The sequence below is a fragment of the Akebia trifoliata genome, chromosome 14 (genome assembly GCF_017979445.1).
Source record: "Akebia trifoliata isolate Shusen 1 chromosome 14, ASM1797944v1, whole genome shotgun sequence".
Taxonomy (NCBI): Eukaryota; Viridiplantae; Streptophyta; class Magnoliopsida; order Ranunculales; family Lardizabalaceae; genus Akebia; species Akebia trifoliata.
This window is the reverse complement of record NC_141388.1, coordinates 34,457,868-34,602,046: the sequence shown is the minus strand read 5'-3', so window position 1 is coordinate 34,602,046 and position 144,179 is coordinate 34,457,868. Positions and strand designations below refer to the sequence as shown.

Sequence of the window (144,179 nt, the reverse complement as noted above, 5' to 3'; positions counted from 1 at the left end):
AAAGGGCAAACTAGATTGACAGCTCAAAGGTGATTTTTTCAGGACATGCTCAAGCTATTATTAGAACAATGGAAGAAACTACTCTTAAATCTCTTGGGCCACAAAGGCCATCATTTTGGACATAATTGATATTCTAAATGGGTTTGTAATAATATGATAGTACTTTTATATCTAGAAAGGACAATCAAGTGGGTAGACTCCCTTTTGGCTGTTGACACAAAATATCTTGCACAATGCCATACCATTTCCTCTTAGAAAACATTTCCTATTATTTACCGGGGTGGGAAAGAAATATGCTCTCTTTTTTTTTTTGGCGAAATAAAACAGAAATATGCTCTTGCATGGCGTATTTGATATATACAAAGAGTCATGCTGGATTGACCTCAAGATTGTACCTCATATCACACATCCTGATGTGAAAGTGTGTAGGAACCATAGATGCTTTTTGACTCGTATCTCGATGAAAAGTATATATGGTTCCTACACACTTTCACGTTAGGGTGTGCGATATGAGGTACAATCTTGAGGTCACTTCAGCATTATTCATATACAAAAAGTGCTTATAAACAAAAAGATAAAAAGTTTCAGCAAGTAAGACGTACCATTTCCTCATACATGTGAATCGCTTGATCGTTAATGATGTTCTGCATGCTAAGATCTTGTCGTATAGCCCTGGTCCTATCGAAGACGAAGTCATGAACCAATTCAAAAGGATGTTCCAAAGAATCCAATAGGCTGAATAAGTAGGTTAACGTGTCTTCCAATACTTGGAGAGGTCGCACATCTGATGGTTGGATGCTCATGGTAGATATAGTTCTGCAAAACTAGTACACAAATGAAAGGTGAATTGCTTTCTACAATAATAGCACTAAAATACCTAGTAAAGTGTGCAACAATACATATTTTTCAACCTCTTTATTACAATCATCAGACTAAAAGTTTATGTAGCAATAAAACAATTGAAGAAAAAAAAAAAGAGGTAGCAATAAAACAAATATGAGAGAATGTAAATTGATAGGTGAATTGACTACTTTGATATTTTGACTATAAATATACGCATTAATTTATTTTCTTGTTCTTTTAAGAATTTTATAAATGATCACATATTGTACATAATGTTCTTGTCTTATATCGGCTTTTACTTACATAATCCTACTTTTTCAAGAAATTTTCCATTACATTCACAATGATTGAAAACTTGACAATCAAATCGTTAGGTGTCTCAACTATTTTATTATCCTCATTATAAATGCGTGTAATATATACATAAATTTTTTTTTTTTATATAAGTAATCTATATATAGGGTCGGGATCCATAGACTCATCAAAAGGGACTCATATGTTCACTCATTTTTTTAACCATAGATCTTTTCAGATCCAACAGCTTTAATTTACAATGGCATGGGACCAATAAAAGCGGAAAAAATGCAGTGTGCAATGTACATGGTGATTGAGGCTAATGTGATTCTGAGAATCAAGATTATCCAGTGGTGCAGCAGCGAAGAGAGGATTGGGATTGGCACTTTTTTCTAGGGACACATTTTTCTTGCAAATCCCTAACATTTTATTCCTATAAATCTCTAAAAGATAACATGTATTCTCTTGATTGTCAGGTCCTTCTGAAATCTGTCCAACATAAGGAGGACTGCTAAGCACACTGTGTGGATTAGAAGCAGTGAGCAAAGCTAAAAAAACAGAAGATTAAGGACAAACAAGGCCGAAATGAAGGGGAAATACCTCCACAGCATAATTACTATCCAAAATCCTGCAACTTCTTTTTTCATACTTCTACTTATAATTGCTATTTGTTACTGTTCAAACGGTATATGTAATTGGGGATCTCAAGAATTTAATGTTTTGATATAAGGTGATTGAGACTTTGAGCATGTTTTGGGTAACCATATATACTGATATCTTAATGAGTTTAGAAGAGATAAATGTCATTCGATGTTTTCTAATGACTTAGAGAGTGGATCTTCTCTCCTACAATCCTAGTTTAGTATCCTTAGGTTTATGAATGGTTTTTTTGGGAGATGATGCATTCTTCATTTAGCAATGCACCAATTGGCATTGGGAAAGATTAGTCATGAGCAACTTAATTTTCATCAATGTCCTGCATGACATCTTCTTTTCAAATCAATAATGCCAGTAATAACCCCAAACCCATCATTTATGACAAGGAAACCAATTTTACTCGAGGAAAAGTTACATTAAGTAAAGGACATTTATAGCTTTACCTTCTTCACAGCAAGGCTTGGAGATGTTCTTCCAGGATTCCCATTCAACCTCTCAAACACTGATAAATCCCGAAGCCGCTCCCGTTGAGCCCTTTCTTTGACTATACATTAAATAGAAAAAGACATATAAATAAACATTTTCTAGATTCAGATCAAGAATCATCAAAACTGCTACACAAACATCCATAGTCAGCATGTCAATATGTAATGGAATATAAGGTACCCTTCATCTATAAAATATTTCAGTTAAGAAGTATTTGGTGGCAATAATAACTTATAAGCTGCCTAGATATCTTTACTGCTATAATGAGAGAAGGTGGAGTAGAAGTGGTTCGACACCAAAATTTGAGTGGCCATAAATGTTCCCACTTTTATATTTTTAAATTTAATATAATCGGGGTCATTTTGGTAAAAACCAACAAAATTGCAAACCAATCATGTCGCTTCGTTTTCAAAATCACAAAAGTATCTTTCTATTGTGCTAACATTCAAAAACCCTTTAACCAATGTTTTAAATTACAGGTAAGCCCTTTTGATTAGGGCTTAAAATGGTACGGATTTTATCCGAAATCCAAGTGATCCGAATCCGAAGCCGAATTTAGCAAGTTTGGTTTCATCAAGTATATCCAAATTAAAGTATGGTTCGGATATGGGTTGATGTCCCTTGACCCGAGTCGGATCCACCAAGATCTGAATGATATATTATTTTGCAAGTTGTATTCTTATATTTTTTAAATCATCTTTTATCAACCAACAATAGTTGGGTGTAGTGGTCAAGGCCTCTCTTTTCAAAATGGAGAGGTCTTGAGTTCAAGTCACTATTTAGTCACATTTTAAGAATTTTATTTAAAATGATATGATTTTAATAAAAGTAAAATGGTTTGAATATCGTCTTAGTTAGTATGATCCGAGTCAGATTTGGATCCATATATGAATCCGAATTTAAAAAAATTGGATATGGATATGGACACACTCATATCCGGCCCAATTTAAGCCCTACTTTTGATACATGTATGTTTGCACATACCACCTAGTAGATATTAATACAAATACAGGTAGGTCCCATCAGAAAGGCCAGGATAGCAATACGGCCTGGCCCATTGACACCCCATCAAGACACATACGCAAATCTTTACCATGATAATGAGAGAATGCATAGTGGAAGTGGTTCGACAGCAAAATCTGGGTGGTCATAAATGCCCCCACTTTTATATTTAAAATTTAATATAATAAAAGTCAGTTTGGTAAGAACGAAGAAAATTGCAACACATGGCCGCCTAATCAAGATGCTTAGTTTTCAAAATTACAAAAGTATAATTTTATACTTGTAATCTTCAAAATCCCTTTAATCAATATTTTAAATACCAAATAAGCCCTTTTTATACAAGTGTGTTTGCACATGTGATGTAATAGAAATGAGTGAATCAATAGAGAGATTGTGTTCAATGGAACACACAAAACCAGTTTGAATCAAATAGATTCAATTCTGGAAAAGAAGGGAAAACCAGGGAAATAAATTAAAACAAGAGAAATAGCAAAATTGGAAATTTATTAGATGAATTGCTATCTCAAAATTCGTATTTAAAGCTCCTTATATAGATAACTTCATCATAATAACTTAGAAACCTTCTAAAATACTAAAAAGTAACTTTCTAATCTATCTTTAACATAATAACAACTTTGTAAACCTATCATAACTCAATGTTGGACACTTCTAAGAACTTCTAATTATAGTCCAAAAAATAAAAATGAACGTAGACAAAAATAGAAATTTAAAAACAAATAGAAACTTCCTAAAGTTTAAATAGAAACTAACTAAACAACTTCTAAATTATTTAAAAATTGAAATAACCTAAAGACATATGTCTGAAATCAAAATTGGGCTGACTATGGACCCAACCTGGTCAAACCGAGTTGACTCGGTCAAACTAAGTCAACTCGGCTAGATCTAGATGGGTTGATTCGGCCATGAAAATTCTCTTCTCTTCACCTTTTTTATGGTCCATTTTCTCTAGAAAATCAAAAGCAATATGTTCTACATCAGGTAGATGTCCTACATCAACGTACCACCTTCTAGTATGGAATAACACACTTTGCCACACTAAATCACCAATGTGTTAACATGGTGTTTGAATGCACCTTCATTGCGAGGACTTAATAAGAAAATGTATCAATTTAAAAATTGCATTCTTTGTGAGAAAGTTTTTTGGTTGACTCCGTTACAAAATGCATTATTTCTTACAAAATATCTTCATTCAATAGGTTTCTTATAAGGAGACACCAGTTATACACAGGTGGCGATGACATGGGCTGTTGGAGATAAGGGATTCTGAAAATTCTGCGATTCGCACCTCCCCATGTATGAATGGTATCTATGGGAACTGTCCTTTCAAAGTCACCCTGCGTAAGCCATTCTTTAACATCTTATTTGCATTTTGTTCGTTAACACATAATGCACAAAACTTGTACCCAAAAAAAATAACCATGTTTGCATCCAAAAAATAAGTAAATCTAAGGTTTATTGAATCACCATGTTTGCATCCAAAAATTAACTGTATATCTCTACACAAAAATGCTATTTTTAGCACAAATATATATATATATATATATATATATATATATATATGAAGATTCAAATAGCTTGATTTTGATTAATTAAACAGATTTGCGAATTTCAAACAAAATGATGTTAAATATGAACATCAATTAGCATGGACTTATTTACACACACACACACACAAAAAAAAAACATTAATTCTATCGATTATGTGTTTTTTTTAACAGTTTTTGAGAACGATTCGCTATGCCAAAAAAAAATTATGGAGAAAAATTAAAACCTGGGCACATATCGAGGCAAGTTCCTACAATCGAAGAACCAGTTGATGATGAATCTTGGGGAGCTTCGACTGTACGTTCGTCTTCGTGTTGATTGTGCTTCGAATTCAAATTATTCGATCGAAGAGGTCTCGAAGATGAAGATGAAGAAGAAGAAGAAGCATGTTTTCTCGCTCTCTGAAACCCTAATTCTCTCCCATCTCTGCTGCTTCTCCTCTCCATCTCTGCTTCTCAGATGAAACGAAGCAGCTGATACTCTCGCTCTTCTTTGACCAACTAACTTTTAAGGAAAATTACTAATCGCACTCTGTGGGAGGAACTCTATATATCCCCCCTAATTTTTGGGAAAATTACTAGGCCTCTTTTTTTTTTTTTTAATCGTGATAACCTGACTACTCCACGTGGCACACTCTCCTGTCCTAACAAATTGTCGAGCGGTATATATGTACGTCTCAAGATACACAATCATACTTTCCCATTAAAAAAAGTGTATCCCAAGGGAACTATGTATCCCGAGGTGTACATATCTAGGTTTCTTTAGGGTTGTGATAATCTGACTACACCACATGGCATACTCAATCGACTCTCCTGACATGATAAGTTCAGAAAACCTTAGACATGTACACCTCAGGATGCATTTTTTATGAGGAAGTGTGATTTTGTATCCCGAGGTATATAGATCTACGATTTTCGAACTTGTCATGTCAAGAGAGTCGATTGAGTGTGTCACGTGGCGTAGTCAGATTATCACCACTCTAAAGGAGTTGTAGATCTGTACAACTCGGGATACATGGTTCCCTTGGGATATACTTTTTTGTGGGGAAGTATAGTTGCATATCCTGAGACATATAGATATACTGCTCCATAATAGCCCTATTTTGAGTATTTAAAAAAATGGTCATTTTTACCATTTCTATAAACCTATGGAATTTTTCTGCTAAATGTCCATGTTTTTTTTCTTACGCTGCTAATCCCATTTCAATTGTTGAGATTGATAATTCAAATTATTGAGATCAAGAATTTAAATAATTGAAATTAACATTTTACACTTTTCGAGATCTCTATACAGTTGTACATGAATCCTCGAGATCAACATTCAAATTGTTGAGATTGACCTTGATGTTTGAACATGAATCGTGGAGATTAATAATTTAAATCGTTATGATTGATAATTGATTTGTTGTTCTTGATGCTTTAAATGCCAATTTCATCGATTTGAGCTCCTGATTTTATTAGGGCAAGCAATATTAAGAAAGAAAGATTTTACTAAGTTGTTAAAATACATTAGTGTCACAAAGCTCAGGGTACATTTAGAAATGCGGCCCTCCCATAAGGTCTATTAAATAATTTTCTCATTAGAGAATGATACTCACATTTACAGGGTGATTTAGGCATACCACCTTCACATTTTGGTGAATATTTGAGATATCCCTTGTGCATTCAAAATGAAGACCCTCTCAGTCTTCTCTTATTTACTACTGCTAAATCACCTGAATGCCCTTTTCTTCAACTTATATCCAAAACCCTTGAATTTTCTTCTTTTCAAAATCGGTTATATGGCTAGCTCTTCAATATGGTAAATTTATTATTTTAATTTTTGTCAACCTTATATTCAATCCATAGTTTACGTCCTCCCATAAATCCTTTGTAGAAAATTCTAAATTTTTTTATTTAAAATTCCATTATTTTTTACTTCCCCAAAAATTCTATCTCGCCCTAAGATTTGAAGGTTGAAATAGGTAGAATCTTAAGATTGATAATAATTGATTTTGAATAGTTGAAGATGACTAATTTTAAGAAGAAAAATCAAAAGCCTTTTATTATAGGTTGAAGATGTGAGTTTGAAGGTCATTTTAATTAACCTATCAAAGAACAATGGGTTCGAGGCTCAAAGGGACATGTCATCTTCATCAACTTGAAAACATAGGGGATCTCAAATATTATAATATCACAACATTATAATATAAAAATTCCCCCCTTCTTATAATATAAGAACTTACCCCTCTTCCTAGCCTTGAGTTTGATTTTTCATATGAGACTAATGTAAAATGATCAAAATGCCGTCATCTTCAATCTTACCTTTAGAACCCATCATCTTCTACTTTTAATGTAAAATTTTATCCCCTCATCTTCAATCTAGGTATTTTATCCCCTCTTGTTTTACGAGTCCATAAAACATCACATTGAAGAAAATAACAACTTAGTCCTCTTCTAGTCATGTAGTAGGTCAAATTTGAAAAAAAAAAAAAAAATTTGTTTTTTTCTTCCTTAAATCGAGTGTTTGAAAATGGACGGTCCTTAAACTCTTAAATTAAAACAATTGGATGTAACCATCTTAATGACGCAGCACACTCTCAATCATTGATAATAGTTACAAAGAGCTACAAAAATAATTAGCTACAAAGGATCTGTTTCTGACTCATTGTGGTTAGAGGTGGCAATGGGTCAAGTCATGTCGTGTTGAGGTAGAGGTCTAAAAATTTAACCTACTCAAATTCAACCCATTTAATAATAGTGTAAAAAACTTAAACTAAAACCTAACACATTTATTAAATAAGTAACCTGACCCAGACCCACCCGTGTAACCCATTCAATAAAATTATAATCTTAAGTGGAAGAATAAGTTTCATTTCCTCCACAAAAAATAGAACACCATTACAAAAAATAAAGTCACAAAACCAATAAATAAATATCTTCCAACATAAATTAAGTATTTTTGAAAAAAAAAAAAAAGCAAAATTCTTAAAATTTTATCTTGTATATCATAGTAGCATTGGGTCGTGTTTTTTATTGCCACAAGATAAAACAATCTAGCTAGGAAAGTATTTTTCTTTCCAAAACTAAAATCTCAATAATTAATTATTTGAAAATTATCTTAAAACTTCTTTTATATTCTATAAAATTTTATTATGAAAAAGTTATACAAAATTCTAGTAAAAAAAGACTAATTAAAATAGAGAATTACTATTACCACACCACTTTTATAAATGTTGTACCAACCATGTGCATTTTTTTATGAATTACATATGAATTGGTGTGCCATCAGTAAAAGTTGGTATAGCAATAATAACTCTCATAAAATATCCTAAAATAATTGTTGATAGTTGAGATATCTTACATGTTAATCTAATTTAAAATGATATGTTAATGAAATAATAATGAAATATGTTAAAATAGGTTAAGCAGATGGACGTCCCTAACCTAAACATGACTTATTTAATAATTTCGTGTCATTTTCGAATTGTGTTCAACCTTGTTTAGATTGCCACCCCTAAATTGTGACCGTAGTTTTCTTCTACACGTTGAAGATAAGGTCAAAAGGATATTTAGGTAATTTTTTAGTCAATAAAACAAGACCGAGGCCTAGGGATTAATGTCATCGGCTTCAAAACATGGGGACGAGTCTCAACTAAAACCTCTTTCTTACAGCTGCTCTCTCGTACTCTTCAATCCCACCCTAAAACACACACACACACACACACTCTCTCTCTCTCTCTCTCTCTCTGAAAGTGGAGAATGTGATCACAAAGCTCAAACAGGTAACAATCTTCCTCAACTCGAACAAAAAAATTGAGAAAATTTGTTCATTTAGTTTCCTAATTTTAATTTTCTGAGCCTAAGATGTCTCGTATTTTATATAAAAGATTAATTCGACTCCATTTACTTGGAACCCCAAAATCTCTCAAATCATTCACAACAACCTCACCAACACCACCACCAATCTCTTTCACAACTCAATACCTCATAAACTCATGTGGGTTCCCACTACAAATTGCTCTCTCAAAATCCAAAATGCTAAATCTGGATGAAAACAATCCAAACAAACACGACTCTATTCTCAATTTCTTCAAATCTCATGGTTTATCTAATACCCACATTGCTGAACTCATCACAAAGCTCCCTTTGATCCTCCACTCTAGAGTAGATGAAAACCTCAAACCCAAGATTGAGTTCCTCTTAGATATGGGCTTCTCGGGTTCGAATCTTTTGGAGCTAATACTCTCTAATCCAACCATTTTTCGTAGAAGTTTGAGTATTTTGTAAAATTCATAGTTTAATTTTCATATAATATTTCATTCATTTATTGTTGAGAATAAGTTTTGAACTCAAGACCTCTTGAGTGTTTTATTGTAAAAAGTAGTACTTTCCTTTTTAGATGAAACATAAAAGAACTCTTTTCTTTTTCCTTTTTTGTTTTACTTTACTTTATTGGTTTTAAAAGTTGTAAAAACATCTCTTATTTCTTTAGTCCCACATCGGGTAAATACAAGGAAAGTTCTCAACTTATTTATGTTCCCTTTCTCTTTAATGCTTGAGTGTGAGAGAGATAGAGACTGGGCCTCACGCGCACATGGGGGCCCAAGGCACTGTGGGACTGCAGCCCATTGAGTTTGGGGCCAACCCGTCGGAAACCCTTAGTGCGCGTGTACACATACGATGCGCGCGCAAGGGAGGGGTGCAGATTTCGGGATTTAAGCCTCACGTGGGTGCGCGTGATAGGCCCGTTTTTGCTAAACTTTTATTTAATCTCAATCGTTGGTTTGTATTTTTCTGATCTCTCTTCTTCTCTGATTTCAAATTTTATGTTCTCTCCGAATACAAATCTTGCTACTTGTGAAAAATTTGATCTAATCGAGTTCGTTGTAGATCTGTTATTTTCCAGTACACGGTTAGCAGACAGTGACTGTTGAATCTTGGAAATCAAACGCCAGAACTGATTGCACTGAGGATTCAATCCTAAGGAGGTGAAATTGGTTTTAAGGACAGCGGCTTCTTCGTGCCTCAGTCACCGATAAGTTCTTCCAATTTCATCGAATTATTTACATTATAATATTGCTTATAATTCATTGTTTCAATAAATCAGATTCATAATTATTTCCAACAGAGCAATCACTTAAAACCATGTTTAGATTTCCTCATGACATTCGTCAAGACCAACGACGAAGTAATTTCAATGATTAGGCGTTCGAAATGGTTGTTAAGTTATGATCTCAAAAAAACTGTGGAACCAAATGTCACTCTTTTGATCATTCAAGGAGTACCCATTTCTAATATATCGAATTTGATAAAGACCCATCCTAGAGTTTTGATGCAAAAGGTATGTCGGATGGTTATTGTTGTCGAAACTCTTAAAAAATGGGGCTTCAAACCGAAAGTTGCTTCGTTTCTACAAGCTATTCGCACGAGGCTTTCTATGAGCTAATCGACTTTGGAAAGGAAATTGGAGGTGTTTAAGAGTGTGGGGTTCTCTGAAGAAGAAGTTATTTATGCTTTTAAGAGAGGTTCGGTTGTTATAGGAGTTTCAGAGGAGAAGATCAAGAATGCTATGGATTTCTGTGTGAACACTATGAAGTTAGAGCCGTCGAACATATTATCAAATCCAAGGCTTCTTATGTATGGGTTGGATACAAGAATTCGACCAAGGTATGTGGTTTTGAAGCTTTTGAAATCAAAGTCTTTGCTTAAGAAGGATAGGAAAATTGTATGGGCATTTACGCTCACTGAGAAGAAGTTCTTGGAGACCTAAGTGATTAAGAATATGGATGAAATTCCAAATCTACTTAACATTTATCATGGAGCCATCATTGCTAAAGATACGAAATATAGTTGTTCAACTGTGAGTATAATCTAGAGCTTTGTAGTTGTAGAATGTTGAACACAAAATTTTGATTTGCAATTCTTGAATTAAAGAATATGCTTATTGCTTTAGTTTATTTCATATCATTCTATTTGGTTTGATTATTATTGTTAGATATGTGATTCTCTTTGGTTTTCAGAGTTTGGGGTTCCCTCTGATAATGTCTTACGGGGTATTTCCCATAATCTTTTACTGCTTAGAACAAATTTAATTCTTATCCCCAATGTTTGAATGTGATAGTCCCATTATTTTAATCCTTCCATGTTACTATTTACTTGTTGTTTTGACCTGATAAAATAAGCTTAGAACTTAATAAAAATAAAAATAAAAACCATCAATCTGTGATTAATCAAGAGGAATAACAAGTAAATCAAAGGTTCTTTTACTTGTAAAGTTGCTCCGTTAAATCTCCTGGTGGTACTCATGCTGGAGGGACATGGGGATGTGAAAGAGGTTTTACGATCATTTTTGTGTGTGTGTGTGTGTGTGGTGAAGTGGTGTCCAACCAAAATACCCAATTTTGACACTGACTACACATAACATTCAGTTTTATGCTATTGAATAATGGAGCATTACGCACTACACAATCTGTTGGGATCTTTGGTGGTAGTGCAATAGGCACATTGACGAAGGAAAATCGTCGGATTCTCAATTCTAGGGCTATTGTTTTTGTTGTCGTAAGTATTCAAAGAACTTAGGGGTGTAAGGTTTGAAGATTTTGTAGTGAATTGGGAAGGGGTGTGTTGTATTACAAGAGATAAGAACTGTTGTACTTGCTTGCGCTTGGTAGGTCATCTTGTCCGACCTTGCTTTCTTCAATGAATACTTTACAAAAAAGTAATCATGGCCTCAACATTTTAAGTGCATAAAATTAGAGTCAATTTTTTTTAGATAAAATTGTATACTAATAAATAAAAAAAATATTGGAATGAATAGAATCTGCAGCTTTGGGTAGGGTTCTGAACAATGAATTAGGTTGGAAAGACCATTTAACAAATATGTCCCTCCTAATCTATGCTCAGTGGAAAATATTTTGTTTATACTTGCCTACTAATTTGTCTTGTTAACTTTGAGCCTAAGAGGTAATTTTCCCTCACAAGCTGTCATTATTATAAGTCTGGTACACCTTTGGTGACTTTCACACTTAGCTCATAAATAAGTTTATATTATTTATGAATCTTGTATAATATGATTTAAGATCTGTCGACAATAAATTTTTACAGATCTAACTCGAGATCCGTGAAAAAATAATCGAAAATGATTTTATTGATTTTTGATGAAAAGTAGATATAGATCTCAGTGTTTCCTCTGATTAACAGTCAAGTACAAAATAGTGATGACGATGTATGTAACTTTTTTTCTCTCCGGGCTTCATGTTTTATCGACTGAGAATGATGTTTTAACGTTGGCTTCGCTTTGTGCTTGATCTTCTGTAGAGGCTTCTGTAGATTTTCTTCTCTCCGGGCTTTGCGCTTTATCAGTTGAGAAGGTTTTCTTGACTTTCAGAGAAGGGTTTTGTGCTTAATCTTCTCTTTAGTCGGAGTCCGGATCTCTGAAGAACCTTGCTTTGTCTCTAGAGGAGGGCTTGAGAGCTTCTTCTTCTCTAGAGGAAGAGCTTCTGTCTTCTGAGAGAAAGTGATCCAGATCCCCTCTCAATGAGAGAGGCTCTTGTATTTATAGACTTAAAATAATTTAGCTTTCCAATTATACCCCAACTTAAATAGGTTTAATTGATTTGTTTAAAAGGCTACATTTGTCCAAATTCCATTTTAAGGATTCTATGGATCATTACCAAGCCGAACTCATTTTTTGGGTGTAGGGCCTAATATTTAATGTGTGGATCACTTGAATTTTATTTAGATCATGGGTTTTATCTGCGAAAGCCCAAATCCAAATCATATGTGACTTGTTCCAACCAATGGTCCCAATTTAAATTTATGGGCCCAATTTTAATTTAAGGGATTTTCATTAATTTGAAAAATAACGAAGACCCAGTTCAATTTTGATGTCTACAAATGCCCCCTCAAGGATACATTGTCGGATGCGTAGATAACGACAATGTGTCCTTAACTGTATTCACCATGATTTGATAAAAATAAACTTTTCTATTGATTGATTTTTTTATTTTTTCATGAGATATATTTGATAAGGAATGATGACGGAGTCTCATTGAAACAAATAGTTTGGAGTTCGGACCCTACACTTAGAAGGTTAGGGCCCATCACAAATTTAGCTTAGAAAATTGCTTTGGTAATAGGTACGTGTCATATAAGAATTGGACTTAGATTCACTTAAGCCCATTAAAATGTTATTTGCACCCAATTACTTAATCCTCTAAGGTTGGGTATGCCACGTACATGAGAAGTATGCAATCAAAGCCCTTGAGTTCTTATTTTTTAAAAACCCATTAAAATGTTTCTTTATTGACTTTTTGTTTTTTTTTTTATACCATTCCAGCTATCAAAAGAGGCACGTACTTCTCACCTCCACTACTTTCAATTTGGGCTTTAGATGTATTGGGCCACCTCCACCACTTTCAATGTGGGCAATGATTTGGCTTTAGATGTATTGGGCCATAAGGTGAGCAAAATTGCTTAAGTAAGATTTGAATCTTACTAAGTTAGTAAGCCTAGCTTACTATCCTTTTTTTTTTTACTGATTTTTTTTTCACGTCTCTGTACTCCTTCTTCACGCCTCTACTGCGTTCAGCCACGTAGAATCCCACTCCTCTTTCACCTCTTCTTTCCTACTCCTTTTCCAATTCCACTTCTTGTTGCCTATTTATTTCATTCTCCTCTTTTTTTTTTTAAGCTATTATTTTCGTTGGAGCGATCTTCACAACAGGTGTATCCACTCACGTCCTAATTGCAGCCACGTATAGGTATTCTTCTGCTCTCTCTCTTTCTCTCTATATATATTTTTTTGAAAATAGGGACTGCTGTCGGCATACACAGATGCACACACGTACACCACTCTCTTTTTTCTCTTCTCCTCTCTTTTTTTTTTTTGAACGACGTTTGGGAAAGGAGTCTCAATTTTTTTTAACCAATATTAAAAGACTTCTCTTCTAAAAGAAAACAGAGCACCAAAATTTTGGTACCTATAGAATCCGATCGAACAAATCTTTTGTTCATTGCCGTTCTTTCACTTCGCTTCAAAGAGCCGCAGTCGTTTTCAAGAAGAACTCTTCTCCTAAAAAAAACGCAGCTGCTGTAAATCGATTGAAATTTTTTTTTTTTTTTTTTTAATTCAACGAAACTCTTTTCTTTTTCGTTTCAAACAACAACATATTTTTTTCAAGAAGAATTCTTCTTCTGTTCATCTTCTTTCTTTTAAAAATTTTTACTAACTATCCACATCAATGGCAGCAGCGAGGTTTGGGCGAGTTGCTTGTCAGATGAGAAGATAACGAAGACGACAGTATTAGCGTATCTAAGAGCCGACCTATTTTCAAGGAACTAAGCTCCTTGAATCTCCCTTTTTATACATGACGACTTGCAACAGGGTGCATTGATCAAGTTATTAGGAAATGGTGCTTGTCCGCTAATTTTTTATAATGACTTAAACTTGTTAGTCATGCTTGGGGTGAACATTGTTGACTTGTCAAAAAAGTTGCGTGAAGAGAGATATACCCGTAGAAGAACCATGCGATGAACTCTTTGTCTAGCTAGTTGGCCAATCTCTAGCATAGCTGTTCATCAGTAGTGCTTAGGAGGTGACAACGTCAACTGGCTGACAAACGTCAATTGGCTAGAAAAATCACTTGAAGCAGGATTTGTTCAAGCAGAAGAACTATGCGACGAACTCTTTGTCCAGTTAGTTGGCCAATCTCTAGCATAACTGTTCATCAATAGTGCTTAGGAGGTGACAACGTCAACTGGCTGACAAACGTCAATTGGCTAGAAAAAATCACTTGAAGCAGGATTTGTTCAAGTAGAAGAACCATGCGACGAACTCTTTGTCCAGCTAGTTGGTCAATCTCTAGCATAGCTATTCATCAGTAGTACTTAGGAGGTGACAACGTCAACTGGCTGACAAACGTCAATTGGCTTGTAGAATTCACAAGACTCCAGATTTGTATACGTAGAAGATCCATACGACGATCTATTTGTCCAACTAGTTGGTCAAGCTCTAAAGTAGTAGTTTATCATTAGTGCTTAAGAGTGGACAATGTTAACTAGTTGACAAACGTCAATTGACTAGAAAAATCACTTGACGCCGGATTTGTTCAAGCAGAAAAACCATGCGACGAGCTATTTGTCCAACTAGTTGGCCAATCTCTAAAGCAGCTGACCATCAGTAGTGCTTAAGAATGGACTATGTCAACTAGTTGACAAACGTCAATTGGCTAGAAAAATGACTTGACATAAGATTTGTTCACACAAAATAACCATGCGACAAGTCATTTGTCCAGTCGGTTGGCCAATCTTTAAAGCAACTGTTCATCAATAATGCTTAGGAGTGGACAACGTCAACTGGCTGACAAACGTCAATTGGCTTGCAGAATCACTTGATGCGAGATTTGTTCATACAGAAGAACCATGCGACGATCTATTTGTCCAACTAGTTGGTCAATCTCTAAAGTAGCTGACCATCAGTAGTGCTTAAGAGTGGACAACGTCAATTAACTAGAAGAATGACTTGACATAAGATTTGTTGACACAAAATAACCATACGACGAGTCATTTGTCCAGTCGGTTGGCCAATCTTTAAAGCAACTGTTCATCAGTAATGTTTAGGAGTGGACAACGTCAACTGGCTGACAAACGTCAATTGGCTTGCAGAATCACTTGATGCGAGATTTGTTCATACAGAAGAACCATGCGACGAGCTATTTGTCCAACTAGTTAGCCAATCTCTAAAGCAGATGACCATCAGTAGTGCTTAAAAGTGGACAACGTCAACTAGTTGACAAACGTCAATTGGCTAGAAGAATGACTTGACATAAGATTTGTTCACACAAAATAACCATGCGAAGAATGACTTGACATAAGATTTGTTCACACAAAATAACCATGCGACGAGTCATTTGTCCAGTCGATTGGCCAATCTTTAAAGCAACTGTTCATTAGTAATGCTAAGGAGTGGACAACGTCAACTGACTGACAAACGTCAATTGGCTAATCTCCAACGCTATAGCATTATTGAACATAATGGATTTTTTTGAACCGTTCACAGTTTTAACTCATGCGGGTCAAGAGTATCATGTAGTTTAAGTTCGTACGATAATGAGCATTATCAAACAGTTTAGGCTCGTGCTGGGGAGCATTGTCAAACAGTTTAGGCTCGTGCTGAGGAACAGTTTAGGCTCGTGCTGAGGAGCATTGTCAAACAGTTTAGGCTCGTGCTGGGGAGCAATGTCAAATAGTTTAGGCTCGTGTTGGGGAGCATTGTTAAACAGTTTAGGCTCGTGCTGGGGAGCATTATCAAACAGTTTAGACTCGTGTTGGGGAGCATTGTCAAACAGTTTAGGCTCGTGTTAGGGAGCAATGTCAAACAGTTTAGGCTCGTGCTGGGGAGCATTGTCAAACAATTTAAGCTCGTGTTGGGGAGCAGTGTCAAACAGTTTAGGTTCGTGTTGGGGAGCATTGTAAAACAGTTTAGGCTCGTGTTGGGGAGCATTGTCAAACAGTTTAGGCTCGTGTTAGGGAGCAATGTCAAATAGTTTAGGCTCGTGGTGGGGAGCATTGTCAAACAGTTTAAGCTCGTGTTGGGGAGCAATGTCAAACAGTTTAGGCTCGTGTTGTGGAGCAGTGTCAAACAGTTTAGGCTCATGCTGGAGAACATTGTCAAACAATTTAAGCTCGTGTTGGGGAGCAGTGTCAAACAGTTTAGGCTCGTGTTGGGGAGCAGTGTCAAACAGTTTAGGTTTGTGTTAGGGAGCATCATTCTTTTAAGCATAGTATCTTTTGAGGAATTTGTCGTTAATTGGACCAAGGCGTAATCCTTCTGGCGTTACAAGAAGGTATGCACCATTAGTGTATACTTCTTTCACTACATGAGGCCCATCCCATTTTGGATCAAATTTCTTTCCAGAATGGTGTGAGAAGATGATTGGTCGTTGTACAGCGAGAACTAAATTGTCAACTTGAAAAGAACGTGGTCGAACTTTCTTATTGAATGCACGTGACAGACGGGCTTGGTAACATTCTAGCCGTTGTTGTGCTTCCAATCTTGTTTCGTCCAATGCTTCAAGTTCAGCCAGACGTAACTTAGCATTCTCATCGCAGGTCAAACCTTCTTGAATCACAATCCTTAGGGAAGGTATCTGTCGTTCCAATAGGAGAACAGCTTCAACTCCATAAACCAATGAGTAAGGTGTGGCTTGTGTGGAGGTGCAGTATGAGGTTCTGTATGCCCATAATGCTTCTCTAATTCATTCATGCCAATCATTTTCGATTTTGAGACAACTTTCTCAAGAAGTTTGCAGAGAGTTTTGTTGAAAGCTTCGGCAAGTCCATTTGCTGCAGTGTTGTACATTGTAGAACATCTCTGATTAATGTTAAACTTCATGCAGAATTGATCCATCCGCGTATGGCTAAAAGATTTCCCATTATCTGTCATGATATATCGTGGAATGCCGTAACGGAAGACGATATTACTTTTGATGAAGTCGACTACCGTTTCTTTCTTGACCTCTCGAAGGGGAACTGCTTCGGCCCACTTAGAAAAGTAATCAGTTGCGACAAGGATATAAAGATGTTGTTTTGAGGATTTTGGGAGTAGTCCAACGACATCAAGTCCCCACCCGTCAAGGGGGCCAAGATGCGATTGTAGGATGCAATGGCTCCGGTGCTTGACGAATGTAATCTCCATGAAATTGACAAGCTTTACACCTCTTTGCATGGTTTAGAGAATCTTTCACCATAGTAGACCAGTAAAATCCCATCCTCTTCAGACTGTGATGGAGTTTCGGTCCTGACTGATGTGAACCGCACACTCCAGAGTGTGCTTCTTCTAAAGTGTCTCAGATTTCATCATCTCCGAGACATCTCATTAAGATATCGTCGAAAGAGCGACGATATAACTTATCGTTGAAATATAAAAATCGAGGTGCCCTACGACGTATTTCGATTTTGTGCTTTAGGTCGTCTGGCAGCTTCCCATGCTGTAGATAGTCGATAAGTGGCTGTCTCCAGTCTTTGACTTCAGTTATTTCGACAGTGTTTGTTTCATACGATTCGCAATTCTCCTCTATCAAAGGAGGTAGTACCCACCTATGGCAGATAAGGATACTCATTGTCTCTTCTTCTAGCATAGCTAAACTTGCAGCAAGACTAGCTAAAACATCAGCCTGCTTGTTTTCAACTCTTGGTATGTGTTTGATCATGACATCTTCAAACTGACTTAGAAGTTGTGTAGCATACTGGTGATAAGGTACCAACTCATGTTTTCGAACGTCATACTCCGTTAAGAGTTGATTGATGACAAGCTGTGAGTCCCCATACACATAGAGTTGGTGTAACTTCATTTCTAGCCCGAGTTCTAAACCAATGATCAGAGATTGGTATTCTGCAACATTGTTAGAGCATAATTTCGCCAAGGCAAATGAAAATGACAATACCTCATTTTGTGGGGTGATAAAAATTACACCTGCCCCCGCTCCATCTCTTCTAGCTGCACCATCAAAGAATATTCTCCAAGATGAAAGCACATCAATAGAGAATATTTCTTCATCAGGCAAGTCGTAAGACAATTCCCATTCAGCTAGAATAGGATGATCAGCAAGAAAGTCGACTAACGCCTGCCCTTTTACAGCCTTTTGAGGGATGTAAATAATCTCAAATTTTGATAAGAGAAGGGCCCATTTAGCTAGTCTTCCCGACAAGACTGGCCTTGTCATAATGTACTTGAGTGGATCAGCTCGTGCAGTGAGTTGAATTATGTGTGATAACATGTAATGTCGGAGTTTCTTTGTGGCAAAGATGAGTGCTAAACACGTCTTTTCGATGGGTGAATAGTTTACTTCTACTCCAACAAGAATTCGACTCAAGTAGTAAAGTGCACCTTCTTTTCCTTCGGCATTTTCTTGAGCCAACAATGCTCCTAGTGACATTTCTTGCGCACTAATATAGAGAATCAGTGGCTTCTCGGGAATTGGTGCAGAAAGAACAGGAGGCTTGAGAAGATATTCCTTGATATTTTTCAGAGCATTTTCACAAGCTTCATCCCATTCAAATGACGTATCTTTCTTTATCAATCGACTGAAGGGATGACAACGCCCAGCTAAGTTTGAGATGAATCTACGAATGTAGGCGAGTCGACCTTGTAAACTTTTGAGTTCATGAATGTTCTTTGGTGCCGGCATTTTTTGAATGGCTTCAATCTTGTTTCGGTCGATTTCAATACCGCGATGCCGAACCACGAATCCCAAAAATTTGCCCGAGATAACTCCAGAAGCACATTTTAATGGATTCATCTTGAGCTGATACCGTCGCAATCTGTCGAAGGTATCACGTAGATGTTGTAAGTGATCTTCCCTTTTCTTTGACTTTACTATTAGGTCGTCAACGTAACATTCGACTTTGTCATGTAGCATGTCATCAAAGATCTTTTGCATAGCTCGCTGGTAAGTGGCACCAGCATTTTTAAGTCCAAAAGGCATAACTTTGTAACAATATATACCTTTTGGGGTAAGAAAGACTGTAAGCTCCTCGTCTTTTGGCGACATTGGAATTTGATTGTAACCAGAAGATCCATCCATGAAAGACAAAGCTACATTTCCTGTGGTCGCATCCACCATAAGTTCTATGATTGGGAGCGGAAAATCGTCTTTTGGACATGCATTATTCAGGTCACGAAAATCGACACATACTCGAATATGCCCATTCTTCTTTCTTACCGGAACTATGTTGGAAATCCAGATTGGATACTTTACTTCTCGGATGAAGCTAGCTTTTATCAATTTGTTGACCTCTGTCTCAATCTGTGGTATCAACTCGGGTCGAAAACGACGTTGTGTCCGTTTTATTGGGCGAACTCCGTGTTTAACTGCGAGCTGATGAACAACGATCTTCGGGTCAAGTCGTGGTATTTTTTTGTAAGTCCAAGCAAATACGTCTTTGTATTCTTGAAGTAACTTGAGGTACTCGGATTCTTCATACTGATTTAGAAGAGTGCTGATGAACGTGGGTCGCGGCTCTTCAATTGTCCCAAGATTTATTTCTTTCAAGTCGTCTACAATGGCTTGTCCGCATTCTTCAAAGATCGATGGAGCATTTTCGAGTTCTTCATCTGACGAGGTAGAATCTTTTTCATGAAATTCCTCAATGGTAATATGATTTACCGAAACGACATCTTCAGAATTGTCTGTTTCAACAGTTGAAGCTCTATTGTTGCTCGTTTAGTTTGTGAGGATGATGGTGCGTCGCTTCACAATCAATGCATCTGATATCGAGACTTCTAAAGCTGCTTGTCGTTTCATGCGAGATGGAATAGCGTTATGCAAGCCACTACTATCTTTATGCTCCACATGTTTATTCATTGGCTTAGGTCGACGTCGCGATTCTTTTCGTATTTTTACCCCAACATTCTGACCAAGTCTAGATATAGCAGACGCCCGAGATTTATGAATTTGTACATCATGATGATCATCTAAAGCACCCAATCGATAAAATACCGACGTGGTTGAGATGTGACCACCAATTCGATCAAAGACCGATGTTCGTGGAACTAGTGTTTCTTCTACAGACTCATCGATGACCTCTACTGTAGTATGTTGTAAAGAAGCCGTCTTCATCTTAGAAATTTTGATTGGGTCCTCTGGCGTATAACCTAGCCCTACTCGTGTGAATGAAACACTTTCTCCAGCTCGAACGAGTTTGACTTGTGTTGCAGTTAAACCATGAATTTGATCAGTCTGGGGTAGTTCACCCAATCGCATAGGTTCACCTTTTCCATAACCAACAATCTTGAATAACTTGAAAGGTTTAGGACCGAACCAACTTTTAGACTCTACTTTTGCGAGGTTGTCTTCATAGTTCTTCGCGATTGACATAGTTGGGATAATGTTTTCCATGGGTGTCCTTACTATGTAAGATTTTTGGAGAGGTGTAACCGAAAAGGTTAATTCTTCTTTCAACATATCCAATTCAATTTTAGAGACAGAAGGCTTGGTCTTTGAAGAAATCTCTTCGAAAGGTGATTGTCCCGGCTTTCACAGTGATTGTGGCACGTAACGAAGCATTGGGGTTGGCAATACAACTGTGGATGACACGTCCATCATTGATTGACCCACCTTGATCTGTCGAGTTTCTGATTCTTGCTTCTTATTTCGTTTTTTTTAAGTGGAAGATCAAGAGAAATCTCATCGGCATCATTCGTAGTATGCTTTCCTTTGTCGGGTTTTTGCTTACTAGAATGAGGAACCGAAACTGGAAGTGCTTCTTGAATAACGTCCCCTCCAAAATAAAATTTTGCATCTACAAAATACATTTCTGCCTTGTCAAACGGTTGATCTTCGGCTATTACACGTTTCTGCACACCATCTTGGTAATACTTGAAACATTGATGTAACGTGGATGGTACTATCCCAGTTTCATGCAGTCACGGTCGGCCGAGAAGCAAGTGATATGAAGTTTTACAATCAATCACATGGAAGAGCGATGTTTACTCCAAATCTACAATTGAAAGCTTGACTTTTATCATGCCAATAGCTCTTTGACCACCCAGGTTGAAGCCTTGGATCATCAACTTACTGCGAGCAAGTTGATCCAATGAGATCCCAACTTGTTTCATGGTACGAATTGGCATGATATTCACCGCAAAACCACAATCTAGGAGAATTATTTGAACTTTATTCTCCCTCACATAACCTGTGATGTAAAGCAGCCTATTGTGAGGTCGAGATCCCAATTGGAGATCCTTATCAATGAAGGTAATTGTGGCCATACACATACTATCTTATCGTGGATCTAGGTTAGGTTGAACTTCCTGTTTTGAATCAGTTGAGCTTTGCTTTGAAGTAAGCTGAACCTTTTGGAATTCACTGGATAAATCCAAGTTGACTTGCGAATCTTCTATTTTCGAGGTGCTATTGTCTTTCTCAAGTCGTTGATCTTCATTACTGGAAGTAGTAGGATGTTTTTCGGACCTATCACTGACATCATCTTCTAGCATTTCTGCTTTCACTTGATGACATGAAACCGTGTAGACTTCCTTTAAGAGCTTCCTTGGTAAGAATTCTAAAAGAGTAACCGGCACACGGGGATGTTGTTGAAAGATGTCTTCAGGGTCTATGGGCGAAACTTGGAGCCTTCTTCTTTGTTGCTCTTTTTCTTTTCTTTCACCCTGTACTTGGTTTTGACTTTCTTCTCTTTTTCTTTGGCTTCGAAATGGAAGGAGTTGGCACATATGTAAGGCGCCTTTTTCGACGAGTAACAACTGTCCACCCTTCATCATCAACTGAAGCAGACTCTGAGATGCCTGACTTTGATTTTGAAGTCGAATGAAATTGTTGTCCTTGTCGAAGTGAAGTGGGAAAGGTGATGATTTTTCTTTGATGTGGCCTTGCCCCCAGCGTGAGATGGGCCTTTTCAACATCAAAATGTACGGATATGAGTTTTGATGGTTTAGGTAAAACTTTGGTGATCTGAGGAGATGGAATCTGCGTAGCATACTGAAAGCGCCCTCGATCCGCGGGGTGCGCGGATCCGCTTTTGACCCTTGAGGTTTGGGAGTCGCCACCTAGTTATTGTGGTCTAGGAACCAAACTGACTCTAACCTGGATAAAAAGAACTAATCTACCATAAAAAATCTGAATTCGGGGATCAAGTTACGGGGTTGGAAGGTGTTAGGCACCAACCCCGCCCGGCCAAAGCCGGTCTCTACTAACTTCCCAAGTAAATTACATTGCTAAAACCTAGATAAAAATAAATATAAAAAAATACATACCTTTCCGATAGCAAGGATTTTGCTCCCTCAGATCTGACAAAAAAAATTCCTTGTACTGTACTCCCTTGCTTCATTCTGTCTCCGGATTTGACTTCGGATCTCCTAGATCAAGGTATCTCTTTATTTCTGAATTTGAACTCTTCAAGTTTGTTGCGGATTTAGAGGTGTTTTTGGAGGGATTTTAGGGATTTTCTAGACTAAAATTGAAGGGGGGATGTTAGGTAAGGAGTTGGGGCTCCAAAACTAGGGTTTATGGGAGGCTAGGGGGCTTCTAGACCTACTTCTCTTAGGGTTTATGATTTGATACGAAAATAGGGTGTGAGCACCTCTATTTATCGATGTTTTTAGGGGTTGATTTGGATAGAGTTAGTGTTTAATTAGAGATCTTTTAATTAGAGTTATGTTTTAGCTAGACTTATTTTAGGTAAAATTGTGTTTTAATTAGAATTGTTTTAGGTAGAATTGTTTTTAAGTTAGAACTCTATCAGATAGAGTTATTATTTAATTAGAATTCTATTATGACTTTTGGTCTTATTTGATTGACTTTTAATGTTTTGACTTTAGTCTTAATTGATTGACCTTTAATATCTTGACTTCATCTTGCTTAATTGACTTTAATTTTGACTTCAGTCTCACTTAATTGACTTTAATACCTTGACTTCAGTCTTGCTTGATTTACTTTTAATTTTTGGAGAACCCCCTTCCATTATTTCTTTAATTCTTTGGACCCCCAAATGGAGGGGTCCTTAAATAAATATCTCACGAACCCTCAACAATTTTGCCTGAAAGTCCGATTGATCGATTTTTTATGTTCAAATTTTTTAATTAATTTCATCAATGTTTCACTTTAATTATTTAATATTTTATTTATTAATTTCGAATTTTTTAATTATGAAAATTGTGAAATTACCGTTTTACCCCCGGAGAGGACTTTTCACGTTTCAAGTCGGTTTTTAATGTTCTAGGATGTTTTAGAATCGGATTTTCGTAAGGAATTCAATGAGAATGTTGGTTTGTGTCATTTATGAAAATTTTTATGTGAAATGATTGTGAACTTTATGAGGGGCATTTTCGTAATTTTATCAAATTTTGTTAAAATTGGTGAAATGATTTATTTGGTTCCGATTTACCATTTTATATGTTCGAATGGGTTTTCCTAAGCGTAACGTAGGCTCTAACGTTGTTTTGAGGTTAGGAGTATTTTGGTACTTTGGTCAATTTTTAGTGATTTTTATCGTGAAGCTTCTTTTTGGTTTGCAAGATGATGATTTCTATGTTTCTAGGGTCGTATTTTCCTAGCGTAGCGTGGTTTCTAAGGTTTTGTCAATTCGAGATACCTCATCCGGATTTCTGAAACACATCTGGTAACAAAATAAAGCAATAGAAATAACATCCATCATTGGGAATCATTGCGATCGGGTTGAGCGTTGATTAATCAGGCGGATGCAAAAATGGGGTGTCTACAGATGCCCCTCTTTGGCAGAGGGTTGAAGCAAACTAGATAGCAAATCTATTTTGGTAGATAGTGCGATATCCGAATGCCAAAGCTATTGACAGTTCATTTTGCAGCCTGATTTAGCAATTCGTCGGGGCGTTCGGATCCTTGAGGGTAAAACTCTCCTCGAACTAAAAGGTTGTCAGGTCCTCGAGCTTGAACTCTCACTGACGATGTCAGATCCTCGAATTTTAGAAAATTCTCCCTGACTAATACAAAAGTGTACGTGTGTGCAATGGTGTGATGTTGTGTGAAACTGAGTAAAAATGTGCCAGGTCCTAGAGATCTTCTCTCACTGACAATAATGATTCAAAATTGAGATGCACTTATACAACGAAAACAATCATAGCAAGGTTTAACAAAGGTAATTGGAGTTATAACATTGTAAGAACTTCGTTAAATCCTATTTGAAATTCTTCTTTAGAGTTCGAAAAAGTTTGAGTCTCATTTATCAGACTGGAGCCTATTGTAGCTAAGCTTCTCAGGCTAAGGAACTTAAACAATCCTATTAATTCAATATGATTTCAAACAAAGCTGGAGTCTCGTTTCTCGGACTCTGGCTAAGGTTTACAGGAACTTAAACAATCCTATTAAAATTGGAGTCTCGTTTCTCGGACTCGAACTAAGGTTAATAGGCACTTCAAAAAGCCTATGATTCAAAACGTTGGAGTTTCGTTTCTCGGACTCGAACTTAGGTTTATAGGCACTTCAAAAAGCCTACGATTCAAAACGTTGGAGTCTCGTTTCTCGGACTCGAACTTAGGTTTATAGGCACTTCAAAAAGCCTATATATTATTCAAAAAGTTGGAGTCTCGTTTCTCGGACTCAAACTTAGGTTTGTAGGCATTTCAAAAAGCCTATTCATTCTATGATTCAAAAATTGGAGTCTCGTTTCTTGGACTCGAACTTAGGTTTGTAGGCACTTCAAAAAGCCTATTCATTCTATGATTCAAAAAGTTGGAGTCTCGTTTCTCGGACTCGAACTTAGGTTTGTAGGCACTTCAAAAAGCCTATTCATTCTATGATTCAAAAAGTTGGAGTCTTGTTTCTCAGACTCGAACTTAGGTTTGTAGGCACTTCAAAAAGCCTATTCATTCTATGATTCAAAAAGTTTGAGTCTCGTTTCTTGGACTCGAACTTGGGTTTGTAGGCACTTCAAAAAGCCTATTCATTCTATGATTCAACAAGTTGGAGTCTCATTTCTCGGACTCGAACTTAGGTTTATAGGCACTTAAAAAAGCCTATTCATTCTATGATTCAAAAATTTGGAGTCTCGTTTCTCGGACTCGAACTTAGGTTTGTAAGCACTTCAAAAAGCCTATTCATTCTATGATTCAAAATGGAGTCTCGTTTCTCGGACTCGAACTTAGGTTTGTAGGCACTTCAAAAAGCCTATTCATTCTATGATTAAAAATGTTGGAGTCTCGTTTCTCGGACTCGAACTTAGGTTTATAGGCACTTAAAAAAGCCTATTCATTCTATGATTCAAAAAGTTGGAGTCTCGTTTCTCGGACTCGAACTTACTAAGTCACGTTTCTCGGGCTTAGTTTATAGGAACTTAAACAATCCTATTAATTGATTCTATGATTCAAAATCGAACTCAAAGTTTGAAAGATCAGGCCTTTATTAGCTTATCATGTATTTGGATTCATAATTATCATTGACTTCATCGGACTTTTAAATAAGATTTTCATTTTTATCATGTGATTAAGAACAAAACTTTGGAATTAAATGACTTTCAAAAATGCCCCTAGTTTCAAGGTTGGCTTTAACTGGGACTTGACTACGAGACTGATGGAATGGATTACGCTTGAAAAATATAGACTCTGATGTATGATAGATAGAAGAACTGACATTCTCTTAAATTTAAGACTCTTAAGATTATCATATGTGCAATAAAGAATTGATCATTTTCTTTCGAATTTCTTTTGAAAAATGCTTGAGCTGGACTTAAAAACTCTTAATAAATATTAGAATAAAAGATCTTCCTCTTCAAAGTGGTTGATGATTCTACATCTTCCATTAGCGAACACTTGAACAAGTAAACATACTTTTGAAGATCCTACAATGTTCAAGATGACTTCTGATTTTTTCGACTTCAATATTGTCTTTGTCGGATGTGAGCTCTTGGCTAAAAGACAAATATCGTGGCTTGAATGGTTCTGCAGTTTCTGCACAAGCTTCCTTCTGAATTTTTCTTCTTGACGGGACCCTTCCTCCCATTTGATGATGCCCTAATTTTTGCCTAGATCGCCTCTTTAGGTTTTCAATCTAGCGGGCTTTGTTTTTATTTTTCTAATGATGCCTTGATTTTTTCCTAGGTCGCCTTTTCAGGTTTTCAACCTAGCAGGCTTTCTTTTTTATGGTTATGCCCTAAATTTTGCCTAAGCCGCCTTTTCAGGTTTTCGACTTAGCGGGCTTCTCTTTTTTTCTTGATGATCTTGTATAACCAACTCGACAACTTCTCAGTTCCCTGCACCTTAACCGAGTCAATTAGCCTTCAGGAGGACTTAATAGGTGGGTTTAGGATATGGTTTAGAAAGAAAAGATATAAGGCTCAACTTCCCAAAATGCCCCTAGTTTGATATTCTCTCTTTTCTATCAATTATTTTGATTTTTTTTCTAAATGCCCCTAGTTTGGCATTATTTTCTTTTTATCAATTCTTTTGATTCTTTTTTCTAATGCCCTTAGTTTGGCATTCTTTTCTTTTGAACATTTCAATAGTAGATTTTTCTTTTGGATGACACTTTCCTTAAGAGAATACATTTTTCTTTTAATGATCGGGCCTGAAGTAACTTCTCAGGTTGCCTACATACCCCAAATATTTCTTTTTTTTCTTTTAGGATCAGGTCAAAACGTAGTTCATAATAAGATTCCCTCCCAAGGTTGGTTGGTGTGGTTTAGAAAGAAATAGGCTATTTAATTTTTTTAGAGGCTGCAAGGGGCTAAAGAAGATTTTCTTTTTCTTGGTAAGACAGGAAAATGATTCGACCAAAGAAGACCTCCTTTGGTGAATGCTGCTTGACTTGGTCAAAGTTTCAGGAATTCGATATTTTGATTGCTCTGTCAAGCAAGGTCTTCTTTCTGAAAATGAGTAATTTTCAATCTTCTTCTAAGAATGAATAATCTTCAGTCTTTTTCTGATAAAGAGAAATCTTCAGTCTTCTTTTACAAAGTTGAGTGTGATTGACTTCTTTTTATTTGACGTTGACTCGTTCAACCTTTTCCAAACTTCGAAAAAATCTTATATTCTTTCGCGAATGAGAACTCTTCTTTCTTAAGTGAAAAATATGATGAATCCTTTATTGTAGATCTTAACACCTTAGTTGATGGTTTCACCTACATCACTCTTGATAATCTTTGATTTTGAAGTTCACCCTCAACTTTAGGATTTGATCTATTTTGGTGCAATCCATCCATGTATTCTCACGAGACCATGCAGGAACGTTGTTGAATTTCTCAAGTAAATTTATTATTCTTCTCATGTTCTGCTAAGGAAAATGTAGTACCCATTTGCACTTCTTAAGTGTACTCTTTAATTCCAATATTTATTAAGTTTGATTAGTGAGCTCTAAGTCAATCCTCATGTTAGATATTATGCTCAAATCATTATTACACGTATGATAATCAGAAGCTTCTATATTTTATTGGAATTGAAAAACATTGATTGACAAACTCGACTACTGGATTTAAAGAATGACAAAAATTGGATTGAAACTCAAAGAAAACTCAGGGACAATTATCTACAAAGAGAGAAGGTCCTTTTGGGTGGATGGACTACTTGAACTTAACACTGGTACTTTGACTAGACGACTCTTTTGACGGGCCCAAAATGACATAGATGAGGATTTAAAATATTTGGGACCAATTATCACCCGATTGGAAGTAAACCAAGGTTAACCATTGACTCTAAAGGTTTGACTCTTAACCACGTGATTAAAGTTTCGATATAGAATAGTCCAAGTTCGATGGGAAATATCGAATTCAAATGCACTATAAGTCTATGGTGATCAAGAAACTGAGAAAGATTAGGCACGGGTCTACCCCTGATTGGGATTGAACCTTTGATCAGACAAATTAATTTGATCCTAAAATCGAATCTTTCTATATAAAGTGGTCTGGATCTTTAAAAGTGAAACCAATTAGTCCAACTGATTTGGTATTGATCAGTTTGATCCACTTGTCCATTGGGTCAACTGGTTTAAGTGGTTCAAGTTAATCAGTACATTTCACCGATTGGGTAGGACCGATATTGCGGGTTTTGTTTGATTATTCTGGATCAGTCTGCCCACCTACCTGTTGGTTGGATTGAATAAAGCAACCCAGGAACACCCATAGTCAATTCGGGTCGTGACCTATAGGAAGGCTTCTAGACTCTAGGTTTACTACGTGCAATGCATTTTTATCTAGCCACCATTGCCCAAGTACACCTATATACCTCTCGATACGTGGTGACTTGGTTTGATATACCGTATAGGTGATAATCTAAAACCTCAACTCAATTCTCTGAAGTCAAAAAAGCCAGTGTGATCTTCAGTTGAGAGGTGGCGCACAATGCTGAGCAAGGGCCCATTTAAATACCTCTCGTCTAGAATAGACGTAGTCTATCCCCCTCGTACAGTAGGGTACATCGGGGCAAGATCTTGCTTAGGCACCGGTTTTCACCAAGAAGTGCAATTGATATACTTGGATTATCTTTTATATACCTATGGGTACGAGTCAAGAATTGTAGCTTTCATAAATGGTTTGGCATCCCACGAGAGGACCGACCACGTACTAGTACTACGTTGGCAATCGGGACATGTGACTGTATGGCTCACAATAGGTAAAAGGCTCAGGTCGCTCCAGCCTGGGTGCATCAATATATCTCTCAGAATCACCTGATCAGACGGTATTGATGCCCCAGTTTGATATACCCTAAGGTACGTGACTGGAGTTGTGATTTTCATGAATGACGTCGCATCTCCAAAGAGATCGGGCCACGCACTAGTGCCACGTTGGCTAAATGGGACGTGTAAGTGAGTAAAACAGTAAACGTGCATGTGGTGTGTGCAAAACAGGGTGGGGTGTGCCCGGGACCTTTTTCAAACAAATGGGCCCATGGATCCAATCAAACCAATCATACATTTAATCAAAACCAAAATCATTCATATCATATGAATATTCAATTAAGATCACATTCCCATTAACATTACGATTAACATCAATCATGTATTTCAAGCAAGATCATGGTAAATTAATCAATAAATATGGCATATGATAATGATCAAACAAACATTGCAATAGGCAGAATTTTTATAATTTTTAAGGTCCAATCAATGATCACTTTTGGGTGATCCAAAATAAATCGAGATTCTAATAGGTGTTACATTGATGATAGAATGACAATGGTTGAGATGAGCTCACTCTCAAGAACATTAATTGTGCCAACATTAGATAAATTCAGAATTTCTGTAAATTAGGAAAATACAATCTGAACTTGCATCGATGATATCTAAGGCTTCCGGTAACGAAATCGAGTGAACTCAAGTTCTAAATTAATCTACTCGATGAGATCTACATTTTATTAAAGGTGCCTAGACTTAATTCTCACCAGAATGTTCTGTAAAAAAATTTTAACGTTGCTGTCCCAACTTTCATTCAGAAATAATTCCAGATTTACAGATTGAACTTGTATCGATGATATCTAAGGCTTCCGATAATGAAATTGAGTGAACTCAGATTCTAAATTAATCTACTCGACGAGATCTACATTTTATTAATAGGTTCCCAGACTTAATTCTTACTAGAATATTCTGTAAAAAAGTTTTAACGTTGCTGTCCCAACTTTCATTCAGAAATAATTCCAGATTTACAGATTGAACTTGCATCGATGATATCTAAGGCTTCCGATAACGAAATTGAGTGAACTTAGATTCTAAATTAATCTACTCGACGAGATCTACTTTTTATTAATAGGTTCCCAGACTTAATTCTCACTAGAATATTCTGTAAAAAAGTTTTAACTTTGCTGTCCCAACTTTCATTCAGAAATAATTCCAATTTACAGATTGAACTTGCATCGATGATATCTAAGGCTTCCGATAACGAAATTGAGCGAACTCAGATTCTAAATTAATCTACTTGACGAGATCTATATTTTATTAAAAGGCTCCCATACTTAATTCTCGCTAAATATTCTCCAAAAAAGTTTTAATATTTCTGTCCAACCTCCATCATTCCATCATTTTCATAGGTTAATTTGAATCTTTCATTATTTATGAGTCATCAAAAAGTGATCCTTAATTGGAAAAAAAATGCAATACCCAAAATCATCTACAGTCAAGATAAAAAAATAAATAAAGAGAAAAAATAAATAAAATAAATCCAACTAAATAAAAAAAAACTAGGTCATCTTGGCAATGCTCCCATACTTGGGGTTTTTCAAGTTTGATCCTCAATAGTCCCCAGCGGAGTCGCCACTGAAAGCGCCCTCGATCCGCGGGGTGCGCGGATCCGCTTTTGACCCTTGAGGTTTGGGAGTCGCCACCTAGTTATTGTGGTCTAGGAACCAAACTGACTCTAACCTGGATAAAAAGAACTAATCTACCATAAAAAATCTGAATTCGGGGATCAAGTTACGGGGTTGGAAGGTGTTAGGCACCAACCCCGCCCGGCCAAAGCCGGTCTCTACTAACTTCCCAAGTAAATTACATTGCTAAAACCTAGATAAAAATAAATATAAAAAAATACATACCTTTCCGATAGCAAGGATTTTGCTCCCTCAGATCTGACAAAAAAAATTCCTTGTACTGTACTCCCTTGCTTCATTCTGTCTCCGGATTTGACTTCGGATCTCCTAGATCAAGGTATCTCTTTATTTCTGAATTTGAACTCTTCAAGTTTGTTGCAGATTTAGGGGTGTTTTTGAAGGGATTTTAGGGGTTTTCTAAACTAAAATTGAAGGGGGGATGTTAGGTAAGGAGTTGGGGCTCCAAAACTAGGGTTTATGGGAGGCTAGGGGGCTTCTAGACCTACTTCTCTTAGGGTTTATGATTTGATACGAAAATAGGGTGTGAGCACCTCTATTTATCGATGTTTTTAGGGGTTGATTTGGATAGAGTTAGTGTTTAATTAGAGATCTTTTAATTAGAGTTGTGTTTTAGCTAAACTTATTTTAGGTAGAATTGTGTTTTAATTAGAATTGTTTTAGGTAGAATTGTTTTTAAGTTAGAACTCTATCAGATAGAGTTATTATTTAATTAGAATTCTATTATGACTTTTGGTCTTATTTGATTGACTTTTAATGTTTTGACTTTAGTCTTAATTGATTGACCTTTAATATCTTGACTTCAATCTTGCTTAATTGACTTTAATTTTGACTTCAGTCTCACTTAATTGACTTTAATACCTTGACTTCAGTCTTGCTTGATTTACTTTTAATTTTTGGAGAACCCCCTTCCATTATTTCTTTAATTCTTTGGACCCCCAAATGGAGGGGTCCTTAAAAATATCTCACGAACCCTCAACAATTTTGCCTGAAAGTCCGATTGATCGATTTTTTAGGTTCAAATTTTTTTATTAATTTCATCAATGTTTCACTTTAATTATTTAATATTTTATTTATTAATTTCGAATTTTTTAATTATGAAAATTGTGAAATTACCGTTTTACCCCCGGAGAGGACTTTTCACGTTTCAAGTCGGGTTTTAATGTTCTAGGATGTTTTAGAATCGGATTTTCGTAAGGAATTCAATGAGAATGTTGGTTTGTGTCATTTATGAAAATTTTTATGTGAAATGATTGTGAACTTTATGAGGGGCATTTTCGTAATTTTATCAAATTTTGTTAAAATTGGTGAAATGATTTATTTGGTTCCAATTTATCATTTTATATGTTCGAATGGGTTTTCCTAAGCGTAACGTAGGCTCTAACGTTGTTTTGAGGTTAGGGGTATTTTGATAATTTGGTCAATTTTTAGTGATTTTTATCGTGAAACTTCTTTTTGGTTTGCAAGATGATGATTTCTAAGTTTCTAGGGTCGTATTTTCCTAGTATAGCGTGGTTTCTAAGGTTTTGTCAATTCGAGATACCTCATCCGAATTTTTGAAACACATCTGGTAACAAAATAAAGCAATAGAAATAACATCCATCATTGGGAATCATTGCGATCGGGTTGACGAGTTGATTAATCAGGCGGATGCAAAAATGGGGTGTCTACACATACTGACTTGTCAAGAGTATTGGATCAAAAGATCCAAAAGTGACAGAGGTCATGTTGGAAGTAGCAACATTTTCGACACAGTCAAGTTCAATTTTCCCTTGACGTGCCAAATCCATAAACTTCTCTTTGAAGACGAAGCATTTTTCAATCGGGTGACTAATCACCCTATATAGTGACAATATTTCGGATCATTGTCGCGACCTGCTTCCTCGGGTCATTTGGGCACTGGCAGTTCAATGATATTTAATTTCAACAGCTCTTCGAATATGCCCAAGACATCAGCATCAGGAAAAGGGTATTCTTTTGCCTCAAGCTCTTTGAGAGTTTTCCAAGCTTTTCATTTTTCTTGTGTTGAATCAGCTCACGGCTGATCTTCTCTTCTTTTACCTGTAATCTTGACAGGTTTGCTGGTGGTGGTAGACAAGACTTCTTTAGTTTTGAAGGACTTGCCATCCTTCTTTTCCTGTCTTCGAGCCTCGCTTGGTCGTGGAGTCTGATACACAACTATACTTTGTTCCATGTCGTGGGCTCGAGTAGCTAGCTCTTCGAAAAGGTGTGGCTTGATTCCTTTTAAGATGTAAAGGAGTTGTCAGTGCATCCCTTGAACACATAATAGCAGAAGATTGAGAAAGTCGATCCATACAATTGAGAGAAAGATTTCTCCATCTCTCGATGTACTTGATAATTGGCTCATCCTTCCTTTGTTTGACAGCGGCGAGCTCCACCATACTCACTATTCTTCTAGTGCTGTAGAAGCGGCCGAGGAACACTCTTTCAAGTTGATCCCAACTGTCTATTGAGTTGGGTTCCAAATCAGTATACCAATCAAACGCATTGCCGCGGAGGGAGCGAACAAATTATTTCACCATGAAGTCTCCGAATGTACCGGCGTTGTTGCAAGTTTCGATGAAGTGGGCAATATGCTGTTTTGGATTGTCTTTTCCTTCGAACTGTTGGAATTTTGGTGGTTGATATCCTGCTGGAAGACACATTTGTTCGATGCGTTGAGTGTAAGGTTTGGAGTAGACCAATGAGGACTATGGCATGCCCCTATACTGAGCACGAATGGTGTCAGTAATCATTGCTTGTAACTGTTGAACGGAAAGTGAGGCAATAGACCCCTGTGGTGGGTCTCGCGTAGCTTTACGTTAGCCAGCATAGTCTTCTCGTTCTTCTTCACGCGGAGTCGTGTACGCTTCAGGAGTGAATTTTAAAGGATGCGAAGGTCCAGCATTTGATTTATTCTCTTTGTCTTTATGCTCTAAACGACTAACAAGGGTTGCGATCTGAATGTCTTTGTCTTCTATTACTTTTGTTAACTTGTTGATGGTGTCTGCCATCTGAGCAACTTGTTCCTCCATCGTTAGCGCTCTAGCTGTCATCACTGCTCTGATGGATGTGTGAGTTTGTGACAGAGAAGTAATCGATAAAGATCTAGACGATCCCTTGTTTGACTTCGAATCTGATCCAGAATCTGATGAGTCGTCTTCTACCACGTCTGCCCACGATTCTTTCGTGGTAAGTGCCGTTTTTGTGGCACGTTTCTTGGAGTGATGCTGGAGAGGCCCCATTAGCTTGATTCCACCAGTCTTTGTCATTGTTCATGTCACATGATGATCGCGACTAATAACCTGATCAGATTCAAGATTGGAAGAAAGGATTTTCTTACATTTCTCAGTAAAGGCAGATGCGATAGCGTTGACGTTGCGAGATGCCATCGATGCTTTAGGTGAGGTTCTTGCAGTTGACTAAAATATGAGAGGTTGAGATCGTCCCACCGAGCGTGCTAGAAATTTGTCGACAATAAATTTCAACGGATCTACCTCGAGATCCGTAAAACAAGATCACAAATGATTTTATTGATTTTTGATGAAAAGTGGATACAGATCTCAGTATTTCCTCTGATTAACAGTCAAGTACAAAAAAATAGTGACGATGTATGTAGCTTTTCTTCTCTCCGTGCTTCGCGTTTTATCTGCTGAGAAGGTTGCTTGGATGGTGGCTTTGCTTTGTGCTTGATCTTCTGTAGGGGCTTCTGTAGATTTTCTTCTCTCCGGGCTTCGCGCTTTATCGACTGAGAAAGTTTTCTTGGCTTCCAGAGAAGGGCTTTATGCTTGATATTCTCTTTAGTCGGAGTTCAGATCTCTGAAGAACTTTTGCTTTGTCTCTGGAGGAGGGCTTGAGAGCTTCTTCTTCTCTAGAGGGAGAGATTCTGTCTTCTGAGAGAAAGTGATCCAGATCCCCTCTCAATGAGAGAGGCTCTTGTATTTATAGACTTAAAAGTCATTTAGCTTTCCAATTATACCCCCAATTTAAAGAGGTTTAATTGATTTATTTAAAAGGCTAAATTTGTCCAAATCCCATTAAGGATTTTATGGATTATTATTGGGCCAAACTCATTTATTTATGTATAAAGCCCAATATTTAATATGAATCACTTGATTTAGTTTAGATCATAGGCTTTATCTACGAAGATCCAAACCCAAACATATGAAGGCCGTCCCGATTAATAGATCCCCAATTTAGACTTGTGGGCCTAACTGTGAGGTTAAGGACTTTATTTTGACTTATAAAATTTATGAGGGCCTCTTTAAAATTTTGATGCCCACAAGATCTTCCGTCGTCATGCGAACTGCCAAGAACAAAAAAATTTACACCTTATTGAGCTTCCTATGGACTCTAGAACCTAGACTTTCCTAAACCAAAAAATAAAAACCCTTTGAACTCGTAGACTTCTCATGACATCACATTCATTTAATCTACTACAAATTAGAAACTAGTACTAACTATAACTAAATTTGGAAACTGACTATAACTATAAAAAAATTATGGGAAAGTGCAATTTTGTATCTCAATGCGTATAGATCTACGATTTTCGAACTTGTCATGTCAAAAGAGTCGATTGAGTGTGCCATGTGGCATAGTCAGATTATCACGACTCTAAAGGAGCCGCAGATCTGTACACCTCGGGATATACTTTTTATGGGAAAGTGCAGTTGTGTATCCCGAGGGGTACGGATATACCGTTCCGTAATAACCCTATTTTGAGTATTATTTTTTTTTAAAAGGCCCTTTTTACCATTTCTATAAATCTATGGAAATTTTATGCTAAATGTCCATGTTTCTTTCTTATGCACCTGACCCCATTTCAATTGCCGAGATTGATGATTCAAATTATGGAGATCAAGAATTTAAATAATTGAAATTAACATTTTACACTCGTCGAGATCTCTATACAGGTACATGATCCTCAAGATCAATGTTCAAATTTTTGAGATTGACCTTGATGCTTGAACATGAATCGTGGAGATTAATAATTTAAATCGTTAAAATGTATAATTTGATTTGTTGATCTCAATGCTTTGAATATCAATCTCATCGATTTGAACTCCCTATTTTATCAGGGCAACCAGTCTTAAGGAAGAATGATTTTACTAAGTCGTTAAAATACATTAGTGTCACAAAACTTGGGGTACATTTAGAAATACGTCCCTCCCACAAGGTCTATCAAATAATTTTCTCATTAGAGAATCATACTCACATTTATAGGGTGATTTCGGCATAACCCCTTAATGTTTTGGTGAATATTTGAGATATCCCTTGCGCTTTCAAAATGATGAGATAAGTAGAATCTTAATATTAATAATATTTAATTTTAAAGAATTATCGATGACTAATTTTGAAAAGAAAAATCAAAGGTTTTTTATTATAGGATGAAGATGTGGGCTTCAAGGTCATTTTAATTAACCTATCAAACAACAATGGTTCAAGCCTTAAGGGGATCTCAAATATTATAATACCACAACATTATAATATAAAATACCCTAAACTTATGATATAGTAACTAACCCTGTTTCTAGCCTTGAGTTTGATTTTTCATATGAGACTAATGTAAAATGATCGAAATGCCATCATCTTCAATCTTACCTTTGGAACTCATCACCTTCAACTTTTAAGGTAAAATTTTATCCCCTCATCTTCAATTTAGGTATTTTATCCCCTCTTGTTTTACAAGTCCATAAAACATCACATTGAAGAAAAATAACAACTCAGTTCACTTTTACTCGTGTAATAGGTCAAATTTGAAAATATATATATATATATATATACAAAAAATTTTGATTTTTTTTCCTCAGATCAAGTATTTGAAAATGGACGGTCCTTGAACTCCTAAATTTAAACCATTAGATGTAACTGTCTTGATGATGTGGCATACCCTCAACCATTGATAATAGGTACAAAGAGCTACACGAATAATCAGTTACAAAGGATTTCTCCAGACTCATTGTGACTAGAGGTGGCAATGGGTCAAGTCATGTCGTGTTGAGGTAAATGTCTGAAAATTTACCCTACCCAATCTCGACCCATTTAATAATAGTGTCAAAAACTTAAATCAAAACTTGACACATTTATTAAATAGGTGACTTGACCCACCCGTGTAACCCGTTCGATAAAGTTATAACCTTAAGTCGAAGAATAAATTTCATTTCCTCCACCAAAAATAAAATACCATTACAAAAAATAAAGTCACACAACCAATAAATAAATATCGTCCAACATAAATTAAGTATTTTTGAAAAAAAATCAAAATCAAAATTCTTAAAATTTTGTCTTGTATATCATTGTAGCATTGGCTCATGTTTTTGAATGCCACAAGATAAAACAATCTAGCTAGGAAAGTGTTTTTCTTTCCAAAACTAAAATCTCAATCTTTAATTATTTAAAAAAATATCTTAAAATATATTTTATATTTTATAAAAAATTCTAATAAAAAAAGACTAATTAAAATAGATAATTACTATTACCACACCAACTTTTACTAATATTGCACCAATCGTGTGCAATTCTTTATGAATTACATATGGATTGGTGTACCATTAGTAAAAGTTGGTGAGGCAATAATAACTCTCTAAAATATCCTAAAATAATTGTTGATAGATGAGATACCTTATATATTAACCGAATTTAAAATGACATGTTAATAACACAATAATTAAACATGTTAAATTGGGTTAAGCAAATGGACGTCCCTAACCTAAACACAACCTATTTAATAATTTCGTGTCATTTTCGGATCGTGTTCAACCTTGTCAAGATTGCCACCCCTAAGTTGTCACCATAGTTTTCTTCTATAGGTTGAAGATAAGGTCAAAAGGATATTTAGGTCATTTTTTAGTCAATAAAATAAGACCGAGGTCAAGGGATGAATGTCATCGGTTTCAAAACATGGGGACGAATCTCACCTAAAACTTCTTTCTTACAGCTGCTCTCTCGTACTCTTCAATCCCATCCTAAAAAAACACACACACACACTCTCTCTCTCTCTCTCTAAAGTGGAGAATGTGATCACAAAGCTCAGACAGGTAACAATCTTCCTCAGCTCGAACAAACAAATTGAGAAAACTAGTTCATTTAGTTTCCTAATTTTAATTTTCTGAGCCTAAGATGTCTCGTATCTTATATAAAAGATTAATTCAACTCCATTTACTTGGAACCCCAAAATCTCTCAAATCATTCACAACAACCTCACCAACACCACCACCAATCTCTTTCACAACTCAATACCTCATAAACTCATGTGGGCTCCCACTACAAACTGCTCTCTCAAAATCCAAAATGCTAAATCTGGATGAAAACAATCCAAACAAACCCGACTCTGTTCTCAATTTCTTCAAATCTCATGGTTTCTCCAATACCCACATTGCTGAACTCATCACAAAGCGCCCTATGATCCTCCACTCTAGAGTAGATGAAAACCTCAAACCCAAGATTGAGTTCCTCTTAGATATGGGCTTCTCAGGTTCGAATCTTTTGGAGCTAATACTCTCTAATCCAATCATTTTTGGTAGAAGTTTGAGAAAACACTTAAAACCATGTTTTGATTTCCTCATGACATTCGTCAAGACCAACAACGAAGTAATTTCAATGATTAGGCGTTCGAAATGGTTGTTAACTTATGATCTCAAAAGAACTATGGAACCAAATATCACTCTTTTGATCATTCAAGGAGTACCCATTTCTAATTTATCGAATTTGATCAAGACTCATCCTAGAGCTTTGATGCAAAAGGTATGTCGGATGGTTATTGTTATCGAAACTCTTAAAAAATGGGGCTTCAAACCGAAAGTTCCTTCATTTCTACATGCTATTCGAGTAAAACTTTCTATGAGCGAATTGACTTGGGAGAGGAAATTGGAGGTGTTTAAGAGTGTGGGGTTCTCTGAAGAAGAAGTTATTTGTGCTTTTAAGAGAGATCCGATTGTTATAGCATGTTCAGAGGAGAAGATCAAGAACGTTATGGATTTCTATGTGAACACTATGAAGTTAGAGCCGTCGATCATAATATCATATCCAAAGCTTCTTATGTATGGGTTGGATACAAGAATTCGACCAAGGTATGTGGTTTTGAAGCTTTTGAAATCGAAGTCTTTGCTTAAGAAAGATAGGAAAATTGTTTGGGCACTTACACGCACTGAGAAGGAGTTCTTGGATTTCTACGTTCTTAAGAATATGGATGAAATTCCAAATCTACTTAACATTTATCGTGGAGCCATCATTGCTAAAGATACGAAATATAGTCGTTCAACTGTGAGTATAATCTAGAGCTTTGTAGTTGTCGAATCCTGAACACAAAATTTTGATCTGCAACTCTTGAATTAAAGAATATGCTTATTGCTTTAGTTTATTTCATATCATTCTATTTGGTTTGATTATTGTTGTTAGATATTTGATTCTCTTTGATTTTCAGAGTTTGGGGTTCCCTCTGATAGTGTCTTAAGGGGTATTTCCCATAATCTTTTACTGCTTAGAACAAATTTAATTCTTATCCCCAATGTTTGAATATGATAGTCCCATTGTTTTAATCCTTCCATGTTACTATTTACTTGTTGTTTTGTCCTGATAAAAGAAGCTAAGAACTTAATAAAAGTAAAAACCATCAGTCTGTGATTAATAAAGAGGAATAACAAGAAAATCAAAGGTTCTTTTACTTTTAAAATCACTCCGTTAAATTGCCTGTTGGTGTTCATGCTGGAGGGACATGGGAATGTGAAAGAGGTTTTACTATAATTTTTTTTTGGTGTGTGTGGTGAAGCGGTGTCCAACCAAAATACCCAATTTTGACACTGACTACATGTAACATTCTGTTGTGTGCTATTGAATAATGGAGCATTACGCACTTCACAATCTGTTGGGGTCTTTGGTGGTAATGCAATAGGCACATTTTCGAAGGAAAATCGTCGGATTCTCAATTCTAGGGCTATTGTTTTTGTGGTCGTAAGTATTCAAAGAACTTAGGGGTGTAAGGTTTGCAGATTTTGTAGTGAATTGGGAAGGGGCGTGTTGTATTACAAGAGATTACAACTGTTGTACTTGCTTGCGCTTGGTTGGTCATCTTGTCCGACCTTGCTTTCTTCAATGAATTCTTTACTTTTCAAAAAAGTAATCATGGCCTCGACGTTTTGAGTGCATAAAATTGGAGTCAATTTTTTTAATAAAATCGTATACTAATAATAAAAAAATATTGGAATGAATAGAATCTGCAGCTTTGGGTAGGGTTCTGAACAATGAATTAGGTTGGAAAGACCATTTGACATGAGCATATGTCCCCCTAATCTATGCTCGGTGGAAAATATTCTGTTTATACTTGCCTAATTTGTCATGTTAACTTTGAGCCTAAGAGGTAATTTTCCCTCACAAGCTGTCATTATTATAAGTCTGGTACACCTTTACCCCCACAGGTTTTTTAAACGTTTGTGACTTTCACACTTAGCTCATAAATAAGTTTTTATTATTCATGAATCTTGATTATTATGATTTAAGATCTTCCGTGGTCATGAGAGCTGCCAAGTACAAAAAATTTACACCTTATTGAGCTTCCTAAGGACTCTAGAACCTAGACTTTCCTAAACCAAAAAATAAAAACTTGTAGACTTCTCACAACATCACATTCATTTAACCTACTACAAATTAGAAACTAGTACTACCTATAACTAATTTGGAAACTGACTATAAGCTGTTACCGACTCAATTAGAAAACACATTATCTCTAACTTTTATGAATAATAACAAGGAAAGTCAAAACTTGTTGAAAATTACCTCAAATATGTTAAGCTCATCATGAACCTGTAACTTTTCTGTAATGTGGTCACCACTTGTTTAAATCATACTGAACTGTATAATCTTGGTCTTATTGATATAATAAAAATGGCCCAAGATTGCATTGCATCACCCCCTCAGCTGGGAGGAATTTTGGCATGTTGAATTCTTCTTGAAATCTCTTTAAAAGCAATGTTCCCACATCATGTTAGGCTACTTTCAGCACAATCTTGCAAATTAAGTGTTATCACCCTATAAGTTCTGCAAATTATAGAAATTCAGAAGTTTTTCAGATACAATTTGTGGGTCATTATTAAGTTTTTACATGTCTAGTTTGACTAGCATGGGTTGCTGGGTGGATTTGGTTGGAAAGGAACACAATCTTGCAAATAAAGTGTTATCGCCCTTTAAGTTCTGCAAATTATAGAAATTCAGAAGTTTTTCAGATACAATTCGTGGCTCATTACTAAGTTTTTACATGTCTAGTTTGACTAGCATGGGTTGCTGGGAGGATTTGGTTGGAAAGGAACACAATCTTGCAAATAAAATGTTATCGCCCTATAAGTTCTGCAAATTATAGAAATCCAGAAGTGTTTCAGATACAATTCGTGGGTCATTATTAAGTTTTTACTTGTCTAGTTTGACTAGCATGGGTTGCTGGGTGGATTTTCTTGGAAGCCTCCCCTTAGGAGGTTTTCTTGAGCATTCTTGGGTTGTTATTTTTATTTTTATTTTTTGAGAAAATTATTTTGGGATTTTAAGGGAGTATTTTTTTTTTGAAGAATTTGTTTTTAGGTGGGAGTCTGTGTGCTCCAGTCAGTTTTCTCTCTAGTTTTCAAGTTGGTCATCTCGACTGTCTTTTGTACATTCTTTTTGGCTTGCAATAAATTTATACTTATCAAACAAAAGCATGGGTTGCAATTTGGTTTCTTGCATATTTCATGTCTAACATGTTAATCTTCAATTGTCTTATTTCATTAACTAATATGCATAAAGGAACGTGTAAATCTTCAATTTGACATATTCTAGCTGATTATCAACTAACCGAGTTGAACTTAAAATAAATGTAAATATTGCTTCAAAAGCATTATCTGTAATTGAGGCCATGTATTGAAAAACCACTTAGGTGTGGAGCAGTCCATGTGTGAGCGAGTCCTCCCCCTGCCGTTATACCCAATACATTAGTTTTGTGGTGGTTGGGAGCATTCGTAGGTCCTAGTTTTGTGTGTGTGATGATGATGACAATGATGCAATTAATTCTAATTCTGATGCTTTTACGCTGCGTGGGTAGGTGGAATGATGAGAAGAATTCTACTTATCGAGCTTTTATGTTTTTAATTTTGAGAAATGAAGCTACCTTTAAGGTCTAAAGCTATATTACTCAGATTCGAAACGATATGGCCCCTACACCACATGGTTGGTGGACCCCTCATCAACTCACTGTGTTCGATTATTCATTGAGTTGTATTTAGACATGGTAGCAGTTAGAGCTTGGGAATACGAGATAGATTCATGTTAAGTAGTCATTTTTGGATCAAAGAGAGTGATTTGCACTTGTTGCTTCTTCTGTGATGCCTTGTTAACTCTGACATGTGTGTTTGTATCAGTCACTGGTGTTAACAATTTGTCATTATTTTTCTAGGACAGAATGGTAAAGGGTGACCCCATTATAATCATCTGTGTCGAAATTAGGCCACAAGTGAATTGGAGGCAAACAAATGAGTTTTTCACATTGAATCAAGGAAAATTTGAATGTTTGCTCGGGTTAGGGGGGGTCTGCTAGACAAACATTACCGAATAGCACCCTTTGATGAGAGAGATGCGGAAGAAGCTTCGAGAAAACTAGTGCCAATAAGCAATCAACACAACATAGGTCATTCAAAGGATCTCAAATGACCCACCAAAGCACGAAAGCTACGATCTTTCAGAAAATGGATTCCTATTCGAAGAGTGCATAACCGCATATTAATTCAATGAAAAATTGGGGTTTTTTTTTATAAGGCTTGAATAAGTTTGACCATTTTTGTTTTAATCTTTTTGTTTTTAATATAAGCAATTTTAAATGATTAAAATGGTTTAGTAGATCTAAATGATTTGGGTGAGATTAACAAATGCTTTAGGCAATCTTAATGAGGATAAGAAATTATTTTCAATGAGAGAATATGTGGTTCTGGATAGAATTGAATTAATGAATATGATTTATTGAATTTATACCAAATCTTTGGGCCATGGCTTCTATGCTGATGAAATATTTTTTTAAGAATTTACTATATTTACTATTAAACGAGAGAGAGAAGAGTGATTATTGTTGATATTAATCAACATTGCTTAATATTTTCTATATTTTTAAATTTTAAAAATACATTTGTATTACTTTATCTATAATTATAATGAGAGAAGGATGAGGATTTTTTATGCCAATTTACGTTAATTAGTTTCAAATTACAAAAATATCCTTACATTACGTTCGATGGTGACACAATGAATTATAAAAGCTAAAATATCAATCGAGATTAAATTTCAAAATTACTGTAACAGGTCAAAATTTTATAGCATGGATCCTAATTCCACATCATGGTTTTAAAACTTGTTTTGACGTCTGATCTTGTCAAGTTGTCTCGGACGAGTTATTCAATTTATTCGAGATTTAAAACCATGTTCCTTAGAGGTAAGATTTATATTCTTAATATTAGGGGTGCAACTTGATTCAGTTTGAGGTCAAATTAGAACTGAACCAACATAGGTCGGTTCCATTAGGTAAGAACCAGAACCGAACTAAATTCCATTGGAATCAAACCAACCCAAATCGAATTAAAGTCGATTTGATTCAAAGGATTGCCAATATTCTATAAATTGTAAGTAATATTTTTTAATGAAAATACAAACATAAAATTCCATACAATAAATCACAAATCTATTCATAAAAAATCATTAGTTTATTCATAAAAGATCACTAATCTATTCATAAAAAACCATTAATTTATTCATAAAAGATCACTAATCTATGTCCTAACTCCAAAAATAATTCATAATCATTATTATATATATATATATATATTGCATAGGATTCAGTTCTTTCGATTCTATACAAGTTTGATCCCATAACCAAACCAAATTTGATCCCATAATCGTAACTTGTTCCAAATAGAACCAAACCACTTCAAAACTATCAGTTTGGTTCGATTCTCGGTTTGAACTGAATCAAATTGCACCTCTACTTAATATGAGCGTCCTTCGTACTTGTCGTCACCTCGCAAATGATGTTAAATAGACATCATTTGACTTGTGTCAAAGTATGTTAGAAACTGATCTCAAGAAGTGATGTCACACCACATAATTGTTAGAAAAAGTTACACTTGAAAAATATATGATCCCACAAACTGATACAAATCCAGCATGTGTAGTAATATTCATGGAAGTCATCCCAAGACGTAATATCAAGACCCACAACAGAGCTCCAAATGACTACAATAGTGACACGTGTAGACCAACAGAGTCACCACATGCCTAGAGTTGAACACACTTTCCAATAAAAATCTATCTCTGTAATCGTCAGATAGTCGTTCACCAACAAGTGTCAACATGCAGAGAAACAATCTCAAGACCTGACATCAAATCACATGAACAATTAGGAATATAATATAATAGGAATTTGAATGATTAAATCAAAGATATTCAAAAAGATATATAGAATCATCGTCTCTTCTAATCAAAATTCTGCCAAATTATCATTGACTTGACCGTGGATACATTTTCCATCCAAAAACTGACGGATCCCAAGGAAAATGAACACTTTATGATCTACAAGTTTGCCAAGGTGTGACTCAGCGTATCTGATCCAGCTCAATTGATTTAAATTGGATTTAGTAGGTGATTGGCCGATCCCAAAATCCGATTCGTAGAATACTGCTACAATGACTTCCAGGTTAAAATCAAGAGTCCTGTTAATATGACTCACCAGCTGGCATACTAAAATGACTCCATGACGTGGACAAGTTTGGGCACCATAGATCTGTATATACGATAGCACTTTCCCCATAAAAAATGTATCCCGAGGGAACTGTGTGTCCACGTCATGGAGTCATTGCAGTATGTCACCTGGCGAGTCATTTTATCACAACTCTAAAATCAAATATTATTATTGAAAACTAATATCTCGTACAATAGGTGTGCAACCCAAGCACGTTATCTTTAGTCTAATCTGATAAGGCTCATTTTGACATACCCTTCCACATTTTGGGTGAATGTTTGAGATACCCTGTATTTTAAAATTTGATGAAATCACCCTTGACCTTGGTCTTCTCTAATATATTATTAAAGAAAAAGGTTAAAAATGCCCTTATCATCTTAAAACCAAAAAATAAAAATAAAAAAAATAAGGATGGTAGACATTCCACCCCCCTCCTTCATGTTTTGGCCAATATATTAGAGATTTCATCTTCAATTTTTATTTTATTTTTTAACTTGCTTTCAACCTTCAAACCTCAATAACAAGATCAAAATTTTTGAAATCCACGTATTGAAAATGGGGTTAATTTGTTAAAAATAATTTATCTTGAGAGTCTAACTTCTAAAAACTTCTAAAAGATGATAAAATTTTAGTATAAACTCACCTTTAATAGTTAGATTATCTCTCCTCTACCTTCAAACCTCAAGAATAATATAAGATTTTGCAGAAGAATGAATTTTAGGTAGAAAAATTAAGGATTTTGTAAAAGACATTAATTATGATGCGTTGGAGACGGAATTGAATAGGTCAAAATAGTTTACCCTAGAAGTAAATAACTTGAAGATTTAGGTCATTTTACATTAATTTATCATACAAAACCTAAGTCAAGAGGGACATGTCATCATTTTAAAAACACATGTATCTCTAATATTGAACAAAACATAGGGAAATACTTTTAAATCATCCAATTTCTTATCCTCGTCTTTAACCTTGAGATCCTATTTGAAAGAGAGAATATTTTTAGACAATTATAAATAATAATAATAATACGGAATTCTAGGTAGAAAAAGCAAGGGTTTTTATGAGGGATTAAGACGAGGTTGGAGAAGAGGGATTGAAAAATTAGGTTGAATAGATTAAAAATAAGTTAAGAGAGGTTTAAAAAATAGGTGTAGAGGTTGAAGGTGGGGACATTTAAGTCATTTTCATTAGTCTATAAGAGAAGTCCAAGGTCAAGGGGGCATGTTATCAGATAGAATGGATAGTTGGGTATCTCAAATATTCACCTAAAAGTGGAGGGGTACATCTAAATCAGCACTGATAATAAGTAGGTTGACTCAGTGGAGTTGAAGAAACCTGATTATTTAATCTGATGCCCCCGTTGAGTACGTGGCAGTTGATTATAGGTAGTGATCAATATTGATAGACATTGTAAAAGCCACGTCATCCTTACATGTGGTAATAAAATACGTTGACTCTGCGGAGAAGAGATTAACAACGACAATCCAGAAAAGATCAGACTCGATATTCCAGAGAAAATGAAAGAAAGTCTACACCTTTCTTTCAGAGTCTCTGCTTCAAACCAAATTTCTACCCCAAATTAGGGTTTCGATGAAATCTCTCTTTATACTTATCTGAGATTAGATTTCTCTATGGAAGTAGCTTGCTTTGAGATATCAAGGTATCTGATATCAATTTTCACTGTCAATTAGTGTTTCTGTTTTTTTTTTTTTAATTTTTAATTTTTAATTATGTATCTGAGTTTTCTAGCGTTTTTTGTGGATTTTATTGTTCAATTACATTTCATATATATTGTTTTTTTTTGGATTGAATGTATTTTAGTTGAAATTGGGGATCTTTTATCTTTATGCTTTTATTTTAGGGGGTTTTGATTGTTAGGTTCCAAAACTCATTGATTTGAGATGAATTATGGAACATATGCTGGTGTAATTGAGATTGATTTTGTTAGTTGTTGTACCTCTCAAAATTATATTGTTTTTGAATGTTATGTAGGGGCACTTTGTTGAATTCTTTTTTTCTTTTTCTTTTTCTTTTTTTTCTGATAATTTAGGGTTTGAAGGCTAATTTATAGCCCTATTAGGTTTAATCTCTACAGTACAGAGCAATCCGTTTGGTATGACCATGTGTGTAGTACTACCTATTCTAGATCTCACAAATGGTGAATAATCTTGTTAATATAGACTTTCTGATTAGTGGACGACACTTGGGATGTCATCTTGACCAAAAATCAGTTTGATTCGATAATTTTAATCAGCCGAAAAGAAACATGTTTTCTGGACTCTTTTTTGTATATTTGTGGCCATCCAAAATGATTATAGTAGGTGGGATGGTTAGGATCACTCGGTGACGCTGAATTTCAGTAGAGGAGATCTTCTCAATGAGTCCATAGTTTGAACTACTGTTTTTATAGGCATGTGAAGCATACACGACACTAAAATTCCATTAGGTGTAAGGGGAAATGTAGAAATGACTGAGGTATACACCTTACATTAATGTTTCAATTCTGTTTTAACACTATATATTAAACATTTGCATTTATGTTCTATTTCTCAGAAAAAAGTTGAAGAGAAATGTAGTGGGACTCCATGGGACGACTTCACTAATATTTTTTTTTTAAACGTATTTCTTGTTAAAGTATAAAATAGTATCTTATAGTACTATTAATTATGTGAGTAACTTTGGAATTTTAATATGTGGATTTGAAATTTGAAGTTGGGAAATATGTGCTGCTTACCCTAATTTTTTATTATTAATTATTAAGCTATACTAGGACATGTTAACCCATGTCTTCCCCTTTCCTCCCAAATCTTACGTTAATTGTTTTGAGAGGATGTTGGTCTTGTCACATGTTACCTAAGTCTGTATAGGCATTGGTAGGATACATCATGGGATAACATTTACAATAAAAAATGAAGTTTATGATTCTAGTGTAGCTTGCACTTTCAAGCGTTCAGGTGGTATAGGACTTCCGTAAGGAGTTTGAGGGGCAAGATTTTATCATTTAAAGAGTACTAGAGTTTACCCGTGCCGTATGCACGGGCATCCTCTTTGGGATTGGGTAAAAGAGGAAAGACAATGAAGTTGGAAGGGATATTATTGGAAAAGGGCGAAGAGTAAAAGTAATATATAAAGTTGGAGGGGTACTATTGAGAAAAGGGTAGAAAAGGAAAGACAATAAGGTCGGAGGGGTATCCTTGGAAAGGGTGGGTAGAAGAGGATAGGTAATAAAGTTTTGAGAGGTATTATAGGAAAGTGGAGAAGAGAAAAGAAAAGATAATAAAGTGGAGAGTTTTCCTCGGCATTCGTGAGGCGATTAAATCTCAACCCCTACTTATGTGGGAGATAAACATTGGGAAGTGAACCGTTGTGTTTTATTATATAGATATTTGTTTTGTATTAATGTATTGTTTTATTCCATTAACTTTACTTTTGATTTTTTTTTGGGTGAACTGGTAGCGATTGAGCAGAGTACAGAGTTGGAAGAGAAAGAAGAGAATAAGGATGTCGAGTAGCGGGACCACTCATTGGTGTTACAGATGCGAGCGTCGTGTTCGACTCCGAGGACAAGATGCGGTTTGCCCAACTTGTGATGGAGGCTTCGTGCAAGAACTTGATGAGATGGAGGGCGGCATTAGCCCACTAGATTTCTTCGGGTTAGATTCCGATGACGATCACGACCAAAGATTTGGATTAATGGATGCTTTCTCGGCTCTGATGAGGCAACGTTTAGCTGGGAGAAACCGTAACCTTGATATCCGAGGAAGGTCCGGGCTGAGTTCTGAACAAGATACTGGATTCAGCTCTGGTTCTTGGTTGGTCTTCGGTGGTCAAATCCCAGTTCGAATGTCTGAAAATCGTGGGATTGAAGTCCTCCTCAATGGTGGTGGTCCAAGCGGTCTAAGACAATCTAATATTGCTGATTTCTTTGTGGGTTCGGGACTCGAAGAACTAATTGAACAGCTCACTTTGAATGATCGTCGAGGGCCTCCTCCTGCAACTCGGTCTTCGATTGATGCAATGCCCATAATAAACATCTCTGAGAGGCATCTCCGCACCGATTCACACTGCCCTGTATGTAAAGAAAGATTTGAGTTGGGATCTGAAGCACGTCTGATGCCATGTAACCATATATATCACTCTGATTGTATAGTCCCGTGGTTGGTTCAACACAACTCGTGCCCTGTTTGTCGCCTCGAACTTCCACCGCATGGATCTAGTAATGCTCGTAGTAGTAATCAGAGTTCTACTGAGGGGAGTAGAAGCAGCGGTGCTAGTAACAACACAAGTGCAAGAGAGAACAGTTTGGAGAATCAAGGGAGGCGTAATCCTTTATCGTTCTTGTGGCCTTTCCGCTCATCAAACTCAAACACTCGCCACGGTGAATCAGGAGGAAGTAGTTCGCCATCCAGGCATGAAGATAGTCATCAGATGAGTTATTCTGGATGGCGTAATTATTAATTAAGGTCATCGATGAGTTCGGAGACTTGGTTACTTGTTTTTTCTATGCTATCTTTTGCTGTTGTAACTCACTTGGCATCTCCAGTTAATGGACATAAATTGCTCTAGTGCAAGTGGTTTAAGAACTTGAACCTGCAACCCTTAGTTAATTGGTACCTTTTTTTTTTTTTTTTTTTTTTCTGTAAATTATTATGTTGTGTTCTTTAATGTCCTATCTTGATAGTTCTGGCCAAAAATGTAGAACATATTTTTACTTTTTTTTAAAGTGCTCCTAGTGTTGAATGACTTATTGTGAATGATTTTAGGGTGTCAATGGGGGTACCCAATGTATCAAAAACTAATTATTTGGTTTTGGGTCTACCCTACCATCATGGATCTGATTATTTTTAGGTCTGGTTTTGGGTAACAAGCATGATGTAGGGGGATTCATTAAGAATTTGGTCTCCTTCATAAATGTACTTTAACGTCTGATTTTATTTGCCATTCATTCGTCTCAATCTCAACTGCAACAAGGACTTGAAAACCTAATTTTCTAAGGTCGTATGATTTCCTTGAAGAATCCATTGTTGGTATCAACCATCAAGTGTTAAAGTACATGTCATCTGATGGTAACAAGTATTTGTAGAATTGGTTCTCGATCTGAGAGTATAATACCCATAACTGAAATGGATAAGAATTGGAAACAAAGTTTTATTTAGGTTTTGATTCAACTAGGTACAAATGAAACCAAACTGTTTACACAGAAAAGGAGAGAATGTACATAGTGAGCGGTGTTCAGTGTTCCTCGAGTCATTTTGAATTCTCAAGGAATTTATAATAATCAAGAAAAGCAGAGAAAGTAAGTTGTTGATTGTCCAGCAGTTGGTCAGCTTTTTTTTACCTTCTTTTAATGGAAAGGTATCAATTTTATGTTTGGGTTTTGATTTTGTTCCAACTTTTTATGTAAAATGCTCTTCTATTTAGTACTACCGGTTTGTGGATTCTTCTTCTTAGTGAGATATTTGTACATGAGAATTAGATAGAGCAGTCTCACCAATATAGATCTCATCCATCCATTATCAAGCCACACTCAGTTACAAAGCTTGCTTCAGACTCAGGCCAATTTATAAAATAAAATAAAAAATCAAAAGGGCCATTTGGGTGGCAGGGCGGGGGAGTATTCTCGGCTTGAAGGGACTCTAGGATTGCCCTTAGAGTTGGGCACAGGCCCAGAAAATTGGTCGGTCTAGCCTTAGACCAGATCAGGCCAGGAGCCTCTGAGCATATATATATATATATATATATATTACTCACTAGGCACCTGCACAACTCCTCGGTGCATGCTCTGATGAATCCAGTAAAACTTGTAGTGTCCTAACACGTAGCATACCATCATTATCTGGAGATGTTTGCTTCAGAGAATTGCTAGCAGGCACACTGTTTAAAACACTAGCTACTCAGACGAGTTTTCCAACGTGTTTTTGTCTCGTTCAACAATGAGAAAAATGAACCGTGGTTTTAAATCTGGTCCGATACGTTTGACTTGTCTATCTGTCTCATTGGGGGATGATACGGAGACATTTCGGATGAGTTGTCTTGGCCTGGGACAAGATTTAAAATCATGAGCAGGCAGCCTTGCTTTCTTTCTTATTAATGAATTCTGCTACTTTGCTTTAACCAAAAAAACCATGAGCAAGCAGCACCTTAAGGGATTTTTGTTGGCCTCAAGCTAATAATCTGGAAAAAGAGTCTTTTACCTAGCAATGGTACTATCCTTTCCAGGTTTTACTTCAAATCCACAAATATTGGTTTGAATATTGACTCTGATTGAGAACTAATAATCGGTCGAAAACAGCAAAGGGCCATAAACAAAATCATGAGCCTAATTGAGATAAACAAGCAATATAACCACAGATGAAAGCCCCCAATGGATAAGCAAGCATGGACGAGCTGATATCGCTTAAGAATAAGTTCCCCACATTCCTCTTCGGCCTTTGCCACACAAAAATGTTGAGATTAGAAACAAAGTTTCTATAAGAGAGATTATAGAAAGATCTGTAAGTGCATGTGTGAGAAAAAAAAAAACAATGAAATGGACAAGTGAGATGTGAATCCTACGTTTTTTTATTGGGATCCATTATCCCCATTTTTCTGACTTCATGAAACCCATTTAAGAACAGCTGTCCTCCCTTAGTATTCAAAAGCTTGTCAAACACACTTCATTATCAGAATAACAAGTCAGATCCTAGGATCGGACACTATACAATCATAGGAAAAATTCGGACTAAACATGTTGAAGAGGAAATATTCATTTCAACATAAGATGTGTTTCTTTCTTGAATATAACATAAAACTAAATCACAAAAACAACCCATAACATAGATGAAAGATCATTTCCGAGTTCTACAAATACAACAAAAAGATATTTCGAGAAAACTTCAGCCACAAATCCTCTGAAAACCACAAAATAAGAAGAGAAACGATTGCTAATCACTCAACGTAAAGCTTTACCTAGTTTGTTAACTCCATAATGGCAGAAACAATATCCCCATCAGCAGCCTTAAGTGCTGTCACAGCCTTTGATCTTGAGACTCCAGCTTGCGTCATCACCAACTCTATGTCTTTGGGCTCCACTCCCGTCTCATCAACGTCTTCGTCATCCTGAACCATAGCCGAGGACTCGGGCTTGGAGATTACATTACTGAGATCAGGAGCCTTGAATTGTTCCGCAGCTTGAGTTTGCAGTTGTGAGCTCAAGTCCTCAATCTTTGCCTCCCCAAATATAACATACGTGTCTGACGTTGGGCTCTTGAAAACATCAGGTTTTGAGATAACAAACAAAATCTGAAATAACCAATCAACAAAGATCAATTTGTTAAAAACTAAGCTGATACAAAATCTTCAATGGCCAAATGATTAGAAGGAGAACTAACGTTTTTGCTCTTCTTGACAGTAACGCGGCTGACACCAGGGATGGGTTTCATTCCAAGCTTCAGCATCGCCTTGCGACTCTTCTTCTCACTTCTGCTCTGCTTTGACCTGCCACTTGCATCTCCTTGAAGTCCTGCAAATACGAGTTCAAAGTCAAGAGGCAAATTCCAGTGTACAAGAATGCAAAATAATAAAACAGTAGCCCAAACATCTTTAAACCAGTGTTACATGAACTCTAGTTAACAAGTTAAGCATGTGTCAGACATGCACCATATTAGATGCTCACTGTTACTATTGGCCAGAATTTTTCAGTGTGGCAAGTCCCAAACAACTGCATTGGATTTTGACTCTTAACATACAATTTCCTCTATCCATTCAATACTGCTTCAAAAAACAATTCAGCCAAAATACTTGCATAGGAAGAGTTCCAATTTTTAGGGAAACGAACCATGTAATCTGAACAAATCATTTAATCCATAATTATACATACAAATGCACACCAAGCAATCAAAATCTTGAACTCGGTTTCTGGGGCATCAAGTTGGTGGTTTGTTTACCTTCAATATCATCCTCATCCTTGTCATCATCGTCATCATCATCTTCATCGTCATCTTCATCTTCAACCACGGGCTCATCAGGCTGCAAAATTTTACTAATGCTATCTCATTGGAAGGGAAAAAAATAGAAGTACAAAAACAAAAAAGAGCGGTTGAACTGTATAAAAAAAGTGACCTTCGACATCCAATTTACAGAGAAGTGAGTAAAATCAAGAATCTAGTGTACAGTAAAATTATCATAGCAGAAAAAATTGAAGTAAAATAGAGAAATAAGATAGCTAAATTCACTTGCAAAAGGGTACATAAAGCCATGTGAATATGGATGGACACGTGTGTGGTGCTTTTTTGCCTCTATGAAAGTTCTTAAAAATTTAAATCACTTGCTCTTCTACAAAATTAAAGAGGGGGTAGTAAAAGAAATTGGAATCTGTTTAATTACCTATAAAAGGTTCTCACTGAATTGGGCATCTCAAGAAATCCTTTCACCCAAGAAAACATTTTAGGACAAATCCCAACCTCCCATATGCATCAAGGAAATCCGTTTTTTTGGAAGGTAATAGGGGGTGATAAGCGGACCCCTAGCCGGAAAAAAAAAAAGGTTACAATCTTACATAGGACTTGCTACTGCATCCTCATTGACAATAGAAGCAAGAGGAATTGGGAACTCAGAAGGAATCAAAGTTGCTTAAACTTAAAAAAATCCCTCCAAAAGAAAACAAGTTTCTTAAAAGACCCTTACAATGGAGTCTTGGTAATTTACATTATATACCCAAAATAATTTATTTTGTCAAGACCAATATTCCTCAAGATAATCACATGGATAGCACCTCCTCCAATCCATAGCATTTAAACCTTCAATAATGAAGCAGGAATGACATCAATCAAAAGTTACACAAGATTAGTGGAGAAAGGAAAAAAAATACAAATTATATTAGTGAACCACCAGAATGGCGATTGATAGCCAGTTGTAACAATGGTTGCATCTAGGTTTTTCTACCAAGAATTGTAGTGACGCTTAATTCTATGTAGTGAACCTGAAAATGAAAACATAAAAATAAGAAAATTAATTTTTTTATTCATTAGTATCACCACTTTGGGGGAAGCAACCGCTGTACATCTTGACTCTTCAACTTCAAGGGGGCAAAACCTCCTGATGGATTTCTCCCAAATATTTCTTCTCCCCCAACCTAAATCCCTAAACCATTATTTATAACATACTTTCTAAAGATAAGATTGAAAAGTCAAATTAATCACATCCTCAATCAAATCTCTAAGAATCTTACTTAAGTACTAATCAATCCCTTTTAAATAAATACCAAATCTAATAACTACTAATTTTAGTTTAATTACGAAATGAGAATCATAATAATGTATCCGTCAATTATAGCCATATCGAAATGAAAAACACAAGAAGACCACCATCACAATGCAAGTCAATATCAGATAGACAATCTGGATATGGCTCCCCAAACATGCCTTGGCGGGTAAAATATCATGGAAACTAGAACCTATCTCACCTTATAACACTAAGTTTAACTTCAAAGATGAACAATGAACCTCCATAGATTCACTATACAGTTCAATCAAGTTTCGCTAAGTTGAAAATGGAAAATCTAACATCAACCAGTGGAGAACCATTTTCAAACTGAGTCCACCAAGAAGTTTTCAGCCAATCCAGATTAATTATCAAATCAAATGATGATTACCCTTCTTAGATAAGAATCAAAACGATCTTTATAAGATTCCTCCCCCAAAATTAAATTCAATGCGGTTAATAAAAACTATGCCTTCTTCCATAGAATCCCAAGTGTCAAGATCAATCAAAGTTCTATTCTGTCCGAATTACTCATTTTCAAATGATATCCACATTGTTCATAAATATTCAACTTTGACCTAAAAAACTTCTTATATTTAATTGAACAAACAAATGTCTGATCCATAAGATCCCGAACCCCTGAAATTACTGCAAAACCCTAAAGTGTATCGAATAATAGATAAAAATATATAAAATCGAACTGTTTAAGACATGTTTTTCGATTTCTGATAAAGAGTGAAGTACTAAAACCCCATTAAAGTATCAGAAAGAGATCTCAAGAATGAAAAAATGAAAGTTTGGAAAGATGAGAAGAAGCTTACATCGATCTTCTGCTCTTCGAGATGCGCAGCGAGAAGCTCTTCTTGCGATGGAGCAGTCATGGCGAAGGGAGAGACAGGGAGAGACAGAGAGAGAGAAGCAAACCCTAGGAACCTCAGATACAATTACAAAGGTTAGAGGGGGTGGTTTTATAATTTAGCGTAATTTAGTCATACACCTTCTGATTTTGAGATATATTTAAGAAAGACCCTCCATTTTCAAAACTAATGACACATTCTTGACCGTAGTCTTCCATTATAAATAACATAAAATGACGGAAATGCCTCTGTCTTCAATCTCTTACAAATATGATTTTGAAACTCATCCAAGATCGTGATGACTGAGGTAGCCATGTCGATCTCGGAAGCTACTTCCAAAGATAGTAAAAGTTATTCGGTAATCACATTGAATCCTCCAAGATTCAAGATGACTCATATGATATTTTGAAAAAATCAGTCGAGTCGATCAGATTTTGATTTATGATATAAAATAATTAATTTTTTTATTGATTTAAATGTTTGTTATTTACGAAAATGAGTTCATGCAGATCTACCTAATAATAAGAAAAACATAAGTATTTCAATAAAAAGATATGTTAATCAAAAATTTCAAAACGATATAAATAATTTGGCTCAAAAATTGCCTCCCATCTTCAATTTCAAGTCAAGTTTTGGTGACAAGATTGCCACATTTTTTTTAATTTTAATTTTTAACATTGTGGGTTTCCCCACGCTTCAAGTGGGACTAATCCCACAGTCACACACACCACTCCTCGAAAAGTCTTACGTGCAACAGGTCGAGTCGAGGGTCATCCAGACCTTGGAGGCTAGTCCCAAGAAATTCATAGTTTCGTGAGATTTCGAACACTTGACCGACTCTCCCTAATGAGCTATCAAGGCTCAGCTTGCCACTAGGCCGACCCCTTGGGGTTGACAAGATTGCCACATGATCTATATATGATTTGATTAATAATTAGAAATTTTTTTAATACACATCTTCTCCTTAATCATTTATTAGAAGAAAATACCTTAGTTTTGAGCCTGAATGTTTTTTGAAAAAAAAAAAAAATGAAGAGAAAAAATGAAATATTACCAAGTAGAACAAAAATTGTATCCAAAAGGTAGAAAAGGTTAGATATGATGGAGTTCAAGGAGAAATAGAAATACCCTTTTAAGATAAATATGGATTAATTAGGATGGTAAGAAATTTAGAAGTAATAAGGGTTCTTGGAGAGATTTCAAGATGTAACTGTAGACACCCCAATTTGAACGGACCCCTACTCGAAAGGGCCCAAAAATACATATTTTTCAATAAAAATTGTCAACGGGCCTCAAAAATCTAAATCAATCAAAATATGACATTTTGATTGAATCAAGGCCCTTAAGACCCCTAAGGATCTAGAAGGCCCACCAAAAGGACTCGGCCTACCTTACGTTTTCCCAATATTCGTCGTGCCATTCCCAAAATCGAAAATGACGAATTCTTAATGAAATTATCCGACGGGCCTAAAAAGTCCGATTTGCCAACACGTGGCATTTCGATCAATCCAATAATTCCAAAAATTCCTAAAAAGATAAAAAATGTAAAATAAGACTTAGGACCATCTCCACCTTCCTTACCCCTCACTGCTCCGCTCCTAATTCGAAGAAATTCTAAGTCTGCCTAAGGCCTATAAACCCTCAACACTCACAAATTACATTTCTCACATTATCCCCTAACCTAAATCCAATCCCACACCATCCAAAACCTAAAACATACCCACCCTCAAAAATCCAATCCAAAACAAACCCTACCCAATCCAATAACCCAAAACCATTCCAATAACCCAAGCCCAATACACTAAAAAGCCCACAAACCTTTATCCATATCTAATTCACATCCAACCCATAATCCTAACCCACAAACCACTACCCACATCAACCAATCACCATCTTGATAATCAAGGTGGGACACATGTCACCACCCCAACTCACCTCCCTCATCCCCAACCTATCCCATCACATTTTCTTTAAACATCATCTACTCACACCCCTAACATATACCTCCCATAATCTACTCACATCAACCCATCACCTTTTCTCTAAAAAAATCTAATATACCCACACCCCTAACCTATACTCCCTTTAATCTACCTCATCATTCCCTACAAAACCCAAATTTACAATCTAAACTCACACCCCTCCACTCAAATCAAACACTCATCCTCTCCCATCAACCCATCTCAACCCTTCATCTCCACCCATTTTGACACATGGCATCATCTCCCACACCCTCCCAAAATATCATCAACCCTCCTCTTACACAACCCTTCTTTTAATTAAAATTCCATCCCCTCAACTCACTTCACCAATTAATTTCTCTCTTATACAATCTCATCCTCTCAACCACTCTCATTTATTTTATTCTATCTAATACTCAACCCAAATGGGTTGAAAGATCCAACTTTTTTGGGTTGTAAAACAACCCATTTACCCTTCTTACACAAATGCCCTTCAATCATCTCTAATTTACCCCCATCTTTCTCTTAAACCCCACACCATTCTACCACTTCTCTTCATTTCACCCCCATTATATCCCTAAAATAACCCCTCAACATCTATAAATACCTCCTCCTCTTCTCAAAAAAAGGCCTCAACTCTCAACTCACCAACCACTAGCCCCCAACTCTCACTACAAAAATTCTCCTCCTAAATCTCACAAAAAAAATATATTACATTTCACTTAATTCTCTCATCATCTCTTTTCTACTCCTTCAATTACACAAAAAAAATAATAATATTTTCCTAAACTACTAAGGATCTTAGAAGACATTGAAGAAAAAGAAGAAAAGAAATATTGAAGCTTCAAGGTGGGTGCAACAAAATACCCTCCCTCTCTCTACCTTCTCCTCCTTCCTCTTCTATTATCCCCTCCTCTCTTTGTTTTATTTTAGATGGATTAAGGATGAATGGTCCTCAAGGCAAAGGTTTATAAAGATCATCCCTTTTAATGAGATGATCATATAATCAAGCCAAAAATAAATCCCTACTTAGGGTACACATTATCAACACATGGCATTTCGTTTTTATTCTTGTATTTTCAATCAAAATGATCGAGTTGAGTTGAGGTTACCGCTACTTGGCGGGGAGAAAAGGGTGCCTAACACCTTCATTTTTCTCCAACCGAACCGCTTACCTCGAATCTCAAGATTTGATCCGTACCTTATCCATCAAAAGTCACTAAACGCCAAAACGGTAATTTTTCAAAAATGCGCATCAGGTGACCATTCACACCCACTTAAAAAAATGAATGGTGGCGACTCCAATCCTTAGTAGATGTGGTCATCGTAATGGCGAAATCCATGTATCTATAGTAACTATTTAACTACTTAACCATAAACTTGATTGGAACACATCAATCACTATATATAAAATGTTGGGATCCAACGACTCATGTAAAAACACGTGATCTTGAGTGTGAAAATACAAAATCCAATGGTTGAGATTTATGAGTATCTCGATAATAGATATCTCAAGGATACTTATCTTGAGGATGAATCTCAATTGTATTGTTGAATGTCAAGTTGTAACTTGATTTTTTCATGTATTTTAGTTAACAAAAAACTCAAAAAAATAAATAAATAAATAAATAATCAGATAAATTTTACAATGTCGAGGTTGACAATTTTTATTTTTAAGTTCAATATATTTAGTGTCGAGATCGATAATTTTTTCTAATTATTGTCGACCTTGGCAATTTTATTTATTGTCGACCTCACCAATTTTAATTCTTTTTAAGGTCGACAATAATTTTCCAAAAATTGTTGACCTTGACAATAAAAATATTGAACTTAAAAAAAATTACCGACCTCGGTACTGTAAAATTTACCCCGATTTTATTTTTTTCAAGTTTCTTTTTAAAAACTAAAATACATGGAAAGATCAACTTAAAACTCGACACAACGACTTGTGTATATGATTTCAAGGCAAAAGAACCATCCTTAATAAATTTTGATAAAAAAAAAAAAAAAAAGAAGTAAAAGAATTGAAAAACCCTAATTTCAATTTTTGTTATAAATTATCAAAATAACTAAATAAATAATTTATTTAAAAATTTAAAATGAGAAGTATATCATTTCCATTCGTCATTCATAATATATAAAAAAAATTGTCTAAAATGATTAGAATTGTCGTTAGAAAACCTAAGTATGTGAAGAAAAAGAGAAAGGCGTAGTGTCATTATTTCAAAAATATTATAACTTGAGATGTGGGGCTTAAAATGGGATAGTTTTTATTTGAAATCCGAGTTATCCGAATCAGAATTTAATAGGTTTGGTTCATTAAAGTATATCTAAATTAAAATATGATTCAGATATGATTTGATGTCCCTTGACCGGAATCAGATGTGGGGTCAAATACAGATTCATCCCTATATCCGTCAAGATCCGAATGATATGTTATTTTGCAAGTTGTATTTTATATTTTTCAAATTATTTTTCATCAATTAACAACGATTAGGTGTAGTCGTCAAGACCTCTTCAAAATGAAGAGATTTTGAATTCAAATCACGGTCTGACATACTCATATCTAATCCGAATCCGACCCATTTTAAGCCCTAATGAGATGAGGTTTGAGGGACTAATTAGAAAAGATGGATTTGCTAAATGGACCATTTAGCTCACCTCTAAAAGTCTTAAGGATTAATCAAAAGAATAAAAATAAAAATAAAAAATAAAAAAAAGCTACCATCAAGGACGATTATGTAATTTTCCTTTATATATATTTGCTCAACACTATTCATGGTATGGTACTCTTACCAATTAGAAAACTTAGGTAATCCAGTAACATGCGTATTGTACAGGACAATAGTTACCTTCTCATAATATGATAGTATTAATAGATTATTTAACAAAAAATCTCCAAATATTTAGAATAAGGTTTAAATAAAACAAGAGCATCTCCTGATGGCAATTCCAAATTTTGAAATAGCTTCTTATAAGTGCACTCCAACAAACTTCTCAAATATAATATATGTTAAAATCAGTCTTATATTTGACATTGATTTTATCATATCTCATCATTTACTAAAATGACTTTTAAATTATAAAATGTGTTTTTTAAAAAGCAATTGACCAAATTACCGTCCAAACAAATATAATAATAAATAACTTTTTAAGTCTTTTTTATTATCAAATTACCATCCAAAGAATGCTAATAGCATTTTTTTTTTAAATGAAACATTAGAGAAATATATGTCAAATATGACATTTTTTCTCTTTATTGTCAAAATTTAGAATATCCAAAGATAAAATTTAACATTGGCATTATAGATGCTCTAATGATTCATAAAAGTTCATGGCCGTAATATAAGCATATAAAGAAAAAAGTACTTAATTAGAATGTTTATCAAGCTGGCTCTAGGTCAATTCTAGACATCGTTGACTTACAAGGAAAAAAATAATAATCGAAAAGATCTAATCTTTGGTGTTTGATGATGATTTCTATGGTGAGGAGATTATCCCGACAAAAAATCAACCAATTCTTCCTGTCCAAAACTAACTCATATAGGACAGACCCCCAATAAACAGCTTGTACTTATCAAAATGGAGTGCACCACATGGCATTCAAAAGGTGACCCAGAGTATCAACTCCCTGGCGCACATGATCTATATACAATTCACAACAATCTATGTTCAAAAGGAAAGACAGCTTTCACTCCTCTTCTTCGTATTCATAGCTTCTTACACTGTATGTACCACAGTACATAGATAGATAGATATTCAGGACGGCGAATAGATCAATTTCCTTTCTAACAAAGCTACCTAAGTCAATAATAGTCAAGGAAAAAACACACAACATACCAGAACATGTACTCTACCAAAAAGGGTCCCCCGAGAGCACTACTCCAATGTATATTTTTCATCAAATTATGCTAGTCATGCACATAAAGACCAACTTAAAGAGAATTGTATCAAAAGTATCAAAATATCAAAAGAAAAGAACAACCGACCCCAATGAAAGAAGAAAAAAAAAAAAAAAGTGGAGGCGGGAGAGAAGGATAGTTATGCCATTGGCAAAATATATACAAGCTTCTTTTCATGCAATTGAGACCATTCAATTGATTTTCATGTGAATAAAGAGAAACCACCCACAATAGTTTCACCAACCACCGCCACCGCCACCACCACCACTACCACCCACCCATCCACCACCACCACCACTACCACTACCGCCCCCACCCCCACCACTTCCAGACCATCCATTACCTTCTTCTGGCCGAGCTGAACCACCTTTCTTAGAATCACCCCAGCCCCCCGCTGCCTTCCCAACATCAGCACGGTGTCGGGTGCACCACTATTCTTTGATTCAGATGAATCCCAGCCACCACCACCGCGACCACTACCACTGCCACTGCCACTACCAGTACCCCAACCACCACCACTGCCACTACCCCCGCCCCCGCCACCTCCCCAACCACCATCATTGCCACCACCACTGCCACTGCCACCCCAACCACCACCGCCGCTTCCACTACCACTCCAACCACCAGGGAAAGCTTCTCTGCCAGGTGAGTTCTGAACTTTAGCACCAGGAAAATTGCTCAACCCATCATCATTGTCTTTGTTACTCGAGCCCCATTTAGATCCACCGTAACCAGAATCCTGCCGTTCATTGTTATTGTTGTTTCCTCTACCATTATATGAGCCACGGCCTCGCCCACGCCCACCATATGGCCTAGGCAGGCCACTTGGATGCCCATCTCGACCACCACTACCACTGTTTCTGTAATCATTTCTACCTGTTCAACCAGAAAAGGAAGAAAAACAAATGCAAACACATGTAAATATACAAGGTAAAGCAAGACTGCAAGGCAACATGGGACAATAAAAAGATCTCGCCTTCCAGGCCTTCTTGCAACCTATTTCACATAACAAAGAGCAGCAATAGCAACTAAACCAAGATTTTTTACTCTGGTGCTTTTTAATGTCTTCATAATTTAACCAATAATGTCCACATACATCATCTTCCATCTGAAACATTTGGAACGGCGGAGGAAGAATGATGACATATACATGTGCATCTTGTCGACATTCTGTTCATTAGACCCCTAGACCAACAACGTCCATGCACCCATTCATGCTCATTACAGGATTCCCTAAAAGTCAGACACGAGCTCATAAACCCAGGCCCATCCAATCCTTAGGCCAACCCTTGGTTTGACTACCAAAAAAATATTTTAAATATTTTAAAAAAATGCTCAGGTTTTAAATGAACTTTAACCTTCTAATTTATAGGCTTCACTAATAGAATACATATAAATAAAAATATAAAATTAATGGACTAAAGAAGAAAAATAAAGAGAGTTGCTATTGCCACACCAACTGTGTTCAATTCTTTGGTGATTTACATAGGAATTGGTGAGGCATTAACAATAGTTGGTGTGGCAATAGTAGCTCTCAAAATAAAACTTCGCTCAGTTTAGACTCCTAAACATCCTTAGTATCCAGTAAGCCTTCATCAGGATGGGACCATATATACTAAATATAATTACATTATCGGTACAATATATTTTCAGTCCCTGGCAGACCCAGACCCTGCCATGTGTACGGCCCAAGGGATTATCCTGTATTCCAAGTACTAGAAAAAGCATATGAAGAGAAAGGTGAGCACAACCCACATAGTTCAGAAAGTATTTTACCCTGATCATCCTTCAAGAAGTGACACAATGAATTCCTGCCGTGGGGTTGAAAAAATATAAAAGGAGTCTATTGCATTCAACTGAATACCAATACAGTACAATCTAGAGCTACTCTTTTTTTTTACTAGTTAATAAAAGGTGGCGGAGGAGACAGACCATAAGTACCAAGACAAGACTTTACACATTAAAAAGGGATTCCAATCTAAAAACGAAATCCTCAAAAAAAGACCCCTTTCAAAGTTAAAAAAAAATTGGGGGTTACATAGATCCACCGAAGTGGCCTTGACCATGTGTGGCAACAGGTAAGCTCGAAAGCTGTTCCCGTCCCTCTCAGGAGATGCCAACCGTCTCTCCTTTCAATGAACACTATAGAGTGTCAGAACCGATACTTAAGGACTCTAGTGTTATACTTTTGTATTTTTTTCTTCCTTGGTGTGATAATTTATTTATTTCAAATAAAAGCTGGTTTTGATCCCAGGTTATGGTATTAACCCATAGACTTTTTTTTTTGGATAAGTATAACCCATAGACTTTGACCACCACACCATGGTGGCACCTTCTTTGCTGCAAGATATAGATCATCAGTTATCACATATATTGAGTTTTATCAGTTACCACATATATTGAGAGTTCTACCATTTCCAATTAAGATTTTCTTTTTTATTTTTGCATCAAATATAACATAGAAAATAAGTATTCTCTTGTCTATAGTTATATGGTACATATCATAAGATATCCCACTCAATATAATCTACTATTATCATATTATTATTCTAGATTTTGCCCATGCCTACGTCACAGGAATCCTCTTAGGGGTAAAAGAGGAAAGATGGTAAAGTTAGGGGCATTATTGAAAGGGGGGTAAAATAGGAAAGATGGTACAATTGGAGGGGATATTATTGAAAATTTGGGGGGGGGGGGGGGGGGGAGACAATAAAGTTGAAGGGGGTGAAGAGGAAAGCCAATAAAATGGGTTAGTGCAGACCCCACTCCACTGTAGCTGGAGTGGGATGTTTATACCCCATAAATACAACAGCAGTGGGACCATATAGATAGAATGATAATTTATCATTATACAGGGTCCATGAGTCCTATATTTTCGGCTGTACCCTTCTCAAACTCTGACAACCAAAAAACATAACTTGTGCAAGTGAAATTACTCAAATAAATTGCAGGCTAACCTGTTCTTGAGCCTGGTGTAGAAGATCTCTCTCTGTCCGAATTCGATTGGCCTCTCCAGCCCCCACCATCGTTGCTGTTGTTTGTTGAGCCACCCCAATAATTGCCACCTCCAGAAGAACCCGCAGATGCAGGGCTTTTCATAGGTACCATAGCAGCAACTGAACGGATAGATGGCCCTGAATCATGCTGAAGATCATCGATATGCTTCTGGAAATATGCCACGAGCCGGTCAATATCCTCAAATGTCCGTTTCCGAAACTTGAAGCCCTTTGGATACAGACCAATGTACTCATGGTGCGGATTTGTACTCCGTATGTAAGATAAGATGAAAGTTCCTGGATGTTCATGGGAAATGCCAAAACAGTAAACTATCCTCATTGGGTAGTCTGATTTCTCTATCCTTAAGAGATCATCAACTTCTGCTTTTGAACCCCTCTTGAATTTCCGGTAGTTAAGCATTGTCTTCAGGTGGGCTACCAATGGGTCCACATATCGATCCATGACCTAAAAAAGTTAAAAACACATACACAAGTCATGTTTATTCTGAACTATTAGAGCTTTTCGATCAAGGACCTCATATATACTAGAAGGTGGCCTGTGCAAACGCTCATGTATCAAAAGGGCTAATATGTAATTTAAAACATTGCTTAAAGGGCTTTCGTAGATTAGATAGTAAGAAAAAGAAATTTTTGTAATTTTGAAAACTAATCAACCTCATTGGACGGTTGTGGGTAACAATTTTTTGGGTTTTTGACTAAATTGACCCTGATTAAATTAAATTCAAACATAAAAGTGGGGGCATTTATGACCACTCAAATTTTGGTGTCGAACAACTTCTCCACCTTCTCTCATTATAATAGTAGAGATAATTTCTTTTTTGATCACTTGGATCTCATATATTTCACTAAACAATGAAATTGTTCTCCTGAGACAAAATAATTCATAGAGGAATCTTGTTCTCTCAAGATATTAAGTGCATATTCGAGTCATCCAAATGAAAGACCATCCTACCCCAACAAAGGAAACTTTTAACCATTATTAGAAACAGAGAAAAGATATTGAGTACTCAGTAGTTTTGGCAAAAGTTTTCAAATTGTAGTGAGAAAAGTTTAACTATAAGAAAACACAAAAAACTTACAAATAAGCCTTTTTGAAAAGGGTACAAACCTCATCTAAATCCTCAAAAGTGTCATCCCCTATTTTTAGAGTTTTCCCAAGACGAAGCAAGCTTGTAATGTCCTTGTGATCCTTTCCTCCTTCAACTATGTCTTTGTGAGCATAAACTCCATCATAAACTTTCAGAGTTAAAGTTAAATAAGAGGGTCCTCTAGAACTGGGACGGATAATACTTTGGCCTGCTTCCTTTCCTGAAAGAAACTGCTCAACACAATATATTAAGAAAAGCATTATTCAGGACTTCACAAATCAATTTGATATCAGAAAAAAACAAAAACAAAAAAGAAAAAGAAATGGAGCTGTGATTGGCACTCCAACTTTTACTTATTACACACAAAGTAAAATAAAGAAAATAAGGGTGTCAATAGTATTTTTGGTTAGATTTTTTTGCTTCTTGAGTTTAGGATCTTATATGAGCCTACTCATAATTGTAAACTTCTACTGAAATTGTTTGAACAGGTGTTATAATGTTTTGTTATGTTGAGAGTATTTGAGCCAAACCTTTGTAATGTTTGAAGAGTGTGTTTTAATCTATAATTGGGTGTGATAAATAATTTAAAAAATGGGGTGTTTTAATCTTTAATTGTTTGAATGGTAAACTGTAGCATAATAGCCAACATACCTCAATCGCTTCATCAGCTGTAATATTTTGGAAACGAGGATGAACAATCATCCTTGGCTTGAAATGCTTCTTCGCAAGCTCCTTCTCTTTGCGAGCCTTCTCTTGCTCACTCTGTAAACTTCCCTCGTCTGGCCTGTAGTAGGGATCACGGTCTCGCAAATTTTGATACCGTTCTCTCTTTAGTTCACTTTCTTTACAGGTTAGAAACACTTGGTATCTGTTCTTTTGAATTGCTTTAATCTTGCAAGTAATAATATCTCCTTCCTTCAACTCTTCAGTCAAATCAACTGATCTTTTCTCATCCGAATAATCTTCACTCAGAAGTGACCCACTCAAACCAGATTCAAGCACACAATTGACACGTTGAGGTTGTACCCTACGAACCGTTGCCTGCACAATTCTTCCTTCAGCAATTGTATCCTCAGTTTCTCCCGAAATCATATAGAATTCCTCATTCTGATCCGGTTCCCTAAAAGGAGTACGCCAATCACGAAATCCATGTAACAATTCCAGCCTTATATCACGAAGAGTTTCTCGTTTAATAATGTTGTTACTGTCGGCATATTCAGTGGTATCCAATGCTTTCAAGTAGTTCGGATTCTCCCTAACATGTTCGATCGCCATCTCTTGTGCATCATCGTCTTCATTTGAATCGTCTTGAGCATCTTCATCGAAGACATCCTTGGCCAAACGCTTTGCAAGTTCGTACGACTCTGGATGAATTCGTGTATCGTCCAACAAATCTATAATATGGCTACTGTTAGTCGCCAACCCACTACGTCGGATACGTAAGAAACCCACTGCGTTCATAAACACCTTCCTTTTAACAAACGCGGCGAGATCCTTACGAGTCGTCATTACTCCAGTTCTTACTAATGCCTTCTGTATTGAAGCTGCTTTTCTGGGTCCAAGACCCGAAACAAATTGTAGAGGAGCAAAAAGCCATTCGTGGCTTGCAGCCAAATTTATGTCGATGCCAACTTGGTTGGTGACATCTACCATCACCTGTTCAACCATCTCATACTTCTCATCGGGTGTAAGAAAATGCTCTAGTGGGCCAAGCTTCCAAGATAGTATCTCCTTCCCTGGTCCACATAGTGTCGCAACCATGGTCAAAGGATTTTGGAGATAACGACCAAGAGCCACAGCTCGTTTAACAATGCCTGTTAACATAGAAAACATACAACTTTAGAATTTAAACATATATATAGAAACACACACACACATCAAGCTTCACAAAATCACATAAAAATTTGTACTTACCAGGCTGCCCGGGTAGCTGGTCTGAAGAAATTCGTGAATTTTCATAGAGGCGAGGCAGAGATTCATCTCCATAAACAACATTTAACTCCCCCATCTCATGACCAATATCTCTAGGATGATCCTCAAATATCTTAAAAATGATCTGGGAAAATGACACAAACTTGCAAGTTACGCACTTTGCACATGCAGATAACATTGACTTATGCCAAAATGACTAGAACCAAGATATTAAAAATGTCAAATTATGTAAGCCCAAAGACCACAACATCTAAAAACTGTAAGGGCAGTGCATCATCTCATGAAAAGTTGAAAGAGAAAAATAAAGTTATTAACCAATTGAAAAAAAAAGACCATGAACATAATAAATAAATAAAAGAGCAAGAAATTTTCTGCAATTCTAGTATCATACCCTATCTCACAGAATACATGTAAATGCAATTATGTTATATCACATTGCCAAACCTTAAAATATTGAAGTATTTTACTACTCATGTATCCTCTATAAAATATTGGGAGTAGAAGGGTGAACCCAGGTCGTGACATCAACACTCAAAAATCTTACCATCTTAGCAAGCTCACCCCTTCATCCCTTCTATATGGTCTAATTGCATTGAAGTTATTTAAAGCACTCTTCTATATAGTCTAATTAGCCTGAACTTCAAGTAACTTAAAAGTATATCTATCAACATCTGGTATAAACTGTAAGCCCATGTCAATGTGATGGGAGTATATCAAAAATGTTAGGCATGCTTGGTGAGTTTAAAATAAATAAATCATAAAAGGAGCTTTTGAATGCTTACATCGTAAATATCTTCTTTCAGCCGTGTACAAGACAGATTCACAGCTCCTAGACTGACAACATGTGGTTGGTGGTCCATCAGGAACTTCAGTACACGTTGCTGATCATTTTTCTTGCGTTGCTGATCATTAACATTCTGAGATCGAGTGCTGAGGGAACTCGTGTACAAGACATCCATGACTTCTCCAGATGAATCCAACATCACAAAAGTGGTGGCTGGCTTTCCAGGGCCCCAACAACAAGCCATGACTTTCGGGGCAGCTTCATCATCACCTTCATTTTCTTTCCGCTGATACGGTGCAACTGACACCTTGTCCCACAAATGCTTCCCATATTCCATAAGTAGCCAATTCTTCGCTCTAGCATTCAATAAAGATCGGGCTTCTTTTTCCATTGAAGGAAGAAGAAAATTAAAGAATGTGTCCTGCAATATCAAATTTCGCTGCTCGTTCCAAAGTTTGGCATGATTACTAACACCATCACTGAGATAATAATCAGATGAATCACTAAGTAACTTCTCTAAAACGTTTTCTGGCAATTTAATGGTAACTTGAAGGAGCTTCTCTTCTTCAGCCTTTTGGATAAGAAGCCATTGTGCATCTTCAAATCTGGTTAGGGGCTTGTCACGCAGCCACTTCACTCCTGCAAACTGATGGAAAGAATCGATGGCCACATTTCCATCAGGAGTAGGACTTGTTGAGACTACAGCATTGTCCATAAAGATACCACGAACATGTTTCCTCACACGTGGCTCGCAACTGATCTCCACTGCTGCCATGTGTCGAGCACCTTTTAGCACAGCCTGAGGAGTCTCAAACATTGCACATGTAAAATCTGAAGCTATTTCCTCGGGAGCTTCCTTTGCGTCCTCCAACAATTCCATTCTCTACAATAAATTTTTTATGCTTTGCTCAGAACCATGGAGATAAAGTAGGGGTTTGGGAATAATTCGGCAAGAAAACAAAAATTGGAAAAAGTCAATAAAGTCGGAAAAATATAGAATAAGTTAAAAAAATATGTAAATAATTCTTTTTAAGTATAAAAATATTTAAAAAAATATATGTATTTCATATATTAAATAATATAATAACAATTAAAAATGTTAAAAATAAATAACAATTTGTCATTATTTCAAAAAATCATCGATTAAATTGCGATTAACCATTTTTTTAAATCAAAGTTTCTTTTTTCAAAACTTCGCAATGTTTTGTAAAAATTATATGATTTAATCAGCAATTATTAAAATCGTGATTTAGAATATTTTCCAAAAATCGCAGATTTCTGACACTATGCTCAGAACAATGACATATACAAGAGAAAGCACACTGACCATCTTTTCTAAAGTAATAAGCAATCCAAATTGCTCAGAGTTGTAACCAATCTTGCTTGCAACCTCCCATAGGCCAGCTTTATTACAAGTGCTATATTGAGATTTTCTCTTGGGCCTCTTAAATTGTCCTTCATCTGCGCCAATTTCACCAGGAGGGAAATGCAAATTGAACTTTGAGTCAACATCATCAACTTCCCTTTCTGATTCTGCAGCCTTAAGAGACTCTGTAATTGATTCGAAAAGCCGTTGGTTTAATTCGAGCCTCGTTTCATGGTAAATCCTTCGAGATTCTTCTTCAAACCGTTTATTATAGTATGATTGAAGAGCACTCTTCCTCTTTTGAAGAAGCAACCACTTTTTGTCTAAATCCTTGATGGCCCAAAGTACCTGTAAAGAAGCATCACCAATCGCTCATTACAGAGTTTCACTTTCTTGCAAGAAATGTCATGTTCATGGCTTACCTTATGCCACTTTAGAGTAGGTGTATCCCTATCCTCGTTACCAGCATTTTCTTGCTCTAGATCTTTCAACAAAGTAGGGCAACTCTCCTTCCGATACATAGCAATAAAGGGAATCTAGAAAAGAGAAGACAAGAATGAAGGTTAGTATGTAGACTAGAACTAACAAAGATAGCTTCCACGAAGTAAAATATGTAAATACTTACATCGTATTTCTCCACATGCATCAACTCCAAGAACCTTACAATGTCTTCCTTAATTTTTCTTGACATCTCATCAGCTTCTGTGTCCGCTCCCTCATCAACTCTTGTCTTGGCCAATGATGATAACATATTGTTATTAAGCTGTTTTTTTATCCATATAGCTTCCTCTTCTATACTCATTTCATCGGTTGGAGCAGGTCCCATGCTTTCCTCTGATATCTATCAAGAATAACCAAAACAATGGGTAAGTATGATTCAAATATAATGGACAACTCGAAAGAAAAGGAACACATAATAGGATTTCTAAATACGGAACCTGCATCCTCTCAGGGACGTCGATATCCCGTATCTGATCATCCTTCTCCGTCATATATTTCTCCGTGAGAATGAAGGGTTCAAATTCATCTTCGAGTCTCTTTTCCCTATGAATGCCAGAATCATCATACCTAGCACTCTTTGCAAGACCTTGTTTGCGAAGCATCAAGAGCTCATCAACATCACCAAATATGTCATGAGCTTCCTGCAACGCCGATGATGAAACTCCAGGTGCCTGCCTTGATTTCTTTTTGTTCGGCTTCCTCCGCCTAGAAAAATAAATTAAGCAGAAAATAACAAATTATTTCAAAGGCTAATGATTCTTCAAAAATAAATCAATTTTTTTCCTGAAAAATATACCTAACAGGAGCTCCATTCTCGTCAACTTCCTCTTCATCCACGATAAAATCTGCCATCTCATCCTCTTCGCCAATGTCCACATCTTCTTCTTCCTCAGGTTGCTCCTCTTCTTCAGCAATATCCTCGAGATGTGGACCTGCATTATAGAGTATTTCACATCAATCAATAGCATAGTGACAAAATTCTCCAATTTTTTTTAGAAAGTCACAATTCTTTCAATTGGGGATTTAATCCCGGCTTACACAATTTTTTTATAATTATATTTTTATATTATATTTAATATTAAATTTGATAGTTTTGTTTAATATTATGATTAATATGTGAAATATACATTATTATATTATCAATTTATCAATACGTAGTGGTAAACTTTTATTTTTCCCAATACTTTTCCATCTTTTGCTGATTTTTTTTCACTTTGCCGGATTTTCCCAAAATCCCGACTCTGTCACTGTGATCAATCGTAACCCTAAAACCCAAAATATGAAATCAAACAAATCGAGTATTTTTTGAAATATATATATATATATATATATATATACCTTCATCGTCGCCAAATAAACTGCGTTTGAGTTTCTCCTCGGCAGTCCGCCCACTCCTCCCACTTCTATCCAATTCCTCATCATCTGAGAAACCAGATCGTTCTTCCTGCTCATTGTCCCTCCCAGCTTTCTTAAGCCGCTTGAATTTTTTGCTCCCCTGATCAAATCATCAGGTACCCATTGTCATCAATTCATCACACAATAATATTTTCAAGTGAAAATCTCAAAGTTTAGCCAAATTAAAAAAAAGAACGAATAAAAAAGAGTGAAAAACTTACGGGTTTAGGGCGGTGGAATCCCACATTGTTGTCCTGAAGCAACTCATAGTCATCCTCATCGAGAACATAGTTCTTCTCTGATTCTCTAGAACAGTTAACAAGCCAAGATAATGGTTAGAAAAAAAAAGGGCAAAAACCGAAAGGTTGCTTTTTTCCACGAATTTTTTTACCTTTTCTTTCTCTTCTTCTTCTTTTGCCTCTCTTCATCACTTCCTTCCCTCTCTTCTTCTTCCTCGTCTTGTTCTTCTTCGTCCACATCATCTACTATAAACCCATCCTTCTCGTACTCATCTTGTCCCTCCTCTGCTCAGAAACAAAATCGAAACTGTTAAAACCCTAAATAAATCTAACATTTGAATTAGATACCTAACCCTAAACATTTCGTGGAAACCCTAGAAACCCTAAATGTTGAAACCATCCTTCTCGTACTCATCCTGTCCCTCTGCTCAGAAACAAAATCGAAACTTTTAAAAACCCTAAGAAATGTAACAATTGAATTGGATACCTAACCCCAAATATTTCGAGCAAACCCTAAACGCTGAAAAACAACAGATTTCGAACGATGATCCAAATCAAACTAAAACCCTAAATTCATACCCTCATCGTCTTCTTCATCTTCATCTTGGTCCCTTTCTGCAGCATCTACAGTATCTGCATCACGAGGCTCTCTCTCGTCTTCCTCCTCTTCGATCTCCTCTGCAAGAAATGAAACAAATGATGAAGTAGGTAGGGGAAAAAAAAAAAAAAAGCAAATTGGAAAAAATGAAGAAAAAATTGAATCGATTTCGATGAGTTTTTTTGTTCACCTTCATCATCAGAGACTACAGTTCTTCCACCCATGTTTAGAATGGAAAATTAGGGCAAAAAAACCCTAACCCTAGCTACGAAGAAATGGGGAAATAAAAGGCGAATCGAAGGAGAAGGAAACCTAACCCTAACCCCAATCCTAAATTTCTGAGAGCAACATAAATTCAGAGAGAAAAAGAAGAATTATGGTCTATTAGAAGAATGCTACCAGCCTACCATGCATACTCTCTGCTTCATTTAACAGAAAAAAAAAAATAATAATAATAATAATAATAATATTCGATTCACGACTCGGACGAGTCTAATTTCACAGGGTGAGTCAAAAGGGGCTATGGCCCTGGCCTCTGAGATCATCGAACAAGCATTCCTCTCTAATCGAAATATTTGACTCGGTCGACAACTAATTCAACTGAGCTTTTTGTTAAAAACTCCGACTAGCCTCAAGAAGGCGAAGAAAAATGCCTTACTAAGGTGGTGTTTGTTTACGCTATTTTTCAGTGCTTATTGCTGAAAAAAATTAAATTCAGCACTTTTGTCAAAATAGCGCGTTTGTTTACTCGTGCTTATTGCTGAAAATAAGTGAAAAAAATTCAGCACTATTTTGATGCTGAAAAAAAGTGCTGAAGCGGTAAGCACTTCGCTTTTTCAACACGGACAAGTATGCCCTTTGTTTTTTTGAGCATGGACAACTATGCCCTTATTCTTAAAAGGATATTACCTCTTATATCCCATGGATAAGTATATAGACACCCCACAAATTAATAAACCCACACCATAGCTAAATTATTTTGTCTTATATGGGTTAAAAATTTTGGAATGAGTTGATTTTTGGTGAGGATGATCTCTACAATGAGGAGATCATTCTCACAAAAAATCAACACATCTTGAAACTTTTAACCCTATCAAAACAAGTTCAAGAATCGTAAATTGTCCATTTTTTTTTTTTTTGAAAACTATTTTTAACGAGTTAGAAGTTTCAAAATAAACTGATTTTTGGTGAGGATGATCTCTAGACCATATAAATTATCCTCACTAAAAATTTGGTCATTCCAAAATTTTAATCCATATAAAACAAAACAAAAAATGGCTATAGTGTGGGTTGCCCTTATTAATTCATAGGGTGCTTTTATAATTACACATCCTTCATTTCCATCGAAAATTATTCGTAAAAAATTAAGTTCTTTTTAAAGTTGATTTCAAATTTTGGTGACTTGTATGACATTATTATTTTTAATTTGAAATTTGTGGGCTTTTATAAATAGAAATTATTATTTATAAATTGAAGATTTGAGTATTATTTATTATTTAAAAATAAATTGTATTTTAATTTTATAAGAAATAATATATTTTATTGTGTTTGATAATAAATAAACATTTAAAACATGCAAACAATGTATAATATGATTGTAAGGGTAACAAAGACAATTTATCAGTTTCAGCAATGTGTAACAAACATGATTCAGCATCTAAACAAACAACTTTTTTAGCACTTAAATTCAGCGCTTATAAGTTTCAGCGCTTAATGCTATTCAGCACTTATTTTTTTCAGTTTAACAAACAGCACCTAAGTCTCATCCATTGCCAAAAAGACCTTGGGATATGTAACATAAGTCTTTGAGAATTATTTTGAATCTCCATACTTGTCTTACAAATGGAAAATGCTGAAATGACACTGAGTATTTACTGCGACTCTCACAAGTCTGATGTGGGATGTGCATATAATCATAGATGTGTTTTCTTGCGATACAAGTAAAAAATCATCTATGGTTATGTATGCATCTCCATGTTAGAATTGTGAGAATCATAGTAAATCATGTGTCACCCTAGCATGACTCTTTACAAATAACAACTTTTTTTTTTTTTTTATGGTGGATGAGACCTAGTAAGGTTTTTTTTATTGTTATATTAATAAGAAAAGGGTTTTTCCTTTGAAAAAGAGATTCATTGCATTTTATTCATTGCATTTTATTACAAAAATGTATTTTAGCAAAATCGCACTATAAAATAAGTGATTTTAGTGATATCCCCACCAAATCCAAGATGAGGTCTATTGTCTAAATATTTAAATTACCAAAATTAGGGTTGGCTAAGGCATAAGACCACTTAGGTTATTGCCTAAGGCCTCACATTGAAGGAAGGCCCCCAAAAAATATTTTCTTTAAAATTTTGAAGTAAATTTCACCTTAAAGTTTTCTATAAATACCCTTTCTCACGTTGAGAAAAGGCCTAAAATAGATTTTTTTTTAATGGTAGAAATTCCACACCCTTTATTGTATTTTAATAAATCCTTGTTCCACCTCCAAATTAAAGGAAAGCCACCCCCCACCCCACCACCCCCAAAAAAAAAAACATTTTTAAATTATAATTTTTTTAGATAAAAAAATAATGATGATTAAGATCTTTTAGATCCCCAATATATAAGAAATTGATAGTTTTCAACAAACAAAAAAAAAATCAATTACGCTTTGGATCTCCATCCCAACCATGTCGAAACTTGAAGGTTAAAAAAAAAAAAAAATTAAATAAAGCCCCTTCCCCTTCTTTGTTAACAAAAGTTAAAATATATAAAGTTAAAAATAATCCCACTCTTAACCCACATTAGAGATCTCTTAAATAAAATTAAAAAAATCTTATCGTTTTTACTTAATTTATTTTCTCTCAAGTTGTTAACTCGCCATACATTGAAAAATGTTTGGCCCCTTTAGGACCAGCCAACATTAAGGAGTCAATGAGTGCCCTATTCATCTAAACCATTAGATCGCGCTCAATCTATCAGTCAAGATCTAAAAATTTGTTTAAGTGTGTTTTACAATGCCATCCTTCAATTTATATTTATTTATTTATACTTCATTCACATCTTACCCCAAAAATGGAAACAAATAGTTATATATATCTTCTCATTCTCTCTATTTTGGCTCAAAGAACCCTAACGAAAGCTTTCTTATCTCTCACGATTTTATTTTGTGAACCCTAAAGAAAGCTTAAACGGTAAGTAATCTTTTTTCTCTCTTCCCCTTCTCTCTTTTGGCTCAAAGAACCCTAACGGCCATTATCACAGATTTTTTGACCTCAAACGAAGCTCATGGCCTCATTTTCCATCTCTCAAACAAAGAAGAAGGTGAAAAAGACGAGAATCCCAGCCAAATCTTCCCTCTCTCAAAGCACACGGCCTCTTCTTCCCTCTTTCGATTTTCTCACAATATGTCCTTAAGCTCTCCATATCTTGGTTTAAATCATGAGAATTGTTTCTTCCATCTTAGATTCAAGTTAAAAGGAAACAAAGTTACAATGTAGATGAAATTCATTTTGTGATGTCGATTTCAATTTTTTTTATCAATGTATGGCAAAGTCCTCTAGTGTTTTTTAGCAATGTCTAAAATGTAATTTAGTTTGGAATAATTCCTACTTGATATGTTCACATATTATAAATCTATTGTACATGATTTTTTTTCACTAAGTCAGTCCATCTCAACCATTCACTGGCTATGACTATTTAAGAAAAAGTTACATTATAATATAAAGATGACAAAATCATTAGTTTATATAGATTTTTATTAATCTAAAAGAAGAAGACGTAATCAATGTTTTAAAGTACCTAAGATGCACTTGAGGCGGTTTGGGCTATTGAGGCAAGGCATAAGCCTCAAGGCGCATTAAGGCATTGATCAGGGTCTAGAATTTTATTAATGAATTGAACACTAAATCCCCTCATTAGACATAATACATTGTTAGTCTATATTTATCATTGATTTCAATTAAATTATGTATTTCAGAACTAATTACTGTTATTTACATGTAACAAGAATTATTTGCAAAGTTTCAAGGTGAATCAGGAAAATCTGAAGTTACCACTATGATTAAGGATCCAAAACAAGACCGTGGACCAAAATTCAAGTCAATTGACCAAAATTTTACCGTGGTGCCATGGTCAACGACGACAACGAAGAAAATCATGCCTCGAAATTTGTACTAAAGCTTAGCGGTTGAAAGACATTCGTATTAAAGTAGGACTTTGGTATTTTTGTAATCACAAGATGTTTTCGAAACTCTAATTACCCAAGAAATCCTAATCTGGTCTCTCTATAAATATGAGACTAGACTAAATGACATCTCATCTTGGAGATCTCTCATTTCCCTGAAGATTAATGCAAATGAATAAATTTCCAATAATTTTGAATGGAAATTTGATCGATTTCAATAGTAGGGACTATTACAACCACTTGAGGGATCTTAGGCACAATAAGCTAAAAAAATGGAGATGAACAAGCAATATTCAACTACTCCAAGCAACATATAGAAAATCCTCAATTTTTCTATGTAATACAATACGATGAAGAAGAGAGCAGTAAATTTTTTTGGGTGGATAATAGGGTAAGATGGTCATATGAGTACTTCAGGGATGTTGTGACATTTAATACAACATATCAAACAAACAAGTATGATATGTCATTTGCCCCATTTATCGGAGTAAACTACCACTGCCAATTATATATAGTTTGGGTGTGCATTTTTGGAAGATGAGACAGAAGTGACATTAGTATGATTGTCAGAAACTTGGCTTCAAGCTATGGGAGAACGTCATCCTATCTCGATAATCATAAACTAGGATTTAGCAATGAAAGATATAATCATCAGAGTTCTTTCAAATACTAGACATCGTTTATGCATTTTGTATATCATGAGAAGTTTGCGAAAAAATTGTCCAATAAATACTTTAAAAATAATTCAAGTAGTTCTAGTTTCAAAATAAAAATAGAAATGTGTATTTGGTTGACATACCTCAAGGAAGAGTTCAAAAAATAGTTGAAATCTATGATTTTGGAGCATGAATTGGAACAAAATGGGTAGTTTCAACGACTTTTTGAAATACATGAGTTTGGGTGTATGTCTATAATTGCAACACCTTTTTTTGCTAGTATGAACACCACTAGGCGCAACGAGAATATTAACACATTCTTCAATGGGTTCGTCATTTGAGAATAAATCTTAAGTAATTTGTTGTCAAATATGAACAGGCATTGAAGGACATTGTAAATTCCGAGAGTATATAAGATTTTGAGTTAAGCATATGTTCCTATGTGTAAATGATGACGAGTTCCTTCTAAAATAAGCTGCAAAAGTGAATACCAAAAGGGTGTTTGACAAATTCAAATAAGAATGACTTGAAATGAAACGATATAAAGTTGAAAGAGGAATCGAAGATGGATAGAAAACTTATGTACTTAAATCCAAGATTGGTGAACTTGAACAGTTTTATGGTGAGATTAAATTTGAATACTTATGAGGGCTCATGCGAATGCAAGAAATTTGAGTTTTGGGGGATAATTTGTCGATATTTTATGCAAGTGTTTATCCATCTACACATTGATAACATATTGTCATACTTCATTATTGGAAGATGGAGACAAGAAGCTAACAAATTTAAGGTAATGGAATTGCATAAATTTGGTGTGTTAATAAACAGATTCAATCGAAACAAGAAAACAATCGAAAAATGAACATAAAATGCAATCATACAAAAAAATATAAATTTTTTTATATCATTTCCTCAAAATTGAGGTACATCCACGGATCATACTGATTCCACTATGAAGAGAAAATTCATAATTACAAATTACACCATTTTCACCAAAAATGAGAAATATAAATACCCCAAAAAATCTAACTAGGATTTTACATAATATTAATAAAATTACGAAAATACCCTTAAGAAGGCGTGGTTTGATTATAGTACCTCTTTGTTGACCAGTACTATCAAGCTCCACAAATCATAATAGGATGATGGGTTAGAATAATCAAAAATTTTGAGACTTAGCCTAATGTGCCAACAGGCTACTAAATTAACTTGTGTTGCAGCACCTTCAATGGAGATATTCAAAATGTTCATAAATAACTTGGCTAAACTATCTATATAAATTTACAAACGCTTACCTACTGTAATGCCAACTCCTATCGTTGATGCATCTGAAGTTATAGTTGGAAAAAACAGTTATAATGTATCTTAGTTGTTAATTTTGGATCCAAATATCTAATAAATAAAGGGTAAGCAGAAGGATGAGAAGGGAAAAAATGTTCATAATGTGACAGATAGATTTAAAAGTAATATTAAGTTGGCCCAACTAAAAAAAGAAAAGAAAGTGTGCCTTATATCAAATACTCGGACACAACAAGCGGATTTGTCTTAATAATCCAAATATAAAGGGAATTAACTCTATTACCCAAAGTAAATAAAAGTTTATTCATAAATTACATATTGTCTAATTAAATTTTAAAATGCGGGTAAATTTTTAAACATTCATATCACATTGAATATATCATATTACTTAATTATTTATTTTTCTCTTAAAAAAGTTGCAAATAATGAGGATGTACAAGGACTAGGCGAGGATGACATAAAGTGATCACGGGTTAAATTCCTTACCTCTACTTTAGGTACGTTTTGATATGATCTCATTTCAACTTATAACTTTGTTAATGTCTTAATTGGGTTGAATGTTGGGGATTAATCAATATAAGATTTATATGTTTCTATTTTGTCTTTGAAATCTTAGAAATCAATTAAATGGTGAATTTTCTTGATTCTTTTTTTCAGATATAAAAAATGATAGATTTGTTTTAGTTTTGTGTCTTTATTTGTTAATGAGTTCTAAAACAAAACCAAAGTAAATTTCCTATAAAGAAGTGATGTATACTAAGTTTGAATATTACCAAGATATCAAAATTTTCAAATTGGATTTTGATGAAATCTACCAAGGAAGCAATACTAGTTGGATCCATCAAATCTGGAATTATAATACGTCATACTAATCAAAATTGGCTCACCATATTTTGTTTATGTAGCTGATTTGATATGGGTTAGGGAATGAAACTTTCTGCAGCATCCAATAACTTCAAATGGTTGAATTTGACTAAACCCAATCCTAAATCAACAAAAAGTACTCAAAAAAGATCATGTCATTTTATTTTTATAATTTTGAAACTTTTATGGAAGGTTATTTTCATATTTATGTGAGTTTAGTTTGGTCATGATGACTCATTGTATTTCTTATGACTTGATAGATTGCTATTTTGCTTTTATAATTTTGAACTTTTTATAGAAGGTCATTTTCATGATTATATGAATTTACCATGATCGTGATTGTATGGACTTCATAGTATTCTACATTGCTTAATGTCAGGTTGGACTCATTGTATTTCTTATGACCTAAGAGACTATTATTTTGCTTTGATTATATGAATTTGTGGTTATTTTACAGGCTAATTTAGATATACTTATGTGAGTTTTGATGAATGTTTGAGATGCACCATATGATTATTGTAGATTTCATTAGCAATTGAAAAAACATTATAGACTTGATGATGCATCATTACCATCTAGTATTGAAGCTGTACAAATCTATAATCCATTTTCATATTTAGATCATGAGATTTTTATTATAAGTTCCTATAATAGATTAATATCCATAAGTACTCATGGTGATCATCTATCAGATTTGAGTCGCACAAGTGATGACTTGTGATGCAATTTGAATTATTTGTGGTTTCAATAAAATTAGAGCTGGATCGACAGAGTGGAGGTGAAAATATGTTAGTCTGATTGCTAGTTTTTGCATTTATATAGCATAAGAGTTATCAATTTTCAGAAGTGATAAATGAAGTCAGAGGAGACATTCAATTATTAAATCAATAGAAAATTAAGATAAATTATGATGCTAAGGATTATTTGATTTGTTTCTTTCAACTGATGTGTTTACATCTACTCTTTTATCTTACACATTCTTTTTAATTGGAGTTGTGGACATGGGATTTTCATCATTTTTGAAATATCCCTCCACTTTGAGGGATTTTGGAAATGAGTATGAATGGTCACTTGATGTTATATTTTTGAAAATTATGTCATTTTGATATTTGATGACTATCGTAGGATAATATACATGGTCCAACCTTTGATTTAAGTTCATTTATGGAGTAAGGAAGGTGTTAGGCACCCTACTCCATCCACTGTAGGTGGTAACCTCGGATTTTGTCAACTTTTAAAAATAAAAAAAATAAAAATCGAAAAATTCGATATATACCCTCAAGTATGAGGGGCTTTCGGTATTGGTTCAAACCATTGAGGGCACCCTTATTGAAAAAGGGCCCTTTGGTGATTCAAACCGTTGTGGTGTATGCAAAAGTGTAGAGAAGAGGGTGAGTAGAGGAGGGAAGTTAGAAAGGGTGTTCTTTTTTCAAACCAATCTTGATCTAATATTGGTCTTCTTTGATATTCAAAGATGTACCCCTTGATGAGTCTTTTTTTTTCTTTTTTTGATTTGCTTGAGAGAAGGTTGAAAGTTTAGAGTTGTGAGATGAGTTGAGAGAGAAAGATTGAGAGATTGATTTTATTTTTTATTTTTTAATCTTTTTAAGAGTTGGATATTGGATTTTTTATTATGGCTTGTGAGGAGAGAATGGAGGGGTTTTTATAGAAGTTGGGTGGTTATTTTAGGGGTATAATGGGATGAAGGATTGGAAAAATGGATAATGACATGGGTTTTAGAGATGAAGGGTATGAAATTTGAAATAGACATGAGGGTATTTGTGTAATGAGATAAATGGATTGTGTTTTGACCCAAATGATTTGGATCTTACCCAAATCCATTTAAGTAGAGTGTTTAGTGAGGTGAGATGAGTGATGGTTGATGGAAGGAATGGGGTGTAAGGGAGTTGTTTGGAGAATGAGTGTTAGATTGGTTGAAGATGTGAGGTGTTTAAGTTTAAGATAACGGGTTGTGTAAGGGGTTAGGTGTTTGGATTTTGGGAGAAGTAATGAGATGATGACATGTGTTAAAAGGGAGGAGGTGATGTGGTGATGAGAAAAATTGATTGGTGATGATGATTGGTTGATTAGAGAGAAAAGTATGGGTTAGTTTGGTGATGATGGTGAGAGGTATGGGTTGAGGTGATTTTGTGGGAGTGTTTTAAGGGAAAGTGATGGGTTAAGGTGTAGGAGAGATGGGTTATGATGTGGGTGGTTGATGGTGTTAAAGAAGGGTGATAGGTTAGGTTAGGATAGAGTATGGGTTGAGGTGATTTTTGGAGAGAAGTGATGTGGTTGGTTGATTTTTTTAGAGAAAGGTGATGGAAGTAGGTAATTAGATGAGGGAGGTGGAAGGGGATGATGACATGTGTTCTTTTGATGTTAAATTGGTGATTGGTTTGATATGGATGATGGGTTAGATTGGGTTTGGATAATGAGTTGGACTTGAGAGTTGGGTTTTGGGTGATGGACTTAGGTTGGGTTGGGTTGATGAGTGTAGAATAAGATAGTCTTGGATTTTAGGTGATGGGCTTAGGTTATGTTGGGTTTAGGGGTAGAAAGATGGTTTTGGGTCCATGGGCCACGTGAGGAGGCTTGGACCATTTATGGGATGAGAGAGGGCTTTTGGAGGCTTAGGCTTTGAGGGCCCGATGCAATCTTTATTATTTTTTTGGGTATTTTTGCGTCGAGGGTTCGTTCAAATTTGGGTGTTTACAGAGTAGTGATCAACTTTCGTTTCACATAGTAAGATCATAATAAGAAATAAATGGAAAAAAATATTGTTACCCTTGGCACATGAAGATGCTCTTCTATACACATAAATTCTATTGTTTAACAAAAGAATATGAAGTTATTAGAAATCATTACAAGAACAAATATTATCTTTGTAATGGTGGAATCGTCTTTTCTCTCACAACTATCCCCTATACCTTCGAAACCAACTTAATAAAAGTGTGGATATCCTTACAAATCGTAGGATTCTTAATTATATGAATGCAAGACTATTTTCCTATATTCATCAATCTAAATTGATACAAGAGAGTATAGCAAATCAACATTGGTAAATATTATTTAAACTTATTGGTTTTGGAGCCACAAAATGACACATCAAGTTGTTCTATTTAAACTTGATAAAACTCCAATTATAGAAAAACATTCATTTGCAGTTAACTATTATTTATGGATATGGGGATAATAGTAATATGGGAACATTTTCATGATGCATGGCTTTCTTGTTTGTATGCGTGTTGAGGTTCCATTTTATTTGGCTATCAAATAAGAGTAAGTGGAGGTATAGTATTTCTATTAGTATTAAAGTTGTTTACTCTTACAATGGATTGGATTCTTGTTATTCCCATCTATCAATTGTCATAGAAAAATGATCTTGAAATGGAAACAACATTCATATGGTGGCTCTTAACTTTGTGTTCAATAGTTATCCATGTTAGACAAACAGAATATTAGTGAATATGGCACACATGACATACATAAACATCGTTTATATTTAATAATGAATGATCCAAATATAAAAGTTTCTCTCTAATTGAACTACATATAATAAATCTGACATGTAAGAAGAAAGAGACAAGAAAAAGGTTAACTACAAACTGGTAAAGAAAAAGTGGGATAAGTCGACATGAAGACTGATCAAGACTTATAAAAGTTTTAGATATCAACTTTGAAAAGCAACAATATGTAGGATCCTACATGGCTACGCCATATGTGTTCGCTTTCACCGATCTTGTACAATACCCAAATTAATAGTCATTACCACACATAGCTTTGAAGAGTTTATTTTCGAGTTTTAAATATTAGAGTTTGATAGTTCGGTAAACTCCATAGAACTACCTCGGACTTCATTATGGTTCAAAGCTTTGTAGTAGCCTTATGACTTAGGAAAATTTGAGGAAAAAAAAGGCCATTGATCCCTTGAATATTTTTCATCAAAAGTCATTAAGTGACTCTCATGCAGTTACTATCATCTAAGGCAAATAAGTGTTATGTTATTGATACTTGATAGTGAGTTTATTTACAATCAAGCATAATAGCATTACAAGCAACAGTTTCATTATATCATTTGTGGATTAGCCAAATCATTTTAAGCAATTTTACTTAATGCACTCCCAATTTCTATAACTTCAAATCGAAAGAGGTAAAATCTGTCATATGCTTGTGGTCTTCAAATATTCTTTGAATGATAAGAAGAAAGAGGAAAATTTTGAGAATTAAATTAAAAAAAGTAAAGTTGATGATTCTTTTTAAATTTTCCTTTCTTCTTATTAGAAATATTAATTTGAGATCATTGGATACTAATTTTAAACCCCCTGAAGCACAAAGAAAATCAATTTTTATGTATAAAAAGTAAACAAAAATAATATTCATTAAATAACTAATGAAAATGATAGTTAGTTGGAATTGGAATTGGAATTGTTAGATATATCTATATTTACTTGAAGAATATCTTTAGGCATATATAAACAAATAGTAGAATATTCGATGGCATAAATGTAGATTCTAAATTTTAATTCTCATAGTTTATATACTTCATTTTGAAAAAAAAAAATAGTTTATTTATTTTAAAAAAATAAGAAAATAAATTTAATTACTAATTTGAATATAAATTCCTTGGTTGACAAGAAGGGTATTTTACTTATGTCAGAGATTAAATAATGCACAAAACCTCAAAAATGAAAAAAACAACTACAAAGAATTACGGTTGAACAATCTTACTGGATTACGAGAGGTCAAGGGTAAGAAGATGATAGATAGGGTAGTTTTCGTTTGGTATTCATCTGAGAGAGGGAAGAAAGGCCAAGCTTTGTCCTCGTTTGAGTAAGTTTCACATCTAAAAGAGAGAAGGATCGATTGTAAGAGAGAGGTGGGTTAGATCCGAGAGATTTAGAAAGGCTGAGAGTTGTGAATGTGTTAGAATTAAGATATTAAGCCAACGAGAGGGAAAGAGAAAAGAGAAAAATCACACGAGAGAGAAATCTAATTCTATGACTATGATCACGTTTTTGGAGAGAGGTAGAAATAAATAAATATAAATAAAAGGATGGCATTGTAAAATAGGTGATTTCCATTCACTTAAATGAATTTTTACATCTCGACCATTAGATCTAGCGTGATTTAACGGTTTTGATGAATAGGGCGCTCGTTGGCTGTCGAACACGACCTTATATATGTAAGGCTAGTTTGAAATTGGATTTGATTTAAAGCATAAACACACAAATAGAGTAATTTTATTAATATTAATTTAATTATGAATATTTTCATCTCTTCATAATCATTTTTAATATATTCAATTTTTTTATTACATGCTACATGGCTTAAAGAAATTTGAAGTCTTACTTTTACCGCTTATCATATATATATATAGGAAATGTTCAGCACCAAACATTTTGGCAAAACATTTTTCAAAACATGGGTTAGAAGTTTTGGAATGGGCTGATTTTTGGTGAGGATGATCTCTACAGTGAGGAGATCATCATCACCAAAAATCAGCCCATTCCAAACTTCTAACCCCGTCAAAAATGGTTACAAAAATGGACGGTCCACGATTTTTCAACTTGTAAACATCGGGTTAGAAGTTTTGGAATGGGCTGATTTTTGGTGAGGATGATCTTCTCACCGTAGAGATCATCCCCACCAAAAATCAGCCCATTCCAAAACTTTTAACCCATGTAGGACAAAAATGGTTGGCTAAAATGTTGGCCAAAATGTTTGGTGCTGAACGGGACCCTATATCTATATATATATATATATAGGATGGGGTTCCGTAGACACATAAAGCAACACCGTGTTTTGTCTTATATGGGCAAAAATGTTTTGAATGGACTGATTTTTTTGTGAGGATGATCTCTATGGTGAGGAGATCATCCTTGCCAAAAATCAATTCATTATGAAACTTCTAGCCCCATGCTTACAAGTTGAAAAATTTTAGACCATCTAATTTTTGTAAATCAATTTTGATGGGGTTAAAAGATTTGGAATGGGATGAGTTTTTGCAAGGATGATCCCCTCATCACAGAGATCATCCTCACAAAAAATCAGCCCATTCCAAACCTTTTTACCCATATAAGACAAAAACGGTGTTGTTTTATGTGTCTACGGAACCCGACCGATATATATATATATATATATATATATATATATATATATATATATATATATATATATATATATATATATATATATTAGTAAGGGTGTGTTTGATTGCATGAAAATCAAAATGCATGGATTTCAAAATTTATGAAAAAATGACTAGGATGGAAAACTTAAATCCATTATTTGATATTATTTTAGAAAAATAAGAAGAGAAAGATGAATATGAGAAGAAAGAGTAAGATGTAGAGGGGAGGACGTGGTGGTAGAAGCAACGGAGGAGAGGAAGAAAGAAGAGGAGGTGATGTGGTGGTAGTGGTGGTAATGGCAACAAAAATGAACGAAGGAGAGAGAGAGAAGGTAGCCGACAATAATGGCCGGGGAGGTGAGGAAGAAAGAAGAAAATGATGAAGAAGAGGAGATGACGTGGTGGTGGCAGTGACGACAGAGATAAGCGAATGAGAGAGAGAGAAGGTGGCTGACGATAATGGTAAAGTTAAGTGTGATGGTGGTGGGGAAGAAGAAGATATGGGTTAGGATTTAATTTGGGGATGAAAAATATAGGTGGGAAAGTGAAAATTCAACTTATGTTGAACTTTTGGATATGGGTGAAAAATAAATTTTCATGAAAAAATGCAATCAAACACACGAATGTCATTTTCCATAAAAATTGATTTTTCACCCTATTTTCCATGTGCAATCAAACATACCCAACATATTTTGTGTAGGGTTAAACACCATGCCTACTCACTCTTTGCCCAGCTACTATATACCTTATTTCCTTATCGAAGTAGTCATGATGATAGGTATCCCCTTGATGACCACCCGAGATGGGTCTCTTATCATGCCACGAATTTTGGGTCCACAATGTTGCTCATGGTCCATGATAAAATTTGTGATCCAAGACTTAGGGGTGATATAAAATTATTTTAATTAATTTAATTACTGGATCAATAATAATCATTATATTTTTTTTATAAAAGAATTTAATTAATTATTCTCTTATTACATTTATAAATCTAGAAAGGAGAAAAAATTCTTATACATATTAACATAAGTCAAATTAAAACCTTAGCCCATGAATCTCTTAACATCAATTAATAGAACTATATAAACATCTAGTAAATAAATAATTATAGATAAGAAATAATCATTATATCATCTCCTCTTGATTTTGATTGTCGTCATCACTTCTCTACCCCAAAATTTGAAATTTTGTAAAAAATATAAGCAACAAACCTCAGATAGAAATTTATCTCTACCTTTTTCTAAAAATTAATATAAGATAAATAAATTAAAAATGAAAATTTTACAAAAGAAAAATATATTCATGATTCATGATCAATAATAATAGTAAAACTTTAATGACAATAATAATTTAAAAAATATCATAAAGTATTGTCACCATTATTATCGTATTCCAAACATAGAATTCCGTAATAAATTTAACTATATCATAATTTCAAACATGGAACTCTCACATTATATCATAAATAACTTATTTTAATTGATAGAGAAATGAAAAGATGAACCTATTTTTCGTTTACGATGAGTATATGATTTGACTACGTTTATTCACTTGATTCTACAAATAATACTTTCTTCTTTAATAATAGCAAACGATTAAGGTTTTATTGAGATTAAAAATATATTTTTTTTAAATGAAAATCTCTTTCTCTCTCTCTCTCCTAAGGATGAGATTAAGTTTTAAAATAAAATAAAGGTGTGCTCTTAAAAATTTCAGGAATAATGTCACAAGATATTATCTCATTTATTTATCATAAATATTAATTCTCCTACCAATTTACGTTACTCACAAATTAGGATAATTTTTAATTATCTTAAAATTCTTTCATTACTTCAACATGAATATAAAAATATTAATTTGAATTTAAAAAAAATTCCCACTTGAACCAACTCTATTTAAGAAATGATTTTAAATTTTAAAATAATTTTTTAATCAATTCTCATATTATCATAATCTTTAAATGAAATAAGGGTTGAAATTAAAATTACACTTATTTTTTATTTTTCTATATTACTATTAAATTAAAAAGGAAACAAAACAATTATTAAGGACTACTACAATATATAAGTTTTCTATAAATTTTATTTATATTTTATTTAGAGTTTGAATGATACCAAAATGTGACTTAATATATTCCAAAAAGTAATTTCAGCAATTTTGACTTGATTGAGGAGGACTTTTGAATATTTCTTTTAAAACCTAAGATAACACCAATTTTTCATAAAAGTCCTTAATTTAAATTAAATAAAAAATATTTCCTGTGCATTATAAATTACATTATAACATCACTGTGAACTAATCATTTTCATAATGACTCGTTTATCCTTATTTTAACAAATACTATCCACATCACATTGACTTCTATGATTGGAGGTACTAATTTATCTATTAGATTTATTTAATTGGATCCATACATTTTAATTAATGACTCAATTATAAAAAGTTAAAATTGTATAATAATAGCCACTTTTTATCTTATAAACTTTTTTAAAATTTTAACAATGAATGAAAATATGACATTAATCAATATTGTGTTTCATAATTAAGTTGACTTTAAACTTACACAACTAATTATTTAACATGATAAATTATCGAAATGTGTATTATGAAACTATGATTATGTTAAAACAAAAAATATTGATTATGATATATCTCAGTTAAAGAGATTTTCAAGAGTACTATTTATAAAATAATTTCATGGGTTTTTAGATCCAGGGTATTACATTTCTCATTTCTGCCAATATGATTTTTAATTTTTTTTTTTTTTTTGTTTCATAAGAATATTTATTTTTGTTTGTAGCATTTTTCAATTTTTGTTTTTGAATATTTATCTTATATTAAATAATCTATTCTTTCTAAATTTCAAGGAGTATTAGGAATTACATAATTTCGTTTTGTCCATTTTATTAAATATAGATATTAAGATAAGCATATTAATTATTTATTGGGGATATATATATTAGACGAAATTGATTAATTAGATTTGTGGGTTTGGATAATTAGGTAATTAAAATTTTTAGACACTCCCAACATTTATGTTTATGGTAGCGCTATTGAAAATCATACTTTAATTAAGATTTTGTAAGACATTAGGTCATGAACAACTTTCAGTGAGATCTCTTAATATCGTAAGGAAATAAAAGATAATTTTATCAAAATAAAACTAAGAAATCCCATTGTTTTCATTATATGGATAGTTAATAAATTAATATTATTTATATTAATATATTTAATATAAAAAATATCTCATTTAGAGTTTTTACCTTAGGTCTCAACTTGTATTGAGCTGGTCCTGACCAAAAAACCATTGTTTTAATTATAAGAATAAAAAATTCAATGTAATCTAAATTGTTTAATTGACATATTTTAAATCGTTGGATAAAAGAAAGGCCTAACTTTATATCATTTAAGAATATAAAGTTAAGGTTTTACCATTATCTTACTTATTCTAATTAGGGCTTGTATTTCTTATTATCATATTATTTTCTAAAGTGTAAGGATTGTATTCCTTAGATATATTGCTTAGAAATTCTATTATTAATGTTTGTGAATCTGATTGCGATTTTGGGTTAGATTAAGATTAATCGAGTTAAAGATCCCTTATTTCATATAATGGGTAGATGTTTGAATTCTCATGCGAGTTCTTTTAACAATTTTGATCTTAATACTTAAATTTTTGTAAAAATCAAGCAAAAAATTTGTTTGTGTTATTTACTGCATGAGGAAGAACGTAGAACTAATATTATTATTCATAGGAGGGGGTGTTACTAATTTCATTTTTTTTTCATTGTTTCATATTTTTCTTTCAATTTTTTTTTCCAGTGTTTTACATGTGGAGATTCTAAGCACTTGGGTTAGAGATTATCTTTGGGTTGGGATGATGTGATTGTGATGAATATGATGAGATTATGTTTAAAATTATGAAATTGGGTTGAAAATAATGAAAACGGGTTGAAAATGATGAGATTTAATTCAAAACGAAAAAAATTTAAGTTTAGATCGATGAGAAATATGGTTAAGAACGATTATAGTTCTCAAGATTATTATATTTAAAATGATTAGATTGAACACAATTGAGTTATTTTAATCAAAGGACATTTTTGTAATTTTAACATAAAAGGGTATTTTTGACATTTTACTTTCTTTGTTAAGAGACAATCATTATTGTTAACGGTTTGACCGATTCAATGAAAGTCAAAAGAAGTAGACCTCATTTTGCATTTCACAAGAGTTAACACTAATATCATCCATTTCATAAGGGATGTTAACTAAAATACCCTTACAAAAACTCCTTTACTTTTCTAGTTTGTTTTTACTTAGTAAACCTAAGAGTGGAACCCACATCTTTTAAAAAGATGAAATAAATGTTGTAGATAATTCAAATCGCAAAAGTTCGTTCAAAGAAAAACTTCGAGAAATGCACATTTCACCTTAAAGACCTTACAAAGTTCATAAAAAAACATTTGGCCCATTTTGTCTCAAACAAACCAAACCTAACCAATTTGGCCTATAGGTTTTAACTTTTTCAAAAGAGAATATTTGGATCTACCACTAATCCTCTCAAAAGCCATGCCACATGGCATGTTAGGAGGGAAGCTGTGGAAGCAAACCACCTAGAGAGAAACCCTTTATCGAAACTTTTACCAAGTTTCAAAATTGGAACTTATATCAAGTTCCAAAACACACCAACAAGTAATGACCAACACTCCTAGCAATCAAAGTAAAGTAAAACTAACTACGAATGTAAATGGTATATAAAGAGATGCTCACACAATATTTACGTGGTTCGGCGATGTGCCTACATCCATGGGGGTGAAGGGAGAATCCACTATATGAAGAAACCAATGACTTGCACAACCAGCAAGTTCGTCTCAAGAAGAAAGCTCAATTTTTAATCAAAGAGAAGATCAACCTCTTCCTTTGTAATCTCTCCTAGCCCTCTCTCTAATTTTACAGATTTCTATTTAACTTATTCTACCACAAGATAGCTGCTGTATTTATAATAGAGAGAGATATGTTATTGCCACACCAATTATTGCTGATAGATGTTATTGCTACACCAACTACTATTGCTGATGCCACAATTCTCCACCTCGTACATAATTTGAAAACACCTCAAATTTTGGACGAACACAAGAAGAAGCTGCAAGCATAACACCAACCCGGCTGCACCATTCTAACCATGGCTGCTTACGTACCCTCTAATCGGGATCAAGCCATCGTAGTTCTTTCCATCTCTTCATAAAGACTCCACCTCACCCCAACTCCGCCCCGAAGGGCCATGTCCTCTTGGGCAACTCAACACGGGCTAATATGAAGCAAGTCCAAACAGTGCTGGAACTTGCTACCTGTCACCACCTTGGATAACATGTCTGCGAGATTCTTATTTGTATACACCTTCATGAGAGAAACATCACCTTCCTCTATGAAATCCCGTACAAAATGATACCTGACGTCGATATGCTTGGTACGAGCATGATGAACTTGATTCTTAGCCAAGTGAATCGCACTCTGACTATCACACCACAAGTTCACACAATCATGCTTAATCCCCAAATCATCTAGAATACCCCACAGCCACAATGCTTCCTTCTCTGCCATGACCATGTATTCGGCCTCTGTAGTAGAAAGTGCCACTGTAGCCTGTAACATCGATCGCCAACTAACTGGAGCACCGTGTATACCAAACACATAACCAGTAGTAGACCGTTGTCTGTCTAGATCACCTGCATAATCTGAGTCAACAAACCTACTCATCTGACATGTATCTCCACCAAAACACAAACCCGTATCAGCGGTACCCTTCAAGTACCTCAGGACCCATTTCACTACTTCCCAAAGTGTCTTCCCCGGGTTTGCCATGAACCTACTGACCACACTGACCGCTTGTGAAATATCTGGACGTGTACAAATCATAGCATACATCAAACTGCCAACTGCACTAGCATAAGGTACACGTTCCATGTGTGCCTTCTCTTCCACTGTAATGGGAGATTGTTTACTAGAGAGCTTAAAATGTGGAGCCAATGGAGTCACCATTGACTTAGCACCTTGCGATGACCCGCTCAATGTAGCCTTTCTAATTTAAGAACAATCGCTGGTTTGACCTCTCTCTTCTGATCTCCATACCCAGTATTTTCTTAGTAGCGTCCATGTCCTTCATCTCAAACTCTTTACCAAGTTGAGATTTCAGCTTATCTATCTCCACCTTGCTCAACGAAGCAATAAGCATGTCATCCATATACAAAAGAAGATAGATATAATCACCTCCACGAAGCTTCCGAATATAGACACAACAGTTATAATCACTTCTGAAGAACCCATGCTTTAGCATGAAGGAATCAAATCGCTTGTACCACTGCCGAGAAGATTGCTTCAATCCATAAAGTGATTTCCTCAAGCGACATACCTGACGTTCCTTACCCTCAACCTTGTAGCCCTCAGGTTGATGCATATAAATTTCCTCATCCAAGTCTCTGTGCAAGAAGGCTGTTTTGACATCGAGTTGTTCCAACTCAAGATCACCATGAGTAACAATACTCAATAGCACCTGAATAGAAGTATACTTCACCACAGGAGAAAAAATCTCATTGTAATCAACACCCTCTCTTTGGACAAACCCCTTAGTCACTAGTCTAGCCTTCTAGCCTTGTACCTTGTACCGCCGAGATTGGAAGGATCTTCTTTCCTTTTGTACACCCACTTACAACCAATAGCTTTCTTTCCCACGGGCAATGGGACTACCTCCCATGTTTGGTTCTTCCAGAGAGATTCCATCTCTTCTTCCATCGCAGCTAACCAACACTCACTATCTCTATCCCGAATAACTTCTTTGAAGGTGACCGGCTCATCATCCTCCACCGAGAGTGCGTACTCAACCAAGTTTACCTGCCCATAATGCCTCAGAGGCTGATATGAACCCAGCTTTTGAACTTGCTTGTATGTTCGCTTCGGCCTAGTGGAAGCCAAAGACTCTTCAAGCTGTTGTTGTTGAAGCGCTTGTACATTCTCTTGCTGAACCTCTTTATATTCAAGCTCATCATCACTCTCATCTTGAGTGTCTCTATGATGCTCCTCTTGAACATGACTAGAACCTGATTGGTCTTTAGGATCTATATCAACCACTTGAGACTTTGAAGTCTCAACACCTTCATAATCGGGCACCATAGCTTTTGACAAAGCTACCATGTAGCTCTCATCAAAAGTAACATTTCTGCTGATTATGAACTTAGAATCCTCTACACACCGAAGGCGATAGCCTTTTACTCCTGTTGCATACCCCAAAAATATTGACTTCTTGGCTCTAGCGGCAAGCTTTCCCTCGTTGACATGGTAATAAGCTGTGCAACCGAAAATTCTAAGTCTTTCACAATCTGCATGCTCTCCTGACCACACCTTGTAAGGTACCATCTCCATCTAACTTCGAATGTGGAGACTGGTTCACTATGTAGCAAGTTGTAGCAACCGACTCTGCCCACTATTCTTTGCCCAAACTAGCATACGAACGCATACACATTGCTCTCTCCCGCAATGTTCGATTCAGTCTCTCTGCGACTCCATTCTGCTGTGGTGTTTTTTTGACTATCCAGTGTCGAGCAATACCTTCCTGATCACAGAACTCCTTGAAGGCACCCTCTGTATACTCTGTACCGTTATTAGATCGTAATGTCTTTAATTTTCTGCTCGTTCGTTCTCAACCATTGCTTTCCACTTCTTGAATGTCTCGAATACCTCATTCTTATGCTTAAAGAAATAAATCCAAGCATACCTAGAATAATCATCCACGAATGAGACAAAATACCTAGAACCACTTTTGGAAGTTACCGTAGCGGGACCCCAAACATCTGTATGCATATAGTCTAATATACCTCTGCTTCTGTGTTTGCTTGAAGAGAACTAAACCCGGTGTGTCTTTCCATACACACAATGCTCGCAAAAATCCATACAAGGCTTTTTCATGTTCTTCAGCAAACCTTCCTTACCGAGCAGATTTAGACCATTTTCTGACATATGCTCAAGCCGCTTGTGCCATAACCTAGTGCATTCAGTTGGGTCTCCACCACTTCCAGCTATTCCAACTGCTATATTTCCTGTAACTATAGTACCCAAAAGAGCATAGAGATTACCATGACGAATACCCTTCATCACTACCAAGGAACCATGAACAACCTTTTTCACTCCATTTTTCGTAACTATCTTGCAACCACCAGAGTCCAAAGCACCAACAAAAATAAGGTTTTTCTGCAAGTCAGGAACATATGTCACATCCATCAAGGTTCTGACCACTCCATCATGCATCTTGATTTTAATTGAACCAAGCCCCATCGTTTTACAAGCATGGTTATTACCCATCAATACGGTTCCACCATCAATGTCTTTGTAGGTAGTAAACCACTTCCTATTTGGACACATATGGTAAGAGCAACTCGAATCAAAAATCCACTTACCGGAGATTTCTTCATCACTCGTGACGGAGTAGCATTTATCGCTGCCCCCTTCTTCCAAGGCATAGCTAACCTCTTGCTTGCCTTGTTGCTTCCCATTAAACTTGCTTTTGTTGTTCTTCTTCCCGCCTACTCTTTTGTTAGGGTAATTTGCCTTCAAATGCCCAAGCTCACCGCATTTGAAACACGGTCTTTCCGCAAGAGGTCTAGAACTCGATCTAGACTTTCCTCCATTGCCTTTTCCTCGCTCATTTCTTCTTCCCTCTTACAAACAGCCCCTGTGCTTGCTCCTTATTACCACTAGTAGCCATGCCACTAGTTGCAATCTTTTGAAGATCATCCACTAGAAGTGATGTTCTAGTCTCATTCATCGTTAAATTTTCACCCACAAGCATCAATGTTTGTACAAGGTTCTCATATGACTTTGGCAACGAAAGAAGCAACAAAAGTGCTTGATCCTCATCTTCTACCTTCACATCAATATCCTTCAAATCTGATATGATCCTATCAAACTTGTTAATGTATTCCTGGATTGGTATATCTTCCTTCATCTTGCAAGTATACAATCTGGACTTCAAATAGATTCGATTTGTTAGAGTCTTCGTCATGAAGTTGTTTTCTAACTTTGACCACACACCCGCAGCCGTTACCTCTCCATCTACCAAGAAAGCTACATCCCTTTCAAGGCATAGAATTATCAACGCTTGTGCTTCGAAATCTAACTCTTCCCAATCCTCATCAGACATGTCTTTGTGCTTCTTTTCTTTTCCTGCTAACGCCTTATGCAATTTCTGTGAGATTAGCAAAATTTTCATTTGCATCCTCCAATAGGAAAAATCATTCTTTCCATTGAACTTTTATATCTCATACTTTCCCACTTTGACGGTTCCGCTAGTAGACGTCATTATCCGCTTGTTTAACAACACCAGCTTCTCTCAGGAATATCAACAAATACCTTGTGTACACTACACAATACCCAAGCAAATACCTCAAATCGGAGCTTAACCACCCTGATTTGAATAAGGGCTTTGATACCAATTGTTAGGAGGGAAGCTACGGAAGCAAACCACCTAGAAAGAAACCCTTTATCGAAACTTCTACCAAGTTTCAAAATTGGAACTTATACCAAGTTCCAAAACACACCAACAAGTAATGACCAACACTCCTAGCAATCAAAGTAAAGTAAAACTAACTACGAACGTAAATGGTAAATAAAGAGATGCTCATACAATATTTACGTGGTTCGACGATGTGCCTATGTCCACGGGGGTGAAGGGAGAATCCACTATATGAAGAAACCAACGACTTGCACAACCCGCAAGTTCGTCTCAAGAAGAAAGTTCGATTTTTAATCAAAGAGAAGATCAACCTCTTCCTTTGGAATCTCTCCTAGCCCTCTCTCTCTAATTTTACAGATTTCTATCTAACTTATTTTACCACAAGATAGCTGCTGTATTTATAATAGAGAGAGATATGCTATTGCCACACCAACTATTGCTGATAGATGTTATTGCCACACCAACTACTATTGCTGATGCCACATGGCATCTTCTTATTCATTCTCCAAAACTATTTTCACCAATCACATAACTTTACACATGAAAATTATTCATTCATACTCTCAAAAATATTTTTTCACATCTTCCTATTTGTCAATGTTGTTTGAAAAAATTACAAAAGAATCAAAGATCACATTTTCACATAGCATTATCACATTCATACTCTCAAAATATCATAATTTCAAATATGAAACTCTCACATTCTATCATAAATAACTTATTTTAATTGATAGAGAAATGAAAATATGAACTTACTTTTTGTTTACGATAAGTATATGATTTGACTAAGTTGATTCACTTGATTCTATAAATAATGATTTCTTCTTTAATAATAATAAACGATTAAGGTTCTTTGAGATTAAAAATATGTTTTTTTCAAAGATGAAAATCTCTCTCTCTCTCTCTTAAGGATGAGATTAAGTTTTAAAATAAAATAAATGTATACTCCTAGAAATAATGTCATAAGATATTGACATCTAACTAATAATATAATTGATAAAAGTAATTCCACTTCTCGTCCGAAAGTGGACTCTGATCATCAATGTGGCCTACAAGTTGGTATTTCTCTATAGTTTCCTCTAATTGCTCATCAATAGGAAAATGATCTGTAACTGAAATTGATAGGGTGAGTAACAGAATAGTTACCTAGTAAGAAAATACTATCCCAAACTAACAGTCTTCTAAAATGGGAAAAAATATTATTGTATGTTTGAAAACATATACAAGTTTTTCAATTAAAGAGAAGTAAAGCAAATAAAATTATATTGAAATATAGTAAGAATAAATACAAGTAGTGGTAGTATGTCCATTAAGAAAGTTGAGAATCATGATTGGATACCTCTCAATCAGGATCTGAATATGTTCCAAACTTCATCAACGTGGAACCCCATCATTAGTTTTTGATTTTGTGGTCAATCATTGCACATATTACATTAGAGTGACATTTATCCGGCTCAGGCTGGCCGTTGACTATGATCATAAGGTACAGGTTATTTCATGAAGTATTAATACGTTTGACTACTCTTGATTAATTAATGATCATTGACTAATCATCTTCATTTAAGCCTATTAGACAAACATATGATTATCTAAGACTTCTCTATATCTTTCACAAACTATCATTATATCACATAGTTCACCAGAAAAGAGAGTGAGGAAATTCCCAGATCTCAATTGTAATTTTAATCTCTTATGCATTTCGTACTACATAGGAGTTTATCATTGTACGTATTCATCCTAGAATAGTATGTTACTCTAGATATGATATGATAGACTATCCTTTCAAGTTTTTACAATCTCTTTAACAAATCCAAAAATAGCTATGTATATATACTTTTTTATTTTTGAAAATAAATAAAAAATAAAACATACAAATATGTGGAATGGACATCCGATTTTCTACCATGCAATGACCTAACCCGTAAAAGTAAAACAGTACTCATTGTCTCGCGATAACATAATCGTAAATAAACATGCAACCATCACCTCATGATAACAGAAAGTAAATTAACTCCCGGATATCTACTCGTCACCACACGTAAACAATGAGAGTTCATATTCTCATTTAAATAAAATCAAGGACGTTGCATCTATAATGCGATTCTTCCAAATCTCAACCTTTAAATCATTTTCTTTATCAACTCAATCGATTATTGGTATATTCTTTGAAGAAATAAAAGTAGAATTTTAATAAATTCAAATATCAACACTCCTTTTCTAAAAGAATTTGAAGATAATGATAAAAAATGGTTAAATATGGTTTACGTAGGTAATTTCGAGCACAACCATCGACAATTGGTTAAAGTTGTTAAAAGTTAGTGAAAATTTGACTAAGTATTGAAAAAATAAATTTTCAAAATTTTTCAAATTGAAATCGAGTTTTTGAAGATGAAAGTTTTAAATAGGAGATTTAACATCATGTAATTTTTAAAGCTTAGTTTGAACGAAAAGTCCAATAAGTCAGGAGTCGAAAATATGATAAAAACGTCAAAAATTACATTTTGTCCTTAAATCCAAAAATTAGATTTTGATTTGTTGATATTTGAATTTTTAAACCATTCCTATTATTTCCAATTGGGGGGTAATCCTTTATTTTCATCAAATATCTTAAAGAAATGAAAAATAGTGCTGAAAACAAATTGAACTAGAACTTTTTAGTCGAGCGACCGAGGTAGTTCGATTGGCCAAACCTGAGAGTTGTTGGGACAATAGGTCGGTCAACAGAGGTAAAAGGTCGGTCGATCAAACCCTAGAGTTGCTTACACTCAAGTTCTTTGGGGGATTAAATGTCGATCAACTATAGTAGAAGGTGGGTCAATCGAGCTTCCTTGGGTCGACCGAATGGAAGGGATTAGTATCCCTTCATTAATTTTTTCTCAAATCTATCAAAACTCTTCAAAAATAATTTTTCGAAATCGATTCAACTAGAAAATACATTAAACAAATAATTTTAAACATGATTTTGTAAGAGATCAATATTTTCCTAATTTAAAATAAAACATATAAGGTTTTAAAATCAAAAGCTACGATGCATTGAAAACTATGATTATTAGGAAGGTCTAGAGGTTCCCTGCTTTAGATCAATGCTAAAACTCAAGACGAAAAGTGAAAATCTTAGTTGAGTTAAAGTCTTATCTATAGGATGGTGATCGAAAGATTTGTTTCTCTGATTTCCCTCAAAGCTTGCAACGATGTGGTCGTTATCCTCTCCTTTGTCGAAACATAATGAATTTTTAAATGTAGAAAAATCTGATTGGAAGGTTTTGTGGAGGTTAGGATTTCCCTAGGGTTTTATTTAGAAGATGAGAGTACGTACTAAGAAATTTTTTTTTGTAAATTTATCTTTAAGTTGATATTTATAGAGTCCTAAGAATGAAATGATCATTAACATAATTGTTCTCATATTTTTAGTAAGTCTATGTCTCGAATTTCGATTTTTGTGATCTTATAGTTTATTTCAATTAATTTTTCATTGCGGATTTAATAGTGTAATAGAATTTATGAAATTCCAACTTAAGAAAATTTTATACGAATTTCCTCAAGATACATGAACAAAAATCTGGGGTATTACAAGACCTCTCTTTTAAGTTTGAGCATGCACACTCTAAGCTCTCTTTTCCACCCAAATACCCACTCAAAAACCTTTCCTACTTACATTCTCTGTCTTCCTTTCTTACTCAAAAAAATCTCCAATTAGACTTAAAAAAAAAAAAGAATTTAAAAATAAGAAAATTCAAGATTAAGGTAAGTTTAGGATAGATTTTTTTAAAGATTAAAAATGCCCTTATTTTTATATTTAAAAAATTATCATGTATCAAAAGGGTTTATTTATAATTTAAAATATATATTAATGTGGTTTTGAAGATTACACAGTAAAAATAGAAAAATACTTCTAGGGTCGGATTCACAATGGAGGCAGTTGCCCCCACAAGAATTTGAAAGTCTATTGAGGATTTATAAGCTATTCGACAGATAAAAACAACGGATAAAGAAATTTGCCCCATCACTATTGTCCTCACAAAAACTTTTCCATTTTTAATTTGCCCCATCAAAAAAGTTTTACTCTTAGTTGCCCCAATGTGGGAAAAATACTAGCTCTGCCCTTGAATACTTTTATAATTTTAAAAAATTCAGTAACATGAAAGTTAAAATTTTCTTGATTTTTTACCAAAATGATTGTGATTATATTAAATTTATGTAGGAAAGTGGTAGCATTTATGACCACTCAAATTCTCATGTCTAACCATTTATACTCCACCTTCTCTCGTTATAATAGAAAAGATGTATTTCATATAAAAAATTACAATTTCACAATCAAACTATATTATTTAGTTATTTATTCTTTTTCTAAAATTATATATATATATATACAAAAATATGATATAAAATTCCTAAAGTAATTATAATTTTTTTTTACTATATATATATAAATTTTTTGTAATGAATGTGGTTTGCACATGCAACCCATTACTTCTTGATAATTGGATTTTACTATTTTAGCAAAGAAAAAAAAACAAATAGTCGTGCAAAATATCTGGAGTCAAATGTCTCATTTAATAATGATGGATAACTTGTGATACAATAAGGTTTAAATTCAAAATGGATTGCATTTGTATCAAGACAAGAGAATCCATGTGATTTGTATTGACGAGATGCACCATCCTCCCTATAGGATGATAAACCAATCATAAAGTCCTTACCAAAAAGTAGACATTTGCCGTAAAAGGTTAAAAGGTTCAATGTACCAAAAATTGAAATCAAATATTACTTTGCGCAGCCCAATCATTGATTCTATAACATCAACCATTGATTTAATCTTTGAAATATCTTATGTAGCCCAACTTATAGATAAGACTCTTTGGTAGATAAGATGTGTTTTGGATAATTTTAAATTACCGGATAAATATGATCTCAGTTATAAACTCTTATCAATAGAAATTATGTATTTGTATTTACATAACCGTCGTAACTCACTCCATGATCTTATTCTAACTAAACTAAGTGATGCAATGCTACTTGAAACATCCTAAATACAATACAACATAACCTAATACTCTTAACACCCCTTGGCAGTCGCATGGTCCTTTGATTAATGAATGTGGGATTGATTACATAATATCAATATTTTGATTGTATTTGTTGGAGATTATTACCGATTTATTGACGAATCTGATTGCTGATTGCTTGTCTTTGATTGAGACGAAGAGATTGTTGCTTGAGAGAGAAAATGAATAATATGCCCAAGTGTGTAGAAGACGATGGGCATTTTGCTCAACTCAAATTCACTTCTAGGGCATGATCAATTTAGGCAAGACTGAAACCTGACGGATATGAAACCAAAAATATTTTAAAATTTAATTGATCTCTAATGGACCATAACTAGACTCAATGTCGACATTTTCATGGACTCCATTGGCCATGAAGAGCTTGATCATAAGAGATTCAGAGGCTCAATTAAAGAGATTACTCATTTTCGTCTCAACCAAATAGGTTTTTTTTTTTCAAGTGTGGCCTTTTGTGGGCCATAATACGGAGATTTGGCTCATCTTGAGCCGATGGCTTTGGGCTTACTTGTGGTACCCATAAGCATTAGTGGTGAAAACATTACATGTTTTTTAAAAATTTCTTTCACAAAGTTAGAAAGAACATAATTAGGCATTAGGCACTATTCATGTGACTAGGGGATAATGGGCTGGTTGGGTCTTAAATATCATTCACAATTAAGATGAATGGGCACCACATCTTAGGCTTCGCACAATCTCACATGACTTGGACGATATTTTTGAAAATCTCTGTTGAGTCAGTAAAACTCGACCAAGCAATCGAGATTTTTATTTTTCAATATAATTTATTATCTAAATAAAAAAATCTTATGACTAAAAAAAGTAAAAAAAAAAAATAATTATTTGCATATAAATAAATATTAATAAATAATTGTAAAACAAGTTACTAGTTTTTTTCATCCGAGATGAGATGAATCGTCTGAAAAAACTCACTCTCATCCATGAACGAGATGAGACGTTCGATCGAGATTTGAAACCATACATATTAGTGGTTTGCTTTATTTTACATTGACTTATTAGATTTTTTTTTTTTTATATATTATAAATAAATTTGTCATTTAAGATTAACATAAAAGAATTTAAATTCTTAACATGATTCTAGTCTCATTGATTACAAGAAGTGAATGAATGAGGAAATATGATTCATGTTTTTGGACTTCAAACTTTTGGGATAAGGCGGTATGCAATGAATTAACCGTGAAGAGAGAGAAACTTCCGTGTTACATAGGGTTGGTGTTTTGACTTTGACATCCAACTTAAAATTTGCTATCCAAGACACAATCCATTAGGTTTTGAGAAATTTTCTTATCCAGCGATGTTGGACATTGATGGTCCAACGAAATTGAGGAAAAAAAAGAAAAATGGACAAAAAAAAATGTCATTATTTTAGACAAAGCATATCATCATTATTATTATCATACTTAATTGGATTACTTGGTTCCTTTCTTCACTTAGATTTTCATCTCGACTTCAAACAAGACGATCGCTCTCCCTTATCGTGACAATGGCTCCGAATCATATATATATTTAAAAATTATTTTATTGATTTATAAATCAAGAGAAGAAGAAGAGAATCTCGTCTTTTATGTATCGTTCACAAATTATACCAAGTTGACTTGAGCAACTCATCTCGCTTAGAAGTGATTATTACATAATAATGCTGAAGTGACCTCAAGATTAGACCTCACATTGCACACCCTGATGCGAAAGTGTTTTGAAAATCATAAATACTTTACCTCGAGATACGAGTGATAAATATTTATGATTTATATCCATTTTCACATTAAGATGTGCGATATGAGGTCACTCCAGCACGACTCATTATTAAAACCATGTTATACACCACACATGAGAATGATTAATCATTTTCGAAGTCATAAGAAATTGAAAAAAATTAGATCAAATCCATATGGCAAGAAATCATAAATAAGAATAATTTTTTTTATGTGTAGGTCCAACCTATGGTGGGCATAACTCCATATAATCAGTGGGCCCATAAAAGTTCCACGTGGCAGTATCTTGGCAGTAGGATCATAGAAGTAGAGTTGCGTCCTACCGAATTAATTATTTCGATGAAAAGCACCGTAAAATTTCTCTTCTTTAGCCAATGGCGTGTTATATACTTCTATAGTGCGCAGTAGTGCGCACTTTAACACTACCTCTAAACAGACTCTCTCACACTCCGTGTCTGCACATTACAGACAAACAACAACCAAAAAAAAAAAAAAAAAAAAATGGAGAAGAAGTTTTCCGTAAATTTAGGGCAAAAAAGCAGAGATTGGAGAACACTAAAGTGATCTTTCAATCTAACCATAAATGGGGAAATTCGAAGAAGAACAATCTCTTTCTTCTACGATCGAAGAATCGATCTCAAGTTCTGATGGAAATGTGGACAGTAATCGATGCGAAAGGATCTCCAAATTGGTTCGATTCAGATGTGTACTTTCTCTCATTTTCAGTGGTGCTGTGTTCTTATCTGCTATATTCTTGTTACCTCCGTTTTTTCGGTTTGGAAATCGATCAGATCTGGATCCAGACTCGTTATTTAGAGGTGAGGTTAGATTTTGATTCGTTTTTGTTGATTCTAGGGTTTGTAGATTGCGGCATTGTTTCAAAATAGGTACATCTTTGGTTTTTTCAGTAGTATTGATTTGATTTTACGGTTTATGGCTTTAAGGATGAACTAATTGGATCTTATAGTGGTGTTTATTTTGGTTTTTGGTACACTTTCTCATTTTAGGCAGATTTCGTGAATTTATTGGGCATTTTTATCTGCATTTCGAGAGCATAAGATTGATATAAAAATTGGAGATTTAGTCTGAAAAAAACTTGGGTAAAGAGGTCAAAATTTCAAAACTTTTGTATGCTGAGATGACATTTGCATTAACAGAAGAAATGAGTGTTAAATGGTGACTTTAGATGTAATTAAATTGGTTCTTGTGTTGTTTATTTTGGGGAGGGTTGCTTGGACTTTTTGGTGCATTATCTAATTTTAGGCGATTTTCCTGATTTATTGGATGTACATATTGAGAACATAAGATGGATATACATTTTGGAGATTTTAATCAGAAAAAGGGGTAAAAAGGTCAAAATTTGATGTCTTTTGCATCCAGAGGTTGGACGCTTGTTAAATGTTTCTGAAGTCAGATAATGTTGAAATGATATAGTTATTATTTTTTATCGATAAAAAAAAAATATAGTTATTATTTTTTTAAAAGGTGAAATGATCTAGTTACTTAGTTACAAGCTTCAAGTAGTTTGTGCAGATTTCATGGTTTCTCTTTGCTAATTCATCTGAACTGTAAATTTGAGGAAATTGTTGAGGGGAGTTCTGATAATCTTTGGTCTCGACCCAAGGTTTGGATTGGAATTGGGAGTTGCCTTGAGATAGAATTGAATGGCAGAAGATAATTCGTTTATCTGAACCCAAAATAATTGGGAATTATGGACTAAGAAAATAGTGATTAAAGAATTATTACCCCATATTTTATCTGTGTGAATCAACCAATGATGGGTTGTACTGATTTGCTTCTGTACTGATCTCAATTCCTGAAATTGGTTCCATTTATTTGGCTGGTGTTTTTTCAACAGTTTTCTTTTTTCTTAAATCATTTTTCTAGTACTTAAATGGTTTCAGAAAAATGACATCTAGGCCTCCCTTTCTCTTTCTTATTATTAATATATTTGTTCTGCTTTACCTGTTGAAAAAAAAAGGACTTTGCTCTAGTCATAACCAAAATTATTGGTATAAGGCTTTGTTGTTGTTGTAACAGGAAACACAGTATTTGATGTTCAAAAATTTCTAATCTTAGAAGAACCGTGGTCTATATGTGCTCGTCAGTTGTTAGTTGAAAATGGATTTTAATTATTGAAGAGGTTTTTCTGCTTCACCAACTTTTACTAAGAGCACACCAATTCATATGAAATCAACAAAGAATTAAAAGAAATCTTGGTGTGCTATAATAAAAGGTTGCTGTGGCAATATAAGTTCTCTTATTGAACATAGAAAGAAATGTCTTGGCAGTTTTCACTAGTTTTTGGGTGTTCCCGAATTCCAATGGAACTTTTCAGCAATTGAGAGTTTTCTCCTGCATTATTTGTTTCCACGGTAGGTTTGTGAATGGTGGCTGTATGAATACCTTATGTGATAATTTTATTATGCTTATGGAGGAGTATGTATGGATGTGTAAGTGTGTACTAGATTTGCAAGGGCAGATCGAGCAATATTTCTATAACAAAGGTAGAGTGTCTGACATTTTTTGGCAATGGTGTCACTTCTGATTTGACAATCCTCTTTCAATATTCTAAGCTAGAAGATGACAAGACCAAGTTGAATAGCACGTAGATTATTGACTTGGTTGGGCTCTCGTGGGAGATTGCTCAAGGCTCTAAGCATATCACTTTGGTGCTAGATGAATTATAATTATAATTTTCTTTTCTGATAAGTAAATGTGTTAGTGTTACTAGTGGATAATAAATTGAATTAGTTAAAGTTACGCCTTTGCAATTCCTTATGTAAAAGGATTGACATTGAAAGAGATTAAAGGCACTATTATAACTAATTCGAAGCAAGGTATTTAATTTTGGCTTCAGTGTCTATTTCTGCAAGCACCTCAAAGCAGAAATATTTTGTTTTCATTTGTTTTTGTGCAGTCTATTGTGAAATGAGGCAACATTATCCTGACGGAATTTTCTAACTACCATAACATACTATGCAAATAGAAGTAAGATGTATGTTGTTTTATGGTGATTGTAATGGTATCTAACAGCCGTAAGTTGATTTGAAGGTTCTTGTAACAATGATCTAACATGTCTCTCTTATTTGGGAAGCATAAGGTATTCAAAACTATTAATATCAATTAGTGGGCATTGGTTTAAATGGAGGTGATATTATATATAGGGTGTTTGGTATCGATTTGGTTTCTCCTCTCTGCCTTCTGTTGGTGTGTTGAGCTCAAATTCATATGTTATACACCACTTAAATCATGGATATTTAGTTTACACTTGCAATATTTTACAGTCATGGTCTTTTGGCACATGCACACAATTTGAAAATGTAATCTATCAATCATCCTTTGTTATTATTTTTTTTTCTTTTTGGCAGTTAAGGGGGGTTAGGCAGACCCCCGACCATCCTTTGGTATTTTGTTAGTGAATCTATTGTTCATTTGATACTCAAAGAAACTGACAAAGGTTGGTTCTCCAGGTCATGATGCAGTAGCGAGCTTTAAATTGGAAAGGTCAATCTCTATGTTGGATGCGAATATTAGGCGGCTTGAGTACGATATCTATGAAGAAATATCCATTCCCAATTCCACAGTACGCACTCTCTCTCATAATCACCAAGTTGGGATACAGGTTTAAAACAAGAAGGGAAGCTTGGGGAAAAAAACAGGAAAAAAATCTTAAATATAAAAAAATAAAATAATATATTAAAAATGATAAAAAATGCATTCATAATCTAATTATAATGAGTCATTTATTCTAAATTTTTAATATATTTTGAGAAAAATAAATATTATTGAATATATATGCATGATAACATGTTTTCACACATAATTATACATTTTATGATGCTAAAAAAAGTATAAACATTAATGTATCTATTGAGAAAAATAACAAACTATTGATTTAAAAAAAAAAAAAAAAACTTAACATCAAGACTTTATCATCAAATCCTACATTAAACAATGTACCAAATAACAAAAACTCACAAGGCCATAGAAATTAATCACAGACCTATAAAAATGGTTTATTTTTATTTTAAAAAATCGTGTTTAAAACGTAAAAGTCGTGTTTATAACATAAATACACATTTTTTGAAAAAGTCTAGTTTTTTAATTTTTATTTTATTGTTTTACTCGTCAAAGGTACAAAATGTGTTTTAAACAAGACTTTTTTAATATATTTTTAACTGGATTTTTTTTGTTACTGCTACTATCTCTATGGCTCTATACTCTGATCTAATGTTTTGACTAAACCAGGTGGTTATTTTATCTCTAAAACCCTCAGCTGGATTAAACTCAACAAATGTGGTGTTTGGGGTTGTGCCTAACTCAACACACTCAAACATATCATCAGCTAGCCTAAGTTTGCTCAGGTCAGCGTTTGTATCCCTGGTTGTAAATGAATCATCTCTCCACTTGACCCCATCCTTGTTTGGGGAGGCCTTCTCCTTTAAGGTGTTAAAGTTCAAGGGAGGAATTACAGTGATCCCTCAGCAGAGTGCATTTCTTCTGCAGAAAGTGCAGATCCTTTTCAACTTCACTTTGAGCTTCTCTATTTATCAAATACAAGAAAATTTCGATGAGTTGAAGAATCAACTGAAGTCAGGGTTGTATCTAACTCGATATGAGGTTTGGTCATTTTATTTATTTTCTTGCCATTTTATTTCTACTTACATATGCATGCATTTTTTTCCAAGAGCACAACATGCTGTACCCTAGTTTGAATAGATTTAAATTTGGTTCTTTGATAGGCTATTCTAGTGGTATGGAACCCATGGTTTTAAATCTCGTTCGACGGTCCAAGACTGAGATGACTCACCCGTATCAGGCTTCACACCATCTCGCGAGATAACTGAGATGACTTGGACACTATTTTGAAAATCTTGATCGAGTCAGTAAAACTTGACCGGGTCAACTGGGATTTTGTATATTTTGATTAAAATAATTATTTTCTTTTAGTATTTAAATAATTATTATAAAAATAAAACATAATTTTTTGATTAAAATCTTCTAATATACCTTATTTTATGCCTATAAAAAGCCCTTATTTTATAAAAAAATTTATTATTGTTTTCATATAAATATATGAATAAATCATTCTAAACCGAGTTAAATGATTAATTTTTTCTGAGACAACTTGCCCATGGATGAGACGAGACATCAAACCGAGTTTTTGAAACCATGATGAAAACCACATATGCTTCATTTGGTTCTTGTATTTCTTAATCGTTGAGGGCCACATTGGTTGAAGAGCAGAAATATCTCTAAGAAATGACCCATTTTACCATGGCTTTTAATATCGTAGGGCTGTGGCTGCTTCTGTGTAGTGCCACATGAAACAGGAAAACACCCCTCTTTCTTTGGGAGTGTGAATTTCAACTACAAAAATTCCATTTTTCCATACAATTAGAGACGATGGAAGTACACTACGTCATGTATTTTTGTTTATTTGATAATCTCAGGTCACAATATTTGATTGATGAGGTTCTATGTGATTGCAGAATTTGTATGTAATCTTGACAAATTCATATGGGTCAACAGCAGATCCTCCCACTACTATTCAGGCATCTGTCCTGCTGGCAATTGGAAATAGTCCTCCCCCACTGCCGAGGTTGAAGCAATTGGCTCAAACCATCACAGGTTCTCATGCAAGAAACCTAGGCCTCAATAACACTGTATTTGGTAGAGTCAAGCAAGTACGGCTCTCATCTGTTCTTCAACACTCCCTCAATAGTGGTGGCAATAGTGGCACATATGGGTCACCTAGTCCATCTCCTTTGCCTCACCCAACCCACCGACATCACCGCCACCATCGCCACCAACACCACCACCATGATCTCCCTCTTGCCCCTGCACCTGCACCCGAGAAAAGCCTCCAAGCAAAACCACCATCGGGTTGCCGAATTGGGTTTAGTGGAAAGGTCAAGAGACCATCTCATTCAGCCCCTACTGTTGCACCAGTGGTGTCTCCGCATCATTCCACTGTCCCACCACATCCTCCTGTGCATCCACCTGCTCCATCCTCGTATTTGCTTCCTACATCTCCTTTACCATTAGTGGTTTTTGCACATGTTCACCCTCCAAGCAAGACACCAGATGTGGACCCTCCTGATGCAACAGAATCAGCTTTACCATTATTATCGTCATGTGAGTATTCTTTTTTTGTGTCATCTTAATTCGGTGCTTACTTTAAATTTAAGCTAATGTATATATACATATATTGGCACCTCAACTGTTACTTAGTACACCCGAATTTCTTAAATTAGTTATCACACCCTAATTCAAGATTAAAAGGCACACTTCAAACATTACAAAGGTTTGGCTCAAATTATAATCTCAACATTACATACAAAACATCATTACTCTCACTCATAAAATTTTAGTTGTTATTTACAACTAAACCCAAAAAATTGAAATCTAGCAAAAAAAAAACAAAGAAACAAAGCGAGAGCTTCTATTGGCACCCAACTTTTACTTATTCTCTACCATTCACTTATTTTCTTTATTTTTAATTGGTGTGTAACAAGTAAAAGTTGGATGTCTGATTCGTTGGATCAACCAGATGTAGGGAGAAAACTCGAGTTCATACTAAGTAGAGGGATAAACATGGTCTTAAAAAGACCAGATATTATGTGCATCGAGTTCAACATCTCTTGGTGCATTTGTTTTGTTGTCTTTTCAGATAAGGGACCTAATTTCTAACACGAAGCCCATGGTTTTATCGGTTTTGTTAATTTATTTTTCTAGATTTTAGGTTTTTTTTTTTCTAGTTTTATTATTTTATTTTATTTTGTTTAATTCTTTTTTTGGTTCTAGATGGAAAGGGATGGTTGCAAGGTGGTGTTGATCATGCCAAACAATGCTGAAATAAAAAGGGAGATTCTGTTGCCACACCAACTTTTGCTAATGCCACCCCATTTCATATATAACTCACCAAATTAGTGCACGTCTTGGGGGTGGTGTTAACAAAAGTTGGTGTGGCAATAGAAGCTCTCTAAAAAACAATCACTGCCTTTGCTTTTTTTCTTTTCCTTCTTTCTGTTCCTTATATGTGAAGAACATTCCTTCTAATTTTCTGTATTTGCAGCTTCTGCAGGTCCTCTTCAACTTGTTCAATGGTCACTTGCATTACTTCTACCTTTGATAACACATTTATTATGACAGAAAGAAAAGAAAAGAGTTATTTTTTCTACTTAAAAATCGCCTCTTTGGTATCTAACAAGGGGTATCTGGTTTGGATGTTTCAAGTGTAAAGGAGACTGGATGAGTTTCATAAGCAAAAGCGACACCAAAGATGCGCCTCACATTGAGTGGGTATAGTTTGTGTTTTGTGCGTGTAAATATCAATTATAATTCAGTGGGCACAGATGTGTTTTTAGGTCAAAGCCACATAGGTGGCAGGCCCTTGTTTACATGTACACCATGCTTTTTCTGGGTACCACTTCTCTGTCTTCTTCAGAAATGAGTAAGAAAGAAAAATTGAACATTACCACAACAAACAGATTATATTCCCATTAGGTTATTCTACATGCCATCTTTTGTGGCACTTATACTTATCGTCTCTGTCGTTAGCTGTTATGGTGGAATTCAACTTTGTTATCCTCATTATGCGCTTTTAGGGGCATAGACAACTTTTAATTCGATATCGAGAATGCAGTAAATGTAAGTTTGTAATACGAATCCGAAGTAGCATGTTAGGGTGCAACAAACCCTTTATATATTATATATGGGTCAGGATCCGTGTATACATATATCTACAAATTGTTTTGTCCTATGTGAGCTAAAAGTTTCGGATTGAGCTGATTTTTGGTGAGGATGATCTCAATGATGAGGAGGTCATCCTCTCCAAAAATCGGCTAATTTTAAAACTTCTAACCCCATATTTATGAGTTGAAGAATTGTGGACCGTCCATTTTTTGTAAACTACTTTTGATGAGGTTAAAAGTTTCAGATTGATCTGATTTTTGGTGAGGATGATCTTATCGTAAGGATCATCCTCACCAAAAATCAGCTCAATCTAAAACTTTTAGCCCACAGAGGACAAAAACTGTTTTAGATATATGAGTAGATATATGTGTACATGGATCCTGATCATATATATATATATATATTTATATATATATAAATTCTTCGACTTGGTGAAGATGGTGAGAATCATCTAAAAAACTTGCTTTGTTCTAAAAATAGGAAAATTATCGCATAGAGAGAATTTATAATCCTTGTGGTTTGCCAATAAAAAATGTTATTTCAATAGAAGCATAATTTCTCAACAATATATAGTTTCTCTTGTTTAAATAACTAAATTAATGTGTCGCGAATTCGATGTAATAAATTACCAAAAATCTTTTGTAATCTAAGATAACAAAAATCAAACAAAATTCTCGTTTTCATTTGAAATCAGTAAAGATTTATATTATTATTTATTAAAAATAGCTCTAGTTATACCATTTTGAATCAATAAATCTTGAGATACTACTTAGATACCCTTTAACTTTTCTAGTAGATGAAATCCTGCTATTAGATATATAAATAGATAGGCCACTGATAGCCAAACTCCAAAGCTCTGGTGAAGCCAAAGCCCCAAAGCAACTTGATAAACAGAACATGTCCATGAGACATGATTGAAAGGTGCAATATATTTATTTTTTATATTTAAATGTCTAAAGCAAAGCACTAAAAATTATAAGATCAAAACACAATAAAAAGCTGAATTATAATCGATATTTAGATGCACCAAAATTAAAATTAAAATCGTCCTTGGTGTCGCTTACACTAGCGAAACTCACCCCTTCTTCACGTTTGAAATTGAGACAAAATACTACTATCAAAGAAGTAAATTTAACTAGAAAAAACAACTGCCTTCCCATTTCATTGTCATAACAAATGTCTTGTTCGAGGGAAAAACATTGCAAGTGACCATTGGAAAGACAAAGAATTAATTAAAAGACAAGTTAATAGACCTTAGGCCTAGTGATCATATAAGAGAGAAAAAAAAAGGCAAGTGAGTGCTGAAGAAGAGAACCTGTGTTGGTTTGAGGCAACTGTTTTAATCTTGGCAATGTTTGATTGTCTCAACAATAGTAGGAGGGCCATCATTTACCCGTGCTTGAAACCTTTTCAATCTGAATGTAAACCTCATCATCTCTTTGGAAAAACATTCGACATCCTCTACACGTAAGTGTAGGACATGCAAGTAGTTCAAGGACAACAACTCAGCCAATCTTGCATTACTTCCATCTTCCATTCCCTCAGTCTCCCACCCCTTAAAACTATCCTCCATGTACAGCTCTTCTAAGTAAAACAATCTTAATAACTGGTACCTTGGGATAGTTTCAAGATGGTTGGTGTGTGACAAGTCTAATAACTTCAGATTGCTCAATTCCCTTATTTCTTCAGGCAACCTTTGTACGAGAGTCCTTCTTAGAGAAAGTATTTCGAGTTGCTTCAACTTTCCAACTAGAGATGCATCTAGTAACGGATTATTCCCTAGATCGAGAGTCTGAAGTTTCATGAGGCACAAGAATGATGATGGTAGCGATGAAATACCAGTGTCCTGTAGATCTAGAGTCACAAGAGATGTTGTTCTTTCGAAAAAGCTTTAAGGGATTTTCTTCTAAGTAGAGTTCCTTGACAATGATAAGGAGAAGAGTTGGGGACACTTGGATTGATCGGAGACGAGTTTATAGATTTTATTACCCATAAGGGACGTTCTCTTAGATGCAGGTTCTAAATAAATCTCGTCCCATCTTGTCAATCCCAAGCCTGCCTTTGTAATAAAACCATTGTTTTCTTCAGATGCAATTGATAGGACTATATCATAAACGACACCATGCATCCTTACATGTCCAGGTCGATCACCTTTTAACAGCAAACATGATGGTATAAGCTTATCCAATATTGCATGCAATCGAATTCTGCCTTCATCTATAGTGGAGACATTTTGAAATAGCTTCTCTCCCATCACATATCTCATCAATTCTTCCTCCTTAATATTGTGATTCTTAGGGAAAAGACAACAATATAACAAGCACCATTTGATTTCTTCACTTTCCAAGTAATCATAACTAGACTTCACCGAGGAGAAGACGGGCAAATGGTTATTGAAATAGGTAGACTTCTTCAAATCAGAAACTATAATCTCCCACAAATCTTGCTGCAGGTACATCTTAGCTTGCATATTCCTTCCAACCGTTACAATTGCCAAGGGAATACCTCCACATTCATTAACAACCTCCTAAACAATCTTTTTGAAGAGGTAGAGTCAACAACATCAAATAAATTCTGTTGAAACAAAATCAATGGGTCTTGCTCTTGTAGTCCTTCAACTTTGATGTTCTTTTGCATTTCCATTCCATTACAGACATCTTGGCTTCTCGTTGTGATTACAACTTTGCAATCCACATGATTATCTCCTAAAGAGATTCCCACCATAGCTAAATCCAGTCTCTGCCATAGATCATCTAAGATTACAAGTACCCGCTTCTCTTTTTTCAATCTTTCTGATAACCATTCTGCTCTTAGACAACTGCATTGCTCCTCATCAACTTCTCTCATCCCCAATAGCCATGTGAAGTGACATTGGATATTTTTAAGGTTTGGATTTTGGGACACCTTATGCATCAAAATCACATTGAAGAGACCATCTCTTCACACTTGTTTCACTACATTTTCAATCAAGTCTGTCTTGCCCATCTCTGCCATCCCATATACCCCAACTGTATGAATGTTTTCGTCCGTCGATGCCGTCATGATTTCCTTGGTAACAGAATCGTCTCTGGATGAAAAAGTCTGAAAACCAGAATTGTGTAGAAAGATGTACGGAGGGGCAGGGTCTGATACTGAAGTGGATCATCTCTAGTGCTTCTTTACCCAGATGATGACGAGCCAAATAATGCCAACTACTATTAGTGATCTCTTCGGCTTTATCGTTCAATTTCTTCGCCTCGTCTTGGACCGAGATCACCTCATCTAGCCACTATTGAACTAGTGGTTTGGCTAAATATCCATTCCTACGACCCATTTGGACCAAACGTTCTACTCCCTCTCTCATACTTGCTAAAAAACTCAATTTTTCTTTAATGATTTCAACATTTTTCTCTCATAAGATCACGAACCCAATGTGAGAAAGAATGAAACAATTAGTAGTTTCAGCACGATGATATTGAGACAACAGAAGAATAAATAAAATATTAGTATACAAACAAGTTATTCCATAATAATGTAGATCTATACTTTATCTTGTGAGGCTAGGAGGTAGAGAGTAAGACCTCCTAGAGGTAATCTCCTCTTATAAGTCCTCAATAACCTCTTTAAGAGCGTTAGAGTAGGTTTTACATTCTTTCTTTGTTTTCATGTAATTTAAATTCATAATGTAGATGTTCTAATTTCTTTACTTTACTTGCACTTTAAATTTCTTAGAATAATAGTTCTTCTTGTTTTGCCTACTTTGATGGTAATAGAACTAGAGAGTAACTCCATTTGGAGGTAATCTTTTCTTAATAAGTCCATCAGATGCATGCACTTTGCATACACTCACCTATAAAATGACTACAAACAAGAGTGTAGGTCCCTATGGACCTGTATTCTATCTTTAGAGTCAACAAAAACAGTCCAAAATAGACACATTGCATGCATAAGGTCGTAGTCTTTCCACAGGCCCAACTCATGGACACTTCCTAAAGGTTAAACCAATAAAAAAAAGTTCCCGAGTGAGCATATAAGCTTCTAAAGAAGCTTTGGATTAAAGAAGGTGAAATTCACATGAATTCTCACTCAAATCCTAAGTTCATAAAAAATTCCAGCAAACTACATTTCTATTTTAGCGTGCTCATTGTCTCATTTTATTTTTCTTTCAAAATTAGACTATAGATTTTTTAAAAATGGTCATGGAATATAAAAGAAGGTGAAATCCTCATGGACTCTCACTAAAATCCTAGACTCATAAATTTTTTTCAACAAGCTACATTTTTATTTTGGCTTGCTCATCGGTCTAGATTCTTAGTTTCCTAAAATTAGACTATAGTAGTTTGATATCTTAAGTTTCTTTATAATTTTCTTGGTTTTTTTTTCAAAATCAAGTTAAAGTTTATAATCTTCATCTATGGTCATATATTGGTAAGTATCTTAGGATGGGTGGGACAAAGGTGCTTAACACCTTCCTTGTCCCTCAACCAAACTCTTTACCTTAAAAATCTTGGTAAATCATTCCCTTTATCTTTTTGATATGTGAGTCACTATAAATTAACAAAATAAAAATTTTAAAATCCTTTTTATAATGTCCATTCACACTTTAATTGAATGGTGGCGATTCCTAATTAAACCCGTGTAGATGAACTTAAAACCTTATCAAAGGTTTCGAACCCCACGTATCTACACATATAATATAAAAAATTCAATTATGGTGTGCGTTGTCCTTATTAATTACCCTTAATTAATATCCAATTTATTGCACGAGTCCGGCAATTGAGTTTTATTCCCTCACTACATGCTGAACTCTCAAAATCATTGTTGAAAGCTTTGCTAGAATGCCATGAATCCAAATCTCACATGCCCAAGGTATAGAATGACCTTGAAGCCCCTTAATTAAAAGGACTGTACTTACAATGCAGAAGCTATCTTCCATTTAATAACAAAAATTCTATGAGAGTTCTTTTCTGATGAATTCCAAAATTTTCTTATCCTTTAATTGTTTCACGTTGCGTCAATGATCCACAAGAAAATCATTCTTCTTGGGAATATTTTTCTCATCTTGACAGAATTAAAATTCTCACACCCAAGCCCCAAGAAAATTATTTTTTTCTACCAAGGTAGAAAAATCCTAATTTTATACTCTCCAAACTATTAACCAACTTTTTTTTTTGTTTACATTTTGGTAATGTGCACATTCAAACGCTTTCTGACAATAAAGTCTACCTTAGAAATATAATTATATTATATTCTGAAAATAAAATGTTCGTAATTGCAAAAGCTAAATAAACACGTGACGGAATGCACAATAAATTGTTATCTTGATGATTGACATTCAATGTTGTTGATCATTCCTTAATGTTGCATCATTGATTGGGTTCGTCAAGCAAAATTTAGATAAACTGGAATGTTTGTAATTGCAAGGGATAAATACACACGCGACGAAATGCAAATAAATTGTCATCTTGATGATAGACTTTCAATGTTGTTGATCATTCCATTTGACATATTCGAGGCGATTGTTCCTTAAGGATTAGATGATACATTTTTGTTATCATATTGATTTATTGTTTGATCAACCCAATAAGGTATAAAGTTAGGTGTAACGTACCAACCACTGTGGACAGAGTTGACAACTCATCTTGGTCCTATCAAAATGGACCTTGAAGATATGGGAATGCTGCATTTAAATTTGATATTTAAAAATTTACTAAATTAACCAAGATTCCTATAGAAATTAATGTGACTTTAAATGGTAAGTCTCTCTCTTTTGGCCTATATGTACCCTTCGTTTTCATTACATTTTTGCTCAAAGTGAGTGTTGAAAATCTTGTTTTTGTTCTTTGTCGATTATGACGCCTCTAGCTTTCTTTTATTCTTTTGAGATCTATATATCTGTAAGATTTTTAGAAAGTGTTAGAGATGTTCTTGTTTGGTCGTTGTTTATGACATTTCATGGAGAAATGGTTCCAATTCATGTGGCCAACTTGCTTTGAAGGGTGGTGATGAACATAAGAGGTCTGTGGCACACTTGACTCTCTATATGCTATCCGTACTTCTTCTCAGCCTTGGCCATGAAAGAACGGTTTCAAGAGAGGCTTCCCTGTTAGGTACAGTGTTAGTTTCGTAATTCTGTTCGAAAAAGCTGTTAATAAAAAATAACAGTTCTAAACGTTTTCTGTAAGAGTAAAAATTATAAATTTTCTCCATTTTCTTTTGTATTATATATTTCTCCAATCAAACGTGATAGTTGAAACTAATCAAAGAGAAGTATTGCTAATTTTTGGTTTTTGTTTTTGTTTTTTTTTTCCTTCTTTTCTGACATTAAAGAGATTTTCAATATTTCTGCTTTATTGTTAGTTTTTGGTTTTGGTTTTTTTTCTTGATCACAACCTTTACCCAAATCTCAGATATTTTAGGATATGTATGGCAATGGAGGTTGGCACAAAGCCTGGAAAAGCCATTACTTATTAAGAGAAAGATCTATCAGTTTGTTATGCTCGGCTGCTGAGGCTCATGGACGAAATGAAGGGTTCCGAATCTGATCCTTCTCACTCGGATATAAAGGCTGAGATAACCACTCTCCAGCGCATCTCCACCGAGTTGGACGAGAAAGTGAGTGTTAGTTAACAAGTACATCAAAATATCTATTTTATTGTTCAACAGTTAGTAATTCTCACTTGTGTGTTTGGTTGCACAGCTTTTACAACTACAACAATTTGCCTTACAACAAACTCCTCTATCCTCGGAAGACATGGAAATGATTTCGGCCAAATCAATAAGTATCCTGAATAACATGCTTCCAAGAGTGTCGAACTCTTCAGAAACGAATAACAAAAACAACGGTGTGAATGCGGACACTCCAACTGATTCTTCCGCTAAGACAGGTGCAAGTGGCATGCACAAGTGTGGTAGGGAAAGGTGTTAAGAGAGCACGTATAGGCCCAGGCAGTGCAGAAGCTGATTCCTTATCCAAATTATCTTGAAGGTTTTTCTAGTGGCTCATGCCCCAAAGGTCACAATGACAGCAATCGCAATTGTACCCCCCAACTGTACAGTCAATACATGTGTAGTTTCTTACCCAGATTGAATTTTCTACAGTACTGTGATTTTTGAGTTATGAATATGATTTTTTTCTATCATCATCATTTGTGTCTAACAAACTTCTACAACAATTAGGATTCAAAATGACAAAATTAACAAACTTCTAACTCAGATTTAAAATGCACATTTAACCCTTCAATCCGACCCATCTTCTTTTGGTCTTCTTTGTTGATACCTTGTCCTACATGTCCATATATGCTAAACTAAGTACCTGTTGAATTCTCATGAAGTAAAAAAAAAATGTGACTTCAAAATAAATTTAGAGGAACAATAGTTTTTTAACAGACCCCAAAATTTTGGAACAAAGTTTTCGGGGAGATGATGATGTTGTACACATCTATCATTACAGCAAAATAGGGCTATAGCGACAGCCGCTATTGGCCGTCGCAAAATCATATAGCGACAGTCACACTAGCCATCAGTGGTCGTCGCTAAAAGCTTCCTCGCTGTATGTTTTACCGACGGCCTTTAAAAGGCTTTGGACTTATAGCGACAGCTGCTATTTGTTTTACACATGCCCCCCCACCCCCACATGTGTTGCTGAATATTGGAGATACCTTGACCCCAGCTACCAACATGAAAAGACCCAAATGCCCCTCGTCTTCAACTTTCATAAATCTAACTATTTTCTGAATCACCTGATTCTATTCTTTGAAGTCATTTTCCTATGAAACAAATATCATTCATTCGAATTACATGAAAAATTACAAACACGAAGATGAAATTCTACAAAATCAAAAATTCGAAATTTTGAAAGAGATTAATTAAAAAAATAAAGACAATCGATCACCTGAAAATTCTACTTGTACTCATCCACTAACATCTTTAGCTGATGCACCATTTCCCCCCGATTCAAAACCAAACAATTAAGAACAGAGTGAGACACCTCAATTGCTTGTTAGCATGATTGAGATCCTATGATGTTCCATCCTTGAAATACTCTTGACTCAAGGTTGCTTCATAGAAAATATACGATTCTGTCTAATAACGAGCCTCGCTTATACTCTCATCATCATCTCTTCTCTTCAATTCTTTATCTTCCATGGAACATCAACAACCACCACCCATATTGTATTTTTTGTTTTTCATCATCTCTCTTTTTCTTCTCTTCATTTTGATGGTTAAGAGATTCAAGAAAACAAAAACAGACGAGAAATCAACCCAAACCCAAACCCTTCTCTCCTTCTTAAGATGCCCTTTCTCTTCAACCATTAATAAAACCCATCAGACCAATAAGACAACACATCCCCTGCTTTTAGAGATCCTAACCCCCAATCTACCCAAAAATGTATTTGAAGCATGTCATTATTCTCAAAAGTCAAATGTCATACCTGAGAATATTTCTTTTTTTGCATGCGAGAATGGTAATATCCTAAAAGCACATTCAAAAAATTATCAGAACATATGTAACTACCCAATTAACTCTATAAAGGTGACTAAGGCCTACAAAGTTGATTCTAGGGCCTTATTTACAGAGACATTTAAGATTGAAAAATGCATAGGATGAACTAAACTAGGAAGGAGTCATTTACGCTCATTCCTAATACTCTTAACTTTGCAGCCTTGTCTGTCATATTGAGGATGTGGTATTATATTCATCGCGCCTCATTGTACTTCATAGTTGTCAACTGAACCATCAATGTGCCTGCAAGTGACTTATCAACAAATTTAATTTTTTTTTTCACGTTCTTTGGGTACTCCTGCGCGTTGTTAGTCGGAGGTAGGGAGGTCTTGATAATGTTAGTGATAGCTATCTTCATGAATACCAGACTAAGCCTATTCGATCTTTCCCAAGAGAGAATTAAGTTTTCTTATTCCACAGTACTGTTCTCAATTAATTATGTAGGTTTTGTAAAAATAAGTGCTAGGTCAAGATCCTAAACTCTTAAAGTGAATTGTATGTGTTCATACCATTTTGAAAAATTCAATCTGATAAGGACTAGGATTATGGATGCTTGAGAATGGAACGAACCAGGAACTAAAATTTTATAAGGACAATGCTCTAGTTAGTGCTTTGAATTTTATTAAATAATGATGAACTCATTAACATCACCTAAATTTATCCTTTGGGTTAAACTAGGTATATTTATTGTTCACTCATCTAAAGGGTAAAAACTAATTTTATTCACTCTATAAGGATAATATAATCTATAAATTTATTCAGTCAATTTTGGTATCTTTGAATATCTAATCCTAGTTCTGTTAAATTATATAGATTATATTACTTTACCCAGAGTTCAATTAGTTAAGTAAAATTCACCTTTGGGCTAATCCCATTTAGCTAATTGAGTCCGCAATTGTAAATATTATTATTCCTTAATGTCACCCCGATGACCAAATTTAATACAATTAGATATTTCATAAATTTTACTAATTAAGACTACTTTGGTGATTACAAAATTAATAAAATTTACATTTCATCAAATTGTTCAATTATATTTACATAAAATTTTGATCAATACAAAATTCAATATCAAAACAAACTAATGCTAATAGCAAAAATTAGAATCACATGCTTATAATAAATCCGAAATTCAAGAATCCAACATCTAGAAATTCAAGAATCCGAAAATTTTCAAAATCATAATTGGCATGTATACATATCAAAACCGAAAACGAAATTGACAACTTACGTATACGTATGCTAAAGCAAAATTCCAAAATCGAAATTGAAACATACATGTGAATACCGAAAATTTCAATATCAATTATACACATGAATAAACTGAAAATTCTAAAATTTGAATATACATGTGCAAACAAAAAATTATGAAATTGAATATTTATGATGAACCAAAATCTAAATTGATTATTCATTGTTAAACCGAAATCTGAATTTGAATACATACGTGTATAAATAAGTAATTTGAAATTTTAACGTACATTGATAAATCGAAATCTGAAATTGAATATTCATTGATAAACCAAAATCTATAATTTGATTACAAATTGAAATCTGAATTTGAACATATACATGTATAAATAAGAATTTTGAAATTGAATACACATTGATAATTCGAAAATTTGATATTGAATATATGTGTATGGGCAGGAATTTGAAATTGTATATACATGTGCAAACCGAAAAAATTCTGAATTGGATATACACGTGCAAACCGAAATTCTGAAATTGAATATATACGTGTATAAATCAGAAATTTGGAATTTAATATACATTGTATAAATCGAAAAATTCTGGATTGATTATACGTGTATAATTCAAAATCTGAAATTTCAATATACATGAACAAATCGGAAAAATTGAAACTGAATGTATATTTTAAAATCAGAAAAACCAAAATTAATATGTATGTATAAATCAGAAATCTGATTTGAATATACATGTATATTTCAGAAAATCTAATTACGGATTGAATATATAAATCGCAATATATTAAAATCAGAAATCCCCAAAAATTATTGAATGAATACATTTATAATTTAGAAATCTAAAATACCGATTGATTATATATACAAATTAGAAAATCTTTAATTCTAATTGATTATTCGAGAAATTGGAAATTTCAAAACGATTTGAATATATATAAAAATAAAAATTTCATGTATCAATTGAACCTATGTAAAATCAGAAAATCAAAATACCAAAATTGAAATTACACACATATATGACAATTCAACAATCATGGTCATACGATGAGATCAAGAAATTGACACAAGAATTTTATGAAAATCTTTATTTACGAATAGTAGCCAAGATATGGAGATTTAAAAATCATGCTTTGATACCACATGTTGTAAAATTTACACATTCAAATATTCAACATGACTTTCATTATCCTAATAAAAACTAATCAATGCATATCTCAAACATATATATTCATGTTAAATTAAAATAAGGTATAGTTACTTATCTTGTGTCATCGCAATTTAATATTTGATTCAATGTGTTGGACGTGTGTACTTCAATCCACGTTCCTTGTAGCCTTTGAAACTTCGATGAAATTTATTGCTAGACTCACCTTCCCACTTCTTTTTATATGGATGGGCTGGGTTAGTGATTGATGGATATCACTTATCTTATTTTGTTGTTCTCCACAAATTGTTATGTGTTCAACGTATTCAATATAGGTTAGTTGATCCCCTCTCATAGAAGAAGGTTGAGGGCCTAGAATAATTTTTTTAATAGGTTTTCTATCCATCAAGCACTATGTGAAAAAGGCCCATATTTGACGGTCTTAGCCCGTCAAATTTCTCAAAATTTGACGGACCCTCCCGTCAAATATTTTCTTGTAGAATTTTTTTTTTGACGGCCCTGGACTATCAAATTATTGGAGAATGGACTTCAAAAAAAACAAAAAAAAAATCCATAGAGTATGACCGTCAAATTTGGAGGTTTAACAAACAATAGCACGATCCTCTAATTCACCAATCACAATGAACGAAATAATAAAAAAAAACCAGAAAAAGAAAAAACAAAAGAAAAATCATAAAACAAGCTCCAAATTAAACTAAATAACCCAAAATTAATATACATGTAAACCTCTTTGTTAAGATCGAAAATTCTGTCGAAGTTACAAATAACTGACAATAATTAAACTAAATAAGACCAAATAATATTGAAATTACTGGATCGGCAACATCTTTGGTGGAGGTCGGTGTTGTTATCATTGTAGATTGGGGAGTGAACCCTTGTGCTTCACGTGCCACTTTTTCCTTGGCCTTTTTCGCCCTTTCCAACATATCTTCCTGCATGCAGCATTTCATTAATCATTTTCCCTATATTACATCCATCGATAAGTAAAAACCATTCAAAGGGGAAGAACTATAACTACTTACTAAAAGAAAAAAAAGAATGAGAACGGGAAACATGATAGGCAACCGGGTTAATTAGATTACTATTACATCGGTGGGGAGGGGGTACATAGAACGTGGAGTTCTCGAACACAATGGTAGACTCAAAATTACCTAAAGTTGATACGTTTAAGCTGATTTTAGGTAAATGGCACAAAAATAAAATAAACTTTTTTCATTGAAGAAATATTAAGAATAAAACTTAATTGTTGTTAGGCGAATCTAAAGACTAGACTGTATAAGAACAAAGCCTTCAATGCCAAATTAGTAGACTAACGTTAAAAAATATGCCTTAAATAGGAGTGTCCCTATTTTTGTCTTCTGCAACTGTTTTGAGTGTTTACTTTGGTCCTTAACTCATAATCTCTTTTTACCTCAACAACAACAACAACAACTACAACAAAGACTGTTGTCTGCACCGTCGGTCCTGTTTTCAACAACAATGACTATAGCTCCTCATAAACAACTGCAAACAGGTTATACAAGCAAGAGAAATGTTTGCCTTTCCCTACTACTAGGCTTCCCTAGCACTGCCATTTCAATAATCTTATCTGCTCCTTCAAATGTAATGGCTTTAGAAGAGCAGCAGTTGGTCTTGGAGAGATACATGGACACAAATGAGGGTTTCACTCTCCTCAGACCTTCTTCATGGATTAAGGTCTCTCTCTCTCTCTCTCTCTGCGTGTGTGTGTGTGTGTGTGTGTGTGTGTGTGTGTGTGTATGTGTGGTTTTCTTTTGATTTGGTATACATCTTGGTATGTGGTTTTCTATTTTGATTTGGTGAATTATAAAGAGTCCTAACTGGAACCATAAGGTCCCCCCCACTTAATATGCTTGGGACTGTAACTTCCATTATAACTTTCTTTCTTGTAATCAAGAATTCAATGAAGTCTGCTTTATGGGTTCGGTAAAAGTTGATGTGATATTCTCAGTCCTTATTTTCTTCTTGTTTTGATGGCAGTATCATACAAATCACTGAATAGTGAGTACTCAGTACTCACTCATTTATCTCTCATTTTTTTTCCTCTGTTTTGGGCTGTTTTCTTGGTGACAACATTTTCCATGGCACGTTTGGAAGTATCCTCCTATTTGTTTGTTGAGAGTTGAGACCAAAAAGAATCACCCATATCAGATTTCAGTATAAGTGCTTCTATGGAATTATTTCTATTTGAATCACTCCTATAAGACTTACAATTGGAAGAGTGCTTGTTAGGCAATAGTGTTCAGGAAAGTGTTTTTTTTTTTGGGTCTAGAAGCAATTATAGAAGTTGTGGAATGTTTGCCGAGAAATATTTTTTTTTTGGACATCTTGATCGATAACCTAAAAATTCTAACTTAAGTATTATGGACATTTTTGTCTAGTTTCGTCATGATGGACATTGAACCCAAGATCTAGAGATTTGTTCTAGGCAACTTGGATGGATGGGTGTATGGGTGGTGTGTATGAAGAGAAGCATATATTCAGAACGATCCAACCAAATGGGTATTAAAACAGAGTAAATGACATAAATAGTTTTGAGACAACAATTCAAGTTTAATTATATAGGGAATAATGTCAAGCAATACTAACACTAAAATTGTGCCCAACACTATAACAGGTTTCGACCATATCGATCAGCTATAACTCCCCAAAGAACAGAAGTTAAAGCTCTTCCAAACATATATGAAGCTCCTACAACACATTAAACGCATTATAAGCTTTGTATTATGAAGTACTCAAATGAGATACCAATGTTAACACGTGCTCACCCACAAAACCAGCATAGATCCAATATCTTCTTCCCTTTCCGCAATATGAAAGTCTTGTATCTACAATGAAATTTACTTTATAGGAATATTTAGCACAAATTTGACGTGAAACACGAACGCTACACTATGTAACGCAGTGTCATTGGTTCATAGGCAACTTTAAGAGTACATTGTGACCACATAAAACACTTAGCATTAAAGGATAAACACAGATTTATTTGTCAGGATTTACGAATCTCAATGGTTTGTTTGCCTTTTTTCCTTACTACGTTAATCAAGCTAGTCCTACTCTTATCCAATTATGTAACAATATACTCAAGTTTCTCATACAGCGAGAACAGGATCAGTTGAGAATCAGTTATCAAGAAATCTCCATCAGAAGGAATTAAAGGATAAACACAGATTTTGTACTATTTTAATAGCCAACTTGCATACCTTCCCTTCGGGTTTGTTCCTTTATGGAACCAGAGGAGAATGGTATCTTCTGTAAGCACATCTTGGTCGTAGAGAGATCTCACAATTTCAGGGAATAACTTCATTAGTTTGGCATCCTCGTAGCATTAGATCTAAACTTTGTACAGGAGTTCCAGCTCCAACTTTCCACTTGTACAAAAGGTATTCAGAAGTTTTGCCCATGTTTTTACCTGTCCAAAAACACACATTCCGGTCAACAAATTTAAAATTATGACCTTTCTCGACCTGCCCACCCAAGATAAATAACACCGAAAGAACATCAGAATCAAAATGAGGCATTGTCTAATAAAGAATTGTGCATATCAGGATAGAGAAACTTTTATTGAACATTACCAAGGTTAACTACATGAAAAAATACAAGAGAAAAATGGGAGAAAAAAAAAGAAAAAGAGGGGTAACGACTTAGATTTAAATAATGTCTGAGATAATAGTTTGATGTTATCATTGTCATAGTCAATCCTTGTTAGCACTGCAGTAAAAGAACTTTCGTGGCACAACAGAAATATCGTTCAAATTAAGACAACATATACGATTCAAAATAAAGACAACCGTGGAAAATCACAATCAGGATAACAGGAAAAGAAATTAAACAGAACTGCATACCTTTCAACTGTTTGGCAAAATAAAACAAAAGCAAATAGTTGTTGAGATAAATAAAGAGATTTCCAATGAAGCCTAAAGCTCACCCAAGATCAATAAGATATGCAAAATCACTGACAATAACGATAATCTCAGACTATTTAGATAGAGTTACAATTCATTTTGCTTACTCTCCATAGACAGATCTCATGTCCATGACATTCCTCACTGTAGACCAGTCGATTCCCATCCCACTCAGATACGACTTGCCAACAACCCATTTCCAATGTTCGTAATCCGCTGTGAAATCCTCCGGAGATATTTACCCAAAGAAATCCCTCTCTTAAACACAAAGTGACTAGGTAAGGATGTATATACCTTTCCAGATCATAAAATCCTCTTCGCCTTTCTTGTAAACTGGAGTAGTTGACCACACAAAGTGTAAAACCCCAAATTTTCAATTCGTATCTCGAGGAAAAATAAATAGTAGAATTTTAAGAAAATCTTGAAAGTGGGACTTAGGGGTAAAACTTTAGGATGTTTATGATCATTTTTAATGGAATCTGACCTCACCATTAGATTCAAAATGATCGAAAAACATAGTTTAGCCTGTAAGCACGCTCAAGTGCGAGTCCGAATATAAAGATTTCAAAATCCTTGATTATCGGGTCGGACCAGGCTAAAATAGTGACTTTTTGTTAGAGAAAGAATTAGTAAGATTCGATTATACCATTGAGTTCGTAATGAAAAATTATTGAATATGGACTATTTATATGCCATTTTTGGAGATCAGGAAGTCGAATTATCGTAAAAAATGAAAACGACGTAAAGTTTAGGGGTCACATCAGGCTAAAAGTGTAAACTTTTGATAGAGACATAATTTGTATAAATTGACTATACCATTAGATCCGGAATGAAAAATTAGGTGAAATAGAGTATTCATTTGTCAGTTTTGGAGTCCGGACGGTCAAGTTATCATCGATCGAAACAATAGGCAAAATACTGATTTCGTCCCAAATTTTATATAAATAAAATTACATTTTTTTTAAAAAACTCATCTTCCCCAACTTTTCCATACGGCTGAGACATATAAAAAATGAAAATTTTTTTTCTCTTCGATCTTCCGTCTCAGATCTCTCACAAACGGCTCGCCGTCGACGATCGACGCAGAAGGGAGAAATGTCCGCAGCTACGTTCTCTACAAAACCCACCCAACCTTTCTTCGTTTCACTTTCTATTTTATCTAATATCGTCAAAAATCAGCCGTATTTGGATACAAAAATTTCGAAACTTTGACCTCAGATTTCGTCCGTTTCAGGGTCAAACCGTCTTCCGACGCAGAAGAGAGAAACGTCCGCAGCCTCATTCTCTACATAACCCAACCAAATTCCTTCTGTTTTCTCGTCTTTTTCACCTCGTATAGTAAAAAATCAGCCGTATTTTTATACGGAGATTTCGTAACTTTGACCTCGGTTTTCATCGGTTTCGGGGTCAAACCGTCTTTCACCGTAGAAGGGAGAAGAGACGAGCACATCGAGATCTTCGAAACCACCAGGCCGGTTTCGAAAATCAGCCGCTTCGAAGTTCGATCCGTCTCGATTTCCGTGTCTATCGCCTCGATTTTCGCATACACCCTTTGATCATTTCGCCTAGAGATTGTAAGGAACTTTCAATTTCTATTAATAATCGTAGATTGTGAAAATTGCATTTAGGATTTTATCGGAAAAATTTGAATGTATTTCTAAAATATAGAATTCTTTTATTATTTCAAAAATTTACGCCAGAAATTGCATGTTTGATATGTTTAATTGTATTTTTAACAAATTATATGTGGGTAGGGTATTTTAACGGGTTATTTCTATAAATTGGGTCTTGTGCACTACTCGGACCCCGTTTTGATATGAAATTTGTATTTTTTTCAATATTATTGATAGAAATAAATTCTATAGTTGAAAAATGTGATTTAATATCCAATGAACTCATATTGAGTTGATGAATATCAAAAAATGGATATTTTATGAAGAGATTGAAAATTGTAAAAATCGGAAAAAGGGAAAAATGGTATGAAACGGTAAAATGTCAGAGTCACACCTGAGGGGTGATGTCTGTATTTTACGTTGTTGTGTTGTGTGCAGGTTGGTGAACAGATATCCATGGATAATATTACTGGTTGCATGTTTATTTACTTTCTGTTAGCGCGAGGCGTTGTTTACGTTTCCGTTTGTTACTTATTTTAGACCGGGTGGCCACACTTGTATAGTAGGAAACTGGATATCTATTTTCAACCTTGTATTGTTAATTTCTCTTTTGTTTTCAAATGAAAATAATATATATGTAACTATTTTGTGAGCTGTTAAAGAGTTTGTGAATGTCTGAAGGGATAGTGCGTCATATCATCTGGAGTTGTGTACTATCTTGGGATGTACGGTAGGGACCACCAAGCTCATACGTGGTATGGGACGCATATAAGAGTGGAGTCACAACTGGAATCCGGGATATTCCGCTCTATCTTTACCAGTGAACTTGTAATGTAAAGGTGGTCATATACGAATGATTTGTATATTTGGGAATCACATGCACGCCTGATAGGCATAGACGAAGATGATTAGTCAGTGATCACTAACAATCTATAGTAGTCGAACGTTCTGACACATCGAAAAGAAACCCATTGCTTACGGTCACGTCAAACAGCCAGCTTAAGCCGGATAAATGGTCAACCAAGTGTGATAAGTGCAGCGACCGGCCACAAAATCAGGAACTAAAAACCAGAGAGAAATTGTAACATCATGTCCCGACTAGGAGCCATCCAGTCGTGAATCCCAACACTCTAATTCCAATACTCCACCATTGTGTATTATGTATCTGTTGCTTATTTTGATATATAAAATGAAATCCATGTTTAATGTTTCCATTTGATCAATTAGATTTGTATAAAAAGAGAATGTTATAGTGAGTAATGATGATCGATGTAATGTGAGTTTTAAAATGTTTAGTTACTCATCCCTGGCTATATGTACCAGTTAATTGTAGTTTCTTCTGTAAAATTTTATATATTTTAAAATGATCCAGTATGTTTATTCGTTCATGTTAAGAGGGGTTATTAGCAGAAATTGTGTTCTTCCTTACTGGGTAACCATTGTTACTCACCATTTCCTTCTCCATTTTTTAGTTTTAGATCTGAAGCTTGCGAGACAGGTATAGAGCATGAGTGAGAATCATCTAATGGGTCAGATAGACAGCCAGAGTTCATCACTTGGTGAGTATTGAGGTTACACCCCCTATTGGTGTCAATTATTCCAAGAGTATTATAGATGTTGTTTTGAGTGTTAGGATTTCTGTTAGAGTGAGGAACTTTGTATAATCCTGTATTTTGGTTATTCTTCCGCACTCTGATCTTTCGTACGTTATTAAACGTATATAAGCTTCCGCTAGTATTATATCTTGTATATGTATGCAGGATTGTATGTCATTTATCAGGTGCAGGTTAAACGCCTTGGAATATTAACATAAACAGAGGAGACCATGCTGAAATTTCGAGGTGTCACCTAGTACCTCGAGATCTAATATGGGGATTTGTGTTAGTGTTCGGCGGGGCGCCACACAAAGTGACCACTAGGTCGCAACACGCGGTTCAGCTTTAAGAGAAGTTTACCACCTGTATATTTTAAATCACAATGAGCTCCTATAACAAAATATGTTATTAAAACAAAGAATCAAATTGTAATTGTAAGATTGAAAATACCTTCAACGTGCCAAAGCACTCTACAGCGTGCACAGTGGAGTTTAACAGTTTTTCCTTTGACGACTTCCTTTTAAGATGGGTATAATTTGCAATATGGGAAGGCTAATCCACGCACTTTGCCCTCTTCGATGGTCACCTCAACCATCCTCTATTCTAATAAACTACTTTTATATCTTTCAAAAACGTGAAACATGATGAAGCACAATTTGTAGAAATTGGGAAAAAAAAGGTGACAAAAAAATAGAAAGAGACGAGTGATAGTTCAAGGAGATATAAGGTAAAGAAGCATTTACTCTCTCAATGAACTCGATGTAACGTAGAGCACCATTTTTAAACCGAGTTCCACTACCAGGAAATGCCATTTTTAAAAATGACAGGAAGGAAGCACTTCAATCATCAGCTGAAGTAAGCCATCAAGCTTAGTTGAAAGAAACTTTTCATGGTCCTGGCCATATGAATTCAGCAAAGAGATTTGTGAGAAGAACATTCCAAAGTGCAAAACATAGATATTTAAAGCCTGGGTATTATAAACTTCACATATATTTAATAATGCTTAGTTGTAGAAGTGAAAACTACAAGGGGCATCCCCAAGTATACTCACCTCCACCCTCTACCCCACACAAGTATTCTTTACCTTCAGCTAACCTCAGCAAAACACTTGGAGAAAGAAAATCCCTTTTTTCGGGTCTTATCAGAAGGCACCAAATATGCGTTAGATCATCTTTTTCCCTTCTCCTTTATCTGGGCTTGGGACCGGCAATGTAAAAGGTTTAATTTTTTCATTGGCGGAGTTAAAAAAGTTTGCCTAAAAAGAAAAAAACTATTAGTTACTAATTAAATAATATAAAATAATGTGAAAGTTCTAGAAAACAATAAATGAGTCATTAAAAACTAGTATTAAGTAAGTCTACCATTGTAATATGTACTGAATCAATCAAAGTCATATAGGAATGCATATGTAGTACATATCCAAAGACAATAGAAATGTAATACAAGTCCAAAAGATAGGAGTAGATCATGCTATGATATATGTCATCATACGAGGCCATCTAATGATGGAGCCTATGTCAATGTTCGCAAACGTCATTCCCTCAGTCACATCTTTATCCTATAGCTGTGCAGACATGTCAAAAATCTCATCAATAAGGACATGATAGTAATCCAGGGACAATACCTCTACACGAACAAGTATCCCATGGGCATAGATCTTAGTCAAATGGAGGTTGCACAAATTGCACCTCTGACCACGTGGGGCGGGATAGTGTGATAATGTTATCCCCTACAAACAATTAAGAGTATTAATATTCTATACAAGATAATTAAAAAAATATAATTTTAACAAAATGTACATCAATACCTCAAAAGAGCTTCCAACGTCATATTGTGAAGAGGACTTGGTAGATGACTGCAGCACTGAGTTTAATTTCTCTGTCAAATTCTGAAGTTGCTGACTCATATTGAATACATGACCTTCCCATTTTTGTATCTCAATTTGTTTTGGAACCATGTACTGCATAGCTGTTTTTGATATTCCCCCACCCAAGCCTCTCACTCGCCCTTTTCTATCTTTCCCACATACCTATGAAATAAATGTTAATCTTATTAGAATAAAATCATGTATGTAAAAAAAAAAAATGAACGAAATAACATGAATATACCTTTGCAACTGTATTATTATCTAAATCGTTTATTCCAAATGTGGGATCCAAACTAATCAATTCCTTAATTAAAAACTGTAAAATAAAAAACTTATTATAAATTAATCTTTTGTTTAATAAAAAAATAAAATAAATTCCTGACCACTCACAATGGTATTGCTCAATTCGGGTGTCAAAACAGTACCACCAAGCCCAGTGTGACTAGAGATGTACAACTCTGTTCTGCTCGGCTGGCTACCATCTGATCTCGTTTTTCTCTATAAAATAGAAATCATATATGATATATCTATAAAAAATAATCAAGTATCTGCCCACATTTAATTATAATGTAAGACTTACCAACTCCTCAGCCCTATTCGCTATACCCTTTCTACTAGTATTGTGTGGGGCTTTCATTTTGCCACGTAGATTCATATACTTCAAGCTCTTTTTCTTTTCCTCGGGTGTAGACTTTAAGTCGACAAACATCTCCCAATCCTCTTGCTTTACCCATCTTTTAGGTTTATTCATCTTGTACTGAGCATTTGTAGTACCAGATGTACGATATTTCTTTCCTAGTCGGTACTTCCAATTCCTCCAAGCATTACCAGCTTTCTACAAACAGAAATCCCGATGATCATCGGTGATTTCAAAGTGATCCTATTTAAGAAAATAAACAAATTGATCAAATTAAACAATAAAGATATAGTAAATAGAAGTCAACATTAATAAAAATATTATAAATAAATAATAATTACCTGGATCAAATGCCAGATGAGATCAAGTATATGGGTAGGTACTCTATTCCAAGAAGGGTATAGAGGTGATACATTCACCATAGCAAAACGACCTACAAGTGTAGCTAATGCAACTGAATTCTCACCGATGCATTGTCTATGCCCATTGAAGCTCAAATAACGTCGTGGACAAGAAGATGAAGAAGAAGCGCGATTTGTAGTTAGTATCGAAGAAGATGGTGCATCTATCGATTGGGAAGATGTAGGTCTATGTCCCGATAATTTAGGTTGAGAAGCTAAACGGTCATGCAATGAATCATGTAACTCGGAAGCATCAGAGTTTGGATCACGAAACCCATTCTGTGACATATTGCCTACATTCAAATTGTAACATACAAATAATTTATTAGAGCACAAAAAAAATTAAATATTATAAAATAAATAATAATTAACTGGATCAAATGCCAAATGAGATCAAGTATATGGGTAGGTACTCTATTCTAAGAAAGGTATAGAGGTGATACATTCGTCATAACAAAACAACCTATAAGTGTAGCTAAAGTAACTAAATTCTCACTAATGGATTGTCCATTTCTATTGAAGCTCAAACGATGTTGTGGACAAGAAGATGAAGAAGAAACGTGATCTATGGTTAGTGTCGAAGAAGATGGTGCATCTATTGATTGCGGAGATGTAGACCTATGTCCCGATAATTCAGGTCGAGAAGTTAAATGGTCATGCAATGAATCATGTAGCTTGGATGCATCAGATTTTGGATCACGAGACCCATGCTGTGACATATTGCCTGCATTCAAATTATAACATACAAATAATTTATTAGAACATTAAAAATATTAAATATTATAAATAAACATGCAACAGAAATATTAGCAACTTACATCAATGTGGAAACATGGTATATATGGTAGATGTTATTGATATTCTAATTTTCATCATCTTCTATAATATCTTCTTGAAGGGCTGAGGTCAAGGTATTTGCAACCATATTTGCAGCAAAAGAATATGAATCCTCAAAAGCATCTACATCTCGATTCAATCTCTTTGGAGCTTCTAATACGAAGTGCCAATCATCTGTAAGAATAAAAGGTTCATCATCTTCTCTTGAATTCTTCATTAATGTCCCTAAATTAACATATCTCAAATTTGTTTCTGGATCAACGACATAACCATTTGAGACTTTGATACGTATCCAATCACAATAAAATACAGTCTCCGTGAAGTCAACATAATTCAATTCAATTATTTTTTTAATGACACCGTAATAAGTAACTTCTTGGTCCACCATATTCATATCCCTAGCACTTGACTTAAAACTGGTCATAGCCTTCATTGAGACCCCTGAATTTTGTGTTATCAAGTTCATTTCATATTTCATTGTGTGGAAAACATAACCATTTATGGCAAATGCGTTACATGAAATGGCATCAAAGTATGGACCGTTTGCAAGGCTCTTTGTAATCGATGGATGAGCTTCATTAATTGTTCTCTAACCCAAGGGACATAAGGTAGTGGAGGCTCTGATCGTGGATTGGCCTTACGATTTCTTACTCGTGTGTGTCCTTGAAGATTGTGTGTTTGAAAGTATTCTTGGTACCTCCTATTAAAAATATTGTAAGTTCATTATAAAAGCCTAAATTAAATATGATAATCAAGTATGAATTTTACTTACTTTTCCCATTTTAGATTTTCATTAGATTGTAAGAGTACCCACTTGCGGGCTTGTTGGTATTGCACATTAGTAAGAACATATGACTTTCCATTTTTATCGATAGGATAGGCACGCTCACTATCATCGTCCATGAATCTTCCACGTCCTTTCTTATGACTTCCTAAAATACTTATACTTTTCGGCATATAATGCATAGAATACATCATTGCTTCTTCTAGGAGATAACATTCTGAAATAGAGCCTTCTGGATATGTATGATTAACAACATACCGTTTAAAACTCCTCATCATCCTGATACATGTGTCACATATCAGGAAGTATTTTTTTAAAATAAATTAATTAAAATAAATCATAAATTATATTATCGAATTACAGTTCAAAAGGATACATCCATCGGTATCTGACAGGTCCACACATTAGAGCTTCCTCTGCTAAGTGCACAACAACGTGTATCATAGAAACAAAGTATAAGTATTTTTGGCCGGTGAACATCAATGGCAAAGAGGAATTACCCAAAGCTTTGTACGAATTGTCCCATCAGGAAAAATATTTAATCTACAAAACTCTGTACAATTTGAAAGTTCCTGCGGAGTATAGTTCAAATTGGAAACACAATGTGAATTTACAAGAGCTTCAGTTGAAAAATCTAAAGTCACATGATTATCACATCCTTATGCAACAACTACTTCCGGTGTTGTTAATGCATGCATTCAAAACACAGAAGCAGAAACCATTACGTGTTGCTATTCTACAATTATCATTATTTTTCAACATCTTGTGCTAAAAAAAAGTCAATCGTATGGAGTTGCAGAGTATTAAGAAGGTGTTGTAGAAACCTTCTTTGCCATTGATGTTCACCGGCCATAAATTTTTCTTTATCTTCATTTCTTTCAAATTTAACCAGGCTTTACAACCATCCTTAGTCTTATCATTAGTCTTTATTATTGTTGTAAAGAGGTTTTCTGTCACATTCTTTTCAACATGCATCACATCTATATTATGGCGAATATGAAGTTCTTTCCAATATGGTAAGTCAAAGAATATTGACTTTTTTGACCACGGAGTTTCATCATTTGTAGATCTCTTCCTCTTCTTGTAAGGGACTTTTCCAAATTCGGTCAGAATAGTTTCCATTTTGTTTAATAATTCGATACCACTCAAACGACGACTCGGCTTCCTATGTTCCTCCATTCCATTAAACTGTGATTTTTGACTTCTAAAACGATGTGTTGGATCGGTTAAGAATTTTCTGTGTCCCATGTAATCAAACTTCCCTCCATGTTTTAACCAGACTGATTCAGTCGCTTCACTACAAACAGAACATCCAAACTTACCTGCGGTCCTACAACCCGACATATGACTATACGCTGGAAAATCATGTATAGCCCATAGCAAAATTGTTTTCATGGTAAACATACTCTTAGTGATACAATCATACGTTTCAATTCCAGTCGACTATAACTCATTCAACTCTGCGATCAATGGTTGCAAGTAGACTTCAATGTCATGTCTTGGACTAGTTTTTCTAGGAATCAATAATGTTAACATCATAAATTCTTTCCGCATACATAACGATGGTGGAAGATTGTACGGAATAACTATAATTGGCCAACAACTGTATGAATTATTTTTTATTCCAAATGGATTAAATCCATCTGTTGCAAGTTTTAACCGTACGTTACGTGGCTCAGCAACAAAATCTTTCCATTTACAATCTATTGTTCTCCAACAAGTAGAATCCCTCGGATGATACATGAACATCTTGTTTTCATTTTCATCGACTTTTGAATGCCATTTCATATTCTCTACAATCCACGATATAGTGTACATCCGTTTCAATCTTGGTGTTAGTGGAAAATATCTTAAAATTTTCTGTGCTAGATGCTTGCTCTTCGACTTTCTTTCGTTAATTGGTTTCCATCGCTCTCATCACATTTAGGACAATTATCCCTATGTTCATGCTCTCTCCAATACAATATGCAATCATTAGGACATGCATGAATAATTTCACATTTCATTATCAGAGTCTTAATCATCTTCTTTGTAGAGTAGGTGTTTTCTGGTAAAGTGTTCTCCTTCGGTAGTATTCTTTTAATCATTTGCAATAACTCGTTGAAGCTCTTGTGAGACCATTGATGTCTACTCTTCATGCTCAACAATTCAACTGTAATCGACAATTTTGTATCTTCTTCTCGATACGACGGATATAGGGGTTGTATCGCATTTTTCATCATTCTCTTATATTGAATATCATCTTCAACGTGGCCATCATTTTCTTCACGACATTCATCTACAAAAGTATCTACATCATCTTCAACTTCTTCATTAGGAAAATAGCCAAGTGCGTCATTCAATATATCAGTCACTCTTGGGTATGCATCTTTGTCATACTAACTATCAGATGCACTAGCCCCAACTGTAAAATGACTTTCACCCCAATATTCACCATGAAAACTCTATGTCGTGTAAGATGTATCAATACCGTCACAGATTAGGTGTTCTGAAATTACGTCTAGTTTTTTCTTCCCAGAAGACATGTTACGACATTTGATACAAGGACAATAATAGTAACCATCGGCCCCCAAACTCAAACTATTTTGTTTCAAATACGCGAGGAAAGAATATATACCTTTGAGATATTCATTTGATAACCTAGGTTTCGTTATCCACTCTTTACTTGGAATCATCGGTGTCGAAGACATCTATAAGTTGAATGAGTAGAATGACATAGTTTAATGGAAATTTCAACAAATTGAAAACAAAATGTATGATTTTTAAGATTTGAGGTCACGATTCAAGTCCAATTTACCAAAAAATAAAAAAGATTTGAATAGATAATAATCGTCTTTAGTTGAACTGAAGGCGGTGACCTAACATTAATAAGAAACATCAACGGTTATGAATAATCAGTGATGGTAATACACATGAATTGAAAAGACTATTTTGTGGCAAGACACAAACATTCTAAGGGATCAACCTCCATAATTGTCAATAGACACATTTGGAACATACTGTTATATGCACGAGATAATAGAGTCGAGACATGACATCATATTATGTAAGGCAATTGAAAAATGAGACAATCAAACAATCAAGAGATACAACCAATCAAAGATCTTGAAAATCAATAAATATGCATCTGATAACAAAATCGAGTCAAACGGCTGATGTCATTTGGGATGATTTTAGGTTCAGTTATTGGTAAGGGGCTGCAGAGGTATGGGATTCACTGGGATTAATGGGGATTGGGAACTGATGGATTTAGGAAAAGAGTGTTTTAGGTGTAAGGGTATTGAGACTTGGGATGAAACCTATCCATTGATATTCTGAATTCTACTTCTTTTATGTTGCCTATTAACTGACTGAGCGACAGGCGTAGACATATCCTCCTATGATTAATTGCTTTAAGTCTTTGTAAAAGGAAACAAACACGTATGTCAATATGTTGGTGTTTGGCAAGGATAATAGGTGTTTGACACGATGTCTTTGAGAACTTGACATGCCAATGCACCTGTGGATGTGTTTCACGGTATGAAAGAGATGTATATACCTATCAAGAAAAAAATGAAGGAAGCTGCTATATTTAAGTTAGTTTTTTTTTTTTTTTCATATACAATGAAGGAAATATATGAGAAGAGAACATAGTTTTATATACCATAACATAGTAGTTAGTAAAAATAGATTTCTAAAATAAAACCGTGGTTCTTAATCAGTTAGTGTACGAGTCTTTCATAATTTTTTTTTTTAAAGATAAATAAAGGGTGATTCTACTTTATGTATTAAGCTGTGTATCAGGTTGTGTCCATGTGTTGATACATGTACTACATGACAAAATTCTTATAAGCGTTGTTATTGTTACATTGCTTTAAACATAGAATAAACAAGAGGAAGAAGGACATGAGACAAATCACTCTCTCTAGGAAAGCTTAAGGTTTTATTTATCCAAAATAAATAAAAACAACAACAACAAAGATTTAAGGTTTAGAATGAGTCTTAAGTTAGGCATTGCATCAACACAACCTTACAATGAACACACACATCGGCCATCCTTGCATCCAAAGATATAGAATTCTTAAAATTCTATTACAACTAAACAAGTACATGGTGATGTAGAACAACCTAAGGTTTGCTTTAAGTAGGATTTAAGGTGTTGGAAGTTGAGGTTCATGGGTTGAAAAATAGGTTTTAGGGATACGGTTTGTGGTAGGATGATTTTATCAAGGTAAGAATTTTAGCACTGATGTTATAGGGCTGTTTCTGACAATGGCTAAGAAGGGTCATTTTTTAAGAAGTAATAGGATATTCTCTATATTGCTGATGTCATTTGCACCACATGTCAAACGGTTGTTGGACTGTAAGAAAAAATAAAAAATAAAATCATTCAAGGAAAACCTAGAAAAAGAACAAATGGAAATATGTGGATCATTCAAAACTGGGCTGGATCGAAAACAATAACTAAACAAATACGTAATATGGTAAGCCAATAAAACGGGAATAAGCATAGAACAAACCACAGAATCAGATTTTGGTGGCACATTGCACCTAGGAAAAGAAAAGTTCAAATGCATCGTCAACAATAGAATTAACAATTGAGCCATCAAAAACATTCAACTATCAGTGAAAGTGAAATGAGTGTCACGAGTATTCTCCCGAATACTAGGAAAATTATCCAAACTGAAATTCGCATGTTGTCATGGTAATAAATCTGCTTCTTTAATTATTCTCTTTAATAATATATATAGTGGGGCATTTTTATTTTGTGACCCATAAAGCTACAGTGAGCCACACCCACAGGAGAGAGAGATTAAAAATAAAAACTAAATGATATTTTACGGTAAGGTTCTAACTTCTAAGAGGCTGTTAGGTAACTATTCTCGTAATAGATTGGTACTTTATCTTTAATTGTTTCATAAACATCCTTCAAACCAATTTTGGAAAATAGAACCAGTTCTATCGTAATGATTACCACATCAAACGTAAAAGAGATGAGACTTGGTAGGTCTCATGCACTTATACTAAAAATAATATCTAATTTATTATGTGATATACTACTTGTAGAGGGATAAAATCATCTCTCATCTACTTTAGGTCAAGATCAAGGATTTGGATTTCGACAAATATATGATACGATGAGGTTCCAACCCAACACTAATTCTAGGTCAACTATGTCTCAAAAATCATCACAAAGTTAGATTAGAGGTTTAAATCAACAAGGGAAAACTTCCAAAATTGTTGAAAACAATAAAAAAAAATATGAAAAATTATGAAATATATATAATGAAAATTCATAAAATCTAACTAAAACATAAAATCAAATCTTAAGTTGAAATTTGTCAATTCTAAATTTTAAATTCTTAATTCAAAATTAACAAAAAATATTAAAATCCGAAAAAAGCTAAAATCTAAAATCTGTACCGTTTCAAATCGTGCAACAAAGATCTTCCCCAAGCTGTTCTCTATCTCACATGCTTTCTGCAACACAAAAAAGTAAAGAAAATTTAGAGATTGGAGAGCTCTAAAGCCGCTAAATAAAGAAAATTTTCCCTCCATTTTATAATCAAATTAAACAAACCATAACTTCTCAAAATCTCACTGTAGAATATCTACTTGAATCCAAGGAGAAAGAAAAAAATGGTGAAAAAATTCAGATCTAATCATATCAAAACACTCAGATCTTTGAAATCATTTGGATCCTTAATCAAATTTTTATTTGTTTTTAGGTTTTGTTTCGTGTAAAATTAACACATTTGGAAAACAAAAAATCAAAATTAATATATTTTGTGAAATCCAAAACCCTAGATCTCATCCTCATCAATCTGAACAACGCTAAGGATCCATCAACCTGAGAGTGTGTGAGAGAGAGAGAGAGAGAGAGAGAGAAAGAGAGTCACCTTAAAAAATAATAGATCACTCCATCGTTTCCAATCTTGAGAGATCGAGAGATCACTTCGAACGATCAAATAGAGAGTGATTGAGCGATGACATCGATCCAGAGATGTGATCGATATAGAGATGAGATTGAGGGAAATAGGGAGAGAAATCGATCGACAGTGAGAAATCAATGGAGAGGTCGATCGATTGAGTGAGATAGAGAGAGAGTCAGAGAGTGAGAGGTCGATCGATCGACTGTGAGAGAGAAACAGTAAGATTTGACTGTGAGAGAGGGAGAGAAACAGTAAGATTCGACTGTGAGATTGAGTGAGATAGAGAGAGAGGCAGAGAGTGAGAGGTCGATCAATCGACTGTGAGAGAGAGACAGTAAGATTCGACTGTGAGAGAGGGAGAGAACCAATTTGGCTGTGAGAGGGAGAGAAACAGTAGGATGCGACCGTGAGAGAGGGAAAGAGGGTAGAGAATTTCGGGTATAAAATTCGACCGAAAATGTAGTCCACGGGCCGCGGAGTTTCAAGTTTAAAATTCGACGGGCCAGGCCCAACAATTTTTTTTAGAAAAATGTATGATTTTCACGTAGTGAAAGTCTCCTACTAATCTTTAAAGAATATAGAATCCTAATTATATTGGGTTTATAATAATATTGATATTCTTAAATATCATAGAATCCTTGTGCGATTTGGAAACAAAATCGTGGAGTTCAATAAGGCCACACGTTACATGAGTTTCTAATAAAAAATGGATAGCTATCGAACTCTCAAAATTTCAAATTAGAATTTAATAGTGAATTACAAGCGTATGACATTGGATCATAGTTTTTGGATGCCAAGATATGAGCTCACGACTCATAGTAGGATTTAAGTAGATTTTAACAAATATAAAATATTTAAAATACAGAAAGATTTATCGAATCTCTTGGAGCAATCGATAAATTTTAGACTAGTTAAAATAATATTTTTCACTTTTTAACAAGAAAATCTCCGCAATTTAAAAAAAGAAAAATTTACCAAAACGATACAGTTTTCGAAATTAATTACCAAAATGGTAAACTGTAGCAATTAATTCCAAAAATGGCAAATTTTCCATTTTCGGAATTAATATTTTTTACCAAAATGGTAAAAACAGTAAAATAATTTTTTTTTTACCGAAAATACCTTTTCTTGTTTTACATATGTATTTACCGTTTTAACCTTAAAAATAAATTAAAATCCAACTAAATCTTTCTCTTCTTTTTAATCTTCCCAACACTAAATAGAAATATGAAATAAATCCACGATTTTTTCATAATTTTAGTCAAAAAATAAAAAAAAGGTATTTTCGGTAAAAAAAATAATATTTTACTATTTTTATCGTTTTGGTAAAAAATATTAATTTCGAAAATGATAAAATTATCATTTTTGGAATTAATTGCTACAGTTTATCATTTTGATAAATAATCAAAATGTGATGCATGTTTTAGTAAATTTGCCTTTAATAAATATTGTTGGAGATCTACCGAACATATTATTAAAAGCCTTTATTCATTGTCAGTTAGTCAGATTTTAATGAGATCAGTACCGTTACGTCATTGAACTCAGATCTATGGTGTCATCCCCGTAGACTTCATAAACTAAGGTAGTTGACTTGAAAATAAAGAACTATACCATGGTTTGCAGGGATAATGCTTGATATTTGACATTTAACCCATTATGCAACTTGTAATTTTGATTAAATCTGATTGATTAACTTGGGTTATGTGCCTCCAAAAATATTATATTTGCATTTTCATTGGCAGGTCAAGTCATCTAAAAGACTTTTCTACCTAAAAAATTAACAAATTATTTTAGTCTCTACGTTCACAATCAATTCCATCCAGTAAAAAATAAAAAATGTAATTCTAATTATTTATATTTCTTAATTCTCTAGGGTCCAATAACCATTCGATTAAACCACAGTCGAGGCTCTCAATCAAGTATCAATAATGATCTTCTAGGGATTAGTACATATTTTTCTTGGTAGTTGTAGAATCTCAACAAATATGTTTGATGGATAGTAGTCCTGACTCATATTCTCTCACTCATGGAGCAATTTTTCCTTTTCTTTCACCTGATCATGTGAGTTAGAATTAAAACAGAGTGTTTGGTGGGTGAAGTGTGGTTCATTTGTGAAGATCTGTCAATGGTTTATATCTCAAGCAGCAACAACAATGGCTTGTCTCATTGCACCCATTATAGATGTTGCCAAGTGCTTAACTCCTCTTCTTGGACGTCACATGGGTTATCTTTTTCGTTACAAGAGAGAAGTTGAAAATCTTGAAAACAAACTTAAAGATTTGACGACAAAGAGAGAAGGTGTAGAACAATTGGTACAAACGGCTGAGAGTAGTCAAGGACATTTGATCAAGCCGGAAGCTAAACAGTGGCTGGAAAAAGTGGTCGAGGTTGAAAAAGAGGCGAAGGGATTGAATGATGAGGCCAGAAAGATCAATAGCTGGTTCAAAGGGTGGTGTTGTTCTCGGTATCATCTTGGCAAACAAGCAAAATTGAAGATAGGTAATAAAGTAATCGAGCTCCTGAATAAAGGGGAAATTTTTAATAGCGTTGATAGTGTGTCAATTCCCGCGCCTGCTCCTGGCCTACAATATTTGCCCACTCCGGATTTTAAGAGTTTTCCATCCAGAGTTGTTGTTATGGAACAAATCTTGGAGGCATTGCAGGATAATAACATCAATATAGTTGGAGTATATGGGAAGGGAGGGGTAGGAAAGACCACCTTGATGACAGAAGTTGGGAAACAAGTGGAAAAAAATGGTTTGTCCAAGAAGGTCATGCTGGTGACTGTCCGAAAAGGACTTATCAAAGATTCAAGATGATATCGCAGAGAATTTGTGGGGGCGCAAACTCGGAGTGGAGAACGAAATCCTAAGAGCAACAACGTTATCGGAGGGATTATGCAACTTGGAACAGGTCCTTATAATCTTAGATGGGCTATGTGAGGAGGGACTGGATTTAGCGAAGGTGGGAATCCCTTTCGGAAATGATCATAAGGGTTGCAAGGTAGTAATCATAACGGGAACCGAAGATGTTTGTAAAGAAATGAAAACCGGAAAGAATATCAAAATTGAAGGATTATCAGAGCAAGAGTCATGGGATTTATTTCGAGAGAAGATAGGTGATGCTGGCTCTCCTGCTTCGGAAACTTTGGCTAGAGAGGTTGTTAATGAATGTGGAGGTTTTCCCAAAGTAATTATCACATTAGGAAGAGCATTGCGATACAAGGCCCCAACTGAGTGGATCAATGTAGCTCAACAACTAAGGAATTCCTCCTCCACCATCAACTTGAGAAAGGAAAATTACGACTTATCAAGTTCTAATCCCCTGGAAGAATTGTTGAATCTTATATGGGGAGGGCAACTTGAAAATGTAGTCACTTCAGAGAATGACGAAGGCAGAATGCACAAGGTGGTGAAGAAGCTTTTTTTGTATTTTTTTTATATTTGTAGTTTTTATTTATTTTTGCTATTACATCAAATTAAATGATTTGAAAATTTTATTGTTTGATGCATAGCAAGCTAATTGATCCACCATGAGACACCCCTCTCCCAAAATACATGTTTTATCATCCAATTAACATTCAAGCTAAAACTGAACTTTCCCATCCATTCTTTCCACCATACAGGGAAAATTTACGCACCTCATAGCTTCATGTTTGTTGTTATTGAAAGATGAATGGGATGAATGCATAATGATGCACGACTTCAATCATGATGCAACCCTCCCTATCAATTGCATCTAAGAAAAATAATGGTTTTATGGTAAAAATGACATGGTGTCCACACTAGAAAATTAAACAACACGCATGGGAAAATCAGTAATGAATAATGAAATCTGTGAGATCCTTGATCAACTAAATTGAATGTCTCCTTATCAATATCGTTAAAAGATAAAAATAAAAAACCTACTTTTAAGAAAATCCCTAATAGCTTTTTTGAAAGGATGAATTCCCTTGTGACTCTAGATCTATAATATTGGTTTTCCTTTTTTTATTGGTAATCTGGGGTTTTAGGGAACCCCACCACCCCCAATTTAATAATCATTCACTAGTATAATCACATGTCACATCTTCTAGAATGATTCTAATGAACTCTTGAGGCATGACAGCTTCATTCAATTACATAAAAATTAATTCCTCTCCCTAGCTCCTAGACGAGCTAAAAAGTCAGCTGCTCTATTAATCTATTTCTAGTAGAATTCAAAATAGTAAATTACCAAGGAAGTACCTAGAAGTATATTGCCTCTACTTCTTCAATGTACTTCTAAGATACCTCAATCTCGCCCTTAATTGATTTGATGGAGTATAAGGAATCCGAAGATATTAAGATTTGGTTAAAGCCTCTTGATTTTGCATAGCCCATAGCTTCATCTGCACAGCCAGCCCAAGCAATAAATTTGATATTACCCATATAATCTCTCCCCGCAAACCTTGACCACCTCCCTCAGCTGATAGTGATTTATCTGTGTTAACTTTTAAGATACCTTCCTCATACCCTTTCCAACATGTACTTTTCATTTTCTTTGGAATATGGGTTCCTTTACGATCCCATCTTTGTAAGAATGATTACATATTGGAATTCATCTCCAACTCAACTTCGTCAAACACATTTTTTATATTAGCTGCAATTAATTGAAAGATGGATTTGTTTGTCTGGTCTAAACCTTCAAATAATCTTCTATTTCGCCCCCTCAAAACGTGGTAAACATGTGTTGTCTAAATTTACGCACGCAAGTATATGTATCGAAACAAGTAATAAAGTGATAAGAAAGTATCGTTCCCACGGAGACTAAATACCAATCTATTGCTAATTACCAATTTATCTCACTCTAATTTTATCCAAACAAAAGTAAAAATAGGAATTAAAACTAAACAAGAAAACTAACAGAGAAAATAATAAATTTGAAGTTTAAAAATCAATGAGTGATGAAATCTAGGTTTATAATTTCCCCCAAACAATCCACTTGATTTAATTCTCCTTCCCTCTATGATAAATTAATCCACTATGCTTATCATCCAAGAACACTAAATTCTCTACAAGCCTCTTCCGATGGTCATGTAAAAATACCCTTCTAGACTAATTCCCTATATGCTTATGAGAATCAAATCAAGAAGAATTCATTAAGAATAAGTTCTCATAAGGAATGCACATGCAACCTGAATATATTCCTATATCAAATTAGCATATATTAATCTATCTAGGTCATGAACACAAAATAACTCTGCCGATATTATTAAGGTTCACCAAATCAATTCAATCAATGATCAGTTAATCAAATCGCATTAAACATTGGATAGAATAAACAATCACATGTAAGATCATAGAAAAAAGAAAGAAAACTAATCAAATATCATGAATGAGTTCCATTATAACCCTATAATAGAAATTAGTTCTTCATTGAAAAGAAAACAAAATCACAAAAGTATTCAACTATTCTTAGAGATTACAAATATCAAGAGAAGAGTTAAAGTTCAGAAAGATAAAACTCAAAAGTCGAATCTCCAGCTCTCGTCTTCCTTCTCGATCTTGTGCCTCCAAGAAAAATCCAAAAACTTCTGTCCCCAAATAAGGATTAAACTTTCCTATTTATAGATATGGAGTCATTAGGGTTTAAAAGTTTCAAAATCCGTCTCTAATTCGGTCACCACAAATTAACGTGTAAAGCTGGAAACGTAAGCAGGTCATGGCTTCCCAATATATCATGCCGCGGCTTGTATTTTTATATTTCTGTTATGCCTTTCTTGAATTCCTGCCGCGGCCTCGTTTTCTATCAAGCTGCGGCTTGAAGACTTTTTAGCTTGTATGCTTAGCTTCCTTCTTCCGAGAGTGAACAAATTTGAGTCAGAATTTCTCCTAAACGTATGCACCCATCCCAATGTTCCATATTGTTCCTAATCTGTAAAATAAGCATAAAAATCAAATAAAAACATATAAACACATAAAAAGTATAAAACTAACTAAACTTAAATAAAAACAACTAAAAGACTCTAAAATTAACAAAATATTATATCTAAAAGTGGTTAATTCGTATGTATAAAACCTACTCATCAACATGAGCACAAAAGGCTAAACAAAACATATTGAATATTACTATATTCGGAAATCGGACACACTCGATAAGTAGAAGTTCATCCAAATCCCAGTTTGCTATTCCCAAATCTCCTCAGAATGTTCCTCCATATCCAATTGTTGTATCCACATTGAAAGAAGATGTGGTCATTTGTTTCCAACGCTGCACGATAGAGACAACACCAAGAAACTAGTTGCACACCCCTTTTCTTTAAGTTTTCAACTGTAGGTAGTTTTCCCTGAATCGCTAGCTATGATGTGAAGGAATGTCTCGAAACCCTCAATTATGCCAAATCACTTTCCTCCAATCTACTTTTCCTCTATTCTCAATCAGAACACTATAAGCGCTTTTTGATGAGAATTTTCTTTTGGATCACTACACTACTAGAAAAGAGACTTATACCGACGGTTAGATCTGTCGCTAAATCCTCATAAGTTTGTCGCATAATATTATACCGACGGACAGGTTTTTCGTTAGCACTCATCGGAGTTGGTTGCGTCAGTATTTGTTTTAGCGACGGTGCAATAAAATTACTGTCGCCATATCCATTATTTTCTGGAAAAATTTCTTGTGGAAAATTTGTTTTCATTAGTTGTTTACATATTTACAGACAGAATTATTGACCGTCGGTATATGCTATTTTGTTAAATTTTTTTTTTTTTTACGAAATGCCTATAGGAAACCCAATACAAAAGCCAGCCCAGACCCGCTCCCTCTCCCCCCCTGTAAATTCTCTCCTCAAATTCCTATTTTGGTGGTGGAATTGAATGGCTCCACTTTTCCTTATTTCTGTCGAGGAAAACAACAGATCCTAAGGGGATTACTTTGGTTCCCCTACACCTTTTTCAATAAAAAGGTTAGTTGCAGACAATATTTCATGTTTTTTTTTTTTAATATATTCATGGGTAGACATTGAGAAGCTTGTTCAAATTAGACAAAAAGAAAAAAAAACAGATTAAGAAAGGTAATAGTCAGCACAAGAGAACAATATATAACTATTCTTCTATGTTCTTGTAGGGTAAAAAAAGAAATCCAATTTTACTCTTGATTTTATTTTGAACCAGTTATTTATCATTTTATTGCTCTATTATAGATTCACTAGCTCAGTTTGAGTAAGAGTTTCAAAGAGCTTTGTGTATTGCATGTTCTTGTTTTCATCCCCTCCTTTTCCTCTCTATTGAGGGGGGGGGGGGGGGAGAGAGAGAGAGAGAGAGAGAGAGAATTTTGATGGTGGTACTACGTGATTTTATTGAGTTGTCAATGTTCAATTTGAGTGTTGTTAACTGTTACCCGTTGATTGAGATGACTCTCAA

The 144,179-nt window shown here is 34.6% G+C and overlaps 8 protein-coding genes, 2 long non-coding RNA genes and 1 other non-coding gene across 15 annotated transcripts in view; 4 read left to right on the top strand and 7 right to left on the bottom strand.

Moving 5' to 3' along the window:
• Window positions 1-5,399, bottom strand: part of SAC3C (SAC3/GANP/Nin1/mts3/eIF-3 p25 family) — a 13,113-nt gene extending 7,714 nt beyond the window's left edge. For 2 of the 3 annotated variants that reach the window (XM_086422373.1, XM_086422374.1), the window contains exons 1-3: window positions 5,075-5,399; window positions 2,238-2,338; window positions 603-824 (exon numbers count right to left, since the gene is read on the bottom strand). In XM_086422373.1, the coding sequence (XP_086278499.1) occupies window positions 603-824; window positions 2,238-2,338; window positions 5,075-5,294 (543 nt within the window). In that variant the 5' untranslated portion in view covers window positions 5,295-5,399. The remainder of the gene's footprint in view (window positions 1-602; window positions 825-2,237; window positions 2,339-5,074) is intronic. The other variant, XM_086422372.1, reaches the window with a different exon arrangement.
• A 12,278-nt stretch (window positions 5,400-17,677) lies between these two features.
• Window positions 17,678-20,728, bottom strand: LOC147386934 (uncharacterized). Its single transcript, XM_086424647.1, has 4 exons — window positions 20,087-20,728; window positions 19,336-19,975; window positions 18,778-19,233; window positions 17,678-18,678 (listed from the first exon to the last, which is right to left on the bottom strand). The coding sequence occupies exons 1-4, from the start codon at window positions 20,726-20,728 to the stop codon at window positions 17,678-17,680; spliced, it is 2,739 nt and encodes a 912-aa protein (XP_086280773.1).
• Window positions 20,729-38,274: 17,546 nt separating this feature from the next.
• Window positions 38,275-38,904, top strand: LOC147386933 (uncharacterized). The gene has a single exon (XM_086424646.1). It carries the CDS (start codon window positions 38,275-38,277, stop codon window positions 38,902-38,904), a length of 630 nt encoding a protein of 209 aa, XP_086280772.1.
• Window positions 38,905-45,858: 6,954 nt separating this feature from the next.
• Window positions 45,859-48,964, top strand: LOC147386932 (putative E3 ubiquitin-protein ligase RHC1A). The gene is made up of 2 exons (XM_086423593.1): window positions 45,859-46,028; window positions 47,825-48,964. The coding sequence occupies exon 2, from the start codon at window positions 47,870-47,872 to the stop codon at window positions 48,824-48,826; it is 957 nt and encodes a 318-aa protein (XP_086279719.1). The 5' UTR covers window positions 45,859-46,028; window positions 47,825-47,869; the 3' UTR covers window positions 48,827-48,964.
• A 2,110-nt stretch (window positions 48,965-51,074) lies between these two features.
• Window positions 51,075-54,582, bottom strand: LOC147386931 (nascent polypeptide-associated complex subunit alpha-like protein 1). Its single transcript, XM_086423958.1, has 4 exons — window positions 54,430-54,582; window positions 52,294-52,375; window positions 51,739-51,869; window positions 51,075-51,649 (listed from the first exon to the last, which is right to left on the bottom strand). The coding sequence occupies exons 1-4, from the start codon at window positions 54,487-54,489 to the stop codon at window positions 51,317-51,319; spliced, it is 606 nt and encodes a 201-aa protein (XP_086280084.1). The 5' UTR covers window positions 54,490-54,582; the 3' UTR covers window positions 51,075-51,316.
• A 5,726-nt stretch (window positions 54,583-60,308) lies between these two features.
• On the bottom strand, window positions 60,309-71,643 carry GTB1 (global transcription factor group B1). The gene is made up of 16 exons (XM_086424467.1): window positions 71,439-71,643; window positions 71,230-71,328; window positions 70,803-70,935; window positions 70,633-70,717; window positions 70,355-70,511; window positions 69,813-69,948; window positions 69,454-69,721; window positions 69,141-69,356; window positions 68,938-69,051; window positions 68,477-68,863; window positions 67,148-68,032; window positions 66,348-66,489; window positions 65,085-66,247; window positions 64,454-64,663; window positions 63,286-63,790; window positions 60,309-61,204 (listed from the first exon to the last, which is right to left on the bottom strand). Exons 1-16 carry the CDS (start codon window positions 71,470-71,472, stop codon window positions 60,531-60,533), a joined length of 5,208 nt encoding a protein of 1,735 aa, XP_086280593.1. The 5' UTR covers window positions 71,473-71,643; the 3' UTR covers window positions 60,309-60,530.
• On the bottom strand, window positions 62,351-62,471 carry LOC147386930 (U6atac minor spliceosomal RNA). Its single transcript, XR_015172373.1, has one exon. It is a non-coding gene; the product is annotated as a U6atac minor spliceosomal RNA (small nuclear RNA).
• A 29,488-nt stretch (window positions 71,644-101,131) lies between the features above and the next one.
• LOC147386928 (uncharacterized) lies at window positions 101,132-108,219 on the top strand. Of its 2 annotated transcripts, none has more exons than XM_086423771.1 (5): window positions 101,132-101,487; window positions 104,143-104,255; window positions 104,921-105,292; window positions 106,165-106,810; window positions 107,760-108,219. In XM_086423771.1, exons 1-5 carry the CDS (start codon window positions 101,253-101,255, stop codon window positions 107,822-107,824), a joined length of 1,431 nt encoding a protein of 476 aa, XP_086279897.1. In that variant the 5' UTR covers window positions 101,132-101,252; the 3' UTR covers window positions 107,825-108,219. The 2 variants fall into 2 exon arrangements, with proteins under 2 accessions (XP_086279897.1, XP_086279896.1); XM_086423770.1 differs by having other exon boundaries at window positions 107,751-108,219.
• Window positions 108,220-109,709: 1,490 nt separating this feature from the next.
• LOC147386927 (disease resistance protein At4g27190-like) lies at window positions 109,710-110,828 on the bottom strand. Its single transcript, XM_086424645.1, has 2 exons — window positions 110,360-110,828; window positions 109,710-110,224 (listed from the first exon to the last, which is right to left on the bottom strand). The coding sequence occupies exons 1-2, from the start codon at window positions 110,826-110,828 to the stop codon at window positions 109,710-109,712; spliced, it is 984 nt and encodes a 327-aa protein (XP_086280771.1).
• Window positions 110,829-113,609: 2,781 nt separating this feature from the next.
• Window positions 113,610-115,485, top strand: LOC147386926 (uncharacterized). Of its 2 annotated transcripts, none has more exons than XR_015172154.1 (3): window positions 113,610-114,459; window positions 114,769-114,964; window positions 115,050-115,485. It is a non-coding gene; the product is annotated as an uncharacterized LOC147386926 (long non-coding RNA). The 2 variants fall into 2 exon arrangements; XR_015172153.1 differs by having other exon boundaries at window positions 113,613-114,459; window positions 114,760-114,964; window positions 115,050-115,484.
• Window positions 115,486-128,441: 12,956 nt separating this feature from the next.
• LOC147386925 (uncharacterized) lies at window positions 128,442-128,841 on the bottom strand. The gene is made up of 3 exons (XR_015172186.1): window positions 128,807-128,841; window positions 128,617-128,724; window positions 128,442-128,542 (listed from the first exon to the last, which is right to left on the bottom strand). It is a non-coding gene; the product is annotated as an uncharacterized LOC147386925 (long non-coding RNA).
• Window positions 128,842-144,179: the final 15,338 nt, after the last annotated feature.

Excerpts from the sequence above, each read along its gene's own strand:
- LOC147386934 (XM_086424647.1), bottom strand. The coding sequence starts at position 20,728 with ATGGAAAACATTATCCCAACTATGTCAATCGCGAAGAACTATGAAGAC. Across the intron at positions 19,234-19,335 it reads AGTCTTTCTTACCCCAAAAG|TCGAATGTTACGTTGACGAC; the intron begins GTATATATTGTT and ends TACATGACAAAG. Across the intron at positions 18,679-18,777 it reads GCCACTGATTCTCTATATTA|AAGTAAACTATTCACCCATC; the intron begins GTGCGCAAGAAA and ends TTGTTGGAGTAG.
- LOC147386933 (XM_086424646.1), top strand. The coding sequence starts at position 38,275 with ATGGAACCAAATATCACTCTTTTGATCATTCAAGGAGTACCCATTTCT.
- LOC147386932 (XM_086423593.1), top strand. The coding sequence starts at position 47,870 with ATGTCGAGTAGCGGGACCACTCATTGGTGTTACAGATGCGAGCGTCGT.
- LOC147386931 (XM_086423958.1), bottom strand. The coding sequence starts at position 54,489 with ATGACTGCTCCATCGCAAGAAGAGCTTCTCGCTGCGCATCTCGAAGAG. Across the intron at positions 51,870-52,293 it reads GGATGAGGATGATATTGAAG|GACTTCAAGGAGATGCAAGT; the intron begins GTAAACAAACCA and ends TCGTATTTGCAG. Across the intron at positions 51,650-51,738 it reads CTGTCAAGAAGAGCAAAAAC|ATTTTGTTTGTTATCTCAAA; the intron begins GTTAGTTCTCCT and ends TGGTTATTTCAG.
- GTB1 (XM_086424467.1), bottom strand. The coding sequence starts at position 71,472 with ATGGGTGGAAGAACTGTAGTCTCTGATGATGAAG. Across the intron at positions 70,512-70,632 it reads GATTCCACCGCCCTAAACCC|GGGAGCAAAAAATTCAAGCG; the intron begins GTAAGTTTTTCA and ends TGATTTGATCAG. Across the intron at positions 69,052-69,140 it reads TGCATGTGGAGAAATACGAT|ATTCCCTTTATTGCTATGTA; the intron begins GTAAGTATTTAC and ends TCTCTTTTCTAG.
- LOC147386928 (XM_086423770.1), top strand. The coding sequence starts at position 101,253 with ATGGGGAAATTCGAAGAAGAACAATCTCTTTCTTCTACGATCGAAGAA. Across the intron at positions 101,488-104,142 it reads TCCAGACTCGTTATTTAGAG|GTCATGATGCAGTAGCGAGC; the intron begins GTGAGGTTAGAT and ends TTGGTTCTCCAG. Across the intron at positions 105,293-106,164 it reads TGTATCTAACTCGATATGAG|AATTTGTATGTAATCTTGAC; the intron begins GTTTGGTCATTT and ends ATGTGATTGCAG.
- LOC147386927 (XM_086424645.1), bottom strand. The coding sequence starts at position 110,828 with ATGTACCTGCAGCAAGATTTGTGGGAGATTATAGTTTCTGATTTGAAG. Across the intron at positions 110,225-110,359 it reads TAAGAGAACGTCCCTTATGG|ATCTACAGGACACTGGTATT; the intron begins GTAATAAAATCT and ends TTGTGACTCTAG.